The following is a 144,179-nucleotide window of genomic DNA, read 5'->3' as shown; positions in this document are numbered from 1 at the left end:
ACACACTAAACATACACACAATGGACACCTGCTGTGTTTTATTTCTACTGATGAAGTAATACAGTTCTGTGCTGCAAAAAGAAATTATTTTTTCAAGAAATATTTTTTGTAAAAAATAAAAATTGCCAGTGGAATAAGAGAAGACTTGTATTCAAGACAGTGTCTGAAAATGTGGCTTGCTACAGAATAAAAAATGGTGTGTGGAGGTGTTTATAAATGTAAATAATTAATTAAAAATTATTTATAAAGAAGTAAAATAATAAATTTGCTATCTCAATTTAAAATAGCGATACACAAATAAGATAAGATAAACCTGCAAAAATAATGCAAAAACCTGCAATTTTTTTTTTTTTTTTTTTTTTTTTTTCCAAAACACGTTGGCCACAATTATTGGCAATTTTTTATGAGTAAATTATATCTGAAGTATATTCCCATTCATTTTTACATTTTTTAGCATGCCAGAGTGACTAGGAACATGAAATTGTCCAGTCATGACTTCTTGTTCCACATGAGTATTATTAAATATGAGGAAACACAAAGGCCAAATCATCCATCACAAGGAGTAAAACCAAAGAATATGGTTCTGATGTGCAGCAAAAGATTGTTGAGCTTCACAAAACAAAGTTGCTGTAAGAAAATAGCTAAAGCATTGAAAATCACCATTTCCACCATCAGGGCAATTATTAAGAAGTTCCAATCAACTAAAGATGTTACAAATCTGCCTGGACATGTGTCTATATTGTCCTAATGCACGGTGAGGAGGAGAGTTTGAGTGGTAAAAGACTCTACAAGGATCACAGTTGGAGAATTGCAGAAATTAGTTGAGTCTTTGGGTCAGAAATCCTAAAAAAAAAAAAAAAAATCTAACAGCACCTACATATATCACCACAAGTTGTTTGAGAGTACTTATGGCACTTTTTCACTGCGTGGAACTACTCGGCACAGCACGGCACGCTTTACTTTCGGTTTGCTTTTCCACTGCAGTTTAGTACCGCTTCAAAGTGGGTGGGATTACAGATTGATCATTATAGTTTCGCCGCCTCTACTGCCGTGGATCTGCTCCTCGACTATCAATGAGTCTGCATCTCATCTACTGACCACGTTACAGCCATTTCTTTTTTCAAGTTGCGTGCGACAGTCATACAAAGCAAGTCATTTGTGAACAAATGATACTGCGATGGCTGTTGCTGACTATTTAAATCTAGCGGGTTTGGTGTCTCGTGTTTCAAATCCAATGACGCTGGTAGTGACGATTCTCTCTGACCAATCAGTGATCTGCAGTGTTTACACGTCACATTTAGTATCGGTACGGCATGCTTGGAACCTCAACTGAGGTGGTACTATTTAAGCGAGCCGTTCTGTACTGAGCCGCCCCATGCAGTGGAAAAGTGCCACAAAGTGAGCCGTACCGTACCATGCAGTGGAAAAGCAGAGGGTTTTAAGAAATATCCTTCTCGCTCATCCATAAACTATCTCCAGCATATGAAGTTGTCATATATGACTGGAACTTCAAATGAGACCAGCTTCTATGGTCGGATGAAACTAAAAAACAAAACAAAAAAAAAAACACCTTTTTTGGCAGCAAGCCCACCAGATGGGTTTGGTGCACACATGGATAAAAAGTACCCCATGCCCAGGGTTAAATATACTGCTGGATCTTTAATGTTGTGTGCCTATTTTTCTGCTGGATGTCCTGAACATCTTGTTCAGATACATGGCATCATGGATTCTATCAAATACCAACAGATAAAAAATCAAAATCTGAACACCTGTGCCTCTGCCTCTTATAATAGGCTGTGGTTGGATCATTCATCAAGACAACGTTCCAAAACAAACATCAAAATCAACACAAAAATGAGTCACTGAGCACAAAATGAAGCTTCTGCCATGGCCATCTCGGTCCCCTGATCTGATCCCTATAGAAAATGAGCGGGGTGAATTGAAGATGAGAAGCACCAACATGGAGCTGGGAAGCTGAAGGATCTGGTCTCTGATCTCTTGTCAGGTGTACTCCAAACTCATCAGGCATTATAGGTGAAGACTCAGAGCTGTTATCTTGGCAAAAGGAGGTTGCTGGTTAGTGCTTAATCAAGTTCTGTACACACACAGTTTAGTAAAATACAGGAGTGGAAACCACATTCTACAACCGAATTTACTCTCGAAAAAGTAGTGACAACCACATTTACAGAAATTCTACCCAGTGTGTACAGAACCGAACTGAACAACTAGTTGTTAATGATGTTTTTTAATGTGCATCAGAGACGTTTCTCTCTTCTGTATGTGCGGTGAAGAAATCACAGAGAAAGCAGCATGAACACAAGTGTTGCCAGATCTTTCTAGAAAAACAGTGAACAAGAACAAGCCCATGATAAACTGAAATAAATCCAAATGCTTTATTCTGAAAATAAGACCAAAATATTGTGACACGCATCTGCAATAAACTCGATCGCTGTATGGGCCGAGCTTAAACAACAGGCTCAAAAACTCTTAAAATAAGTGAATATTGGCAACATCACAGTGAGAACGCACTCTGTGATGCAGCCTTTACAAGCATAAACAAAACACGATGCCTCTATCCACTCTGAATTGGTTAAAATTGTGGAAAACAATGAATATTTTATCGTTGTAATCTTACTTTGGTTACAATAACGGACCCCAAACATGAGGTGGCAGAACGTTGCTATGGTTTCCAAGCTGCAAATCATCGGATTAGCAGTTTGGGGTGGGGCTACATGTGTATCCAACCAATAACAGACAGGGCTCAGGAAACTTGTTTGAAAAGATTCCTTAGTTTTACAATTCCATACAGTGCTGCTAATGTTGTAGAAATCACACACTTCACCTTTAGAGAAACCAGAGAACAATAACCCAATATTAACAGTTAGAAAATCAACTGGGAAGCTGCAATTTGATGCTAGGTGTAGGAAAAGATGAAAAAGTGAAAGTTGGAGAAGAAACCGAAGTGACAGTTAAGGAGGCTGAGATCGGGGAAGAGATAAAGGAAAATCAGGAATAAAAAGACAGACAGAGAAAGGGGTGAGATGCGAATGAAGGAGATTTCCTATTCCATCAGACAGATCATAGCTCATTCATTATTTTGTGGAAGCAATTACCACAGCCAACTGCTTTATCTGTAGCGCTCATTGTTTCCAGAGCTGTCTGAGCCCCCTCTCTCTCTTCCTCTCAGTAATGGTGGCTCCGCTCACTAAATAATGAATAGAACACACACACACACACACACACACACACTAGTGCAGTCTCTGGTTGTGTACAACGCGCCCCGTCTCACGATCCTGCTTTCACAAGGTCGAAAAACCATATTCCAGATGTACATTTGTGAAGTATTTGTGGTTGTCATTTCATGTTTTATTTGTATGGCTCTTACATTTAATAATCAACTTCTGTTGCACAGGCCCGCTGATAAGAGCAGCTTGTCATAAAAAAATATGCAATTACAATGCTGATACAGCTAAAGCAAAGGCACATTGCATTATTATAGGAACTTCAGAAGAGATTTCATCAACCAAACAAATAAATAATCACTGAAGCGAATCCACTTCTTGATGGCATTTATTTTTGTGTTGACCAGCACATAATTAATACAGTGACCAAAATAATATTCTAGATGACGACATCTATAAAACTGAAATGGCTTATCACTTTTGACATGAGAGGAGTCCAATCGAGCCGCATGTTCATCCGTCAAATCCACACGTAGATCTAAAACCTTTAGATGACTGACAGCTCATATCTCCATCTCATATCTAACACATGGTAGACATGCTTTTTTGCAGCGGATTTCTATGACGTGACAGACAACTAGTTGTCCAGTCCGGTTCCATTCACACAGCAAGGGTTTTCCAAGAATGTGGTTGTGCAAATTTACAGGTGTGAGTTCAATTACAGAATGCGGTTGTCACTCTCGTAAATAACTGAACTGTGTGTGAACGTAACCATATTAAGGACTCAAATACAGGACTGAAAACAGTATTCTGTTGCTGAGTGAACATTGCCTCTTTGTCCACCACAATGGCATTGACATATGATATGATATGATATATATATATATATATATATATATATATATATATAAAAAATATTCATATTTTATCTTATTCCAGCTTTATTTCAAATACCAAAAACAGTTTTTTATAGTTAGAGTTTTACAGTTTTAATGAACAATAACAACGCTGTGCAGCTGACTACTAGATATCCCACTTATAATAGTGTCTTTGTTTTATATATATATATATAATACCAGACTCAGAGACAGAATTATCGCTGAATAGTTGGTTGGAACAGGTGAGTAGCGGAACAGGGAACAAGTGAGGAAACACAGGTAAGACTAGGAGAACACTAGATAAATGCGAGGATATCTCAGGACTATAATGGGGAATCCACAGGAGACAACTTCAGGTAAGTAGAGCGGGTAAGTAAATCATGTAAGGAGTCGTTAATCCACATTGGAGACTAGACGATGAGTGAAGTGTGTGCTCTTATGCTGCGCTCCAGACAGGTTTTTGAGCCCGTAAGTTACGACTTCAAACCACGACTCACGACTTTGTAGAGTTCCAGGCAAAGTCACGCCAAACTGCCTGAGCGCAAGGAATTGTGGTAGCTAGATGTAAACAAAGCATGGCGGACCGTACAGGGCTTATGCTCATTTACAATCATTTCTATCGCCAAAGGTGCTTACTCCTTGCTTATTTGAGGGAAACGAAGGAGAAAAAACAGCGCATAAGGCAAGAGAAGCTGTTATACCTTTTATTTTATGTTATTTGTATATTTGGAAATGTATTTGGTATTAATTAGGGCCCGAGCACCGACGGTGTGAGGACCCTATTGTAATTGCTTGGCCAATTATTCTTCTCCGAAATGAATCACATTTTTGAGGGCCTAAAAGTGCTTTAAAAATCATGAAACTTTGCACATGCGTCAGAAGTGGTGAAAAATTATGTGTGATATGGGTTTCAGAATTAGGTGTGGCAAAATGGCTCGATAGCGCCACCTACAATATTTCAATTAAGCGCCATTCGCGCTACATTTCACGTACAGTTATGAAATTCGGTAGACAGATGTAACAGCCCAATCCCTACAAAAAGGCCCTGTGTGCAAAATCTGTAAACCCTACAGGAAGTGAGATATTTTGAATTTTCTCTGCAAAATTTTGGCAGTTTTTGATATTTCCACACGTTGTACTTTAACAAACTCCTCCTAGAGCTTTAATCAGATCAATGTCATATTAGGTCAGTCTAATCTAAAGGCCTTTGAGACGTTAAATTGCGAAGATCTTGACTCTTCGCTGAAGGGTGTGTCCGTGGCAGCCTGACAAATTTCGATGTTCGCCATGAAACACGAAGTTGTTCTAACATTCAGACAAACAACACAAAAGTAAAGTAATGTGTCTTTTTTATAAATATCTAAAACGTTATAAATGAGTCTATATTTAAAAAGAAATATTAATTTAAATGTATTTGTTATGTTAAAGAAATGAATTGTTGAAATTAATGAATCCAATACATTTGAACAGTCTCTGGTCCCCATCTACTAGTGTAATAATGTTATAGAAACAATCTTTATTTGAAGCGTAATGTTAGTTATAAAAAGTCATTTACTCATTTTGATCAAGGCTGCCGCAACAATATGCAGTGGTTATATCCGAACTATAAACTTTCATCCCAATACTTTCATTACTATTTGACTTTTACAACAGAAATAACAGAACTGTGAGGTTGAAAACACTGGGTTTGAAGCTGTTTTATCCTACTGCGCTCTCTGGATCAGAGGCAGCGTAAAAGTTTAAATATCCTGGTTTGATCATAATTTTAGGTTAGACAAAGTGGAATCACTTAGGTCAAGATCGCATATGAGTCTGAATTGTGATCACAATCTTGTAATGATTAATCGTGCATACATATGGGTCTATAGCCTATATTTTTGTATGTTATATTTGTACCAGACCTTAAAAGTAACCCGATGAACCTGATGATATGCGCAAGATGCACTAATCACTGTTTGGACATTTGGAAATATTTAATGGCACTCTCCTCTATAACAGTGAATATACAGTTACTTGACAGTTACAGGTCACTACATTGTCTGCATATGCATTAAATCCATACATTGCTCAAAAAAATTAAAGGAACACTTTGAAAACACATCAGATCTCAATAGGGAAAAATATCATGCTGAATATCTATACTAATATGGACTGGGTAATGTGTTAGGAATGAAAGGATGCCACATCGTTTGATGGAAATGAAAATTATCAACCTATAAAGGACTGAATTCAAAGATCCCGAAAATCAAAGTGAAAAAATGATGCAGCAGGCTAGTCCATTTTGCTGAAATTTCATTGCCGCAACTCAAAATGGTACTCAGTAGTTTGTATGGCCCCCACATGCTTCTATGCATGCCTGACAACCCTGGGGCATGCTCCTAATGAGAAGACGGATAGTGTCCGGGGGTATTTCCCTTCCATATCTGGACCAGGGCATCACTGAGCTCCTGGACAGTCTGAGGTGCAACCTAGCGGCGTCGGATGGACCAAAATATAATGTCCCAGAGGTGTTCTATTGGATTTAGGTCAGGCGAAGATGGGGGCCATTTAATGGTATCAATTCCTTGATCCTCCAAGAACTGCCTGCATACTCTTGCACATGAGGCCGGGCATTGTCGTGCACCAGGAGGAACCTAGGACCCTCTGCACCAGCGTAGGGTCTGACAATGGGTCCAAGGATTTCATCCCGATACCTAATGGCAGTCAGGGTACCATTGTCTAGCCTGTAGAGGTCTGTGCGTCCCTCCATGGATATGCCTCCCCAGACCATCACTGACCCACCACCAAACCGGTCATGCTAAACGATGTTAACATTATCCACGGCTTCTCCAGACCCTGTCACATCTGTCACATGTGCTCAGGGTAAACCTGCTCTCATCTGTGAAAAGCACAAGGCGTCAGTGGCAGAACTGCCAATTCTGGTGTTCAATGGCAAATGCCAATCGAGCTCCACGGTGCCAGGCAGTAATCACAGGGCCCACTAGAGGACATCGGGCCCTCAGGCCACCCTCATGAAGTCTGTTTCTGATTGTTTGGTCAGAGACATTCACACCAGTGGCCTGCTGGAGGTAATTTTGTAGGGCTCTGGCAGTGCTCATCCTGTTCCTCCTTGCACAAAGGAGCAGATACCGGTCCTGCTGATGGGTTAAGGACCTTCTACGGCCCTGTCCAGCTCTCCTAGAGTAACTGCCTGTCTCCTGGAATCTCCTCCATGCTCTTGAGACTGTGCTGGGAGACACAGCAAACCTTCTGGCAATGGCACGTATTGATGTGCCATCCTGGAGGAGTTGGACTGCCTGTGCAACCTCTGTAGGGTCCAGGTATCGCTTCATGCTACCAGTAGTGACACTGACCCTAGCCAAATGCAAAACTAGTGAAAAACAGTCAGAAAAGATGAGTAAGGAAAAAATGTCAGTGGCCTCCACCTGTAAAACCATTCCTGTTTTGGGGGTCATCTCATTTGTGCCCATCTAGTGCACTTGTTGTTAATTTCATTAACACCAAAGCAGCTGAAACTGATTAACAACCCCCTCTGCTACTCAACTGACCAGATCAATATCCCAGGAGTTTAACTGACTTGATGCTATTCTCTGGTCAAAAAGTGTTCCTTTTATTTTTGAGCAGTGTAGTTTTATGACATGACAAACATAAAAAAAATTTACTATGGTGGTATATTTAGTCTCAACATTTTAAGTATAGGTCTATTTAGGGAATGATGATCCGACCCTGATCCAAATAGTTCTCTCTTAAATCAGAATATATATTGCAAAATGAGTACTCAAATGTACGGACCACATGAACTTTAAGATATAAATACTTTGTTGAAAGAGCAAATAGGATACTGTGCAAATGTTAGCATGATGCACAGCACAGAAGTCTCTCCAGAGAACACATAGCCTATTTAGTGAGAGAACATAAAACATAACAGGATTTTTTGCGAGAGAGCACAAAAGTTTTGAGAGCGAATGCAAATATCTTTGTGAGAGAATGCAAATATCTTTGCGAGGGAATGTAAAGTTTTGCGAGAGAACGTAAAAGCTTTGAAAAATATTTTTGCCTTCCATCTCAATTTTTTTCCACCACCATGTCCCTTTAGGGGCTCTGTAGCAATCAGTTAAAACAGCAAAAATGTACTCTTCTCAACTATACATAACACAATAAGACCATCTGTTGAGTATGATACTTTTACAGATCGCATGTTCAAGTAAAATTGTAATTGTTTTTTTCTTTTCATACCATGAAAATAACAGCATTTCTTATACATAAGCAAATTTAAAAGCTGTTGTCATATTGTTGGTCATATTCCCTATATTCACTGTAAAGCTAAGATTCTAAGTCTTTAAATGACATTGCCTGTTCAAACAGGTGGTAATGATTCTTTTAGATATACAAAGATGGTGTGCACATATTACTTATGAATGGTATAAATTGCAAAAGGCATATGTTGGAATCAGATCCAATTGGTAAAGTCATTGTGTCACTGCCGCTGCCAAGCTCCGGTTGATATACAAAAAGACAGTGTTCTGAGACCCATGAACTGCATTTGCTCAATGGCTCATCCAGCCCAAAATATAAGCTTTTTAATGCTATTTGAGCATAAGAAACATTATTTTTGGGATAGTTCATGTCAGATTTGTTGCCAAATTGAATTGTGTTATTTAAATATGCTTAAAGTTTTTGCAATTTTAGGATAGATATGACTTTTTCTTAGATGCCTGAGATAGCTGCCCGGCAACGTTGCAAATATGGCTGCCAAATGTGAACAGAATTTCCTTGACTGAGTCTTCACTCCTACCCACTGCTGATTTACTTAGCCTCACCCAAACACACTCATCTCCGCTCCTCTCCATTTTCCTCTTGCCTTCTTCCCAGCCATCTCCGGATTGGCCCTGAGCGTGAGGCTGCCTCCGCAACAAGGAACTGCTCTGGCTCCTCCTTTGCCTCCCCTTTCTTCCTACAACTTTCCTTTCAGAAGCACTAAACCTAGCATGAGACTGCCTCCGCAAACAGTGCCTGCCTCTGCTCTACCCTTCACTAGCTTTCCACTACCTACATCAAGTAAAATGCCATCTTACACTCTCTTTACAGCTGCCCTAGTACCAACCCTGACCCACAACACTGCTATGGAACTTCTGCTTGTTCTCATTTTCAGGTGCATGGTTCGCTGGATTTTTGGCCCATATATTGAGCATTCCAAAGATCTGACCCTTCCACAAGAGAACCGATAGCATCTCTGCTGGTGGTCTGAGTACGGTTCGCTTTCAGCGACCGGTACATTTCCCTAAAATGTTCATGAACGCAAATCACTCTGGGCTCTCCTCACATTTTTCCATTTGCGAATTCCAACTGGTTCTGTCATCAGATGCTTCTGTACAAATCTTAATCGTCATGGCTGCCGCCACAAATTGTTTGTTTACGACATACATGTGCCAGCCACATCTAAATTGCAAGAGAAGAGCCTCTCGTGTTAATTTCGTGTTAAGTCCAAAAGACGATATTTATTGATGTTCTTAAACCACTGTGTGAATATTTCCATGCACCATTGCTTTGTGCAATAAATAAACATGATTCAAGGAAAACAATCCAAAATAAATGTGACTAATAATAATGATTTGTGATCTCCCCTTTTAGACTGTATACAAAAACAGCATGAGTAAATCAGTGCTATCGCATCGTTCTATTTCTAAAGACAGACTGCTCAGTTTGGGCTAAGTAAACCACATCTGCGCTACAAGCTGGCCGCGTGCTGCAATGCTACAAAATTTCGGCTCATGACTGGAATCTAAAAAAGCTATCTTCGTAATGCCATATCTACACTACCAGCGCTTTCATTTATAACAAACACGCTTGACAAGACAGACAGCAGCAGTACGACATCTAATGCTATGAGAGGATGAAGAAATATACTTAAAGCGGCCTGTATCATCATTATCTGATATCTCACCTGTTACATTACTGTTACATACGCAGCTTTTTGATTAAACCGTGTTACTTAACTGCTGCAGCAGAGATTTTATCCTCCGCTTATCACAGCCACTACCCTGTGGGGGAAACAATGGGCCTCCAAAGCATTCTCTTCTATTTGCAACAACTCAATGCAGTCTATTGCATCAACAGGTCAAGTTCCTCCATTCAATTTTCATTGTTAATTTACCCATACCCCTCCAACTTAACTAGTCCGTTTCCTTATTTTTAGCCCACAGAAGTTTCAAAAATTTAATTTCCTGCTGATCCCCTCTTCGTCAATGACAATAATGCTCCCAACTCTTTTGAAACAATGGTTCCAAAACACTTTCCAAACAGACTTCAGTTCAAACCTGTCACACATACTCAAGCTCATCAATTACCCAATCAACAATGTACTGCTGCGTACCTGTACCGCAAGAATCAGTAACTCCACCTGGTCTCCTCCTTTCCTCTGCAATTGCAGGATTTCCACCTCCACCCTAAAAGCTCCATCAGCATATCTCCATTCAAGTAGTGCGAGACCATCTAGCATGGGTTTCCCTTCAGGCTTCCAGTTAGACTTATTTCTCACTGCCTGCAGCAGTGATTTCCCACACTAAATATTTATAACTTCACTGTTGCAGCAAAGATTTCTCCCCTCGTTAAAAATAATCTTTTAGCATGGACCAATACTAAATTTTTCATATATTGTAAACATTTTTCACACCTTATAATAATTAATTTAATGAGCCCATTGTTTCTGGTGTAAATTAATACATTTTTAGATAACTGTCAGAGATCGGCCAGGCTCCATCACCACCCAATCACAGAGGTCACAATCACCAGAATACTAATCACCTGCACCTGAACGTCATCACCTCATCATCACAAGCAGTATATAAGCACACACTTCACCACAGCACTTTTTGTCTGGTCTCAATTTCGAGGACTCACTCACCTGATCCACTTACCTCTATGCTCCAGTGTTCCTACGTTTCTCCCGATCCTCTGTGTCTCCAGCGTCCTCCTGTGTGTCTGTGTCTCCAGCGTCCTCCTGTGTGTCTGTGTCTCCAGCGTCTTCTCATCCCGAATTAAATCCTTTAAGTCTTCTGTACTTATATTGCTGAACTACTCTTAGTTGACTGCCCAGCTTGCTGTCCTTGTAAATATCTTTTTGGGGGTTTAACTCTGAGCTCAAGCTGAGACTCGGGTTCGAGCCTCCTTCGAGGACAGAAAGCCAAGTTTGTTTTACCATTAAAGGAACACTCCACTTTTTTTGAAAATAGGCTCATTTTCCAATGAGCCTATTTTCAAAAAAACTTCTTGCTTTCCTGTATTCTGCTTCAGCTCTCTTTCCATTGATAAACTGTATGCATGTACAGTATGTGTGTGTGTCAGATTAGTCTGTGTTTAGTCTAATAAAATGTTTAGTCATATACTGGAGTCCCTAATCATGCAGATTTTAACGACATGCTCTGAGAAGTACTGTACAGTAAGAAAGTTCTTTCCCATACCCCAGAAATTAACATTTCTTAGAATTAATAAACAACACTGAACAAAAACAGATACTGTTAAATAAGGATGAAGAAGCCTGGAGGAGTCCTAGGGCAGACGGGCCAGGGTGAAGACGAGGGAATGCAGAGCTGGGGGTGGTGCCGATGGGCTGACAGGCCCAGATGGAGACATGGACCTGGAGGCCCGAGGTGCAGCCGGGGACTCAGCCTCAAGCCAAGCTGGTGGAGGTGAAGCGCGAGGTGGAGCTGAAGAGCCAAGGAGCTAGACAAGACCAGCGGAGCTGACAGATCCAGGACGGAAGTCAGGAGGACAAGGAAGTCAGGCCAGAACATTGGAGGGAACAGATTTACAGGACAGGACCGGCGAAGAAGGTGGAGATTTGAGGGTGGAGACTTGGGTGGGAACTGGATCCAGGGACCACAGATCTATCAGGCACAGGTCCACTCCTGGCTCAAAAGACTTCGGACTGCGGAGTGGCTACAGAAATTGAAATCTACAGGTAAGGCTAATGCACAGTAAATACACAGTACACACAATGCTGATGTTGTTAACATTAACAATTTGAAAAGTATGACAACAATAATAATTTGCACGGTTTGATGCGATATGAAGCAATTGTTAGATTTAAACACCATTGGCAGCGCGATTTATTGTAGACCAATGCTTTTAGTCTACAATAAATTGGTAGGTCAGAATAAAAGTGGCAGACATATTACTTACTTGTTCAAATAACATTTTCAGGTGAAAATTCCTACTTTGGTCATACTTCCAGAACTACAATCTGTGATTCCAAAGTACAGTATCCACACTGATGTGGTGACTGACAGCAAACATTAGATTCATCCGCGCTGACCAGCTGTGCCGATGCACAATGCACGTAAAGATAATAATTGCATATAACTGCAATTGCAGGTTTCAAACAGAGATGGCGTCTAAGAGGCAAATCTTACGGACAGCAGCTTTAAATTCAGGTTTCTTTTTTATTTAAAGAAATAAAATTTGTTACCTAACTAACTACTCTTTACTCCAGAATACGCGAGAGGGATGTTCTCACACCGACAGTAGTTCAAATTTCAGTATACAGTGGGCATCTATCTCAAGGCTTTAGTCAGAAAACACCCATGGCAACCAGTGTCCCAGAGTGTTGGCATGTAGCACCAGGTGTGAAAAGGGTGAACATCAGGGAAGTAGTAGTACAAGGAACATTATTTCTGCCTCCAGGTACACACTCACACATTAAATAACAGATTTCTAATCACTCACAACTATTTAAGTTAAATTTTGCATTGGTTCATATTCTCTGGTATCTCCGGGGATCAAAATCCATCAGATCTTTTGTCAAAGAAGTCATGAAAATTGCTTGTGTGTAAAAATGCTGTGTGTTTTTAGGCCCTGGGCCATACCCAGGAGTGCTGAACCTGTGGGGAGCAGGTGGTGGTTTGGTCGAGTACCGCTCTGCCCTGCTCGCATCTCATAGCTTTGCATCGATGGCACTTGATTACTTCAGTCCAAATGAGCTACGATTGCAACATGTTGATATTTCTTACTTTGGGGTAATTTAGAACTTTTCTTCAGCCCTACTGAAGAAAAAACAGCTAAAAACAGCCAGAGGGGTCAGGCTGGTCTTAGCTGGTCAGTTAAAACCAGCTGAACACCAGCTTGGCCAGGTGGGAGACCAGCTTGACTAGGCTGGGAAATCAGCTTGAAGAGCTTAGGATGATTTTTGCTGTTTTTCTTTTCTTTTTTAGCAGTGAGTTCTTGAATTATATATGTTGGAAGCAGGAAAAATGGGCAAGCGAGAAGAGCTGAGTGATTTTTACATAGGCCAAATAATGATGGCTAGATGATTGAGTAAGAACATCTCCAAAAGCGTCACGTTTTGTGGGGTGTTCCCAGTATGTTGTCAGGACTCGGGTTTGATTCTCCTTTCTGTTTTCTTCTTTTTCTGTTTGTTTTTATGTGTGGCTGTTTGTGTTTCCCAGTCAGTGTGTTCGCTTGTGTGTGCACAGCTGTTTGTGTTTTGCAGTCAGCACATTCGCTCGTTTGCACTCACCTGTCTCCCCTTATCGCTTGATTTCTCCGCTATATCTATCCTTCCTTTCCCTTTGTTTTTTGCCAGTGTGTTCAGTGCGGTTTGCTGTTCACTTTCCAGTTTTTTCTTGTTCAGTTATTATTTAATTTTGTTTGTTTCTTTTATCTTACTTATTTTTATCTTACTTTCACTTATTTTTATCTTTTCTTATTTTTATATTTGCCCAGCTTCTGTTCCTCTCCAGAAATTACTGGTCTCGGATATCACTCGTGCTGCTGAACTTTTGGACTGTTATTGGGACTGGAGTTTGGATTTTTCTGGATTACCGCTTGCCCCACTGGACTGCTTTCTGCTGTGAACACCTGCATGTTTCTGATCATGAGTTAGATGTCCCTGTCGGTTCTGTTTGCCCCTCGCCTGACTACCCTGCTTGTCTGACACAGATTCCCGTCTCATGTCTTGGATTTGTTTGCTCTGGACTCTGACCCCTGACTGCCTGACCATTCTCTTCTGTCCCAATCTGGACTGGAGCTTTATTGCTTGAACTCTCTTTAATTATTATTTCAATAAATCGAAATTCAGCATTCCGCTTTTGGGTCCTTCTTCCTCAGATCGTAACAGTATGCAGTATGCAGAAGTACCTATGAAAAGTTGTCAAGACTAGTTTGTATTCTGGCACTTTTGTTTTGAAAAGTTTTTGAAATTTTGCCCTATTTTGCCTATGTGTCTAATGCTTTGTTTGTTTTCCTGAATTTCTTAGTTGTTAATTGTTTTTTAGATTCTTTATGATGTCCTTATTTGTTTCCTTGGTTACCAATTTAGTTTCACCTGTGTCTTGTTTAGTTCTTGTTCATCCCTGTATATATATATATATACGTCTCTCTGTTCTCCTTTCATGGTCGGTCATTTCTTGGCTCATTTTTTTATGTCTCGTTGACTCGGATGTACGTCATTGCTTACGTTGCATGAGTGCCCACTACTGGCGGAACTCATGCAATCGGCTAAAGTGGAACATCCGCACTTCAAAATGGCGGCAGGGATTTCCCTGAGGGGAAGTGCTTAGGGAAGTTTGCGAGTGCGTGTCTAAAAGTGGAGTGGAACGCAGCCCTTGACTTATGTTGAGCTGTTGTTTGTCATTACCATGTGGATATTTCCTGTTTTGCCTTACCTTTGTGGATTTACCAGTTTCATCCTCACCTGTGTGGTTATTTACATTGTTCTACTCATTAAAGACTGTTGCTGTATCCACTTATATGCTTTCTTCACCCAGCCTTCTTCACCCAGATAGCCATGACAAAAAGGGTGCAAGGAAGGACAACCAGAGAATCAAATGAGATGGCAGCAAGATGCACTAGGAAAAGAAGGCAGCAGTGATATGCTCTGGGTAATATTCTGATGGCAGGGCTTGACATTAAGGACTGCCCGATGGCCCAAGGCCAGTGTGAACAACGCTCAGTTGACAGAACTGTCACTTGCCCAATCGAGCCAGTGTTGTAGTGGTGTGCATTATATATCGTCTATGATATCATAATTGTTGATTTAACAATCTGACATAATCGAGTAAGTCCCCCACCTCACAAAAAAACGAACAAAAACACACACATTGAGTGCATGCATACATTGTGACATAGTTTACTGCGTTAGACTAGTGCACGCGCATATTTAGAGTGCATGATTTCACTGCGCGATTTAGTCAATTAAAATGCATTTAGAATGCCCCCAGAATTCAAGATAAGTGGCAAAAATGCCCCTTGTGTGTCTTTTAGATTTATATAATTTAATATAGTTAACCAATATTACACAAAGAGCGCCATTTTTCTGCAAATATCAGCATGATTACAAATGTGATATGATTTTATACAACGTACAGTTTAATAAACAAGCAGTTTATATTAAGTGACTTACATTTTAGACACCAAATCGCTTGTATCGCTCTATTTCGGCAACGAAAATAGTTCCAAACAAAGTCTACAGCATAGTTTTGCGTCTCTGAGCAACACTTCCTGAATGAATCAGCTGTTTGAATGAATTGGTTGAATTTCAGGCCCCATTTACACTAGTGCGTTTTCGTTTTAAAACCTCGTCTTCACTGGCGTTTCAGAAATGATCTTCGTCTACACTACACGACCGAAAACGCATGTCACATGACCGTTCATGCACACTGGGCATATGCGTAGAAGTGTAAACAGTTGTCTCTTGTGCATGTAGGTAGCTGAAGTATTAAAAAATGCAGAGTTGAACTGCACAATGGCTGCTAAAAATGACAACAAAGCCAGCAAAGATTACAGTTCAATCTCTATTATATTGTTTACACGGTTGTCAAGGATACGCAGAGCGAAAGTTTTCAAAAGTCTCCGTATTGGTCCGTTTATACTGAAATGCAACCCCGGCGTTTTCAAACTAAAATGAGGTCTGCAGCGTCTTCTAAAGTCTCCAGTTTCAAGGTTCGAAAACACCAGCGTAGTGTAAGCGACAGGCATAACCGTAGCAAAACTTTTTAAAACAAAAACGCACTAGTGTAAAGAGGCCTCAATGACTCGCTCATTAACAAAAATTTTGGCAGGGCAAGTAAAAATTTGAACCACTGGTGCAACCGGGACAGCAGAAAAAATCCTTAGCTTTGAGCCCTGGATGGGAAAACATTTTTTGTGTCTTTCCCAAGTTTTTTTTTTTCTTGCCCTGCCCCGGTGAGCCTGCTATGCTGTTCAGCACATGGCTGCAGATCTTTAAAAATGACCTACAATTTATTGATGCTACAGAGGATGCCTGGCCGGACGAAAGACAGAGAGCTGTGCTGCTTCACTGTTGTTTCATGTGAGTTTGGTGCCAGTGCTTTAGAAATGATTCATGATCAGTTAGTAGAGCTGTTTTTATAGCAAGCCAGATTGAATCTGCTGCCAATCAGGCTAAATCCATTTTAAATTCAACCACCCCTGTACCACCCCTGTACAAAGAGTGCTGCACACAGTAAAACGCAGAACAAGCAGAAAACTGTGAAATGCATTTCTTATTTCTGCTCAGGTTGGGAAAGAAGAAGTCATGCTTTCGATGTGGATCGGAGGCACACTTAGGATACGTTAAGACAGTCAGTCCAAATCTGATTTTTGTGCATATCCGATTGAAATCTGATCAAATGAAATGTGATTTTTACAAATCTGTTTCAAGCTACATTCATATGTGGTTTCAAATCCTATTCAAATCACATTTCTGGAAATCCATTTCAGTCTGACCACTCTGTCGGATTTCCTGTGGTTTATGTGACTTTCTTTCACCATGTAAAGCGTAAACGTCAGACCTTGTTAAAAGAAACATGCTAAGAAACATGCTAAGTCGCCTCAGAAACAAGGTTGCCAGATTAGCAAAAAATGACAACGGAGACATGTTTTGAAACCCGCGGAAACAACAGGACAGAATAAAGCCACGCATACCAGCCTCCTATGTTTCTGCAGCTACCTCATAAGACGCAGTAGTCCAGAGCGGCAACTACACATTGTTATGTTATAAATAAGACAACATCTGTATTGCGAACCCCTCCATGTTGCAGTTGTTTTTGCCGTATGCCTAACAACGCAACATCATTGACATAGTAACCAATGTAGATATTCCGAAAAATGAAAGTGCAGCATGGACACACAAATCGGACCTTAGCAGCTGTGATACACAATGTGGACATTAATAATTTTAGGTAAGATTCCAATCGGATACACAAACAATTGAATTTGGACTGACAGTGTGAACCTAGCCTTAGCTAACACTGCAAACTGCCCAGCTGCAGCTGCAACTGCAACATGTAAGAAGTGTAAAACGATTGGACTTTACGCTAAACTGTGCCAATCATTGCAATCAAATACAGCAAGGTCAGTGAAACTGAATTACCATTAAGAAGTTACTGTACTGTACACTAAATATTCAGCTCATACTCCCAGCTAGGGCTGCACGATTAATCGTATTTTAATCGTGATAACGATATCTGCTTCTCTCGATTGATTACAAATAATCGTCACAATATTGGCCCACTCATTATTTATCCTGAAAACGTGTTTTTTCTTTGGGCTATGCTTGTGGTTGCCAGATGCAAAGAGCTTAAATCCTCCAAATAGAGCTTTTCCCTTAAAAAGATATACGGTCTTCCCGGTGTTTTACTTAAGCTGTGCAATCTAGCAACTCTGTGCACGCGCTCCCTCTAAATGCAGAAGAAGTGCTGATGATCTGAAAACAAACATGTGCGCTGGAGTTTAGCGATCTCCACAGCAAAATCCTGCTTCAATGAAAGTGTCATACAGCCAGTCTTTGTTTCTTCACAAGCCACTTGTACTATTTGTGTGACTAAATCTGCCATGATCAAACCTTCAGCGATGAATTTCAACAAATGCAACACGTATCTCCACCTTACTGTTTGCAGAATGCACTTTTGCAACCTATGTGACAATTCAATCGGGAAAATGAACATAGTTTGGAATTATTGGAAATAATGTTAGGAGTTTCGCTGTTTTATCTTTTGAAGTTCCAAAGGTTTTACCAGTTTTCATAATGTTAATAAGTTGAAAATGATATCGCCACTGAGACTTTTTTTTTTTTTAATCAAAGAGCATTGTTCTTTGCTTTACGAATTTGCAGGGCAATCTGAATCTGTGGTTTGTCTCATTTGCAAACTAATTGTGTTGCTTTAAAAATCTAATGTGAATACAGATTACAAAGCGTTCACCAAAACCATGTGTTTTGTATTGATTTACAATCTAACAAAGTTATCATAGTTGGTTAAATGAAACCACCTACAGGCTTTTTGGCCTCTATAGGTTGTAGGTTGGTAAAGAACGTGCAAAATGGCCATAACTACATTACCCTTTCTGATAGAATAATCGTGATTATAATTTTGAGCAAAATAATCGTGATTATCAGTTTAACCATTATCGTGCAGCCCTATTCCCAGCAATACAAGCTCAGTGACTATACTTCTGACTCTGACACTTGTGGCTCAGTGACTATACTTCTGACTCTGACACTTGTGTGGTGGATTTAGTGGTTGACACTGGGTGTTTCATATTTATCCTGCCCTACAGCACTTATGCATGCCATTTCAATAATGTTGTGCTGTGGCAACCCACAGCCAAGCTTGTGACGTATTTCAAAGGTCAAATTCTGGTGAGTGGGGACTTGTCAACAAATGTTTCTCTGCACTCAGTTTCTGCTACGTTCTTCATTGCGGACAAAAGGACACCACCAGGGCCTAAAACTAACTTTTTGCCACACCTGCCAATGGCTGGTGACTTAAGAAAATATACTGGCCAAAATTATTTTTTACCAGCCATGAAACAAAAACAGTCAGTGATGACACCAATATTTTGGATACTAGTGGAAATTCATAGTCCTCTAATCCAATTTCGATACCACGGCTAAAATTACTAGCTTAACTAATATCATTTTAATAGCCTACATTTTTAAAGACAAGTAAACAGTCAGTAATAAAATAAGAACAAATAATCAAATTACAAGCACAAATAAATATAATACAAAGATACAAATGAAATAAACTCCTTTTCCCCTTTATTACATAAGTAAGCTTTTCAAGGGACAAACTGGATATCAAGTTTTTCAGCCAAAGCCCAAGGGAAGGGCAGCCAACTTTCTTCCAACAAAGGGCAATTGAACACCTTGCCTATACTAAGCACAAGTCTTCCAGTTTTCTTTCTTTGGTGGGCAGAGAGCAACTGTCCACATACATACCCAATACACATATTATAGGGCTTAAAGGAATAGGAGAGGAAGTAAATTGAGATACATACTGAGTCACCTTATTCCAAAACATTTGCATCTCCTCACATTCCCACACACAATGAAAAATGTACCCTGGAACTTATTACACTTAAAACATAAGTCAGGAATACTAGGGTTAAATTTATTTAGTCTCACAGGAGTGATATAGGTTCTTATTATCCAATTATATTGTACGAGTCTCAATCGAGTGTTTATAGTTTGGGTTTGCGCTTTCAAACATATTGTGCCCCACTCATCCTATGAAATGTCTTTATTTAAATCTTGCATCCATGTTTGTCTTTTATTTTCAGAACTTTCTTTATTATTCTGTTCCAGTATATTGTATAACTGGGTAATTAGCCCTTTACTGAAACAGTCCTGTGTGGCAAAGGTTTCCGATGTGGATAATGAAGGGAGTTGTAAAGAATTTTTTAATTTCGAAAAAATAAAACTTCTAAGCTGCAAGTATTTAAAAAAATGTTTCCGGGGTATATCCATCAATCTAACAATACCCTTTTTTAACCATAATTTAAAACCCATATCATTTTTAGCTGGGCTGAAATATTCATTGCCCCAAATCAGAGAAAAACAAGACAACAATGGGGCCTCTCCGAGAAATGTATGAACTTTGTACCATATCATAATGGTATTTTTTCACAAATGGATTGTCTGTTTTTCTTTTTAGTTCCTTAAGGGGTGCTGAATATAAAAAGCTGTCAAGTGTCAAGCCTTTTGCGGCCATCTTTTCAACCTGCAACCAAGGTATATTTGTATCTTTTAAGAACCAGAACATTGCAGCCCTCATTTGAGCAGCCCAATAATACCATAATAAGTTTGGTAATTGTAACCCTCCCCTGTCATAAAGGCAGGTATAGAAGGGAAAGTCAAAGCCTAGGCTTCCTATTACTCCAGATAAAATTAGAAAGAAGCTTACTCACTTTTTGGAAAAAAGCGGGAGGAGGGGCAAGTGGTAACAACTGAAAGATATATAAAAATCTCGGTAATATGTTCATCTTAATCACATTTATTCTTCCCATTAAAGACAGGGGCAGCGTCATCCATCTAGTCATCTCCTCAGACACCTTCAACAGTAAAGGTTCATAGTTAGCTGAACTGAGGGAACTTATTTTGGGGGTTATTTTAATTTCTAAATCAAAACCATTAACAGCGTTAACAAATGGGTGTACTACCTTGTGATTTATTCTCTCTTGCTCATTTAGAAACTGTCACGGCCAGCTCGTTCTTGACCGCCACATAAAGAGGATCACACAAACAAATGAGTTCTTTAAATTGCCATGTTGTTTATTACAAAATAATCTGTTCCAAACAAAATAGCACAATGTCTAGGGAATTAAATAAACAAAAGAAAATAAGAATCCAATGGGTAAGAAAGGTTGGAAAGAACAAAATGAAAACAAGTTGGAGCAAATGACTTCTCTGGAGAAACACGTTCTACCAGAGGAAGTACGGTTGAGTAGATCAGCCAGATATTTATACTCTCCACCCATAAATTATCCAATTTGACATTTACGTTACATCCAAGCGCCACACTGCCACCACCAGGTGATGAAGAAAAAGACAGGGTCGTAACACCTCCCTCCTCAAAAAGATTCTACAAAGAATCAAAGAGAAAGAGAGGGAAAAACAAAAGCAAAATATGGAAAAATACAAAAATCAAAAATATGGTCCATCTATTCATAAAGCACCTCTCACTCCACCTCATCTTCCAGCACCTCTGGGCCCTAGAGATGCAAAAAGAAGAAAGACGAAAACATGCAGAGACATCATGATATTACGTTCTAGAAAGAGCGTCAGCGATTACGTTATCCTTCCCTCGTACATGCTGAATCTCCAGGTGGAAAGGCTGTAAAATTAGACTCCACCGCATAAGTCGTTGGTTTCGATTCCTCATGCGATTTTAAAAAAAACCAGAGGGTTATGATCTGTGTAAACCATAATTGGGGCAGCAATTGAACCCAAATATACTTCGAAATGTTGTATAGCCAACACAAGGGCAAGGGCTTCCTTTTCAATAGTTGAGTAGAGCTGTTGATGACGACTGAACTTCTTTGAAAAATAACTAACAGGATGTTCAACTCCATTTAAACCCTCCTGCAAGAGAACAGCGCCTGCACCGCAAGCGCTAGCATCAATTGCAAGCCGGAAAGACTTCTCGAAATTTGGAGCTTTCAAAATAGGGGCATTTGCCAATAGAGCCTTACCATTTTCAAAAGCTTGTTGGCATGTCTCAGACCACTGAAAAACAACTTTCGGACTCATCAGTCAAAGGAGAAACCACGCTGGCAAAATTCTGGCAAAAACTCTGATAATAACCTATCATTCCGAGAAATCTACGCAACTTGCGACGATTGGTAGGGGTAGGAAAACTACATATGGCTTCGACTTTTGCACTAATGGGAGTTACACAGCCATTTCCAACTATTTTACCCAAATAAGTAACAGTCGCTTTTCCAAACTCAGACTTAGTTAGGTTGATGGTCAAATTAGCCTCAGCTAGACGTAAAAATAAGTCTTTTATTTGGTTAAGATCCTCAGACCAGGAGGAACTATACAAGATGACATTGTCAAGATATGCCTCACTTCCAGACATTCCATACAGTATACGATTTACCAAACGTTGGAAAGTAGCAGGGGCGTTGCAGACCCCAAAAGGCATAACCGTATACTGTAGGAAAGCATCAGGGGTAACAAATGCAGATAACTCCTTCGCTCTGGCAGTTAAAGGCACCTGCCAATACCCCTTCAGAAGATCGAACTTACTTACGTATTGGGCAGAGCCAACATGATCGACACAGTCGTCAACACGAGGTAAAGGGAAACAGTCAGGTTTGGTTAGAGAATTAAGTTTCCGATAATCGGTGCAAAATCGATATGAGCCATCTGGTTTGTTCACTAAAACACAGGGAGAGCTCCACAAGCTAAAACTAGGTTCAGCTAATTTGTGAGTAAGTAAATAGTTCACTTCTTGCTGTAACAATTCTCGTTTTACTGGATTAACCCTATAAGCATTTTGCTTAACAGGAGAAGAAGTTCCTACATCAATGTCATGTTCAATGACAGAAGTACAACCAGGATCATCAAGGAAGAGTGAAGGAAAGGACATTACCAACTCAATGATGTCATTTCTCTCTTCTTCAGCCAAATAAGACAAATGACAGGGCAAATTAACAAGAATTTGAGAGTTGTTAAGTCGTCCGTCTACTTTTTCTTGAGAAAGAAGATTCCCATCCTCGTCAATATCCTTGGAAGACTCACCACTCATACTACAAGAGAGAGAAGGAACCACAAACTGATCTAGATTAGAAAGACCACATGATGTCACAATACCAACAGAAGCAGAACTTACCGGAGCAACGTAGGATTTTAACAAATTAATGTGACAGACCTGCACTTTTTTCCAACGGTCGGGAGTATTCAACAGATAATTATTATCTGAAAGACGCTTAGCTACACTGTAAGGTCCAGTAAACTTGGCTTGAAACGGATTAGTAGGAAGACATAAAAAAGCCAATACCTGATCACCTACCTGAAAACTCCTAAACTTAGCCTTCCTGACAAAAAGTCGTTGCATTCTTGTTTGAGACTTACCCAATTTCTTTTGAGCTATTGCCCGTGCCTCATAAAGTCTACAACGAAATCCACCAACATAGTCTGCAATACTTTCTGGAGGCTTAGTAGTACGCCATTCATCAGCTAAGACAGCAGTAGGTCCTCGTACTGAATGACCAAACACCAATTCATTTGGACTAAAACCCAGACTTTCTTGAATTACTTCACGTATAGCCAATAACATCCATGGCAGACCCTCTTCCCAGTCCGCATCGAGTTCCACACAATATGACCTTAAGAGAGACTTTATGGTTTGATGAAGCCTTTCAAGAATCCCCTGACTTTGTGGATGGTAGGCACTAGAAACATTGTGGGTAACTCGAAGTTGACATAAGGCTTTTGAAAACTGCTTCGACATAAAATTTAAACCCTGATCTGATTGGATAATCTTGGGAATACCAAAGGTAGACATGAAGTTAGTGAGGGCTTTCAAAATAGATTTAGTGGTGATAGATCTCAATGGGTAAGCTGCAGGATAACAGGTAGTCTGACACATAATGGTGAAAAGATAATGGTGACCAGCCCTAGACCTTGGCAGAGGACCAACACAGTCAATGACCAGATGTTCGAAAGGGTTGGAAACTACAGGAATAGGCTGTAGCGGAGCAGCTGGCACTTTCTGATTGGGCTTACCAGTAATTTGACACGTGTGACAAGATCGTATATATTTGGCCACATCTCGTTTTACTTTAGGCCAATAAAACTGTCGCATAATATGACTATACGTTTTCCGGACTCCAGTATGACCAGCGAGTCCTTCATGAGCCAATTTCAATACAGGATCTCTAAACGGCAGAGGAACTACAATCTGGATTTTAGGTTCCACCATATTCATATGCATGTTCCCCTTCCTACAAAGAAGGCCGTCTTCAAGGAAATACAACGAAGAAAAATCAGACTCCCCACTGGACCTTGCTGCAAAGAATAAAAACTTAAGTGTATCATCGGTCTGTTGTGCTCTAACTAGCTCCTCTCGAGAGATCTGTAAAAGAGAAGTCAAAAAACGATCATCAACATTGGAAAGATCAGGACCAATGTTTTTTAGAAGTGGATATAACCTCAGATGTATCAGATTCACTTTGCAGTTCTGTAGACTCTTCCTGATCAGAAGATGGCAAACAGCAGACCTTCAAGTCTTTCTGTTCAGAACATTTAGAGACATCAGATTCAGATTCACCTGCATTAACAGCAGAAAAGAAGGTGTCATTGAGTAGAACCTCGTCATCCTGGTTTTCAGATAGACATCTAGTCATTGATCGAGTGACTGCACAAGCTGGGAACAAATCAGAGAATTCTTTATGAATTTCAACATCAGTTTTTCTGGGTACAGATATTACTATGGGTGGAGCTGCCACATTACTCTCACCCCAAACATTCCCCCCAGCTAGATCATTTCCCAGAATAAATGTAATCCCAGGAACTGGAAGTGCAGAACGGACACCAACTACAACATCACCAGATACTATGGCAGAGGAAAGATGGATTCGATGCAGAGGCACTTCAACAAACCCCATCTCAAAACCCCATACCAATACATGAGTTCCAGTAGATGTTTCAGAAGTCAAAGGCAAAATTCCTTCCAGAAGAAATGACTGCGCAGCTCCTGTATCTCTGAGAATGCGCACTGACACGGTTTCCTTTAAACCAGATAAAGACACAGTACCTTCAGTGATGAAAGGTGTATAATCAACAGAACCAGTAACACTCTGCTCAGCAGGTTTACCACAATAATGAGACAAAGGGCTCTCTCTTTCCTCAAGAGTATCATTTATAAATGGTGATGTAGACCAAAGACATCTTCGTTCTAACACACACCTATGCGACAACACAAACAAATAGTTCATGCACGTGAGACGCTCGTGATTACTAAAACTACACCTCCCATAAGCCACTGCTTCATCTACGTCAGTCCGTTACATAATCTACTCATTCACAAAAACTTCAAAGACTTACCACAAGTCGAAAACACGTTGTAGGTTCGCGGGAAAGAAGAGAGCGCACTAAAACACAAACGCAATTATTCACAAATTTTGCTGAATAGGTTCACCTCCATGAACTGAGACACTCCAGCTCCAACCTGAAATAAATCACTAACTAATTCCTATCTAGTCTTCAAGGATGTACCGGGCTCGGGGCGGCATTAAACGCTAAACTCAGTGACGATCAGTCAAACTGAAAGTCCGAAAGCGTACCCCCAACAGAGATTTATATCTCCACCCAGAATAACCCTCAAAAATAAAAAAGGAAAAATAATAAACAAAACAACAACCAGTGTTCCGTTGGAAGGATTGTATACACAACCCAGCTGGATACACTCTTCCTAACCAGAGTTCTCATTCAAAAAGGTGACCATTCACAAAAATAGTTAAATACCCACCAACATTTCCTACTCCAAAGGATCCCGGACGAGCCCCCAATTTATGTCACGGCCAGCTCGTTCTTGACCGCCACATAAAGAGGATCACACAAACAAATGAGTTCTTTAAATTGCCATGTTTATTACAAAATAATCTGTTCCAAACAAAATTGCACAATGTCTAGGGAATTAAATAAACAAAAGAAAATAAGAATCCAATGGGTAAGAAAGGTTGGAAAGAACAAAATGAAAACAAGTTGGAGCAAATGACTTCTCTGGAGAAACACGTTCTACCAGAGGAAGTACCGTTGAGTAGATCAGCCAGATATTTATACTCTCCACCCATAAATTATCCAATTTGACATTTACGTCACATCCAGACGCCACACTGCCACCACCAGGTGACGAAGGAAAAGGGTCGTAACAAAACAAAACATAACTGATGTCTTATCCTTATTTACCTTAAAACCAGAAAAATCACCAAACAGGCCAATAAGCTTTAAAAGGGAAGGTATAGATTTTTCAAGCTCTGATAAAAATACAATGGTATCATCAGCATATAAGGCAATACGATGTTCTAAAACATCTGAATGAATACCACGAATTATAGGATGTGATCTAATTGCTATTGCTAGCGGTTCCATGGATAAAACAAAGTAGAGGTGAAAGTGGTGAGAATTGTCGGGATCCGCAAGTTAATTTAAATGGTTGCGAGACATGGTTGTTAGTGAGTACCTCTGCAGTAGAATCAACTAATAGAATTTCCATCCATCTACGGAAATTGTCACCCAAACCAAACTGCGCAAGCACCTCCATCAAATACAGCCATTCAAGTCTGTCGAATGCCTCTTCAGCATCGAGCGACAGGATGGCCGTATCAGGGGTGTTATCCCCGGCATGTACCAGATTGAGAACCCTCCTAACATTGTGGAACCCTTGACGGTTCTTAAAGCCATTCTGGTCTGAATGTACCAACAAAGGCAGGACCTTCTCAAGTCTCATTCCCAAAGCTTTAGCAATAATTTTTGCATCCGTATTTAAGTGATATTGGCCTATATGAGCCAGATTCTACCGATGACTTTCCTGGTTTCAAAATAAGAGTGATCAGAGCACTTTTCAGCGGAGGTAGACATCCCCGCTGAAAAGCTTCTACATACATATCTAGTAAGGGACCTATTTATCTTTAAATTCTTTATAAATATCAATTGGGAGCCCATCTAGACCCGCCGCTTTACGGCCCCTTATTTTAAGAATAGCATTAGAAATCTCTTCTAACTTCAACATCCTATCTAGCTCAAGCCTGGCCTCTACAGAAATAGAGGGAATATCCAACCCATCCAAAAATTCATTTTGAGTGGAGGTGCTTATAGGAAATTCAGTTTGATATAGAGATTTGTAAAATGATACAAATGTAGCATTAATCTCAGCTGGATCTGTTGTGATTTCTCCCCTCCCATTTCTAATTTCATTAATAGCTCTTTCTGAAAATAATTTCTTAAGTTGCCAGGCCAGTAATTTACTGGGTTTCTCACCCTGATCATAAAAGGTTTGTTTAAATCTTAATATACTACTTTTTTAGCTTTAGTGTGGAAAGTTCCTCGTATTCAGCTTTTAAAGCCAATAATTTTTGCTTACTTTGTACGGATTTATCTATGTTTATTATTTTCTCTAAATCTTTCAGTGTCTAATTCAAGCAACTTTTTTTTATCTTTATTAAATTTGGAACTAGTATAACTAATCATTTGGCCCCTAATAAATGCCTTAAAGGCTTCCCATCTAATGGCTGCTGAAGTTTGATCCGTATTTATTGTAAAATATAGGTCTATCTGCTCACCAACAAATTTGATGAATTCAGAGTTCTGCAGGCATCTAGGCTGTAAGCGCCATCTAGGGGGACTTTTATTTGTTTGAGATTCTATATAAAGTATTGAGACAGGAGAATGATCAGACAGAACCGCACTATCATATATACAACTTTCAATATTAGGCAGTAAGGAAACCGAAATTAAGAAATAATCTATACGAGAGGAGATTTTAGATAAAGAAGAGAAACATGAGTATTCCCTTTTTAAAGGATTTAATGTTCTCCAAGGGTCACACAGATTCAAATCTTTCATAGCTTGTCGGATTTTCTTTCTACCTTGAGAGTGAGAGCTATCTAATCCTGAAGAGCGGTCAAGCTCAGGGTCAAGCAAGCAATTAAAATCACCTGCTACTATAACTGTTCCAGGTAGTGAGCAAATCAATAAGAAAAAGATTTTCAAAAAATGCAGGATTATCCTCATTTGTGGCATAAATATTAACCAAATTAAAAATTTTAGTCATATAAGTTCCTTGTATTATCAGATATCTACCAGCCCTGTCCAGAATTTTCTTATTTACTTGAAAGGGTACGGACTTATGGATCAACACCATAACTCCCCTAGAATGAGAAGAAAAACAAGAAGCCAAGACCTGGCCTGGCCATCTTCTTTGTATCTTTAATCTAATTTGATAGAATCGTGCAATTTCTTAGCTGTTTTTGATAAATCCATAAGTCTAGAAATGAAAGAGCCACCTTGCGAAATGGTCCACATCGTGAATTTAAATGCCCTAACACAGAGAGTAGTATGGGGTTAGATTCCCGCCTAAAGTATTGCGGTCACGGATCAAAAAACAATAAGCATGAATCAAAAATTTAAAAACACATGTAAAAATATATTGCACAAACTGAAACAAATAATGCAAAATGATCAGAATGGCAAAGAACGTGGTCATGGATAAAAATATAATCTGAATAGAAAAATTAAAAGCGCATTTAAAAAAATAACAAGCATGAATCAAAACTTTAAACACATTAAAAATGTGTTTATTGATTTATACAACAGCTCAATAAACATTTGCAATCGCTCTAATATTGGGGAAAACGCTCTTGCTGGTGTGACAGGCTATTGCTTAACTTTATAATCTCGGTGCTAAAATGTGATAAAATTCATAAACCAACACCCTTGTCAATGACAATGATATATACAATGATATATCATTATACAATGTACAATATACAATGATCTAAACAATTGCGATGGCAAATATACAGTATAACAGTGTCCTGCCACAGAAAGTTTTTACCCCAGCTCGGAAATTGCCAGCTGTGACGGTTATCTTCCCCTGTATGAGTGTGAGCATCAGTAGCCATGAGTCGCATTGAAGTGATGTCATCTCCCTCTCTTCGATTGATTGGCTAGAGGAGGAGCTGTCAATCTAAAACTAGTGGACCAATGGTGATGCTTAAACCTGGCCTAATTTACATTAAAACTCGAACTGCAACATTTGGAAACGCAAGAGCGGAACATGGAAAGAAGAGCAAAGAGAAAAACAGCACAAGCATACAAGAGTAAAATATGAGCAGAAAATGTAAGAGAGCACAAAGTACAGAGTAATAAAAGCAAGGAAAACAACTTTTAAGAACACATAAACACAAGTTTAAGATTTGTGCAATATTATTTTTAATGTGTTTAAAGTTTTGATTCTTGCTTGTTATTTTTTTAAATGCGCTTTTAATTTTTCGATTCACGCTTCTTATATTTTGATTCATGACCACTTTCTTTGCCATTCTGATCATTTTGCATTATTTGTTCCAGTTTGTGCAATATATTTTTACATGCGTTTTTTAATTTTTGATTCATGCTTATTATTTTTTGATCCGTGACCGCAATACTTCAGGCGGGAATCTAACCCCACAGAGTAGTTCTTTCTTAGTGATGGAATCACGTTTTAAAACATTTTTTTATAGCCTCCCTGTTACGATCAAGTCTATTAAGAGGTAAGGAAGCTTGCATGAGATTGCTGTCTAGAGTAATGCTGAGAAATTTGATTGTATTTGATGGCACCACAGTTTTTCTTGTGAGAGAGGTATACCTAACTTATTAAAAGTTTCTTTCAGAATACATTGCTCGGGTTTAGAATTTGGATAGTCCACGACCAAAAAATCTTCTAACAAATGAAGCACAAAAGGCAGCTTACAGTTATTTAAAAGAATCCAACAGAGCGCTTCCGATAAAGTATCGAAAATACGAAGGCTGCTGCGGCAGCCAAACGTAAGTCTAACAGAGAAAAATATTTTTTTACACCATTGAACTCCGAAGAGGTACCACTGATGCGGGTGAAGCAGCATCATTTTAAAAGCATCGATGATGTCGGCTTTGCCCAGCCAAATGTGCCTTTACCAGCTGTTTTAATGAACTGAATGGTGTTATCTACTGAAGCATAAAACAAAGAAAAATTAGGGAAAGGAATCAAACTTTTAATGCTAGATACATGAACATTGTCATGAAGAGCTGACCGATCTATCATTAAACATTTTTTTCCGGAATATTTCCTAGTAGCTACACCTAAATGAATAATTTCTCTACCTCTTTTGCCAATAAACTATCAACTACTTCAGGCTCTTTAAGAGCTGACTGAAGATTATTGCAAATGAACGATGCGTTTGGGAGGAGTGTTAAACCAACCAAGAATCCTTGAATAAGACCAGTTATAAAATGCACAAATGCACAAAACAGCAATTTGCCAAGTTCAGGAACACTGACAGGTTTAGAAGGCTTTATTTTTTATTTTTTGATATGTGCATTCTCCGAGGACACACACACTTATGATGTCCATCTCCACAATAACTTTTCTGTAGCCTCATCTTTAGGTATGCGGCCTGCCTGGAGTATGTGCAAATGAACCACACAAGGAGCAAGACAAAGTGTGGTGACTGGTAAAATGTCTGCTTATTAAAGCCAAGTCTACCACGGACCAGTCCAGTCTTTGGTTGAACCATTGAATGTACATGCTTTAGCCGAGAAAGATTTATGGTTCTCGTAGAACAGAGTCCCACCGTAAGTCATGGTGAGGTCTGAGATAAATAGGTGTCTAATTCTGCTAAACAGGTGTCTAATTCTACAAAAGCAATGTTAAACTCGGGCATAGTTAAACAATTTGACAGCCGTTGGTCATTATTTTTCAACAGTACAGATATGTCTCCACAGTCAACTACGCATTTATCTTGGTCCTCTGAGCACAGCAGGATTTTAACCAGATTAACATCATTACCTGCGAGGATCTGGGCACGCAGCTGGGGAGAGATAGCAGCGGCTGGTGGAAAAAAGGGGGTTCTGGTGGTGGACTCTGGGAGAGCCGTGGCTAGAGACCTGCGCGGTAGAAGGTCAGCAGGTGCTTTCGTTTGGCAGTGGCCTTCCTGGAGCCGGATAGTGTTGGAGTCAATGGAGTCGTGGGCATTTCTGAGATGTTTTCCAGGAAGAATTGAAAGAGTTCTTCGTGATCGATTCCAAGAGGAGTCTGGATGTTATGGCTGTACAGCGTCATGAGAATTTTTTCAGCAGGCCAGTCCACTATAAGCGGAGGAGTTGTTTTATTGACCAGTCGCAAACTTCTGTCACATGTCTGTCTGTTTTGGACTCTGTTCTATTTGTCACATGTCTTCCTTTGTTTAGTTTTTCCAGCCATTATTTAGTTGTCATGTGCCACTCAAACCAGCAACAGATAAAGGAACAAACAATCATATAAATCAGACTGTACTTTGCCGTTTCATGATCATCCAACATCAAACAATGATTACAGTATCAAACTGTAGACTGTCAGGGGTGAATATACACAGGTTATAACACGTTTTAGGCTTCTCATCATGTAAGCATATGTTATCACTTTGAGAAAACCAATGAAAACCAGAGAAAGTGTATATACAAATGTGTGTGTGTGTGTGCGCGTGTAAACGTCCAGTTCTTCGATGTATGAACAGTGTCCGTAATCAACTGAAGTCAACAAGTCAATCAAACAGTCTATAGTCAAAGTCTTCAGTAAGTCATTTGAGAGCTCTCGTAAGTCAGTCAATCATAGAGCAGTTAAAGTCCTCCGTTTCAAGAAGGCAAATCTTAGTAATGGGTCTGGTCAAGCAGGTGGGTCTTGGTCTTGATTCTTACTTGATGTGTCAATCCCCTTTTATCCTTTATGATCTGAATCTTGCCCATAATCCATGAGCTCCTTGGGGCAGTATCATCCACTACAAGCACAATATCTCCCACTTGAAAATTGCATTTCTTTACCAGCCACTTCTGGCGTTCTTGTAGTTGAAGTAGGTACTCCCCGATCAATGTCTTCCAAAATAAATCCGCCATATATTGGACCTGATGCCATCTTCGTCATGAACACAGATCGTCCTTATTAAATAGTCCAGGTGGTAAAGATGGCTGTGTTTTCAGCAGAAGGAGATGGATAGGAGTAAGGGCTTCCAAATCATTAACATCCATAGATGCTCTGGATATAGGACGATTATTAAGGATGGATTCAACTTCACAAAGGAGTGTGTAGAGACCCTCCTCGTCCAAACTTTGTCCTCTAAGGATAGAATTTAGAATCTTCCTTACTGATCTTATAAGCCTTTCCCAAATTCCTCCAAAGTTCGAACCAGCCGCGGGATTAAAGTTCGTACCAAAGTTAGTACCATTGTCTGAACGGATCTCGACTAATTGTCCTCTACATGCAAAAAAAAAAAAAAAAAAAAAAAAAAAAAAAAAAATCGCCTTAATGCATGGATGAAAGAGTTCGTATCAATGAAGCTGCTATTTCAAGGTGAAATAGTCAAACATGTGAAGATTACTCCATAACGTTTTACAACGCTCCTTGCCCGTTTTACCAAAGCTGTCCACTCCAACATGCATGAATAGTGGTTTGTCAGGTGTGACTCTATCTTGTGGCACATCTGCCATGTGCTGATGACCCATGGTTCCATGAAGATGTCTGCAGACTACACACTTGGACAAAATTCTTCTTATAGCCGTGCTAGCACCAGGGATCCAATATCTCTATCGCAGATTAGCCAGCATATAATTCCATTCACAACGTCCAATGTCATGATGATTGCCGCAGAATCATGTCTGAAATATGTAGATCCTTGGCCAGTATTACCGGATGTTTAAGTTCTACCGGCATCATAGCCTTGTCCAGACGCCCACCAACTCTGATGATATCTGAGTAAAGCACAGGGTTAAGTCTATAGAGTTCCCCACTCCGTTTTACCAATCCATCTTTTGTTTGTAGCATCTTGGTACTTTTGTTATTTTTGTTTGTTTGTCCTGTTTTTAGTAACTTTTTTCCGATCAGCTTTACTAGGGACGAACTCCTAGATATCAGAAACAACACACCAAATAACTTTTTGCCGACTTTTGAACATTCAGACTTTTTACTGGACATTCTAGTTGGAGGAGCTGCGATCATATACAAGCGCTCCAAACAACGCAAACAAGGGAAGCGCGCCGGCGCACTCGTGAAATTCCGACAGTGCGGGTTTAGGACTCCGCTGCCGAGTATTCATCTGGCAAATCTCCACTCCCTAGCAAATAAAACAGATGAACTGCTTATCCTCACCCGCACGAACAAGGACTTTTCAAACTCTGCTGTACTTTGCTTCACGGAAACCTGGCTGAAAGGAGCCATCCCGAACAGCGCGCTTCATCTGCCGGGCTTCCAGCAGTTGGATGCGGATCGCGTCACCGAGTCGTCAGGGAAAACGAAAGGAGGTGGATTATGTTTTTATATCAACGAAGGCTGGTGTACAGACGTGACAGTGTTAAAGGAGATGTGCTGCCCTAATTTGGAGGCTCTCTTCATTAACTGTAAGCCTTTTTATTCACTGCGGGAGTTTTCTTTGTTTATTCTGGTGAGTGTTTACACTCATCCTGATGCGTGCGTGAGCACGGCGATAGAACAGCTGGCTGATCAGATCACACACACAGAGCAGTGTTACCCAAACACTTTCATTATCATTCTCGGTGATTTTAATAAAGCTAATCTCGCCCGTGAACTGCCTAAATACAGACAGCACATCACATGCCCCACCAGGGACAGTAACATACTGGACCATTGCTACACTGCTTTAAAGGATGCATACCACTCTGTCCCCGGAGCGGCTTTGGGACTCTCTGATCACTGTTTGGTTCATCTTCTACCAGCCTACAAGCAGAAACTGAAATCTGCTAGGCCTGTGGTAAGAACTGTAAAGAAATGGACCAGCGAAACAGAGCGGGCTCTACAAGCCTGTTTCGACTGCACTGATTGGAGTGTTTTTGAGGCTGCAGCCACTGATCTGGATGAGCTAACTGACACCGTGACATCCTACATAAGTTTCTGTGAGGACATGTGTGTTCCCACCAGGACTTATTTAACATATAACAACGACAAACCTTGGTTTACTGCAAAACTCGCCAGGCCAAAGAGGATGCCAACAGGAGCGGGGACAAAGTCTTGTACAAACAGGCCAAATACACACCGAGTAAGGAGATCAGTGTAGCAAAGAGAATTTATGCTAAGAAGCTAGAACACCAGCTTTCAACTACTGACCCAGCATCAGTGTGGAAGGGCCTGAAAACCATCACCAGCAACAAGACCCCATCCTCCAGCACTGTGGAGAACCAACATTTGGCCAACGAGCTGAATACAATTTACTGCAGGTTTAAAAAGCCTGGTCTCACACCCCACACCTGCTCTGACCAGCTCACCACACAGCCATTAACACCCTCCCCCCTCTCCCTCCCCCCTTCTGCTTCTCAACCTGCACTTCAGATCAGTGACAGGGATGTATGCAGAGTCTTCAGAAAACAGAAGATAAGGAAAGCCAAAGGCCCAGACAGTGTTTCACCAGCCTGTCTCAAAGCCTGTGCTGTCTAGCTGTCACCCATCTTCACACTGATCTTCAACAGATCACTGGAGCTGTGTGAAGTCCCCTCCTGCTTCAAATGCTCCACCATCATCCCTGTACCCAAGAAACCAAAAAAATCACAGGACTAAATGACTACAGACCTGTTGCTTTGACGTCTGTGGTCATGAAGTCATTTGAGAGACTGGTGCTGGCCTACCTGAAGGACATCACTGGACCACTGCTGGACCCCCTGCAGTTTGCTTATCGAGCAAACAGGTCTGTGGATGATGCAGTCAATATGGGACTGCATTATATCCTACAACATCTGGACAAACCAGGGACTTATGCAAGGATCCTGTTTGTGGACTTCAGTTCGGCTTTCAACACCATAATCCCGGATACCCTCCTGAATAAACTGACCCAGCTCTCTGTACCCACCTCCATCTGTCAGTGGATCACCACCTTCCTGACAGACAGGCAGCAGCTAGTGAGGATGGAAAAACTCACATCTAGGACCCTCACCATCAGCACTGGAGCTCCTCAGGGTTGTGTGCTCTCCCCACTGCTCTTCTCCCTCTACACAAATGACTGCACCTCTAAAGACCCTTCTGTCAAGCTCCTGAAGTTCGCAGACGACACCACAGTCATCGGCCTCATCCGGGACGGAGACGAGTCTGCTTACAGACTGGAGGTTGAACAGCTGGCTGTTTGGTGCAGTCACAATAACCTGGAGCTGAACACGCTCAAAACAGTGGAGATGATAGTGGACTTTAGGAGAAACCCACCTGCACTCCCCCCACTCAGCATCATGAACAGCACTGTGGAGGCAGTGGAGTCATTCAGGTTCCTGGGCACCATCATCTCTCAGGACCTGAAGTGGGACAATCACATTGACTCCACTGCGAAAAAGGCTCAGCAAAGACTGTACTTCCTTCGCCAGCTGAGGAAGTTCAACCTGCCACAGGTGCTGCTGACACAGTTTTACTCAGCTGTTATTGAGTCAGTTCTGTGCACTTCTATAACTGTTTGGTTTGGGTCAGCCAGCAAATCAGATATAAGAAGACTGCAACGGATTGTTAGGACAGCTGAAAGGATAATTGGTATGCACCTACCCAACCTTCAGGGCTTGTAAAACGCCAAAGTGAAGAAACGGGCAGGTAACATCACAGACCCCTCTCACCCTGGACACAACCTGTTTGCACTTCTGCCCTCAGGCAGACGTTACAGATCTCTGTGCACTAGATCATCGAGGCATAAGAACAGTTTTTTCCCCAACTATCTATTTCCCCGCTATCTCCAGCTTAAACAGCTAACATAGCAATTACCCCTGCTTTAGTATTCACTTTTTTACTTGAGAGTAAAAATTAGTTGTGTGTATATATATATATATATATATATATATATATATATATATATATATATATATATATATTCATTCTATTCATCCTGCTGTATGTACAATACAAATCTGTATGTCTTCTGTTCCAGATGTATACCACATTAGTATTATTATTTATTTTACTTATTATTATTTTCTTAGTTCACTTATTTAAATGTTCTTTCTGTTCTCATGTCATATGTATGTGTGTACCAAGAGCTCCTGTAGAAAACCACAACAAATTCCTTGTGTGTTTGTGCACACCTGGTGAATAAAGCTCATTCTGATTCTGATTTCCGTAGACTAGCCAGTTCCTCAGAAAATTTCTTCCTTTGGCAAAGATGGATAATCTCCAATTCAGCCCTTTCCAGCTCCTCTGAAGACAACAAATTTGAAGACACATTGGATCTGAATTCTTGCATCTCTTGGTTAAAAACAGTTTCTTGTTGCAACTTGTCCATGTCAGAGTAAGCAGTAATCAACCTTTTCCTTTCCTTGCTGAGATCAAATAGAATGTTCCTGAATCGATGGATCCAAGCTGCGCCTCTTTTCAATCGCATCCATAAAGAGTAGTAATTAAAGTATGGCATAAAATCATACTCTTGATGAACCTGTACCTATTCACCAGAACGCTCCCTTTCACTTCTGGGTCACAAGAAGACATCACACCTACATCAGTAGGATCCATGGGCCATAACTATTGCGGTTGAACAAGAAATGGAGGACCAGAAATCCATATCTGGATTTTCAAGAATGAATCCACCTTTAAACATCTGGATGCTAAGTCAGCTGGATTATTGGAAGAATTCACATACTGTACCTCCATTGTGTGACTAGAGAAACCTTTCGAATTTCAGCAACTCTGTTTGCAACAAAGCATTTGAATCCTGATGTCTCATTTCAAATGTACTTAAGCACAGAGGTGCTGTCTGTCCAAAAAACAGAATCCTGAAATTTCATGTTCAGCTCCTTCTTCCACAACGTGTCCATGCAACTAGTGATGGAGTATTTTATCCATCCTATAGAAAACAATTGTAGAATTAGTTTGCTTACTATAAAAGCTAGAAGTGTTTTGAGGCCTCTTGGCCTATGTAACTGTAAGGGTCAGACAAGTTTACTTGGCCACTGAGCATATTTTGTTGGTAATTTTCCACCAGACAACAGGTGGCTGTGAAATGAACAAGACCATTGTTAAATGCGTCATATGAAGGCTTCTTGCCTCTGGGGTGTATTGACTGGTTTGATACAATGTTTCATTTGGCCCATGGGAAAAGGGTTGACCATCAAATTGGCAGAAGGCCCATGAGAAATTAAGTCAAAAGATGTACAGTAGCTAGAAGTTGGTCACCCTTACTAAGAAAATTGTCTATTACATAAGAAACATCTGCAATCATATTAGTGAAATGACTATGGTAGAAAGGTCAGCGACTACATGGGAAAGATGTGTGGGGGGAGAGCACCTGTAAGTGAGAATATGGGAAAATGTAAGGATGGATATTAACATCCAATGATATTACTTTGGTGTGTTTTAAGAGATAAGAAAAATGTATAAAAACTGTGCCCCAGCTAAGAGAGATTCAGATGTGGAGCTGGCATCTCACTTTGTTGCTTGACAATAAAGTTAAATACTTCTGAGACCTGGAACTTCGACTCTGTGAGTTTTTCTTCGAGACCAGAACTGAAGGGACACAGAGACATCGAATTTGCCACGACACTAGCAAGCGTGGCAGCTGTGAGATCCAGACGAGGGATAGTAATAGATCTTAAAAGGCGTCACTTTTGCTTTTGTTAGGGTTGAGTTGTGTTGGTTTGGGTGTTTTGGTTTTTTCCTTTGTTGCAGGTCATGTGATTGGGGCGTGAATTGAGTACACCTGTTCCTCATCATGGGTCTTATTTAAACATGGTGCGGGAGTTCTAATGTTGTGTTATTTTGTGTTTTGTTTTACATCCATTCATTTGCACTGACAACATTTCATTTGATGCATCCATTCACGCGCTGTTCATACTGATTGATTATGTTATTTTGGTTAATAAATATTATGTGTGAAATTATTCTGCCATGTCGTCTTCCTTAATGTTGCATCTTTGAGCCAGGTGTAACATATGGGGGCTCGTCCAATTTAATTTTTGTTAATTTGTTTGATGTTGACCTTGGTTTGTATTTTTGGTCAGCTCTAGAAAAGGTAAGTTCTTAGGTTTTAAAACTGTATAATTTGTATACTCCCCAGTTAGGCTGTAACAACGCTTTGCGTTGTTTTTTTGTTTTAGTTTGTTATTTTTGTGTGTCTCCTGGGTCGAGTGCACTGCCGTGGTGGTAGTTCTGGACTATTTGTTCGGTTCCATGCCAGCGGTATTTAGGTGCTTCAAGGGCTTGATTCTTGGGAGCGCACGAAGACTAGGGAGTAGTTAGTTAGAGAGGTTTTTGGTTAGGATTAGGTGGGGAGGTGGAGAATGTGTGCACAGTTTTGACTGTTAGAATTACCTGAGCTGAACTGTAGTTAGTTAATATTGGGTAGGCCGAATTTGTTAAATTAATTTGTGTGATTTTTTTTTTATTTTTTTTATTTCGGATTGTTGCATTATGACATCAGTTGAGCAGTTTTGTAAGGTGCCTTCAGATGAGCTATTAAGAAACAGTGTTCTAAGAAACAATTATGGGAAATTGTAGATCGATATGAATTGAGTGGCAGTAGATCTATCGATTGCACGGATTGTTCGTTTGACATATTTCATCATTTGAAATTGTTGCCTGCGTTTAATGAGAGAGATCCTGATGTTTTTTTTCCTCATTATTTGAAAGTATAGCTGACGAACGGGGATGGCCTGAGTCTGACCGCACAGTTATGCTGGGAAAGGGAAAGCTCAGGAAGCGTATTCAGCTCTTTCAGTAGAGGAAAGAAAGAATTATGACAGTGTGAAATCTGCTGTGTTAAAAGCTTTTGAGCTGGTCCTAGAAGCTTATCGCCAACATTTTCATACTTGGAGAAAAGGTGAGAGACAAACACACGTGGAGGTTACAAGAGAGTTAAGTAACCACTTTGATCGCTGGTGTACAACATCTAACATACAGTCATTTGGTGAGTTGCACTAAATGATTACTGAACAGTTAAAAGAAACATTGTTCCCGATCAAACTGCAGTTTATATTAACGAAAATAAACCTTGCACTGCTATTGAAGCTGCATCGTTAGCAGATGATTTCGTTTTGACACAAGAACCGATTTGTTTATGGGAATCAGGGTAACGGAAATCTTAATCCCAAACAACTGCAACGAAGTGATCGAGGACCACCTTCTCAGAGGGTGATAACTGATTCTATGTGTTGTTATTGTCTGGACATTGGAAGAATGAATGTCCTGCACTTAAAAGCAAACAGGGAATCAAAATTCTGCACCTGTTCTTTTAACGAGTTGTTTGTCGCACGCGTCATCTACAGAAAATATGTCCATGCTAAAAAGGAACTGTTCTGAAATTGAACAGAAAGGGTATGTACCTTTTATTTCTGAAGGGTCTGTTTCTCTTTTGGGGGGGCAGGAAGGTGTACCTGTGAGAGTCCCGCGAGATACGGGATCATCAGAGTTCTTTATTTTGGATTCTGCACTTCCATTTTCATCCACTTTATGTGTTGGTAAGAATGTTTTAATCCAAGGAATTACACTCCAAACATTGTCTGTCCCTCTGCACAAGTTCATTTTGCAGTCCCAGTTAGTCAGTGGGGAAGTGACTATGGGAGTGCGCACTTCTTTGCTGGTGGAGGGAGTGGAGGTCATTTTGGGAAACAACTTGGCTGGTGAGAGTGTGTGGCCAGTACTGGCCCCATCACTCATTGTGACCCCGTCTTCCCTTCCCAATCAGGGGTGTGGTGAGTTGTCTGATGGTGCCTCTTGTGTTGTTATGCGGTCTAAGACCAAAAGGCTAAATGAGGGTGCTAATTTGTGTGATACCCGCACACCGGTTAAGTTTGTTGCTCCTGGATTGTCTCTCGTCTAATTTTTCTCGTGCAGAACTAGTGGTCACCCAGCGGGATGATCGTGGGTTGAAAACTTTGTTTGCTGCTGTTCTCCCACCAGAGGATGTGGAGAGTTCCGCAACTGGATACTTCATAGATGATGGAGTGCTGCTGCGTAAGTGGCTTGGCCAAAGAGAAGATTGTGGTGGTGAGTCAATTGTTCAAGTTGTTGTACCGGAGAAAATTAGAGATGCTGTACTCCGGTTGGCTCACGGCGATATAGCCGGTCACTTAGGTGTAAAAAAGACGTACGACAGAGTTTTGAAGCATTTTTGTTGGCCGCTGCTGAGAAAAGATATCTTGCGGTTTATTAAAACCTGTCATACGTGCCAAGTGACGGGGAAACCTAATCAGCCACTGAAACAGGCCCCATTGTGTCCAATACCCCCAGTGGGTCAACCGTTTGAGCACCTTTTAGTAGACTGTGCTGGTCCATTACCTCGCTCTAAGTCAGGAAGTATATTTCTCTTGACTGTAATGTGTCAAAGTACTCGTTACCCAGCAGCTTATGCGATGCGTAACGTCACTACTCGATCCGTAGTAAAGGCCCTGTCTCAATTTATCTTTGGTATCCTTAAGGTCATTCAGAGTGACCAGGGAACGAACTTCACGTCTCATATGTTCACGGAGATCTTAAAACAGTTGGGAGTTCAACATAACCAGTCCAGCGCATACCATCCTCAGAGTCAGGGTGCGCTGTAATGGTTTCATCAGACGCTTAAGTCTCTTTTGCGTGGAATTAAATCGAGACTGGGAGGAAGGACTTCCATGGCTTTTGTTAGCCGCAAGGGAGGTTACGCAGTCTAGTTTGGGTTTTAGTATCAAACAGATTATCAAACTGATGTTAAATCATCCACTGCGGTCAGTTCTGTGATTGATGGGCTGGGTCAGTCTTCGGTGGGAGAGACGGAGGGGATTAAAGTTTTAGATGACGCTGTAATGCAACCTCGTTTAAAAAATTCAGAGATTCTGAAAGATTTGGAGAGTTTGTTGACCCATTTATCTGCTTTACAACGAGCAGAGCTGTCACAATTTATAGGCGAGTTTCCGTCACTGTTTGGGGATGTCCCATCACAAACTCACTTAATAGAGCACAACGTAGATGTGGGTGATGCTCCACCTATACGCCAGCATTTTTATCATATTCCTGTTGAAAAATGTCTAAAATTGGAGTCAGAGATTCAGTATATGCTGAAAAATAACATTGCAAAACCGTCTTGCTGCACAGTTTATTTGGACGACGTTATAGTTTACAGAGATGATTGGGATCGGCATGTGACATGGGTACGAGATTTATTTCAGCGTCTAGCGGAGGCCAGTTTGACCGTGAATTTAGCTAAATGTGATTTTGCACGGGCAACGGTTTCTTATTTGGGAAGGGAGGTGGGCCAAGGAAAGGTGCGCCCTTTGCGCGCTAAAGTGAGTGCGGTACAGAATTTCCCTGCTCCTTGTTCTAAAAAGGAGCTGATGAGGTTTATAGGGATGGCTAATTACTATCGTAATTTTTGCCCTAATTTTTTTTTGGTTATTTGTCCATTGACTAACCTCTTAAAGAACTCCGCTAAGTTTGAATGGACTCCACATTGTCAAAAAGCTTTCGAAAATGTGAAGCTGTTGTTGTCGGCTGCCCCTGTGTTAGCAGCGCCCCAAAGTGGTCTTTTGTTTAAGATTCAGGTTGACGCAAGTCAAGTGGGAGCAGGAGCAGTTCTCCTCCAGACTCATTTTGATGGTATTGATCACCCAGTCAGTTATTTCTCACGCAAGTTTAATTCCTTTCAACTGAATTACTCTGTTATCGAGAAGGAAACGCTGGCACTGATTTGGGCTCTTCAACATTTTAATGTTTATCTGGGGGGAGACTCTCCAGTTGTTATCTATTCTGATCACAATCCCTTGACGTTCCTTCACTCATTACAGAGTCCGAGTCAATGCTTAATGCGATGGGTACTTTTCTTACAGCCTTATAACTTAGCGATTAAACACATTAAGGGAGTTGAGAATGTTTTAACGGACATCACGTGCCCCGTGATGGAGTGACATGATGGTGACGTCTGCAACTGATGTGAGTTGACTTTCTACATGTATGTTATGATTTATTCTTATTATAATTATTATTTTTAGTTGTTGTGGGGTATTTTTTTTTTTTTAAGGGGGGTGTGTTAGGGTTGAGTTGTGTTGGTTTGGGTTGGTTTTTTTCCTTTGTTACACCTGGTCCTCATTATGGGTTTTATTTAAACATGGTGCGGGATTTCATCGAGGCGGCTGCTCAGCTCTTGTTTGGGAGCAGTTTGCCAGGACCGTGCTCTAATGTTGCGTTATTTTGTTTTACATCCATTCATTTGCACTGACAACATTTCATTTGATGCATCCATTCACGCGCTGTTCATACTGATTGACTCTACTGATACAGATTTTTTTATTATGTTATTTTGGTTAATAAATATTATGTTTGAAGTTATTCTGCCATGTCGTCTCTCTTAATGTTGCATCTTTGAGCCAGGTGTAACACTTTACTCATTAGAAGAAAGGAATGCGCAAGCTGTTGACCATTATGAAGTAGTAAATACCATGCCATAACCCTTCTCACTGGCGTCCGAAAAGTGATGCAATTAGGCAGATGTAACTTCTCCAAAGTTTTCAGGCTTCAAACACCTGCGGACCTCGAATTTCTCCAATTCATATAGTTCCTCCATCCAACTTGTCCATCGCTAAATGTACACTGTTGAAATAATGCTGTCCCAACCAATTTTTTCTCAACACAGATCTTGAAGTATCATTTTGGCACGTAGAATCACAGGAGACAGAAAGCCAAGAGGGTCATAGATAGAACTAATGATAGAATCCTTCTTCTCGTAAGAGGTCTATCCTTGATGGTCACCTTGAACTTGAAGACATCAGACTCCACACACCACTGCACACCTAATGCTCTTTCCAAAGGTAGCATGTCATGTTCCAAATCAAAGTTCTTTAATTTCTTGTCTCTGTCTTCCTCAGGGATGGCATTTATCACAGTGCAGCTGTTACTTATCCATTTTGTTAAATGGAATCCACCTTTGGCACACGTTTCTTTGAGCTTCTGGTACAATAGTACAGCATCTGAATATGTAGGCACAGATACAAGACAGTCGTCTACTTAGAAAATATTAAAGACAATGTCTACAGTCTTGGCATCATACAGACCTTATGGTCCTCTGCACACTTTCTCAATGCATAGCTAGAGCAACTTGGAGAAGACGTCGCTCCAAACAAATGTACAACCATTCTGTACTCTTTCAAATTGCCATCAATGTTTCCTCCTGGCCACCAAAGAAACCTCAAGAGATCACAATCATCAGGATGCACCTTGACTTGATGAAACATCGATTCAATGAATCGCACAAGAACACTCACCAGTGAACTTGTTAAATCTGGACCTTGCAAAAGATGTTCATTCAATGATGCTCCTTGGTATGATGCTCTGCAATCAAACAACTCTGATCTTGTGTTTTTTAGGATGATACACACCATTGTGAGGTATGTACCATAAGCGTCCATCAAGTCTTTCTAGTTCATCTGTTTGAACCCTTTCAACATGGCCTTTAGCAATGACACTCTCCGTAAAGGTATATAATCAGCATGAAAAGAAGCATTTCTACTAAGCCTTTTTCGTTTTTAAGTGGAAGACCAATGTAATAATGCCCGTTGATCAGTCTTGCTGACCGTGAAACAAAATCCATGAATTGATGATCTTCCTTTGACAATCCTTGCTGTTCCTCTTGAACACATTCAGGAAGGTCAGCCCTGAACTGTTGCTCCCACAACCCATCCAGTTTCATAACTGTGATCCTATTAACAGTCATGTGAGGATGGTCCTCAACAGCATACTCTTCCTGTCACATAATTGGTCCATTAACTGCCCATCCAAACATGGTCTTAAAGGGAATCCCTGTATGGCTTAATATAACGTAAATTATGTCTCTTACTTAAATATGTAGTAGAAAACCCATGAAAGATTTACGCTATTTAAAAAATCCATGACATATTTGGACCGATTTGGACAATGGGTGGCGCCATGTTGTTTGCGTTCTATGTCGATGATGTCAAATGGTTGCACTCACTGAGCTACTGACACTGTCCTATTGCTATTTTTAATGCAACACAACTTGGAATATAATACACGATGCCACATTTATTATACTTAATGCCTTTTTTCTCTGATGAAAGAATATGAAGAAGGCTTGGGTGTTTGAGGTGGCATATCTTACATATGCTTCTCTCCTTACAATCATGGCTGATATGTCCTGTACATAAGCAACCAAAACAAATCCCCTTCTTCTTCATCTTTTCACCATAGAATTTTCCAGCAAGCCTTTTACAGGAGTCCAAAGCATGTTCTCCTTCACAGAAAAGACAGATATTGTTCACATTCTTCCCATTATACTCCTTTGCACCAGTTGCAGTGACTTTAGTGGCAAAACTGCTTCTGGGTTTTGAACGAGATGATTTGCTATTCAAGTACTATCTCCACTAGGCAGAACATCTTGAATGTTTCCAAATACTGGATCTGTGCTTAAGGATACTTCCTCCTTCCAAATCATCCTGTAAACTCGATCCATGTGCACCTTGCAGTCCAGGTCCATGTCCACCATCATGACTGATGCTGGGCAATGCAGAATGCGACGACCTTGTTTTAGATCTTACAATCGGTTGTTGTTGAGCTGGCTGAGTTGGAAAATGCCTTGAATAAGATACAGGCGGCATTGAATGTGAACTTGAAGGTAAAAATGATTCCACAGTAGGGTTAAGAGAACTGGTTCCAGTATATTTCATCCTTAAGGCACTGGTATCAGGAAGGATTGTAAACTCACTTGATTCTGATCTCGCGTCGCTATATACTTTCATCTCAGCCATTGATACAGCGATTTTAATATCAAGCTCCATTTGTTCTTTTTTCCTCCTCAGATCCTCCTCTTCTTTCTGTAATGCATGTTTGCGTTGTAACATTTTCTTATGTGCCAACAAAGCTGCCATTTTGGCCTCAACCTTAAGACGAGCAGGAATGATAGAAGATCGACTGGATCGAGACCCATGAGTTGTTGTTGTCCTTCTAGATGATGTTTTCCTGCTCACATTAGAAACACTGTTTGTTGGTTGTATTTGATTCTCCATAGTCCATATCACTGCTCTGAAATTCACTTGGAACATTCATATTATGAGATGAAGAAACTGGTTCAGCAGAAGATGGAATATTAGAATCACAACTCAGCTGAGGTTCAACAGGGTTATCCATTGCTCTTGTATCATGCACAACAGAGAGTGATGGGCAAAGATTTGCATAACTTTGAGTAGAATTTGATTCTGCTATTTGAGCATTTTGCCTCAGATTCTTAGCTTCATTCAACCATTGTTCAACATCTTCCATAAACCCATCATTGCGCTTAGAAACTGAACCAAACCACTCATTTTGTTTGTTTTGCTCATTAGGAGGAAGAAAAGGAAGTACCTCTTTGTGCAACACAGATGCATCATCTTTCAAACATTTCAATAATCACAACATTGAAACACTTGTAAAGCATTTTAATCACATTTCATGAGATCTTTCATTGATAAAATCAAGTTCTTAATTTGATTCACCTTAGCTTTGCTATCCTTTTGCAGTGCTCCAATTTTCAGTGCCAATGCCTTTGCCGTAAGCTTAGGCTCTTTTTTGCTGCTCTCAGTAGCGTGCTCAGACTCATTTGCATCCATTTCTCACACAAAGCGATCCCAGTACTCCAAACAGTGCCGTATTCAACGTGCATAAATCAAGCCAACAACTTCATGAATAGGCACAGCACCACAGCGTGATATCAAGTGCATAGCAAACTTGCACTTTATTCCACAACCGCAATCCTTCCAACTAAGCGACATACAAACACTGCATGGCTGGCGACAACAGCGTCTTCTCATTCAATAAACAGCAATGCTGCAGCCAAACATAGCAAAACCGCTCACATACCTTTTCTGCCATCAGGATACAGAAGCGCGTTGTTTCACTTCAGTGTGCGCATCAGCGTTTCACATGCGGTGTGCAAAGAAATCCTTTCCAATGATCCACGATGATCAAATCCAACAGTAGCCATTTTCTGTTGACTAACTGTAGCAGCAGCCAGTATCCGCTGAGAGGCTAAGAAGTGAGAATAAATCTATGAAGCATTTCGATGCAATTGTTTTTAATTACAATATTAAAATGATCAGCAACATGTTGAATGAAGACGGTAAGGTAGAAAATGGAAAATAAACAGAAATAAAATGAATGAAACAAAACAAAACGGTCAACAGAAAGGCTGAATCCCAAATGGCACCCTAAACACTTGCAGTCTTCTGCACTTCCTTCTGAAACCTAAAATGATGAATGGAACACCCTAAGGTCTCGCGGCAGATATTGTAAGTCCACAAGACCGATAGTGCATAGAAGTGTGTAATTTGGAATTCAGCCAAAGTGAGGGTCCCAGCTACTCACCCCCTTCTTCCATGATATTCACACGCAAACTAAGGCTGAATCCCAAATGGCACACTTCTATGCACTTTTGGTCTTGTGGACTAACAATGGCTGCTGCATGCGCGTGTCCATTAAAGGTCTGGGTATACTTCACTTTCCGCACCCAGACACATGTCCTGCTTGTGCAGGCGCTGTTGTACGCGCACCGTCCGCACAGTCTCGGAATTTGGGCTGCACGCGAACGGGGTATGCGGACGTCCGCGAGCCCTCCGGATGACGAAAATTACGTCATGTGGACGGTGCACGAACGTGGACAGCCGAAGTATACTTTGGGCTAAAGTCCACAAGACCGTAGGGTGTCCCATTCATCATTTTAGGTTTCAGAAGGGTGCTCACGAGCACCTCCTTTGCGGCCGCTATGTGCCCTCGATGCGCACTTCAGCTGAGCCTGCAAGTCTACAAGCTACGTAGAGGACTTTACCCAGCAGTCAAAGTGGCATTACGTCACGAAAGTGCAGACTCAGGCTGCGTTCCACTCCACTTTTAGACATGCACTCGCAAACTTTCCTATAAGCACTTCCCCTCGGGGGAATCCCTGCCGCCATTTTGAAATGCATTCCACTTTGTGAAGTGGATGAAGGAAATTTATATGGACAGACCCTCACTCCCTCGATTTGATTTTTTTTTCATATGTACACTTAAGGCAGTTCCATATACCACAATGTAACACAATTGTGAGCGTCACTGCATATCGTGTTTAATTTACCCCACCACAAACAACTCTATGATATTAATTTTTTTTTTTTTAAATATCTAAAGCAACACATACACACCTATATACATATAGAATGCTGCATTAAGAAGTTTCGTAAGGGAAAAAAATGTAATTAATAAATCAACTCCATAGCAGATTCCAAGTAATCAATGAAGTTAGCGAGGGAAGGGCATAAAAAAACGAACTGGAACGCAGCCCCAGAGGAAGACCGTGAGGGTTTAGGGTGCCATTTGGGACCGGGCCTAACAGGTAATATGCCAAGTGACATAACAAACTGGAAGTGACAATTTCAAAATAAAACACATCAAACCGTATCTAGCACCTACACATATTATAAAAGTATGTGAATATTCATCTGTTAAATTACTACTGTAACTTTACAATAGATAATGATGTCTTTTAGCATAGGCTACAGTATTTTGAGTGATGACAGTAATGGGGTGCTACTGCTAATAGTTGCTAGCAGTTTAATGCTTAACTATAATATAGCTGCAAGCAGCGATGACGGGCCAAAGCCCGGAGGCACCGCCACCCCGGTGGCTACAGGGCAACTGTGCACGGCGGGCAATGGGCATTTAAAACAGTTAAACATAAAAGGACTATGTCAAATTCAAACCACATTTACTGCAGCAGCTGATGCTCCTATGATCACAAACCACAACAGCCACATCCATGAGATCGTTATAATTGAGATGACTTTCATGTCATAGAATGTCATGTCAATTTAAAATGAGTGCAGAATATCATCCTAATCTGACATGTCTGTGTTTTTTCTCAGACAACCCCTATAAAAATTCTAGAGCAAATTACATACTGTTATTTGTGCAAACTCCACAGTGCTCTGAGAAATCTAATCCAGCCTTAATGCGAATATCTGTGATTGCTGATGTTGTATAATCCTAACACTTCTCTTCATGTGTTTTTTGACCTCCCTGAGCTGTTGTTTGTGCACCAATCTTATGCACCAAAAGCATGCTTTCATTTAATTTTAATATGTGTGGTATAAGAGGAAAATAAAATGAAAAATAAGGTAAGGTAATAGTAAGGTACATGTTTAGATTTTTCTGCTCACTTATGCAAGTTTATTTTAAACAGCCACTTTTATAATCATGTGAAATTTACTGAAACAGGGGTTTTTAAAAATTTAATTATATCAATAAATAATTTATTTAAAAATTCTAACTGTAATTGTAAAAAATAATAATTGTAACTCAAACAACATTTAGAAAACTAGTCCTGTCCGAATAGTGATATAGTGTTATGGTTCAGTTTCAAATGAGTGTGAAGTTCTCATTTGCAGTTCAAAATTTGTATAAGTTCATCAATAAATAAGTAACCAGTAAAAGGGTTAAAGACCACTAATCAAGATTGTAATACACACACAAACAGAGAGGGGAGAGAGAGAGATATATATACACACAGACAGTGACACAGACAGAGACCCACACACAGACACCCCCCACCCCCACAACACACACACACACACACACACGCACACACCCAAGTGAACCTGAGGTAGTATGGGGGAGGAGAGAGAGAGAGAGAGAGACAGAGACAGACTGAGAAGATCATTTTAAACCAAAAAAAAAAACATCTAAATTGTGACATAAAGTAGTCTTTGATAAATGTTTAAATATACCTGCACAAACAGTATGAAATAAAAACTAAATCATTCTTCTGTCTATATAAACTATTGATCTAGTGCTTGATTTATCCAACCCTGTTTAAAAATAGGTATATGCTGCCCTCTAGTTGTTACTCTATGTATGATATTTATCCATTTTTCAATCAAATATAATTAATCTATTTTTAACTTACACATGCTTTTTAAATTGAAAAAAAATAAATAAAATGTGTTTATTTCAAACATTTGTATTATTCTATATATAAATTAATTGTGTATAGTGTTTTTTTATAGAAAATATGAGTCATTCCGTTTTCCTTTTTTGACATTACTTTAATCTATCACCATGGCAACATCGTTCGAGATATCCATTATCCATTCTCAATTTAACATCTTCAATATCATAGCACCATAGTAAAAAATGTTTGGTCTGAATCGAATAAACCCCCTAGAAGTAGTAGTTTAAAATTCAGAGCCTGTTTATTCAAAAAATCCACATTCAAACCAAAATAGCTGACTTCCTGTTGGTCTGAGGTAATGACTGTAAATTTGTTGTCCGGCTTAATGAGAGCAACATGTGTGCCGAGTTTGGTGGCTGTAGGTTAAACTAACCCCCCCACTTTTGTCAAAAGGTGGCGCTATAAAGGCCCTGCTCCCCGCCCGTTTCTACGGTTTTGCCAATGTCTACTGTACGACACCGCTGGTGTGTGTGTCGATTTTCATGCAATTTGAAGCATGCTAAGAGTCTCAAAAGCCTCCAAAACGAATATTAAAATTTGATGCGTTGCCATGACAACAGTGTTTAAAATATCAAAAATCCTGTCACAGGTCTACATCTGCTGTGTATTGACATTACACTGATGAAGTTTGAAGCACATCAGGTAAAAATAACAGAGTGATCTCAAAGCATTTTGAAAGTGACACACTTCCTGCTGCCAGTTGGTGGCGCTATAACTTTGACTCACAATAGTCACATCCATGTGAAGCAGACTCCTACAACCAACACACTGGTTAAGTTTCATAAAAATCAATCAATGTATGCAGACGTTATAACACACTTCCTGCTTCCCTTTTCTCTGCAATTTTTCATCATCAATGTCTTGACTTCATGCTGACCAAGTTTGGTGGTGATCGGATTAATCACCTAGGAGGAGTATATCAAATTCCAGAGCATGCATTTTTCAAACAAACCATAATAGCTGACTTCCTGTTGAGCTGGCGTATAACTTAGAGCACGAAAGTTGTTAGGCCCGATGAGGTCTATATGTGTACCGAGTTTCATACTAATACGTGCAAGCGCGTTTGATATATGGACCAAGTTTTCGGACCCCGTTCAAGAGGGTGCTGTCGAGCCCCCCTGCCACGCCCGGGTACCAGCTTCTGCCCGGCCCTGATGGCCGCGTATTCCGATGTGTGTGCAAAGTTTCAAGAGTTTTCGAACATGTTAAGGGCCCCAAAAGTGCCAAAAACATAGATAATAATAATAATAATAATAATAATAATCCTAAATAAAACAATAGGGCCTTCAGCCTTTGGCTTTGGCCCTAATAATAAACGGAGGAAATCCAATAGGGTCCTCGCACTTTTGTGCTCGGGCCCTAAATAGCCTATTTACAGATGAAACTGACCTGCACTTGAAGTCCTGTGGCCTGTTGCATGAAGCTAGTTGAACAAACTCTGAGTTTAAGAGTAGGTTTGCAGTTGACAAATCTAGATAAATCCAACCTGGTTTAGATCAGGTTCACCTGTTGCACAACGCTCTGTATAAACTTTCTCTGTCAACTCAGGTTTAATCCAGAGTTTGCAAAGCGCGTGCACCTGAAAGTCTAACACGTGCGGCAAACAGCCAATCACACAGAACAAGGAGAACGTCAGTTTGGATTCACTTCTCGCGAGAGAGCCGCGCAATTCATGTCGCTTCCGAAAATTAAGAGATCGTTATGAAAAATATGAAATAAAACGCATTTACAAAGCAGGAATGAACACTGCTGTTGCAGTGAAAGTTTGAGAAGGCAGCTGAATTTAATATAAATATAATGAATAATTAACAGCAAATGTTGAGCAATTTTGTCTCTAAAATGTTTTCACTATAAACTGATTTAATTTGGAGCGGGAGATACAGGGGGAGTGGCTTTATTGCATCAGATACGTGTCACTTTACTCACAACTGATTGGTCGAGTTTGGGTTTGTGATCTCTAACCCAGAATAAAACCTTTTAAAAAAAAAAAAAAAAAAAAAAACGGTGAACGAAATTGCTGCTAATACAATGCTATATCAGATGTGTACAATAACAATTGTAGAAAAAAAATAACATTACGATGTCCCCCCCCCCCCCCAGCAGAGGAGTGCAAGAATTTCAAATATTGGGGTCCACCTTCATGAGCCCGAAAAAACAGAGTTTGCTCAAACTAATCTTGAACTTTGTACAACATGCCACAAATCGGCTGCCAGGCCACCGGGAATTCATTGATCTTGCTGCACTGACAGCTGCTGTGATTACAAAGGGAAAGCGTGGTGCTCCCTTTCTGTGTCATTCATTCATAAGAGACGTTGTTGTTTTTCTTAAGATTTTTTGAGTATTTCATACTTAACATTGACAAAATGTATTCTTAAACCTAGTTATTTTATAATGTTTAATATTTAGTCAAAAACGAAGTGAAAAACTATTAGAGGAAAAGGCTGATATATGCGTAAATAAATGCTACTTTGCCGCCACCTGCTGGTTAAAGTCTTTTTTATTTTTAAATAAGTGTTTTCTATGAAATGTTGAATTTCCTACATTTTTAAACATTCGGTTTCACAATGGGGACAATCTCAAAAGGATAAACAAGTAATGTTTGTAGTCATCACATTAAAACTAATATTTGAAGTGCTGGGGGAAAAAAATGCGTGTGCATGTCTAATTACAGACACTGCGTTTTTAAACGGTCCCAATAGCTTCGTCTTTATTGCAATCAATAAAACTGGTTTATTGGCAAATTAGGTAAATGTGCTAACTGCATTAAAATATGAATACAACATTAAAAAGTCAACCATTGATGGTTTTGTGTCGATGTACAGCGACTACAGAATGAACAGCTAACAGTTCACAGGAAATGCCCGAGCTGGCTTAACGACAACCAAAGTAACCGTGCATATAGCCTATTCTCCCGCCTCCCGGCTCTACGGATGGCCAATCCGCCCCTGGATACATAATTTATAATAAAGACTTTATTCCATAATAAAGACAAATTATCAAATTTGATTTCATGGTGACTTTAACAAGCATATATTCTTTACGTCTTGTGGAAAGTGATTTTTTTTTTTTTTTTTTTTTTTTTTTTTTTTTTACATTTGCAAATTTGCATAAATCACTTCCATTGTAATGAATTGCAGAGTAAATAAAGGGCTTAACTTGTATTAAACACGAAATGTCCCTTTAAGCAATTACATTTTACACTTTACATTCTTCGCAAAACAAAAATGTGTCCACCTGCACTGCACAAGTCAGCCCAGCACAATTCAAACAAAAAAACAGCGCAATTTGAGTAGGTATCCGCCCAATCTGGCATCCCTGTCTTTACGTGATGCTTTGCGTGACTTGCGTCAACAGTGGACGGAAACAGAGAAAAACTGGACTGGTCCTGGAATACACTTGGAGTGGAATGGCATTCTTGTGGTATGAAATTGTCATTTAATAATGTGTGCAGATTACTAGTATTCCAATGAAATAGACGCGTTTTCTTTATTGCCACAATGTGGCGGTGGAGAGCTTTTTTTTGCAGTTATGGGGACGTGTCTCTCTCATTCATCATGGTAAATTACGATTTTACAATTTATCTAAGTAAAAAGTAATTATATAGAAAATGTATGCCCCCTAAGAGAGTTATAAACGACCTTTGCTGGTGTAAGCACATAAACATCTGTGTCAAAGGTAACATTTCGTCATCAGCATTTAGCCCACGAGCAGCACTTAGCCAGGGATTTAGACGACAGATAATTTCTTATTATTAACACTAATTTCCTTGAGGTAATATTTAAATAATTTGGATTAAAACACTTTTCTTCTTTCCGGGTGGGTCTCACTAAACACCTCCGAGCACAACTTCAGCTGTCGCATGCCAAAATTGTGATGGTTTTCATTCAGTTTTCTATTGTGGTAACATGTTGTGAAGTTTTCGGAAAGTGAAGACCATAACTGCGATTTATCATATGTTGTTCTTTTTGTTGTTTCAGACATCATTTCTGACCTTACGCTGTTCGGATCAGTCTAATATATGAAACCCATCACAGAAGAAACGCCTGATCTAACCTTATCGGACTATATCATGTTGGCACCTGTTAGGTACGGACTTCTTTTCTTCTGGCAAAACCATAAACTAATGCAAAATCATAAACTAACATCCTTTTTGCCAATTATTTAAATTTTTTCAAGGACAGTTTTGGATAATAACAGGTAACATTAACCATGGTTTATGTACAGTCTATGGCATTGCTGTGGGAATACCACGGTGTGGTTGATTTCACAAGTGCTTATCGCACCACTGTCAGTCAGCTACCAAAATGCATCATTTACTTACTTTAACATTATTCCTCTTTTTTTTCTTCTTCTTCTTCATTTTTTTTCTTGGGTGTGTGTGTGTGTGTGTGTGTGGAATTACATGAAACATTTTATCTTTTCATTTCATGACAATTAATGGTGACTGGATATATTAAGCTTCAAAAGGATGGAAAAGCACCACAGAGCTATCATAACAGTGGTCCACATGACCCTTGCTTTATATTCCAAGTCTTCAGAAGCCATATTGTGTGAAGAACAATAGGAAATTGTTGAAACAAAGTTATTCACTAAAAATCTTATCATCCACAGAAGCTACATTATAAATCTGTTTATTTCAAATTGCAGTATAATATATAAATTGGCTACTGAATATGCAATATGTATCTCTCTCTTACTTATACGACCTCTGGATTGTGGGGGAAACCGGACCAACCGGAAACTGATGCCGAAACGGGGAGAACATGCAAACTCCACTTTATATATCAACCATTCAAAAACCCATGTCAACCACAAATTTAAACCAATATGTCAGTGGAAGTGTATACACTTACATACCTTGGCTACTCCATATTTGAATTACTGCCATCCAGAAAACGGTTCAGGACATTAAAATCGATAACAGAATGATAGACTTATATGCCAGAGCTGTAGCTTCCATTACACCTTTTTCACAGCAGTGAGAAGAAATTGTGAGCTCTCCTTTAAATATTCACAGACTTAGTAAAGATCTGTGACGCACACACAATGTACTAATGATTCATGACTAAACAACATTGGGCACTAAAGTCACTTTAAGGACATGCAACTGTTCAAATGTGCTGCTATGGTTTTTGTACTGCTTTTACTTATTTTATTGATATTTACTAAATGATTATGAGTATTGCTCTTATTTAGTTTTTTCTTATTTAATTACATCTAGAAGCCAAATAGAGTTTCACTATACCTGTGTATAATGACAATAACGGTTATTCTATTCTACACGACAATGCAGTTTAATAGAGAAAAATTACATTGTTCAGACACTTTTCGAACTCTCATTTAATTCTGTATAGGACTGTAAGCACTGAGAAAGGGACATGTCCTCTGCTGACTGTCCAGCCCACTCGAGCGCTGGTGGACGAGAAGTTTCAGATTATCATAATGAATTTACTGCCAAATCAAGAGGTGACACTACACTCTCTACATCAGTCAGAAGACAAGGACTTCTGGGAGGCGTTTGGACACTACATCAGTGATGAACACGGAATAGTGACAGGTGCGTAATGCAGTCTAATGCATGACCCTTACAAAAGTTACCACAGTAAACAGAGTCCTTACTAACATACACCACCATTCAAAAGTTTGGGGTGGGTGAGATATTATTTTATTTTATGTTTTTGAAAGATTCTTTTAAGGGTACTAAGGCTTCATTTATATGATCAAAAATACAGTAAAACAGTAATATTATGAAATATTATTACAATTTAAAATAACTGTTTTCTGTTTTAATCTATTTTAAAATGTAATTTTCTGTGATGGATAAAGCTGAATTTTCAGCAACCATTACTTGAGTATTCAGTGTCACATGATCCTTCAGAAATCATTCTAATATGCTCATTTGGTACTCAAGAAACATTTCTTATTATCAGTTGAATATGATTCTGCTGCTTAATATTTTTGTGGAACCCGCAATACATTTTTTTCCCAGGATTCTTTGATGAATAGAAAGTTCAAAAGAGCAGCTTTTACTTTGAATATAATTTTTTGTAACAATTTAAAAGTCTTTACTATCACTTTTGAGCAGTTCAATTCATCCTTGCTAAATAAAACTATTCAAGAGAACAATTATTAAATAGCAGGAGGTTGAGGTTGTGGAATCATATACGTATCTGGATGTGTGATTGATAAGTTGAATATTAATTTCAACATCTGTTCTGTCTATTTACATTTCCCTCTGTTAGTAGTAACAGGTATAAACATTTCTTTGTTCCCACTGCTATTTCTCTGTTAAATTTTGGCATGAGGGGAGTAAGGGGAAGTAGGTAGTTGTTTGGGCCTGTTACTGTCTTGTGTAGTTTTTTTAATGTTGTTTTTAATGTATTGTAAATTGTGTTTTTTGTGTGGTGGTTTTGCTGCAAAACCAATTGCACTTCAGGGACAAGAAAGAAAGAAAGAAACTATGTTTTCCATAGTGAATTGTTGTAAGGGAGGTAATGAATGGAAATCCCCAGCCTGGCCAGAAGGTAATCTAGCTGATCAACTACCTAATCTACCTTTAGCTGGATTTTCCAGCTGGGCACAAAAATATACTGTCACTGAATTCACAAGTTTATCATTTTGCAGAGTAAACAATGATCTAGACAATAATAACATAAAACATTGTTGCTGTATGCATGAATGACATGATGTGTATATATTCTGTTGAAATTGTAGTGGCAAAAGATGTAAGTTTGGGAGGCACCTATGAAGGCACAGAGCAGATGGGGTTGCTATGGAGCATGAGGCCCATACCAGGAAGTCGATCTGGACTCAGGTAACTTCGATTAGACTGTTCTCGCTGCAGCCAGTAGCGCAATGATGTACTGGATTAAATCCAATACCAATTCCAATACACTGATGTCAATCATTTGACATGCTGATTGCCTGCACAATGCTACAACAAATACTAACCCCTAATCCTACCCTACACCCTAACCATAACCTGGTTAGGGAGAAAAAAAACATGCATCCATTACGTATTGTATTTAGTCCAGTACGTTATCGCAATACAGGCTGCAGCGAGGACATATTTGACTTAGACTAGCAAAATCGCATGGTGTGTTTTTATTGCTGTTTCTCTCACAAATTTTAAATTCCCTTTTTCGCCAACTGAATCCAAATTATTAGATGTAAGTCTTATTAAAAGTCATCACTTTCTCATGTATTCTATTAATCTTTCCCTCCGGTCTCTTTCATTCAAGGTTGCGTAAGACAAATGTTCTTACACCGATGGTAATTCACATTTCAGTATACAGTGGGCATCTATCTCAAGGTTTCAGCGAGATAACACCCCTTGCAACTAGCGTCACAGAACGCTGGTACGTTGCACCAGGTGTGGAGAGGGTGAATGTCAGGGAGAAAGGAGTACGAGGAACTTTATTTCTTCCTCCAGGTATATACACAATGATGAAATGCTCATAATACATTAAAAATACATGCAGTGATTAAAATACACCTCTTATATGATACTAAGGTTTATTGATTCCTGAATTAACATTTATTTTGATAATTTTTTTTGCGGGGTACAAAATCACAAAAATGTTAGTGATGTAACTGCCTGATATTATTATGAAAAAAATCCTCATTAAAATAATAAAGTTCTTGAAAATGAAACAAAGTAGAAAAAAAGTATAACAAAACTGCTTCACTTAATTAGTATTTGAAAAAAGTTTTGTCTGCCAAATAAAAGTAATGTGGCACAGCCAACAAAATCATGTGGTAAAAAACAAGGCATCATTGTCAGGTTTATGCTCTGTTACATGAACTCTTATTTTTAAATTCTGTTCTGTTTCATTTAGTTCCTGTTTCCCTGCTCTGTTTAGTTTAGTTTACTTGGTTTCTTATGTTCACCTTAGTTTCTTTTTTTTGCCCTATGTATTTTTGTTACCCTATGTATTCCTGTTCATTCGTGGCACATTACAGTCATAGAGAGGACCCCTGCAGACCCTCATGACTGTGTGTCAAGGTCAATAATTTTACATTTTTATGACGAGGCAAGTATAGTTCAGGTTGTAAAATGTCATGTGAATTAATATATTGATATGAATGATATTTATAAATACTATTTTACCTTGAAAAAAAGTGTGTACACTCAAGGTGTTTTTTTGACCTCATAATTAGTTAAAATATTATGACTTAATATTCCAGTGAAATGGTGACGTATGCCACACTTGCCAAACTAATTTTTTAGTCCGCTTAAACCCAGCCCCTTTCTTACAATCGACTGCAGTCTCGCATTTAGATCTGCCTTCATCCAATTAACAATTGATGTATAGTCCCTGCTCTACATTTTTTTTTTTTTTTTTTTTTTCAGTAAGTCATTTCACTCAGGATGCACATCACAATATGGAAGAAAAGATTTCATTAAATCACAACTTTAAATTACATTGCTTGTAAATAACTTACTTTGTATTTTTTTTTTTTTTTTTTTTTTTTTTTTTAGGCCCAGGGCCATACCCAGGAGTGCTGGACCTATGGGGAGGAGGTGGCGGTTTGGTCGAGTATCGTTCCGCTCTGCTTGCATCTCATGGCTTTGCATCTATGGCACTTGAGTACCTCGCTCCAGAAGAGCTGAGAACAGCTGATGTTGATGTGTCGTACTTTGAGGTAATTCAGAACTTTTGACAGTCGCCTAATGTGGACCAAATTTAATATGACATCTTTGCTGATCTTCACCAAAGATGTCATCAACCTTTGTCATTTAATTTGTTACACATGCATTGCGTTTGTTTCCAGATGAACTCTATATCCCACTTACTTTGTATATACATTGTTCCTGTAGAAAGCATACCAGATTTTGCAAAATCATCCGAAGGTACAGAAGGATCGTATGGCAATGCTTGGGCTGTCTTTTGGAAGTGCCATCACACTCAGTATGGCAGTCTACTCCAAAGTCATCAAGGTTTGCTTGACCTGCTTACACACATATACAGTTATCTACATTTTAAATGCAGCTTTTTAGTATTTAATATCATTTTACTGTCTTGTAGCCCCAGTGCTGTGTGTGTATCAGCGGAAGTCATGTGGTTCCTATTGATAAATCTCTTTTTGAAGTCTTTGAGGAGATAAAAAAGTGAGTGGATGTTAAACATTAATTCACAACCTGACTGAGCCTCATTTAAAGCAATAGTAATATAGCAACAGTAGTAATATATTCTTTATTTCTCTCCATATTTATTTATATTGTGAATGAACAAAAATTCAGGAACTGGCAAGGCACTTCCTGACCAATAAAGTAGGGAGCTGATTGAAATACAAACACATTATAACTTAGTAAAATACAAAAAACTTTGAAATTTACTGAATGGTGATATTTGACCTTTTCTGCTCACTATTAATTTTGTCTTCTTATCAGGCTAATTTAACAAGTGCCTGAGGACCATAACAAGTCCACTCATATGACATCCTACAATTTTGGAAATGGAATGGGATGTTTCAATAAAAAATAATGTTTATTGCAGGCATATGGATAAGGTACGTTTCAATGAAGAGAGCCAGGTAATACAAAGAGACATCATCTTGCCGATTCCCTCAGACCCAGCTCTCAAGGTGGATGTGAGTATAACTTTGACATTGCTTTGTTTATACAGTATATATTGTAGTTTGTTTGCATTTAATAATAATAGTTGTTATTATTATTATTATTATTATTATTATTTGTAATGTCAGGTCTCGGTTTTTAAATGCACATAGGTTGGGAGAATAAAGTGTCCTCTTCTATTGCTGAATGGTGGTGATGATCAGAACTGGGCTTCTGTTGAATCTGCTGCAGATGTGAGTCATATATATTTCTTTTTGCCCAAACTGACTTACTAAAAATTTAAGATTTCAGCAGATACAGCAAAAGGACAACTAATGTAAGACACTATTAAAGGATTAGTTCACTTTAAAATGAAAATTACCTGAAGCATATTCAACTTAAGAACAAAAAAAAGTGTAAAACTCTAGCAGTTCAAAAAACTTACTCTATGTCCAACACCTTCCCTATTCAACTTACGGAAAAAGCTTAACTGACACAATGCCAGTAATGTTTTTTCTGTAATTAGAATACAGAAGGCAGTCTGGTGGAAGCTAGATATTTTACTTCATAACTTGTTAAATATGGATATTTTTTTACACAAACGCATCACTTCACTTCAGAAGGCCTTTATTAACCCCCCGGAGCCGTGTGGAGTATGTTTATGATGGATGGATGTGGATGGAGACACTTTCTTCAGCTCATACTCGTTGATCCCACTCACTGCCATTATAAAGCTTGAATGCGTCAGGATATTTATTAATATAACTCCGATTGTGTTCATCAGAAAGAAGAAAGTTATATACACCTAGAAAGGCTTGAGGGCGAGTAAAACTTGGGGTAATTTTCATTTGAAAGTGAACTTATCCTTTAACAATATACGATATTAAAGGAATAGCAACCCAAAAATGAGAATTCTTTTCATTGTTTTTTTTTTTTTTTTTTTTTTTTTTCCAGGATTTTTTCTTTTATAACAGTGTTGTTATTGATTATTAAAAACTATTACAAAATATTTAACTGTATTTACTAAATATTAAACTATATTAATAACTATATATTAAAATCATTAAAAAATATTTTTGTTAATTGAAATAAAGCTGAAATAACAAACAATGTAAAAATTAGATAAAAAAAAAATAATAATAACTTTAATACAAATTAGAAATGTTGCCTTGACTACTAACTGAAATAAAATAAGTTTAAGTTAAGGAACTAAATTATTAAAATAATAAAAAAAACTAATTAAAATGATAATTTGAAATATATAAAAACCAAACAGTTTTGGTTACCATTGAATTCCATTGAATGAACAAACATAAAAGGCTGAAACATTTCTGAAAATATCTCCTTTTGTGTTCTGCAGAAGAAAGTAAGTCATACATGGAAGGCTTTAAGGGTGAATATATGATGACAGAATTAAAAATTTTTGGTGAACTGTACCTTTAACATGTTGTCAAACTCAAACACCACTATCAGTATCTACATGAAATCTAATGCTAAATATGTTTTAGTTTATGTTAAGATTTATGGGTCTGTGAAGAAAAAAAAATAGAATTTGCATTTAATTTAGAGAACTATTTTGGGAGGAAATAGACTCAGGAAGCCACTAAGACACTTGCATTTTTTTCATCTTGTGGCTCAGGGCTTCCACGCTTTTCCATACATTTACAGTGAATGGGGGAGTTGAGTTTTCAAGCATTAAAAAGGACAAAAACAAGGCATAAAAGTAGTCCATATGACTTGTGCATTATAGTACCTTAGTGATTCAGGATAAGACAAAAACACGGTTTGGAAAATGGATTCATGATGTACTTGCTCACTATATAAATTTTGTAAATTTCAAACACAAAAAGTTGCTTTAAATTTGGCCTTTTTTAAAACCAGTTGGCAACATAATGACAGAATTTTCATTTTTGGGTGAACTGTCCCTTTAAATAAATGTGGTGTAATGTTCTTAACTATGATTCAAGTGGTCTGTTGTGAATTGGGTCTTTGATTTGGATCTTTTATACCCAGATGGAGATGATGATGGAGAAAGCTGGAAATCGGCACTTGTTGACAGTCCTAACGTATCCTGATGCTGGTCATCTGATTGAACCTCCGTACTCACCTCACTTCCGAGCAACTAACTTCATGCTGCAAAAAATGAGAGAGAAAAGTATGCAACCTCTTTGCATTTTTCATATAAATATAGCATATTTAGAACTTTTTAATTGTGTAATTTGTCATTTGTTTGAATATACATCTGAATGTAAGTTGTTATTGTTTCTGCAGTTGTCATGCTATGGGGTGGACAGACCAAACCGCACGCTTACGCACAAGAGGACGCATGGAATAAGATATTAGCATTTCTGCGGCAGCACCTCTGCTTGAGTTCAAACTTTACAGTAAAGGCCAAACTGTAGTTCTGTCATTTACAACACTGATATGAGTTCAGCTTTATTTCAGATGCTTCTAATTGCAATGGTAATGTTCATAATGATTGCCACCACTGTTACATTATCTGTATCGGTATCTGTAGTAAATAAAAGTGGACAATAAGTATTACTTTTTATGAAATACATTTAGTAGAAATTATACATAATGCATTATTGATGTTTGCAGTAGCAGTGTATATAAATATAGCATTATTACATGGTTTTGATAACACTTGATTAAAGGAATTACAAACAGTTTAGGTTTAGGCAAGATTTCTTCATTTTTTTCATTTTGTACCCTCTTTCTAAGCATGGCTTTAGTTGATTTCATTATCTAATTTTTTTTTTTTTTTTTTTTTTTTTTTAAAAGAATGATTTCTATTTTCTAAAGTGAATATCATAATTATTACATAATTATGATGGTCAGTATTTTAAACAAAAGAATTGATGCAAAAGCCTTAAGATTTTAAAATATTTGAGTGATTCTGTAATTGCTTGAAGTAAAAAGTTGTTTTTGCCATGTCCAATTTCATGTTTTTACATTTACAGATCAGTTGTGGATGAATAAATATGCTGTATTAAAATACTTTTCTTTTAAAAAGTGTGAAAGAATGTTAATTGTTTTTATTGTTTGTGTTTGAAGCAGAAAAAAAATGATATTTGTTGGTGTATTTGATTTTTGAAATTATTGTAAAAAGGTCCAAGTCATTTTTAATTTATGTTTTTAAAGATTTGTACTTGCTTTTTAAAGTAAAACATAAAAATAATGTTCTTTGCTAGTTTTAAATAACTAGTTTTACTAACATTACCTGTAGTGACGTCGCCAAGAGGTGATTGTGATGGTGATTTTTTTTTTTTTTTTTTTTTTTTTTAATTTATGATGTTTCACATTATTCATACGCCAAATTGGATCAGAAAGTGTGTGGAAAGCATAGCCTAAAAGTTTAAGTTTTAAAAACACGTGTTCTCTTTCATTACGCTGTTTTTTAAAAAACAAGAACGCGTCCTGTGTTGCTTGGAACCGCGCCAATGATACCCAAAAATGCTGTTCGCGCTCGCGCCTTAAGATTCACTTTTATTTAGACATACTGCCCCAAAATGCTATATTGGTAGGCAGCTCACACGGATTTGAGACACCGCCAGATTGGTTTGGCGTAATACAGGGTTTGTAGCAGCACTATACGCGTAAATCAGCGTTGTTTAATCTCATGGGCGGGAGCTTCGCTTCTCCCACGCTCCACACACAGTTATTCAGCTCTGGAAAACACTGCTAGAGAACAAGAGCAACGATGTGGACTTTCCAGACTACAGCCCTAACGATATGTAAGTTTTGCTTATCAGTATTCTTCTAAATAAATACAACTGCCATCGGTTTTCATTTGTTACAGCTTATGTTTGACTTGGAGTTTTATGATGTCCCAGATTTATTATTGTTTTTAACATTACCAGATGTTTTTGGGTTTGGGTTCTGTAAGGCACCAGTACATGGAGTAGCTACAAAGTTGTTTGTGGTGCATAAAATTCTTAACAGGATTCAAAACAAATTTTAGTTCTAACCTGAAAGTTTATTTTACTTATTATTTCTATTTTTTAAGAATAAAAGTTGGGAAAGAAAGGTCCAGTGTGCAGTATTTGTGAAATGTGGTCCAAAATCAGCATCCAGTATAAACTTATTTAGGTTTGGTGTTGCATAGTGTCAAGTTTGATGTCTTGAGTTCTTACAAGGATTTTTAGTTCTAATCTGACACTTTGTTCTTCTTCTTATTTCTACTTTTAAATATAAAAGTAGGGGAAGAGTGGTTCAGTATGCAGTATTTGTGAAATTCCATTTTGTCCATAATCAGCATCCATTATAAATGTCAGGTTTAGTGTCTAAAGGTTTGTGTGCATCCCATCCGATTTCCCGCATGCCACATTTAACGCTCCATCAGGTCAATAAGCGTTCCCATGTGATATTCATTTCAGTAATTAGGAACAGACTCTACTGTAACCAGAAGCCAAAATGATTAACCATGTGCATAGTTCACACAATGTTTCAGTGATGTAATAGTTTACAAATTAAAATGAAATAGAATGTATTAGTTACATAATTATCTTACTGTTGATCTTTATAGGGGAGCCCAGGGCTAGTTGTCACAAGGGTTGAATCACAGTGACATTTTGAATCAAAATCCAAATATGCAAATACTTATTTTCTCTAGCAGTGGATTTGTATGTTTTGCTATTGGGGCATGTTGTCACAGACCAATGCTTGTTCAATCAATCAATCAATCTATCTATCTATCTATGGCTAGACATTAATGTAAGTGATTATGCAAACTGAACAAAAAAACATACCCTCAGAAATATTCACTGAAGCAATATGTGTGACAACTGGCCTCAGTCTCCCCTATAAATGAACTTTCATTGTACTTTTATTAACTTCTCTGGTTAGCATTTAAGTTTAATCGCATTTGTAATGCCACTCAAAGTATTTTAGCACAATGTGATAAATAAAATCAATATGATTCCCCTAGCCATTGCTTTGCACACCCTGGCACAATTACCTGATCACAATGACAAGTGTGCAGAGGGGAGCTGTTACCCCTCTACAGGTGATTTGCTGATAGGGAGAGCACATCGGCTTACGGCCTCCTCCACCTGTGGACTGAATGGACCGGAGACATTCTGCATCGTGAGCCATTTGAAGGTAATGCAACAAACCTAAGTCATGTATTATCAAAGTCAAACATGCAAATATATCACATATCCCATGATATGTTAAATTGGTTTAAATACAAAATACTGATAAAAACAATATGTATGTGAGAAATAATATAGGATAATGAGAAAAGCACAAAATTAAAATGTCCAAACGCATTTCAGTGATGACAATTTTAGAGGGTAATTTATTAATTTTCATATAATTAATGTCACAATTCATCAATTATTAAAATAGGCTTATTTTTCTTTATGGACAATATAATTTAATGTGAAATCATGTGACGCTTAAAGTTTTTGTTAGTAAGTAAAACATCCAAACGCATTGCAATAACCAATTTGGGGTAAGGAAATCTGATTGTCATGAAATGAATCACAGTAAATCAGTTCTAAAAAATATGTTTATATATATATATATAAAAACATATTTTTTAGAACATATTTTTTGTATTTATATATATATATATATATATAAACATATACACACTCCATATAAAGATGGAGTGTGTAGCTTTTCATTTCTTAAACAATCATGTAGGAAGACACATCATGGCCATATTTCAGGATGACAATGTCAAGATTCACCAGAGTTAAAATTGTGAAAGAATGGTTCAGAGAGCATGAAGAATCATTTTCACACATGAATTGACACGTCTGAGTCCAGACCTTAACTTCATTGAAAGTCTTTGGGATGTACTGGAGAAGACTTTACAGAGTGCTCACCTCTTGCATTGTCAATACAAGATCTTGACCAAAAATTGATGCACCTCTTGATGGAAATAACTTCACAACATTTATTTCCATCAAGAGGTGCATCATTATTTGGTCAAGATCTTGTATTGACAATGCAAGAGGTGAGCACTCTGTAAAGTCTCCTTCAGCACATCCCAAAAACTTACATTGAGGTTAAGGTCAGTGCCAATTCATGTGTGAAAATGATTCCTCATGTTTCCTATTAAAATGACTTTTTTTTTTGGCCGAGCAGTGTATATATATTAGTTTCTCAGTTATTATCTCCATGTCTTGTACATGGCATATATATCCTAAAAACATCTGTGTGATTTGATCATAATCTTTCTATATGTTGTTGGGTGGGTAACACAGCATTCGTTTTTTCTTCCCACACTTATATTCACTGTCTGATAAACAATCGGATCTCTGTGTGAAGAGTATGTGGTGGGAGGATGAAGGACCCTGTCAGATGTTCCAGATCCCCTTAGGCCACTGTTTTGCCCTTTACACACTATCTGTGTGGCCTTCAGAATAAAAGTCTTACTGTAAATGCCAACAAGCGATATGCTTGCAATCTGAACTGTGCGTAGATTGGATCTGGAACGCAACAGCCCAACACATCTAGCACACGCAATTTTGTTTTTCAGGATTTGTAATTATGAGATACTATCAAACCTTAAAGGAATAGTTTACAGAAAAATGAAATTTCTACTCAACTTTATGATATTCCAAATCCTTTATGACTTTCTTTTTTCTGTGGAGCTGTTTTCCTTATAATGAAAATGATCCATTAAAGTATCATTAATTAGTTTATGGCTTCATGTGCTATATTTCTTTTGAAGTTATATGATATAGGTTTTTGTGAGGAAAAGACCAAAATTTAAGTCAAAATCTTGCCCTCTGCCATTGATTTCAAATATCATTTACACTTAAGCATATTCAAACTTGCAAGTGGACTTCAGAGAACCCATGGCATTTGTCATAATTGTGAATAATATTTCAGAGCTTCAATGGGAGGGGATATCATCAGTATCAATATTACAGCAAAATCCAGACACGGTTAAATTACTTAATAAGGCTATATAGAATATAGCAAATTATATAACAAATATAGTCATTTAGATGCCTTTTATAGTGTGTTTTGTCCATTTTGGAGCTCTGCAGCACCAGTGTCTATTCACTTTCATAGTATGAAAAGAAAACCACGAAAATAAATTCTGAAAGTTTTTATGTTGTTTTGCTTGACCAAGTTAGTTAGGTTTAGCTTGTATGAGTTTTGCTGTGTATATAAGAGTTTATGCTGGTGAGTCATGTGCATTAGAGGGTGATAATAACAGGTGCACATCCAGAACATCTGGATTCCTGCTGTCCGCATGAATGTGTTTTTCATTCCGCTAACCCCCAAAAGACTATATGTCTCACATGCTCCACTAACATCTGCATCTCGATCTCTGTCCATTTTCAGGAAAACAAGTGTTTTGAATGCGATTCCCGACGGATGTACAGTGAGTTCACTAACCCCAACAGCCACACCATTGAGAATGTGGTGACAACCTTCACTCCCAACCGCCTGAAAACCTGGTGGCAGTCTGAGAACGGTGAGTTCTAGGCTCAGACTTACGGAAATAGCTGTGTTCAAAAGTTAGATCTCATATGAACTTTGCTATTCATATTTGTATGGCTCTATATTCTGACTGTATGCCAGCAGTTGTCTCATTTGTGTGTATTTTTATCAGGAATTTTAAGAGGAAACGCCTGAGACAAAGTTGAAACTTCAAGGGATAGTTTACCCCAAAATTAAAAATCTATTCTATATCTACATATCTATTTTGAGAAATGTTTTTTGAACATAGTCAACAGTCACCAAAATTGTTTCCTTACCAACATTTTTCCAAAATTTTACCATAATGTTACCAAAATTTATTCTTTTGTGTTCCAAAGAAGAAAGAAATGCATAAGGATTTGGAATGACATGAGGGTGAGTAAATGATCATTCATTTTTGGGTGAACCAACCACCACGGAATGTAAATGAGACTTCCAAGTCTCCAGAGCTATCAAAGATCAATAACATTTTTCACATTTTTCAACAACTTTCACTCACATATTCTAAAGATTAATAATATACACATTTATATGTCACAATTCTCATATCATGAGTCCCGAAAGAACATACTGTGTCTCATGGCAGAAATTTGGATAGACAAATAGAGAAAGGGATGGAGAAAAAGGAAGCTCAGAAGAAGAGCTGACAGGAAGTAGTGGGAATGAGAAAGTGAGAGCTGGGCGTGGGAAACAGCTGGCCTGCTTTCTCCCTAGCGACTGGTTTCAACAACAGTCACGCTACCAGACTCAATCCACGGGTGTGGTACGGCATCACTAATTTATGGAATTTATGACTTTGGATGCTTTATTTGACACAGTGCTGCACTTTTGTTATGCCCTTTTTCCCTGTAAATGTAAAAAAGAAAATGTGAACATTATCTATAACGTTTCAAGCATGTTCATTGTGATTTTAAACAAAAAAGTACTTTGAATTCACATGAATGTTTTTTGGTCAACAGTGGCAATAGTTTACTTATGGACCACTTATAATGTTAGTGAAGTGTTCTTGCACTTGTAATTATTTAGTTTTTCATGACTGTTTTCCAATATCTGACTAATATAATTAAACTGACATTTTTGCTACTGTACCTTTAAGAATATAATATGTAGATTACCTCTTTGTATGGAGCTCTAAAGGGACATGTTAATGGAAAGAATTTTCATATCTTCCCAGCTTTTGCATTCTCTTTTGCGTTCCCCAGAGGCACTTTGTGTTCGTTCACAAAATGTTTGTGTTCGCTACCAAAATTCTTGCGGTCCCTGAGAAACTTTGCTTTCGCTTGCAAAACTGTTGTGATGGAAATTATATGTGATGGGAGGAAAAACTATATTGTTTTTTTGTGAATGAATGCCAAGTTTCTCAAGGGAACGCAGTACATTTTGCAAGAGAATTCAAAAGTTTTTAGAGCAAATGTAACAACATTGAATAAAGCAATAAGCCCCAAGAAGCCGTGGTTTACAGTCAGGGCCGTCCCAAGCATCCTTGGGATCCTTGGGCCCCCTCAGTCCGTTTGCGATCGTGTTTGTGGTCCATTCGCCGTGGTACAGTCGCACCGGTTGCACCACCCTAAGGACAGCCCTGTTTACAGTGAATTTAGAACAGTCTGTGTAGCTATTACATTGAATGAGAAATGAATGTTGTGTCTGTTAAAAGTTTACTTAATATATAGTACAGTATGAATGCAATTCGGATGTACTACATCTGCCATGTTGTCATTGTCATGTGACCTACAGCGTCATTTGGGTTGCCAGTGTCTAATGGATGCACACTTTAAAATCTCAGCAGAAGTAATAGGTCAAGAAGTAATAGGTCCAGTTAGATTTCGCCTGCTGTTTTATAAATACTACAAATTCTGACATACTACCAATTTCATGTAATGTTTTGCACCTACTATATACTAGGGAAACAAACCTATCCGGGTGCAGGAATGTTTTTTTGAACTCGAGAGGAAGTTTACATACATGACAGTGAACTCTTTTGTTTCAAAAGATCAAGGAGATTTCCTTTGTTCATGAAACAACCCACCGTCTTTGATATTTTGAGTTAGGAAACTATTCGTGCCAGATTCCTTGGAGTGAACAAATATTTAAAGGGTTAGTTCACCCAAAAATGAATTACATTAATTACTTACCCTCATGTCATTTCACACCCGTAAGACCTTTGTTCATCTTCGGAACACAAATTAAGATATTTTTGATGAAATCCGAGAGGTTTTTTATCTCTCATAGAAAGCAAGATAATCAAGGTCCAGAGGTACAACCTTAATGTTATGAAGCAATGATAATACTTTTTGTGCACAAAAACAAAACAAAAATAACGACTTTATTCAACAATATCTTCTCTCTTCTGTCTTACTGCTATGCTGTTTACATCCACCACTTCCAGGTTCTACGCCAGAACACCGACTCATTATTGGCCGGCTCCTGCATCAGCAGCACATGTATGCGTCGTGCTGCTCATGTTACAGCTTCGGCCAATACTGATTCGGCGTTCTGACGTAGAACCTGGAAGCGCTGGGCGTAAACAGCATAGAAGATATTGCTGAATAAAGTCGTTATTTTTGTTTTGTTTTTGCACACAACACGTATTATCGTCCCTTCATAACATTAACGTTGCACCACTGTAGTCACATGGACTATTTTAACAATGTTTTTACTACTTTTCTGGACCTTGAATGATGGTAATTACGTTGCTTTCTATGAGAGATAAAAAAAAAGTCTCAGATTTCATCAAAAATATCTTCATTTGTGTACCGAAGATAAACGAAGGTCTTACGGGTTTGGAACGACATGAGGGTGAGTAATTAATGACAGAATTTTAATTAACTTAACATATTACTATGCTTTTCTAAAACTGTATTAAAAATAAGTACTTATGTTGGACTCGATAGCCTCGTGGTCAGCGCTCCAGCATGTAGCGCGGTTGTACCTCATTCATTTCTTTCCTCACTCATTTATTCATTCCCCTCCATCAGGAGTTGAAAATGTGACTATTCAGCTGGATTTGGAGGCCGAATTCCACTTCACACACCTCATCATGACCTTTAAGGTGAGACACTCTCTCACACACATAAACACACAGAGCTAGAACACAGTCTTGTGGAATGTAGAACATATGTGTAGATATGTTTGAAGTTTCTTCAAGTCCAGAGCTGCATTTTTCAAAAAAGCATCATAAGCATATTGTAGAAACCTTTGGCAACAGTGGTGTCTATGATCTACGTTAGATATCTTCTTTTGGGAAAATTTTGCGTTTTTTTTTTGTTTTTACAGGATCCGAGCCTCAGTAAATTTAAACTTTTTGCTGTTTTCCGCAGACCTTTCGGCCTGCAGCCATGCTGATTGACCGTTCTGCAGATTTTGGGCGGAGCTGGCAGGTGTACCGTTACTACGCTTTCAACTGCACTGAATCCTTTCCGCACATCCCTCTCGGGCCAATCAAAAAAGTTGATGATGTCATTTGTGACAGCCGCTATTCTGGCATTGAGCCATCAAAAGGGGGCGAGGTGTGTGATATACATGCATATAGACAAATATATTGTACATAAAAGTGCTTATACATACTATTTAAACAGTATCTAGATACTTGTAAATAAATTAATAAGTCACTGTTCTTGTGTACTTGTGAACAGGTCATTTTTAGGGTACTTGATCCTGCATTTAAGATTCCTGACCCTTACAACCCACATACTCAGAGTAAGTAATAGCACATCACCACAGCAACTCTCTTGACCAAAAGAAAGCTTTGTGGTGCTATTTGTGCCTGACAGTTTCACTGAAATTTATTTTTTAAATGATCATTTTATTTGAACCTTTCACACAATTATTTTTTTCCTCACCTCAATCCCAAAAAATGCCACTGAATATGGGCTCAACCCCCCAAGACAGCAACATAGTCTGGCCCAGATCCGGCCCACATCTGGTACATGTGGATTATACGCGGACCAGATGTAGACCGGATCTGTGCCAACACTATGTTGCTGTCAGGGCCCATAGACTTTTGGGGCCACTGTGGGTCCCCTCCCCAATATTCTTATTAGTGGTCTACAAAAAAGGCGTTTTCGTTAGCCAAATTTATGAACTATTACCTATAGACTTAAAAAATGTCCAACAGTTATTTATCAGTACTAACCCTAAGCTTAACTCCACAGTGCTACAAACTGTCTGAGTATGTTCTACATTTGAATTTGAATTTACTTTGCGACTGTTAAAAAAGTATGTTTTATATGGTATGAATGTGTGTAGTATGAATGAAATTCTGATGTACTGCATCCGCCATGTTGTTACTGTCATGTGACCTACCAGCGTCAGTTGCATCGCTTCACTGCCATTCATAAATCCCCTTCTGTGGCCTCATGGGATAGTAAAGTGTCAATCGAATGCGCACTTCAGAATTGCGGCGGAAGTAATAGGTCATCCGGGTACTGTTTTTCGAATACTGTGTATTCGGACATACTAATCTTTTGGCGTACTGTTTTTCTCATACTTCATAGTAGGGAAGTATTCGATTTCGGACGCAGCATTGGAGTCTGTACTAATGAGCTGATGAGTTGAATCAGGTGTGTTTCTTTAGGGAAACATCTAAAATGTGCAGTGCAGTACTCCAGACTTGGGAACCACTGACCCAAGGGGACATAGTGATGGAAAAATACGAGATTGGAGAAAAAACTATATTTAAATAGTTTTGTGCTTACTTGCAAAACTTTTGCGTTCACCCAAAAAACGCTGTGTTTGTTCGCAAAAGTCTTTTCCTCCCACCTTATTTTTCCATCACCAGTTTAGCAAAAAAGTTTCTCGAGGGAAGGCAAAAGCATTAAAATATTAAATACATTTTCCTCCCATCTTATCACAGAACGTTTTTTTTCCATTCCAATGCACTACTTTTCCATTGTTTTTCTATGTAAACACACACTAGACGGACGTTTATGACCGTTCTAAAAATGCGGCGCTCAAGTTCTGTGTGAACAAGCCCTAAATTTGCTCCGTTTTTCAATTTGATTCCATTTTTCTGGAAATAAGCAGTACACTATGAATTTTGCTGTAACAGAGTTAAACTACTGAGCTTGTAAAGGCTATATTAAGTGTAAACGTAATGAAATACTGGGAACATTTTAGGTTCCTTGCTCAAGGGCACCTCAATCATTTCCTGCCAGTACTGAGAATTGAACCCACACCTTCAGGTTACCAGTCTGACTCTCTAACCATTAGGCAACTAATGCCCCAACTATTAAACCTACAACTAAACCTACAATAACCACTTGTGTAAAAAAAGTTGTGAAGTGAATTAGAAAAAAAAGTATGTGTACATTGTCTGACTACTGATATTTCTTTGCGTGTCTGTTTGTGCATACAGACCTACTGAAGATCACAAATCTGCGTGTACGTATGGAAAAGTTGCACACTCTAGGTGATAATCTGTCTGATGACCGAGAAGAGGTGAAAAAAAATTACTATTATGCTCTCTATGACATGGTCGTCCGTGGCAACTGTTTCTGCTATGGCCACGCCTCCATGTGTGCACCAGTCGGCACTGAGGCAGGGGTTGAGGGCATGGTAAGTAAACGCAACAACAACAATCATAAACCAATCACTCGTGCTGCTCACCTGTGTGTATGTGCGCAGGTTCACGGTCATTGCGTGTGTAATCACCACACTACTGGACTCAACTGTGAGGAGTGTGAGGACTTTTACCAAGATCTGCCCTGGAGACCAGCAGTGGGCCGAGAGACAAACGCATGCAAGAGTACGACAAACAGCCCGAAGTTAATCACAAAAAATAAATTAGATCTATTATATTATATTATAGTCAGATGCCATATTGAATATTATTCACTAATCTGGTGTTTTTTCTTTTTCTGTCATTCTCTCAGGATGTGAGTGTAATCATCACTCAAGTTCCTGTCACTTTGACATGGCAGTGTATCTGTCATCGGGAAACAGGAGTGGAGGAGTATGTGATGACTGTCAGCACAACACAGAGGGCCAATGGTGTGAGAGCTGCAAACCCTTCTACTACAAGCACTCTCACAGAGACATCAGAGACCCCAGGATCTGCGAGCGTAAGTGTGTTTAAAGGGTTAAAAAAATTAATTACTCACCCTCATGTCGTTCCAAACCCGTAAGACTTTCGTACATCTTTGGAACACAGATGATAAATATTTATATTTTTAATGAAATCTGAACGATGTCTGTCCCTCCATAGACAGCTACACAACTACCACTTTGACGATTCAATAAGTTCATAAAGAAATCGTAAAACTAAACCATATGAATTGAGCGGTTTAGTCCAAATTTTCTGAAGAGATTCGATTGCTTTATATGATGAACAGATTGAATTTACCCTTTTTCACATATAAATATTCATCAACTCACACATCAGTTGCTTGACCTGCGAGAACCAGTGAGGTTCATTCTTGTGTTATGCAGCATGTTTGTTCTCGCGTGTCAAGTAGGTTCAGTCCAGCTTCTGTTTATATTCGCTGATCAATGTTTATATATTTATAAAAGCCTAAATTCAATGTTTATCATATAAAGTGATAGTGTCTCTTCATAAAATTTGGACTAAACCGCTCAATTCATATGGATTAGTTTTACCCTCTCTTTATATACTTTTTGAAGCGTGAAAGTGGTAGTCGCATTGCTGTCTATGGAGGGACAGAAAGCTCTCAGATTTCATTTAAAAATATCTTCATTTGTGTTCTGAAGATGAACAAAAAGTCTTATGGGTTTGGAATGACATGAAGGTGAGTAATTAATGACAGAATTTTCACTTTTGGGTGAACAAACCCTTTAATGCTCTCAAAATGGATACATTTTGTTCTTATGCAGAAAGGAAGCTGTAAAGTGTTATTATATGCATTACTTGAAGGGATGTTGTGATGAATGCAGTTTAATAACTTAATTCAATTAAAATTCAGTTAATTATTAATTAAATTGAATAGTGTATGTATTTCTGTTTAGCCTGTGACTGTGACCCACGTGGTTCTCTGAACGAAGGCTTGTGTGACAGCGCTACGGATGTTCTAAGAGATATGATTGCTGGCCAATGTCGCTGCAAAGCTAATGTGGAGGGACAACGATGTGACCACTGTAAAAAGGGACACTATGGCCTCAGCGACGACCCATTAGGCTGTCGTCGTGAGTAAATACACACACATATACGCAAACAAACAGCTTGTTTCATGTTCTTTCAAGCCTTTGACCTCTGAAAGACTTCCTGTTTTCTGTAGTCAGTGTGTATGATCATTTTTGTCTTTCTTTTGTGTGTGTTTGTGGTCCCAGCATGCAGCTGTAATCCTCTAGGCACACTCCAAACAGGAAGTCCTTGTGATATTCAGACAGGAAGCTGTTACTGCAAACGCCTTGTGACTGGACGAAATTGCGACCAGTGTGTGGTAAGAGAGCATTATGAGTATATTTGTTTTGGGTTTGTGTTTTTGTGCTTGTGCATAACACAGTTTTCCCTTTCAGCCTCAGCACTGGGGTCTCAGTAGTGATATGGACGGCTGTAGACCATGTGACTGTGACATCGGCGGGGCTTTGAATAATGAGTAAGTTACCCGTATCAGATTTGTTAAAAAAAAAATATATATATTATTATAAATGTATTTATTCAGGCCAACATAAATATTCTTCCATAAACTTTGTTTGCTCTGTAGTTGTTCTCAGGAGACAGGGCAGTGTGCTTGTAAGGAGCATATGTTTGGTAGGCGTTGTGACCAAGTGCATTCTGGGTACTACGTTGCAACACTGGATCACTACATTTATGAAGCTGAAGATGCTTCCTTTGGACTGGTAAGTGTCACCCAGGAACACTTGTCCTCATTCATGAAATACAAGCAGAATCCTTTAGATCCAGATCCATTAGTTAACATAAGTTAAAAGTGCAGTAAGAAATTTATGAGAAACGCTGTTGGTATTTGAAATCACCAAAACAAACATGCCCCTACCCCATCTTGATAGCTCCACCCACAAATTCACAAACACCCTATGTAACACAGGCACCTTACGTGGACACGCCCCTTACTGCTGATTGGCTACAATTGTGTTTTGGTGCTCAGCCCGATCCACTTTCAACAGCGTTTCTCAGAAATCGCTTACTGCACCTGCATTAACTAATATTAACAAATAATGAGGAATACATGTGTTATAGTATTTCTTAATCTTTGTTAATATTAGTTCATGAAAATACAACTGTTCATTGCTAGTTCATGTTAGCTCAGGTCCATTAAATAACAGTAATCAAAAAAGACAAACAAACGCACTCCGTCCGAGGTGCTGGTCAAAAAAAAAGTTTTTGCAAGTGAGTGTGCAGTCAAATCTCATGTATATTTACATTAAATAACATTAACAGATACAACTTTTGATTATAATAATGTGTTAGTAAATGCTGAAATTAGCATTAACTAAGATTAACACATGCTTTAGTATAATTAAGTATTTTTCAATACCTGCAGGAACTAATTTTTTTTTAATTGTTAGTACATGTTAACTAATGTAGTTAACTAATGTTAACAAATGAAACCTTATTGTAAAGTTTTACCAAAAAATCTTTTGTAAACATTTTAAAAATGTAACATTTAAAAATTGTGATAATTTACGTAATATTACGTAATAAAGTTTTACAAACATATTGAATTGAGAGTTTACATAGGAATGGTTTTACGAACTAACTGAATGCATTTTTACAAGAATAGTTTTTACAATTTTACAAGTCTTATAAAAAAATGGAATGCAAAAAATTACTTAGAATAGTTTTACAAACAAATTAAATGTGTAATTAAAAGTTTTTCATTTTACTAAATAATTGAAATAATTTACATAAATTAAAAAATTGAAAAATTGAATGAGAAAATTTATGTAAAAATAGTTTTATGAAAGATATACACTGAAATTTGTTTTGCTCATGCTGCTGTTCTGATACCCAATGAGTGTTCGATTTCTTCACGGTAACATGTAACAAATCCAAATTTACTGGTTTGCGTAAATGCGAGTCTTTATTGGTTGTATGCAGGCAGTAAAAGTGGTTCAAAGACCATTACCTCTGGATCATAAACCCACCTGGACAGGGTACAGGATTTGTCAACGTACCAGAGGGTGAAACGCTGAGATTCAACATTTACAATCTCCCACGATCTATGGAATACAACTTAATGATCCGCTATGAACCACTGGTAATAAACACGATTGCAATATTTAATTTATAACTTACATACATGTTCACAAACAAGCATGTGTTTGATGCATTTATTGTAGTTGCCAGATGAATGGGAGCAGGTTGTAGTAAAGATAGAGCGCCCCAGAGCCAATTACACAACAGCACACTGCACTTCTACATACAATGATGAACAGTTCATCTCATTTCACCCTGGATCCAGGTAAGGCTGCATTAGCGTGTGTGCAGTGTTTAGTTTGGCTTATTGCGTATTTGAATCCTGATCATGTCTTTGTGTGTTTCAGATATGTAGTTCTGCCTAGTCCAGTGTGTTTGGAGAAGGGTCAGAACTACACAGTGAAAATTAGCTTCCCACAGTACTCATCATACAGCTATCACTCTTCTCCTCACACACTTGTTGATTCAGTAAGGTTATTTAATTTTCACTTGGAAATTGCTGTTATATTTCAGAAATAATTACTTATTATACACATGAGTATTGAAACAAACCACTGTTTGTTGCAATAATCATGGCTAATGACTTGAACCTTTACTTCTGACTTCTGTAGATAGTGCTTCTGCCAGATGTGCGAGACCTGGAGCTATTTTCTGAGGGACCCCAGCAGCAAGAGGACTGGGAGATGTTCAAGAAATACAGATGTATGGAACGGAGCCAGAGTATTATCAAAATCCCCTTGACAGATATTTGCAGAGACTACATTTTCAGTGTGTCAGCACTACTGCACAATGGAGCTCTGGGTGAGACCATGAGAAGAATAACAAATGTAGCAAAAATTATTAAAACTAAGCAAGAAATAGTCTAAATAGCTTGAGAAGTCATTGCCTGATAAGGCAATGATTCTTTCGGACGCAGCCATTATATTGCTATTTAGTTTGGTGATGCTAGTGGTGCAGAAATTACACAGTGTAACTTTAAAAGTACATACTTTATCATCAAAAGCAAATACATACTTTTTGTCCTTAGCACAAGGTTGCCAATCAAGCATATTTTTGCTGCCTGTCTAAAAAAAAAAACCAAATGTCTTTCAATTATTTATCACTGGCAGAATGTAGGTGTGACCCACGTGGTTCTCTGAGCACAGTATGTGACGCTATCGGTGGGCAGTGTCAGTGTCGACCCAATGTTTCGGGCAAGAACTGCGACACCTGTGCCCCAGCCACATACCAGTTTGGACCCTCGGGATGTAGACGTATGTGAACATTACACACATGCACATGTACACAAGTCAACAACACAACACCAACATATCCATTAGCATAGAATAACATTAACGCTGTATCTTTCCGATCACTTTCTCATCAGCGTGTGACTGTAACCCGCTGGGCTCTCAGAACCTTTTCTGCCACCCCACCACGGGCCAGTGTTTATGTGTGCAAGGGGCATATGGACGCCAGTGTGGCAACTGTAAGCCCAACCATTGGGGCTTCCCTCAATGCAACCCCTGCTCCTGTAACGGGAACAGCGAACAGTGCCATCCGCTTACGGGCGAGTGTCTGAACTGCAGGGGTCACACCACAGGCCGAAACTGTGAGAGGTAGGAGAGGATAACATATTGTTTAACAGGTCTGGTATATTTTATTTTACAGCATAATGCCATTTTGATGGCATAGGATTTTTTATACTACACTTAACCATGTCTTATTAAAGCCAGAATAAAGACCCGTTTTAGCCCTTGTTTATGAAAACTTGACCAGAGCAGAGTTAGCACCGCTTTTGTGGCTTTAACCCCGAGTTGCGGTGCCAAAGATACAGTATACAGTGTTAAAATATTATAGAGTGCAACAGTTGGGTTCTGGAAAGTAAAAACTCCATTCATTTTCTCTATAGGGAAATTAATTTTGAACGATAAGTTGTACACCTTTAAAGCCAGACCTACAATAAAGTTATGAGGTTGTTAATTCATGGTATTTCAACTTATTTTTAAAATTATTGGAATTCCTGATAAAAACTACATTACCCATGATGCTGTACAAAAATTACACCAATCAGAGAGTCGAAAAAGCAACACGTGCCAAAATAGCTCCTAAACTCCACCCTCTCCCATGAAACACTGTGAATTATGTAAATGAGTCGATCTATCTTCGCTCTCAAATACTTAAATGTTTGTATATACGCATATTTTGCTATAAACTTTTGGCCCAAACCCAGAGTACTCCCCCCATCCTTGACTGGGATAGGAACTAGCCGAGAGTGAGGTGTTGGGGTGGTGGAGGGTTGCTGCAAAACTGTCACGGGACAGAGGTGAGGGCTGGCTATATATACAGGTATCGTCTTGCACTGAGTGGTTGGGTTACCTGAACATTCTCCTCCCGAACTTTGTAAATAAACTTCATTAAGCACAGAGTCTTCTTGTACCTTTGTCTTTTTGTCTGATTTTCAAAAACTTTTTCGCTTCAAATCAAAGTTTGTAGTGTTGTGATCAACCTCATAGCTGATTGGTTTGGTTCATGCATGGCTTATAACTCTGTAACGAAGACATTTTCTATTCCAGAACCGCTGAAAAAGAGGGTGGGCACATATGCACTCTATAGTGGGTTGTTTTACAAGAGACAATCAATCATAAACTACCTCCGTGCTTAAACCATTAAATATTCACACACTTTGTGCAAAAACTTTTACGTTTAGTCTCCTTGTCGGAAGAAAATGGTGACAAAAAGTCAAACAGTGGTGGAATGATAAAGAGATACTATTTGTTGTTGTTGTTTCAAAAGAGATGTGACAACATTTTCAAGACTGACAAGCAGTTATTAAAACAATTTGGATGTTCATTGTGTGCTGTTTATTTCAATCGCTGTAGAATTAACCAGAAGGCCATGTAATGCAGCCCGGCCTCTGGGCTCAGTGGGCCCCTTGGTGCTGCTCTGCCTCCGGGCTCAGTGGGCCCCATGGTGCAGCTCTGCCTTTGGGCTCAATGGGCTCCATCGCGCAGCTGCGGTTCTGGGGTTCAGTGAGCTTTCTGAGAAGTCAGTTATTTAAAATGTATTCTGGTGGTGCATTTACAGTGCTATGAAATATTTACAAATGCTGTTGTACTTGATTTAATCTTATAGGTAGACATAATTGTTTATATTGAAAGTTTATTGCAATGAAAAAATATTTCCATCATTAAATGTACACAAATCACTCTAAAATGTGGAAATATCCCTCTGGAAAACATTCCAGCACTGACTTGATGTTTAGTGTTTTGTGTGTGTGTGTGCGTTTATATCAGGATGAATAATTTTTTGAATAATTAATTAAGTAATCCTTGTGTTCATTTTATTAATTTTAAGTTTAATAATTCATTTATTAATTATAATTGTTTTTGAAACTTTTAATTAAGTGGCTTTAGCCAGAAACACATCATATTAAGTAACATTTGGTAGTGATTGTTGACTTTAATTACATTTATGCATTTGGCTGATATTTTATCCAAAATTACATTGCATTTTTTTAGTTTATGCATTCCTTGGGAATTTAATCTATGACACTGGGGTTGCTCTACTTTTTTTTAACGAAACACTAAACACTTAAAAAAAAAAAACACTTGTGTTTCCTGCAACCCTCTGTTCCAGGTGTGAAAGTGGTTATCACCGTAACAGACTGCTGGGATTCAGAGAGCCGTGTCTCCCTTGTATGTGCCCTAACGGACCTGGAAGCGGAATGCAGTTTGCTGAGAGCTGTTACCAAAACCCCCCCTCTCTTCAAATGGTCTGTGTCTGCAACTCAGGCTACAAAGGTAAATGCATCAGTTGGAGAAATGAACAAAAAAAAATTTCTTACATTTCTCACATAAAGCACTTCTCACTCCTACTCCACCTTCTAGGACCTAAGTGTGAGGAATGTGCCTCTGGTTATTATGGTAACCCTCAGGTACCAGGGGGGCGGTGCCAACCATGTCAGTGTAACGGAAATATTAACATGCAGGACCCTGAATCATGTGACGCCCGCACCGGTGCCTGTCTCAATTGCCTGTTTCACACTGATGGCAATGCGTGCCAGTACTGTAGACGTGGTTATTATGGAGATGCCCGTACACAGAACTGCAGGAGTGAGTATGCAGTGTAAACAAGCGCATTACTGTGCTGCATTCTTCCATTCTCTTTTTAGTATGTGGTATACGCTTGTTGTCCTTTCCTTCATGATGCCCTTTCTTCTGCAAAACACAAACGCAGATATTTTTGAAGAATGTTTTTTTCCAAGAACTGTTTTTGTCCATAAAATGAAAGTCAATGGGGTCCAAAATTGGACCCATCTGACTTGAGATATTTTTCAAAATATTTTTGTTTGTGTTCCACTGAAGAAACATAGTGTTACACTTCACGTATGCATTGTATTTATTTATTTTATTTTTTTAAATAACCATTTTTTTGTATCATTTTGTCTTTAGGTTGTATGTGCCATCTTGTTGGAAGTTCCAGGCACAGCTGTGTTGATGGCCTGTGTGAGTGTGACAGGGATAGCGGGCAGTGCCCATGTCTGCCTGGTGTGGAGGGTCAAAACTGTGACCGCTGTGCCCCCAACACATGGAACATCAACAGTGGCAAAGGATGTCAACCTTGCCAGTGCCACCCAGAACACTCGTACAGTTCCTCCTGCGACCTGGTATATACACAAACACCTACATTTATGTATCACAGGTTGACAGAATCAATCATAAGTCAACTGAATCACAAGTTGAATTATCCACTTGTCTCAGCTGTCAGGTCAGTGTTCCTGTAAGCCTGGTTTTGGAGGCAGGACATGTGAGGAGTGCAGAGAACTGTTCTGGGGCAATCCTGAGGTCCAATGCCATGGTAAGTCTGCATTGCATCATAGAAATCGGCCTGCGCCGTGGGTCATGTGAGTGGAGTCGATTACTGCTGCACTAATATTTGTGCACACTGTGCAGTTCAGTTGAGTAGCACAATTTCACCCTCAATTTCGTAGCACACATGTACTTCCTCAATAGCAGACTTTTTTACAACAAATTTTGTGCATAAAAAATAGTGGATAGAAACACCAAGATGAAATAAATATTCCAAAATACAGACAAATAAAATCCCCAAAAGCTACAACTTTCCTTTTCATTTCTATTTTGATTCTGTTTTTTTAGGAAATGTTTTCTTGAACACATTGAATGGAAACACTGCTTTATTCGCAAATAGTTTTTGTGACATTGCGATGAATTAAATTTGCAAATTAAAATTCTCATGCGTTTGTTAACATGACCTGAATTCCAGGTGAAGATTTCAGATCAGACTTAACCAATTTGTCATGTAACAATGATGAAAAATTGTGCATTAAGATTTTATGCTTTGTGATATTATATTGCAGTTTGTGGAGCCCCAGACATGACATGCAGGAGAAAAAAATAGTAGGCTAAATTGTGCTTATGGTTTACTTATTCGTTCCCTCAATTTACTAAATCATGCGCACGTTTTAGTAAATCGAGGGAACAAAATAGTAAATCGTGTGCACGTTTTAGTAAATCGAGAGAATGAAATAGTAATCGTGTGCACGTTTTAAAAAATCGAGGGAACGGAATAGTAAATCGTGCACACGTTTTAGTAAATCGAGGGAACAAAATAGTAAATCGTGCACGCGTTTAGTAAATCGAGGGAACAAAATAGTAAATCATGAGCACGTTTTAATAAATCGAGGGAACGAAATAGTAATCGTGCGCACGTTTTAATAAATCGAGGGAATGAAATAGTAAATCGTGCGCATGTTTTAGTAAATCAAGGGAACGAAATAGTAATCATGTGCACATTTTAGTAAATCGAGGGAACAAAATAGTAATCGTGCACACGTTTTAATAAATCGAGGGAATGGAATAGTAATCGTGCATATGTTTTAGTAAATCGAGGGAACGAAATAGTAATCGTGTGCACATTTTAAAAAATCGAGGGAACGGAATAGTAAATCGTGCACACGTTTTAGTAAATCAAGGGAACGAAATAGTAATCATGTGCACATTTTAGTAAATCGAGGGAACAAAATAGTAATCGTGCACACGTTTTATTAAATCGAGGGAATGGAATAGTAATCGTGCACATGTTTTAGTAAATCAAGGGAACGAAATAGTAATCGTGTGCATTGTTTAGTAAATCGAGGGAACGAAATAGTAAATTGTGTGCATGTTTTAGTAGGGAACGAAATAGTAATCGTGTGCACGGTTTAGTAAATCGAGGGAATTAAATAGTAATCGTGTGCACATTTTAGTAAATTAAGGGAACGAAATAGTAATCGTGCACGTTTTAGTAAATCGAGGGAACGAACAGTAAATCGTGCACACGATTAAATTTTTTTCTTGCATGTCATGTGTGGGGCTCTGTAGCGGTTATTTCTGTGTTTGAATGTTTTACTTTTAAGGTTTTGTTGTTATCCTCAGTGACAACTCTTTAAATGATTCTAATTTCAAAAGAAAATTAAAAATGTAAAAAATATATATTTAATATATAATTTGTTTTCAGTATAACTATTATTTTAGTTTCTTTGAAAATGACAGTTTTGGTCTCTGGAACAAATTGAATGGAAACACGGATTTATTCTCAAATTGTTTTTGCTATAATGTGATAAGCCTGAAAAAACAGCTATTGTTTCAGAAAATCCTCATGCATTTGTTAAAATGAAGATGTCAGACCAGGTTTAACCAATTAATACATTTAAAAAAAAAGTGGTGAATGAAGAGTAGAAATAAGATCCAATCTATGCCTAATATCTGTGAATAAAAATTAAACAGCTGACAGTGTGTATGCGGCCTATAGAGTAACCACACACAAATACAAACTAACACAATCTCACAGGCAAATATCACTCTACCAATGTTGATTTGCACTTTCACTCAACTAACATTTTTACCTTATTTTGGAGAATTCCAGAAAGTCTTTATGGTCTGATCTTTTTTCAGAGAAATCTCTGATATCTTTGCCAGCAGTTGATTTTCTGTGAGAAATGCTCAGTATTTATTATTCTTCCATCTACTTTTCTCAAAGACATGTTAGCATCCAAAGACTTGGATGGAATCATTCGATACAAGGTTCAAATTTTACCAGACAATGTTTCTGTGGTACGCTGACTAAGTTTTTCCGTATGAGACTGGGCTGCTACAAACAAGATATGCACACAGCGTAAATAAACTCCCAGAATGTTTGGAAACTGGTTGGAAAGTATATGCATAAGTGTTTATTTGTGTCAGTGTGATTCATTCAATTGTCTCTGATATTATACAGTTTATTTGAATAAGGGTCTGCTGTTACTTTAAGTATGAGTGTGTGTGTGATTGTTCTTGTTGAACTACAACCAAACAAACACTATCTCTCTTTATATCTTTCCCTGCTTTTTATCTTTCTGGTGCGCTAAAGTAAGCACTTATGTGAAACATCATGCGCTTCAAGTGAATTTAAATGGTTTGGGAATAACTGTATTTACATGCACAATCTTCGAATCGGCCAAATAAATACCTTTGTTCTTTTGGCAGAGAAAGTTCCTAAACAGTTTAGATAAAATCTGAAATGTAGGTCACATTTCATCCCAATAACAAGCAGAAAGAAAATATTAAATTATGTTTGAATGAAGGTAATTTAGGACCATTAAGATTGTATTGTGACATTATTTTGGTTATTAGTTTATCCTCTAAGACAAACTAAATTAAAAAATATTTTCCAATATAATTATTAAAATATATATTTCTTAAAATGTAAAAAATAGCATGTATTTTTCATCATTAAAGTCAGCTGTTTTCCCTGTTTTTCCACCTAGTATATCATGCGTGGTAATAAACAGATGTTTTCTCACACATTCCAGCACACACATGCATACGAGAATTTACTGTTCCTTCCAGCGCTTGCATCCAAGATTTTAAATCATATGAAGAATTTTGGCATCATTTCATTTTTTAAATCATTTGTGCATATTTGTGTTCCAGCATGTGACTGTGACCCACGAGGCATTGCCACTCAACAGTGTAATAAGCTGTCTGGCGAGTGTGTCTGCGTAGAGGGCGTGGCCGGGAGAAGGTGTGACTCGTGTGGGCGTGGCTATGTGGGGACCTTTCCTGACTGTGAGGCGTGTCATCAGTGTTTCCGCGAATGGGATGTTAATGTGGGAGAGCTGACCAATTACACGCAGAGGCTGGTGAATACAGTAGAGGAAATGGTAGAGACGGGCGTGGCTTCACCCTATAAAGACATCGTATCGAGTGTGGAGGATGAAACCAGACAGCTCAGAGAGATACTGGAAGATGACAAGGTTCAACAAACTCTCTTACACACACAGAGGATGCTGCAGAAAGCCAAGTATGTATAACACATCCACACACATATCGCTCCATTGTTTTCCTTTTCATATACTCTCTTCTATCTTTTAAAGTGAATTTATTCACCCTGAAGTCATTACAAACACATATTGTCTTTCTTCATATTGTGCAACAGTCTGGTTTAAGAAGTAAAAATCCCATTCATTTTCTCCACAGGGGAATTGATTTTTAACAATAACTTGTACAATGTTAAAAATCTTTACACTGTAAAACCCGATAAGTTACGGTAACTCAAACCATTTGAGGAAACCGATTGCCTTAAACCATTGAAGTTTTAAAACAAATAAGTATGAGTACTGTAAACTCATATACATTAAGTTAAAGTCACTTGTATCTTAATGTTGGTTTTGTCAATCATTAGAGTAACTTAAAGATTTTTAAGTTTATTCCACTCATTCAGTTTGAATTCAAGTAACAAATCTAACTAAGTCTTAACAACTATATAGCTGCTTAAACCATTTAAGGCAATCGGTTTCCTCAAACCATTCAACTCAAACTCAAAGTAATAAAGTTACATAAGAATAAGCAAAAACTAACATTGGTACAAAGCAATGATGACAAAATAGGAGAATCGTGTATTATTGTTTATGTATTTATTTCATTGGCTTTTAGTTAATTGGTTATAAAACTAAAAGCATAACCTACGCTATATGAACGTAATTTCTCTGAAAACATTATTTAAAAGAAATTAGAGACCATGGAATAAGTTCAGATTTCTTTTAAGTATGTTGTGGCGCGTAAACTACGATATTAAATGAATTTCTGTTCCTTAAATCATTAGTTTAAAATAGTATATTATTTATAATAACTTATTCAGATTGAGGTCTGCTTAAAGTGCCCCTATTATGCCTTTTTTAAGGTTCCTAATATTGTTTTGAGAGTCTCCTACAACAGGTTTAAATGCATGCAAGGTCAAAAAACACTTTCGTTTTCTCATAATATACATTTAATTTCATCTGAGTTTTCAATCTTTTGTAAACGACTCATTTGAAGCAGTTCAGAGAATCAGTCTCTCTAAACCCCTCCTTTCGGTGAGCTCACACTGCTCTGATTGGTCAGATGGCCCAATCCTTTGTGATTGGTCTACTGCGTGCACCGCTCGCTTATTGCTATAACTGAATGACAGCTATATCAATTCGCAAGACATTTTGTATACAATGTATGGACAGAAAAGATAGCATCGATTTTACCGTATCAATTCGAACCCGAGTCCAACGATGAAACGTCTAAAGTAGTCGATCAACCAGAAACTGATTCGCAATCACGACTGGAGTATGACGTTTCTATATGGTAAGTGTCACCTTAGTTATTCATAAGACGTGATAGCAGCATCACTGTTATACTTTAGGTGCACCTGTAGGAACTGTATCAGAATGCCAAGCGAAGCTGGAAACCTCTAACTTTAGATAAACATTTAGGCCAGATGTGTACACAGACTTTTTCTTCATAACTATTAACAAAGAAAAATGGCTATATCATTGTTTGACATTACAAGGGGTGTTTACTGTTTACAGAGAGAATACTTCAACTAGTTAGCGCGGACTAGCATCTTAACATCCTATTACAATACAGATAGAGCTCCACTCTACTGTAATAATAAAAAGCAGAGGAAAAAAAAACAGTTTGTTTTGTATGTTGTAAACTCCCACGTTAGCCGAGCACAAACGTGAATAGCTGATAATGCATTACACTTTGTAAAACAAAGTCGTACTCCATCCTTGATCATAACTCCAAGTAATAAGACAGACAAGCTGCATTAATCAACACAATATTGGACCCACATCGACTCTTACTTTTGAGAGACAATAACTTTATATACGGTGCACTTTGCAGGATGTTTTTGTTCACTTAGAGCTATGTTACATACTACATGAAAGGTAATTTTCAAAAATCCATAATAGGGGCCCTTTAATATAATTCGTTTTTGAGTTCACATAACATATATTTGTTAAGTTGGATTAACTTTTTAAAAAATTTAAGTAAAATTAACTTATTTCATTTAGTGATTTTCACTGTTAGGTTTTACATGGGAAAAAAGCTTCTGGATCCAACTTCACTGAGAAAGTGGACCACTGTTGTACTTTATATACTCTGTTAAAGATGTTTTGTAGAATGTTCACACTGCTCTTTTCCATATAGTGTATGGAATTTATGGTGACAGCATCATAAAAGCCATCGTTGTAGGTCATACGACATGACATTATTAAAAAAATATTGTCAAATACAAATATTTTTAACCAAAAATGAAGGCTTGAGTGTTTAACCTGGATCACTTTAGTGCTATGACAGTGTTAAAAAATCAAAAATTAAAAACAAAAAAGATTATTAAAGAATATTATTCTAATATTATTTTTATCATTAGTAACAGTAATCACTAAATATATTTTATCAATATGTTGATATTAATTTATATTTTTAATTCATTATTTATTGGTATTTTAATTATTTAATCAATACTTTATAATTAGCCTGCATGTCTGACATTTAAAAATAGATCTTGAAATCCATTTCTTTTCTAGCTATTTTTCAATGCAAGAATGTATCTTATGTAAACACACCCCAAGATTCGGGTCAGGTGAACCCAAATCCATTCAGGCAACCCACCAACTAGTCAATTTTAAAATATATATAGTTTTGCACATACTTAAAACTAACACACCATTAATGTTCAATTGATTTGCTTTCCAAAAAAAAAAAAAAAAAAAAACAAGTCCCTGTCCCTGTCACATCTAAAATGGACCAAAATGAGAGTCTGCTGTCAAGACCAGTATCAGTGTGAATGTTAACACTGTTTACTGACACACTTTTGATTTCTATCTCCTGATCTTAGTGAGACAGCATCAGTTCTGCAAAAGTCTCTGGACCGATCTGAAACCGATCTAGGGAAGGTTTCTGCTGACAATCAACAGGCCGTGGAGAACCTGGAAAGTCTGAACAAGGAGGCCCAAATCCTACAAGAGATCTCCTCTGACAAACAGCAGCAGATTCTGAACATTAAACATTCAGACCCCAGAGGTGAGATGAGCACACAAACATACTGGTTTAAATTCAACACACATATGGTGTGTCTGAAGTGTTTGGTGATCATTTCCTGTAGGTGCGGGGGACGGCATCAGAGAGTATTACAGGGAATCTGGCGTGGCAGAGTTTCGTGTCAATCAAGCTGTCTCTGAACCAGGAAGTGCGGTCAAAGAGTCTGCCTGGCTGCGGAAAGCGGCAGAAGCCAAACTGGATTCCACAGAGAAAGAATTTAACCTGAAACATCAGCTGCATATACAGAGGCTGGAAAAAATTGGATCTGAACTGGACTCCACAGACCTTTCACGACTAAGCCGTCAGGTAACTAAAACTACATTTAAAAAAAAATCAAGTAGTCAGTGGGTTATTAGAATGGCTAATCAGTTAGTTAAGCTAGTGGTTTTCAAAGTGTGGTGCTGGTTGGCTCTGCCTTTTATGAAGCGGCACTGAATGGCAGTTAGTTTTAATTAACAACACTAATCTAATTAGTTAGCATTTAGGAGCTTATGTTAGCGTGTTAGTGGCATGCTAATAAGTTCTCAGAAACACAGCCTGAGAACTTTCGAGAAATATTAGTCAAAATACAACAATGTACTCATTGTTTTAATGTATGAAAGCTATATTGTCATGGGTTATAATGTCAGATGTGTAAATGTGTGTAGGTGTGCGGAGGGGTGTCAGGTCTTGATGGTTGCGGTGACTGTGGTGGTTTAGGCTGTGTGAGCAAGGATGGTGTGTCCCAGTGTGGTGGAGAAGGCTGTGAGACTATTGTGACCCAATCTCAAGAGGCCTTGAACAAAGCCAAAAACTTAGACCAAGAGGTCCTGCACACTTTAAAAGAAGTGGACAAGCTAAACAAGATGGTATGTATTCACAACAATAGTAATGACCATAACTTATTAATTTATTTAAATTCATGTATATATACATATTACCATTCAAAAGTTTTGGGTCAGTAAGATTTTTGTTGTTTGTTTGTTTGTTTTTATTAGTACTTTTATTTAGCAAGGACACATTAAATTGATCAAAAGTGACAGTAAAGACTTTTACATTGTTACAAAAAATAAGTTTATGCTGTTCTTTTGAACTTTGTATTCATTAAAAAATCCTGAAATAAATGCATCACAGTTTTCACAAAAATATTAAACAGCACAACTGTTTTCAACATTGATAATAACAAGAAATGTTTCTTGAGAATCAAATCAACATATTTGATTTCAGAAGGATTATATGACACTGAATACTAGAGTAATGATGCTGAAAATTCATTTTTTTACTACGATAAGTGTGTTTATTGTGTGTTTGTTGTCTGGTAGGTGTCAGATGCTCGAGGACGTGCGGATGAGGCTAAGCTCAGTGCTCAGGGAGTGTTACTGAGAGCCAATCAGAGCAAAGCACGAGTGGAACAGACCAATGAGGAGCTCAGAGACCTCATTCAGCAAATACGAGACTTCCTCACAAGTATGAAATGTTACATATAGTAAACACTCACACATTAGTTGTGTTCAGAATACTAACAATCTTTTCTTCAAAACACATGTATATATAGATCTGCATGAAATGTCCTACACAGTATGTCTTTTTGTTACAAATAGACCGCATGATACAGTATGCTTATGGGCTATAAGAAAATGGTATATCATATATAAATTGATTATAATGTGATCTCGCAAATAAAGAATGGAAATCTAAATATTGATGTTAAAAACGTGAATCTGATTGTCTGTGTAGACGAAACAGATCCAAAGCGTATAGAGGAAGTAGCTGATGAGGTGATGAAATTGAGTTTGCCAGTGTCATCTGGAGCGCTAAAGAACATGACCTCAGAGATCCGAGAACATGTGGCCAGACTGACCAGCGTGGATGATATTCTGACCCAGACGGCAGACAAGGCCCGCACTGCAGAGAGACTCCTGCAACAAGCACAGGCTGCCAAGTGAGTAAACACACACACACACCTGTGAACTTTTGACATTTCAAAATACACTTTCAAAACTCACTAGTTTATTTATGCCCACTAACAATGTCCAACATTGGACATAAAGCAGGTTCTCAACGTTTTTGACTTAATTTTTTGAGAAATGAACCTGAAATGTACATCTGGTACTTCTGCAATAAAAATCATAATAATAAATATAAAATTTAATAAAATAAAAACAAAATATGACGTCTACGGAGCCCCACACATGACATTTGCGGGAAAAAATATGTATATCGTGGTCACAAATTAACAAAAACAAGAGAACAAATTCTTTTTGTGTGTATATACATACATACAGTGTGTGTATATATATATATATATATATATATATATATACAGTAGTCAACATTTGAAGTGGATCAAAAATTTCCATCAAGGTTGTCCTAAAACCTTGTTCTTAAGACAACTTAGTTCTTAGGACAACTTTGGTGAACTTTTTTGATCAAATTTTTTTGATTTTTGATTTTTGATTCAAATGTTGACTACTATATATATATATATATATATATAAAATTTATAACAAACATAAAACAGATTAAAGTCTCACAAAATGTATACAAAAAATACTATACATTAAAAAAAAAAAAAAGGAAAAATACAAAAGAGAAGATAACTCATCCTTAATTCATGGCCAAGAGACATATATTTTTGTTCGCATGTCATGTGTGAGGCTCCATAGATGTCAGTTTAATGTTGTACATCTTTATTTTTATCTTAACTTTTTTAGCATTTTAATTAAAATTGTTAATATAACTAAATGTAAATAATTCTAAGACTTACTGGAGCCCCCTATAAGTTTGCAGAGGCTCGCTAGTGCCCCGGGTTGAGAACCACTAATATAAATGCATCACTGGAGAATTCTTTTCTTTTTTGATTTTCTTTGTTTTCTCACAGCATATGTCTCATTTTTCATGTCAAGCTTGTGCTTCATTGGCACTGTTGTCTAGTTGGTAACCAAGTACTCTAATTTAGCAACTTTTTTGTGACAAAATTGTTGGTTGTTGCGTCCCACAACTAAGGAACAGTCATAATTTGTGTAAAAATTATATAAATGATTTTCACACAGTGAATATTAAAATAATGCACAACATTTATAATACATTATTTGTTTAGATTATCATAGTTTAGACCCATAGTGGAAGAAATAAACATAAAACCTCTTACTTTATTACATCACCATGTGTGTTTTGTGTGTGTATCACAGTGAGAGAGGTACAGCACTGAAACAGACCACTGATGAGGTGAAGGAAACTCTAGAGGATATTGAGCGCGCTCAGACTGCTGCCAGCGAAAAACTGGAAGAGGTCAAGAGTGACATGAACCAAACAAAAGAACAAATCACTGCTGTGAGTATATGTATCTTTAAAAATCTTTATGTGCCCTTTAAACATTATCAGTTTTTTCTAATTTTATTGATTCTTTTTAATGAAATCTTTCTGTGTCTACAGGTACAATCAAAAACTGAAGTAACAGAGTTCAAACTGAGTAGCAGCACAGGAAGATTTTTGGATCTTGAGAGAGAGGTTGACGAACTCCAACAGAAAACTCAAGAAACGTCCAGAAGTGCAGATCAAACTCAGAAACAAACTGACAACATCACAGAGGAAATTGAGCACACCGCACAAGTAACTAACTGCCTTTTAACTGTTTATTTATTCAAAAATACATTCAAAGGAAATTTACACATATGATGACTTGAATACTGTACTACTTTTGGGATTTTGATATTGTTTTGGGGGGCATAAATTTAAATATATATATATATATATATATAACTTTAAAAAAAAGATTAAGATGTATATGCTGTAAGGAAAATGTATTACTTTTTATTTGATGGTAGCACCACATTCATTAACCACAGGCATTAAACTGTTACTTTTCTTGAATATAGCATAGGCCTATGATTATAGCTATATAAATATAGAGAATATAGCAGGTTTGGTTACTTCTTTTTCATATATTTATTTTTTTATCTGGGACACTCTTATACATCATTGACTCTTAGACACTTTGAAATATGTTTATGTGTACATTTGTGTATTTTAGGATATTGACTCGATTGTGCGACCTAAGTACCAACTGGCCAGCGGTCTGATAGATCAAAATGCAGCAGGTGTGATTGATGCACGTCAGAAGGCCGAGCTACTACGGCAGGAAGCAAAAGATATATTAGTAGATGCCACCAACAAACTACAGAGACTAAGAGGTAACCATGCTCACAGACTCAAATATTAGATTGTATATTTAACTATGATTCCTGACTTTTCTTTTTCTTTATCTCTTCCAGAGCTGGAGAGATCATTTGTGATAAATCAGCACACTCTGGTGGAGAAAGCTCAGGAGCTGGAAGGGCTGGAGAATGAGGCCAGAGATATATTGCAAGAACTCAGTCAGAAAATCACCATCTACAGCACCTGCGCTTAACTATCAAGAACTAATAAATAAAAAGCTCAGACTATAATCAGTCGTCAACTATGTAAATGCAATTTTGTATTGTCAAATATAAGTTACTAACTGCACGAATGCAATCCATTTAAGACATTTCATTGAAAAACAATATAAGATACTAATTTACTAAGACCATTCAATATATTTTTGCTTTTTCTGAACTATGAAAAAAATCTCCCAGTTTATTGTGTCCTATATATTATATTAGAAATCCTACAGTCAGTTTAGGTGGATAGCCAGGTATGTTTCAGTTTATTTTGCACCAACCCTGGGTTTTAACCATCATGAAAATGGCTTGGGGTTTAGCGGTTCCACGGCTAACCTGCTCTGGGGCAGGTTATGTTCCTGGTAAGAGATCTCAAACCAAAATTGGATCAGTCATCTGAACAAAGTGACATGTCTGACGCAATAAAGTCACTCCCCCAGTTTCTACTGCAAATTGAAGGTCACCACATGGCAAATGATTTTTAAAGACAAAATCGTCTGGCTTTTAACAATGCTTATTTATAATAATTACATAATATCTAAATAATACAAAACTATTATTATACCTTTAATCCATAACACAAGTACAATTTTAGTTTATCAATTATTATTAAGCACTGAAATGAAGTTAATATAAATATATAAAGGTAATATAAATAAACTTTAGAATCAATAGATAAAGCTATAAAAATGACTACATGTGAGCTTAAAGGGTTAGTTCACCCAAAAATGAAAATAATGTCATTAATTACTCACCCTCATGTCGTTCCACACCCGTAAGGCCTTCATTCATCTTCGGAACACAAATTAAGATATTTTTGATTAAATCCGATGGCTCAGTGAGACCTACATCTCTCAAGATCCATAAAGGTACTAAAAACATATTTAAAACAGTTCATGCGAGTTCAGTAGTTCTACCTTAATATTATAAAGCGACGAGAATACTTTTTGTGCACCAAAAAAATAAAACAACGACTTTTCAACAATATAGTGATGGGCCGATTTCAAAACACTGCATCGGAGCTTTGCGAATCGAATCAGTGACTCGGAGCGCCAAAGTCACGTGGTTTCAGCAGTTTAGCCGTTTGATAGGAGATCCGAGTCACTGATTCGATTCGCAAAGCTCCGAAGCAGTGTTTTGAAATCAGGCCTCACTGAGCCATCGGATTTAATCAAAAATATCTTAATTTGTGTTCCGAAGATGAATGAAGGCCTTACGGGTGTGGAACGACATGAGGGTGAGTAATTAATGACATTATTTTCATTTTTGGGTGAACTAACCCTTTAAATGTTCAATTCTCTCTATCAACTATATAAACTAACTTCGCAACTTTTATTTGCACCAATATAGCAAGATTTTTTTTAGTTGTACTCTTTCAGACAGCTCTTTTCTTCTTGCTGTTTAAATTCTTAATATTTTTTAATCTTGTAATATTCTGCAGAAGAGAGAAGTGAATTGCGTTGCTTCTCTCAAGAGAAGTGAATCGCAGTTTCACTGTTCCACAGCATGTTTATAATGCTACTGATGTCACACCTAAACAGGATCAAAGCCTGAGTTGACAGAGAAAGTTGCTGATCTGCTCGTGGTACCAGCAAAGCCTGATTGGATTGGTTTGGTTTTGTCAATGCAAAACTAATCCTGTAACCTTGAGTTTGTTCAACTACCATCACGGTACAGGCCCCTGGTCTGCAACAATCTTTAGGTAGGTATAGCACGTGTCAAATTTACGTCCACATGAATGGCCGGACCCAGGGTTTCCCAGCAGAACATTGCCCAGAGCATCACACTCCCTACACCCTAGACTTATCGTCGTCCCACAGTGCATCCTGGTGCCATCAATTCCACAGGTAAACAGCACACATGAACACGGCCGTCCATGTGATGTAAAAGAAAATTGGACTCATCGGATCAGCCAACCTTCTTCCATTGCTCCAAGGTCCAGTTTTCACACTCATGTGCCGGTCACCGTGATTTTGCCAAGTAAGACATGTTCCTGGATCAACATATTTTGTTGATCCTGGAACAACATTCCAGTCTGAAAATTTAGTCTTAACACTATTCCTACCCCTAAACCTAATCCTACCCATAACTTATTCTTAAAGTCAGAGGGGAAAGATAGGTGAATAACATTGAGAAGCACCTAACCCTGGTTGCAAGACCTGATTGTTTGCTTACCATTTAATCTACCAAGACCTTAATATGTGGCCTTGTTAGGAAATTATCTACAATAACAAAGATGTTGATCCAGGAACATATCTTACTTGGCAAAATCACGGTGACCCTCATGTGCCTATTGTAGGCTCTTCTGATGGTGGACAGGGGTCATCACAGGCACTCTGAATGGTCTGTGGCTATGTAGCCCCATACATAGCAGAGTGTAATGCACTGTGTTGACACATTCCTCCCATAATGATCATTAAAATTTAGTGTGACTTGTGCCACAGTAAACCTTCTGTTGGCTTGAACCAGACCCTTTGTTGCCCTTGAGCATTGATGAGCCTTGGGCGCCCAACATCCTGTCGCCAGTTTGTGGTGTAAATTCTCAACACTGCTGACCGGGACCAACCCACAAGCCTTGCCGTTTATAGGCCCACTCTGACCCAGAAGCCTTGCCAACAAATTGCCTCTTTGTCAAATTGGCTCAGATCTTTATTCCTGCTAATTTCTTCTGCATCCAGGAGATTATGTTTATTAGGAGAACTGATTGTTTGCTTACCATTTAATCTACTAAGACCTTAATATGTGGCCTTGTTAGGAAATGATCAATGAAATCTGCTTCACCTGACTGGTCAATGTTTTGGCTCATCAGATATACATTAGGTCTTTTATATATAATACAATAACAATGTAACATTAATTATATTAGAAAAATAAGATGGAGTCAACTGCATAAATTACGTCGTGCCCCCTTTGGTCGTGAAGCAACTGGTTTTATCGATGGAGATGATGTCGACAGTCGTTGAAAGTTTATGTTACGGATGTTACATTGGACACGACAACCAAACCTTATAGGCTAAGTCAAGAAAACGTCGCTTAGAAATGGTGGTTCAATCTGAGAGTCGGTTCTTTTCAATGAATGCGTCACACAGTAAACCAAAAAAAAAAAAAAAAAGGGCTACATCGGATACTCATCACTTTACTCAAGTATTGTTTGTGTGTAAAGTTGAGGTCTGACAGTCTTGTCTCGGTCTGTATTCTGATGGAGAGGATTGTCATGCCTCCACGTTTATTATTTTACTTATATATGGAGTCTGAAGTGATGACATGTTAATTGAAGCTTTTTTTCTTATAGTTTCATACCGGAGTTCATCATGCTCCGTTTCCTGTATCAACCACAAGAGGGCGACAACCATCTGAAAGTCGCTAAAGCACAAGCGTCATCAGTGACCTTTGAAAATAATGAAAGACATTCAAGCCTTGAAGTCTTGCAAAGGATCATCTTTCAGGTAAATAATGTCAAACAGCACAGGTAGGGATGTACAAAAAAGAAAAAGAAAAGAATGGAACAGCTATATTTTCACAAGAAATAGTTTCTTAGTTCACAATAAATGGTTCCACCCAATGAGAGATACATCAGGTGGTTGAATAAAGAAAGAATCATAAAATAAGAGAAAATGAGGCCATTTATTTTCGGTTTTGACAAAACCAGACCAGTTTCCTACCAGATGGACACTGAAGCATGTATAAAACAAATAAAATCACTATCCCCATGCTTAAAGATAAAAGGCCTCTAAAACTAATTTTACACCACATCTTAGTTCATGTTCATGGGTAAATTCAGATTTTGTGACTTATACAATCTTCAGTCAAAACCACCACAGGCAGGCACACATACACACATACACTCAAAAGGAACAGTGGTAGTAATGTTTAAATCAGTTTGCATTGTGGATCATTAAAGCAAACATTAAACAAAGCTAATTAAAAATATATATAAAAAAAAAAAAAAAAAAAAAAAAAAGTAATTCTAATTTCCACAAAGAACAGTTCAGAATGTTACATAAACATGACAGAGACTTTTGTTTCCTTCTCTTGTACTAGTTTCTATAACCCCTAAGGCATTTCTATTAGCAAACAAAAAGAAAGTGTTTGTTTCTATAGTTTGTGGTCAGTACAGAGCACCGCTGCTCAGACTAAAGATTAATAATAAAAAAAAATAATGATTAAAAAAAAAACCCACACAGAATCTCAAACTTGGGCGCCGTGTTTAAAGTGCCGGTGAAAAGAACTTCAGGTCATTTAAATAGTACAAATAATGCTAGAAAATGTAGTCTTAGTAAACGAATGAAACTTACAAAGCATGTCAAAAACATGTCTGGCTTGTATTTCACCCTAAATTCGAAAAGTAAACATACATTTTTTGCATAAAGAAAATCAAGCCCTTAAAGACATTGACATGTTCTGCATTCTAACATTATTTAGAATTAATCACATTTCCCCAAATATCTCATTACTGCAATAAAAATGATAAAAAAAAAAAAAAAAAAAAAAAAATCATGTCATATATTAAAATTACTGTAAATTATTGTTTCCAGAAACCCATTCATCACAGACAGTAATAAGAACCTAATGAGAATCAAGAATGAGAATTACTCAAAAGTAAAACACCCATAAAAACGTATCATCATGACAATGTCACAGTACAAAAAAGGAAAATAATGTTCCCTAGTCTTCATTTTCTTTATGCTATGTGTGTGTGTATTATATATATATATATATATATATATATATATTACACATTCTTTTTCTTCTTATGATTGATTGTGGAATGAAATATGACCCAGATTTGTTTTTGTGAGAACAAACATGCCATTGTCACCTAAGAAAGCACATTAAATTTGTAAAAAGGTGAACCCTTACTTTTAAGACACAGCTGACAAATGGAAACATGTTATTCGAAATAACACAATGAAGTCACAGAGATGGACCCGTTTCTGCTACAGTACATCATGAATACTATCTTGCTCACATAAACACAAACACAAAACAGACAAAAAGTGTATGTTAAAGCCATTGTCTTAGAACAGTCACATTGTGAAGGGAAGATCCCTGGAGGAGCACTTGATCTGACGAGAATGTTGTTGAACATGCATACAAACGCATGTTTCACGTCCCTCATCTAGGCAGTAGCATTCGTTCTATTGCGCATTGCAAATGCTCCCAGTTGCTCCAGCCATAAACCAGTAGACAAACGCATACGAAAGTCCCGAACACATGTAGACGACTTCGCATTAGCGGAGCGGAAAACTTAGCAGCGGTGGAGACGCACACCAAGATCACAGTGACGATGGCCAGCATGATGTTAATGCATTTTCCAAGCAGCACTTTGGCGTCGGCACCTTCCACCTGCAAGACCTGCTGCTGCTGTTGCTGTAACTCCAACTTACTCACTCGCGTCTGACAAACTTCTAAAGCATCCTGCAAAGAGGGAAAGACAGAGATACTGCATTTCCAGTTCTCAAATCTGATTGGCCAAGCAGCATTGACTTTTTTGCTGCAAAATCGTGTGCTTTTTTTTTTTTTTTTTCCCCACAAAAACCTCTAAGTCCACCTCTTTGGACAACAAGACATAGTAAAACGCCCATTTCTGTCAGTTTTACAGCAGCAAAAGGAACACTGTTGTGTTTACTTGCTACTCACGAAATCCTGCCATTGTAACGATGGACAAAATATGATAAAAACTTGCAGCTTGGCAATTGAAAGCCGACTCATGCGCGCACCATCATTCATCTTGAAATCGTATGATTCAATTTGCATCTTCTGATTGGTTCTTCTGTGGACTTAGAGGCTTTTGCTGACAAAGGGAAGTGGCATTTAGTGGTTTCTGCCAACGAACCGGTATTTCTGGTATTATACCGGTATTACCCACAACTCCAAAAAAAAACAAAAAAAAACAAACAAGTACAAAGACATCTTTATCTGTCATAACTTTTGGAGAGAAATAGCAGACACTGGACCAAGATGAAACTTTCTAGGGCTCATGCGTCAGCTGCTTGTGTTTGCGCACGCTATCAAATGAAGTTTACTTTCAAAGGCTATGCGTTCAGCTGCTTGCAAACAATGAGCATTCGCATCAAAACTTAAGTATTTGGGGTTAACGTTTGAACTGTAGTGTTCTTCAGATTACCAGTCAGACATTGTTCTGATTTTGACTCGCACAAAGAGTCAGGCTTTTTTTGTTGTCTACAATACATGTGGAGTAAGATTTTAAGATAACCTAATTTCTTTATCAAGTTGTGGCTGGTTTGGACATGGAATAACACTAGGCTGACATTCCTTTTGAGTGCTGTTCATAAGTTTAGGATGATAAGTCCTCATGTCAATAGTGTTTCTGAGTGTTGTTGCATGTGTGTGTCTGTATATACCTGTATATCTCGGGCTCGCTCATAAGCCTGATAGGCCATTTTTTCCTCAATGCTTGCTAGTTCCTGTTTGAGGTTTGCGGTCTCGTTCTGATGAAGCTCAGTGAGGTCATTCAGTTGGTCTTCCAACCGCTCGCACCTAATATACAAGAACAACATGAATATTAATTTTGATATTTGTTAAATATTACATTTAAAAACACTTTCCTGGCTTAGGCTAAGCCCTGTCTGTGAAACCGGGCCGTAGTGTTTTTAAAGGATTAGTTCACTTTGAAATGAAAATTAACCCAAGCTTTACTCACCCTCAAGCCATCCTAGGTGTATACGACTTTCTTCTTTCTGATAAACATAATCGCAGAAATATTAATAAATATCCTGACGCATCCGAGCTTTATAATGGCAGTGAGCGGGGACCAACGAGCATGAAGCTGAAGAAAGTGTCTCCATCCACATCCATCCATCATAAATATGTGCTCCACACGGCTCCGGGGGGTTAATAAAGGCCTTCTGAAGCGAAGCGATGCGTTTGTGTAAAAAAATATCCATATTTAAACAAGTTATGAAGTAAAATATGTAGCTTCCACCAGACCGCCTTCCGTATTGAAGTTACGAAGAAAGTGTAACTCAGTTACACTTTTTCCCTTAAGTTGAATAGGGAAGGCGTAGGATGTAGCGTAAGCTTGTGAACTGCAAGAGTTTTACACTTTCTGCGTACTTTGAATACGGAAGGTGGCTTGTGCGGAAGCTACATATTTTACTTCAATATCCTTATTTAAACAAGTTATAAAGTAAAATATGTAGCTTCCGCATGAGCCACCTTCCCTATTCAACATACGCAGAAAGTGTAAAACTCTTATTTTATTTTATCATACTTTCTTCAGCTCATACTCGTTGATCCCACTCACTGCCATTATAAAGCTCGGATGCGTCAGGATATTTATTAATATTTCTGCGATTATGTTCATCAGAAAGAATAATAATAAGTTTTATTTATATAGCGCCTTTCCAGGGCTCAAGGACACTTTATAATGTACAATTATCAAGGAAGAGATAATACGAGTAGACAATGATGAAAAACAATAATGGACAGGGAAGAATACAGAAGAATAGAGTCAAGCACAATAAAATACAAAATAGGACTTAAGAGACATAAGATAACATTCAGAGAACTATTAGTTAATTAAGCAGAGCAATCAATCCATGAAATCAGAGGTATAACATTCAGAAAACAAATGAGTTTTGAGTAATGATTTAAATTCAGAGATATTATTAACACAACAGAGTGAGTGGGGGAGAGAATTCCAGAGTTTGGGTGCGAAAGTACTGAATGATCTGCCCCTCATTGAAGAGAGGCGATGCCGAGGGACAACGAGAAGGCCAGAGTCAGAGGAACATAGTGAGAAGAAAGTCATATACACCTTGGATGGCTTGAGGGTGAGTAAAGCTTGAGCTAATTTTCATTTCAAAGTAAACTAATCCTTTAAAGAATAACTTTAAGTGAGATATGAGAGAAAAGGTCATCTAAAAATGTAAAAATGATAAATGAGCGTACACAACTAAATGTCAAATGTCAACCATTACCGATAAATTAAACTAGTATTAATTTTAATAATATTGCTAATATTTGCCAATAACCGTTATGGTACAGATATATTGTGTATCCCTATAAATACTATATTCTGTAAAACCATTTATTAACACATCACAGTTGTGTTGCACACTAACATATTTGTATTAAAAAATATGATTATAAAAGATTATTAACCTGAACCGCTCCTCTTGTAGTGTTTGTGTAATATTCTCAAATTCACATTTAAACTGGGACTTCAGAGTCTCGATGTCTTCTGCCAGTAGATTCTGAGCATCCCTCAACTCCCTGATCTCCTCCCAGGCTTCCACCAACCGGCTGCTGCTTTCCCCGTGGCCTCCTTCTCTCCCCGACCCGCTGTGCTGTCCAGTCGCACCTGATCCAGCCACATGACCGTTACTCTCAACCGATACCGATGTCCCTGTGGAGCACTCGTCATCGCTCGGGTATTTGGGTTTAGGGGTTAGTGTGGCGCTGCCGCTCAGAGCTCGGGCTCCCCCTTCCGCCTGCAGCCCGCTTCCCGTCTCCATGGAGCTCTTCAGCTGTGCAATGTTGTCCGCGCTACCAAACTTGTTGCGAATGAGGTTTGCTATCTCTCGAGGCTTGCTGAAGAAGAAAGGCGGAGACAGCGAAACTCCTGGACCAACAGTTCTGACTTTGTCCAAATGTACGTGGCGCCCACTTCCTGTGACAACGCTTTCCTTGAGGTTGTCTCTGGGCATCTCGTTTTCTTTGGAGTGTGTGGGTGTGTGTTTGGTCCCATTCGAGATGTCACACTCCTTCATCTTGCGTTGATACTGTTCTAGCTTCTTCTGCAGCTGAACAATATTGTGTGCTGTTTTCTGGTTCTTTTTCTCAAACACATGTTTGATGCGGCTGCTTTGCTGCTTGTCAGCGTTGTTAATGAGTTTGAGATACTCTGCCACGTTTTCATCCTGTAAATTCTGCTCAATTCGCAGCTGTTCTTTCACTTTTAGAACTTTCTGCTGCAGGGTGTCCAGACCAGAGCGTGATCGTGGGGTGTCCCGTACCACCAGATCAGAATCCAGGTCTAAACAAGTCTCAGAACCACCTCTGCGCATGACCAGTGGCACGCTAAGGGTGTTCACGTCACCGCCTCTCTCCGCCTGAAAGAAAACAGAGAATAAAATGAATAAACTTTTAAAAAGGATACAATAAAATTGTGCTTATAAAAAGTTCTTGTATTCAGTACTGGCCAAAAATATTTACAATATATTTGATATTACACTGTTGATTGTATAAAAGTGTTTTAGTATTTTTATATACTATTAAGTATTTATTAATATTTTGAATTAGCTTTTGTTTTTATGTTTTCAGTTTATTTGAGGTTTTTTTTGTGTGTAATTTTCAGTAAATTTCCAGTCTTATTATCTTATTTTATTTCAGTTTGTTGCCAAGGCAGCATTTATAAGTTTTTCGTCTAATATTTATATTTTATTTCAGCTTTATTTCAATTAACGAAAACAGTTTAAAAGTTTTAGTTATCTTTTTTATTAGCACCATTAAGTTTTAAAGTGCCTAGACCTTGTGTTTTAACTCATATGAATGTTAAAAGTGCAAATAAAAAAGCCAAATATCTGCACATTTCAATTAATTAAAAGGGATAACATCACTGACTATCTATTGGAGATGCCATATGTATGAAGGTAGTCAATTAGAAGGAAAGGTTTTTAATAAATATTGTAGCTAGCCAATAGATAACAGGCACAAATTTGGAGAAAATCCAGGAAAGTCATGAAACTGCCTCAGCAACCATAGAACAAAAGGATACATAGTTTATAAGAACAGGAACTAAGCCAAGAAGTCAATGTTTTTCAGTCACATCACTGCCCAGAACTGAAAAAGGACTTCATAAGCAACGTAACGATTCAGGATTTCTCAAATGTAACAACCATGGTTCCTCTTTTTCTTTTTTTTCCATAGTAATAAAGATTTAGGTCAACATTTTTTGGCCTGAAATAAAATGTGGACCCAATGAAGTGTAAATAATCAGATTAAGCCAGAAAATAAAACTCCTGAAATGAGGAAATGAAGGAAGCTCTTCATAAGGTCACTTTATGAACCTGTGCAATAGGCTGAGAATAATAAGCCATCCCTAGAGTCCTAAAGGACATACAATGCATTCAGGCAAACTAAAGGGGTAGCTCATCCAAAAATGGACTCAAATTCACTCATAATTTACAGGTCAATCCATCTCAAGTGGTCCAGTGGAACTGAATTTCTTCATGCACACAGTTCTTCGAGTTCGTACACAAAAAAAAATAAAATAAAAAAAATAAAGCGTTGACCAACAGAAAGATGCTTGGTTTAAATGTGACCTCTGTGTGAGCTGTGCTTCATGTCACTACGTTGTTGACACTATGGACATGTTCGCAAAATTTTGCTAAAATTTTGCTAATATAACCATACCTTAACATGGAAATTTAATCAATTTTGATTACTACATTAGGCCTTCAGTGAAAATCAGCTTTTGTTCCAAGGAGTTAGGACCATCCTGAGCTCAGATACTGGAGGTTCCCATAAATATCTAGCAATATTTGTTGTGCACCATGACACAAAAATAGTTGCCGTAGTTAAACCAAATAAAATCAAAAACTGGTGGTTTTTCAATGCCAATACACAGAGATTAATCATTTGGGGAAAACAGAAAAATTAAAAAATGAATTCACGTCAGACTCATATGATTCTTTTTCATCCTTGCAACTCAAAAGGAGATTTTACTGTAGCAGAATGTCTTGGGTGGCAAAATTGATGCCAAATTAAACTGTCAAGTTCCAAAAAGACTAAAAAGGCATCATAAAAGTAGTCCATACCACTCATGTCTTTTAAAGCTATTTGATCCCTTTAGAATTTAAATGGTTATTCATTCTTTTTAATTCTGAAAAAAAAAAATGTTCCTTTTTTCATCCTTGCAACTCAAAAGGAGATTTTACTGTAGCACAATGTCTTAGGTGCCAAAATTGATGCCAATTTAAACTGTCAGATTCCAAAAAGACTAAAAAGGCACCATAAAAGTAGTCCATTCCACTCGTATCTTTTAAAGCTATTTGATCGCTTTAGAATTTAAAAGGTTATTCGTTCTTTTCAATTCTGAAAATCCTCCCTTTTGCAGTAGGTCTAAAAATCTCCCTTGCAATTCTAATCAGTTCAAAAATGGTACCTTCAATTACCTAAAATTAGATTTTTAAGCTAAGGTGGAGATGACTATTTTTAGCTAATAAGAAAAATAATAAATGATAACAGTAGGTTCATTTTTGGGTGAATTATTCTGAATCAAATTTCTCTTCAAGGCTGTGAAGATTACGTCAGGCCACTCTCCAGCCTTACTAAGAGCTACATTCAGCATCTCAACACATACAAACACGCTAACAAGAGACAGATGGAGGCTGCAATTTCCTAAGTTATGAGCCATCAGTATGGCTTTAGAAAAGCTCTTTTCAGAGCAGAATACTTATTATTATCAGTTCTTAGGGGTGAATTATCTGTCTATGCTTATATAAAACTTTATTCAGATATTTACATTGAAATCAAATTTGTCGGTTACCATGGCAGCTAGCCATCAAGTGGTAACAGGCCGACAGAGATCAAGGACATGGGCTTTTATGACTCGACTGCAGTGAAAGAGAGGGAAGATAAGACAAGCAAATGCAGACCACAGGGAGCAAATACACCATCAACTCAAGCATTACTGGCACAGTTAATGAATCTGAATAGAATGTTCTTCCATATAATACATCCAATGAATCATAAATTGGTTTCAAGCATATGACAACGCTTAATGCTTTTATTTTAACACACATTTTCACACTCAAACTCATTTTGGCTAAAAGCTCTGTGGTTTAATCTGTGGTGATGACAACGACAAAAATAATTTTGCAAACTCATCAAATGTCAGACATCAGTTTACTTAGTTTCATTTCTCTATTTCTTAACCATAAAGAGAGTACAGAGTTTCGGGACAGTTGAATGAAGTGTAACTTGACCAATCGGGCCAATATTACAATCTTACAAAATCTTAGGTTCATTGATCATTTTTTTGTGCTGCCTGTAATTTTTTTGACTGCACTAAAGCATAAAAATACCATAATATATTTGTATCTGAAAAAAAATGCTATGTCCATTCTGTGTCTGAATGTCTGTTTTTGTTTTGGTCTGTGTGATTCTGCCCACTGCCAATTTACCCAATAGTATTTTGACACACCGGGTTGCCAGTTGGCAAAGAAAAAAAAAAAAAAAAAAAAAAAGCAGCATATTGCAGCCATGGAAGCCAGCAAATAAACTGGGTTAGAGATCGCAGATTCTACTCGACCTTAAAAGCCTTGACATCCATTTAAAAAGCTCTATAACCAGAGGCATATTAAAACATCAATAAATCAACTCATCAATTTACAGTGTAAGGCTCATTGCCTTTCATTGTCAATTACACTCGTTCCTGTTACATGTCCTCAATCTGGCAACCTGTGTAAGCATCGAGTCTGAAAAGGAGGTGGTGGGGGAACAACTCTCTATTTTTAATTTGGACTGCAGTACCTATTTCAACCACTAGTTGTCAATATTACATACTGCACCTTTAAAGGTATAGTTCACCCAAAAATGAAAATTATCCCATGATTTTCTCACCCTCAAGCCATCCTAGGTGTATATCTTCTTTCAGATGAACACAATCAGAGATATATTTAAAAATATCCTTAGTCCTCCAAGGTTTATAATGGTTGTGAATGGGGGGCTGCGTTTTAAAGTCAAAAATAATGCATCCATCCATAAAAAAAGAAAAAAAGAAAAAAAAGAAAAAAGTAATCCATACGACTTCAGTGGGTTAATAAAGGCCTTCTGAAGCAAAGCGATGCATTTTTGTAAGAAAAATATCCATATTTAAAACTTTATAAATTCAAATAACTAGCTTCCGGTGGACGACCGTACGCAGAATGCGCAAATGAGTAATCCTCTGACACGATGTATGACACAGGATGTAGGAGTAGCGTAAGCTTAGACTCCTCTCGCGGTTCAAACAAATAGGGCTGTGCAACAAATTTAAGCTCCTCTTTTATCGAAATCCTCCGAAATTTCACTTTAAAAATGATCGTTTTAGACTTGTAATCCATGGCCAGTGATTTGTTTTGCTTTATCCTCTGCACCTCCGTGTTCGTCGTTACGTTGTGTGTCAGGTCAAAGGATACTCTTCAACCGCAAATCGACTTGCGCATTCTGTGTACGGTCATCCACTGGAAGCTAATTATTAGAATGTTTTTAAATATAAAGTTTCAAATATGGATATTTTTCTTACAAAAACGCATCTCTTCACTTCAGAAGGCCTTTATTAACCCACTGGAATCGTATGGATTACTTTTTTTAATGGATGGATGCATTATTTTTTACTTCAAAACGCAGTCCCCCATTCACAACCATTATAAACCTTGAAGGACTAAGGATATTTTTAAATATATCTCTGTGTTCGTCTGAAAGAAGATAGTCATATACACCTAGGATGGCTTGAGGGTGAGTAAATCATGGGATAATTTTATTTTGGATGAACTATCCCTTTAATGCCTCAAACATTTTTGTAATGTGTTGAAAATGGTTCTCAAATTCTCTGAATTTATTTCACCTAGGTAACTACAACTTGGAAATGCAAGTTAGACTGGGTTGAAAGTGGAAAAAATGAGTAATGTTTTCCAGAAAGGGGGTTTATATGTAGTTATAGCGGTCATGAAGTTAGCTTGTTAAGAAAACCTAAAATATAAATACTCAATACTTTAACTCCAAAGCTAACACGATTATGAATCTGTTAATAGCAAAACGCTAATAGTTGAAAATTGCCCAATTAATTGGCCTGTCTAACATATTCCTTTATAAATGAACATGGCTTTTCTTGTTGAATAGCGTTTAATGATTAATGCTTGTAAAAGAGCTCCATCATGTTTGCGTATGTGTCATTGATGCACCTCTGAACCTCTTCTGACTTTGACCAGACTGTATCAGTGTCTTCAGGGCAGAAACAGTCCTCTGGAGAACTAGGTCAGTCAGATCAAACGTGTAACAGGCTGTCTGCTCATATAACCTTCCTTACTTTCTCCTTCCTGTGACACACACACACCTGGCGTCTGACTTGCATGATCAGTGATCTCTGCATTTATTTATTTATTTTTAAATAATGATTTAATAATAAAAAGAATAATATAAAAAGTATTATATAAAATTATACTGATTTATTATAATTCAAATATTACATATTACTGAGTAGAATTATAATTAAATGATACAGTGATAAAGTCAAACGATGCTTGATATTTATAACAGAACCTGTTAGTTTACAATTTAAAAAGTACATCATGTTTTCTCTGTACAGCTAAAGCTTGACTGAGGTTTACACCGCAACAAATTGAACAAAGAATGTGTGTACTCACTGAGATTGTATAATCCAACCCTGGATTATAACTCGATCGAGAGAGAGAGAGAGAGAGAGAGAGAGAGAGAGAGAGAGAGAGAGAGAGAGAGAGAGAGAGAGAGAGAGAGAGAGAGAGAGAGAGAGAGAGAGAGAGAGAGAGAGAGAGAGAGAGAGAGAGAGAGAGAGAGAGAGAGAGAGAGAGAGAGATCGAGAGAGAGAGGTTAAGATAAAAAGATTAGTTAGCATGTGGCTCTTGGAAGTGACCTCACAGTGGCCTATCATGTGAAGAGCTCTCAGCCTTCAAATAGAGAACAATTCTGTACACAGAAGACTGTGTGTGTGTGTGTGTGTGTGTGTGTGTGTGTGTGTGTGTGTGTGTGTGTGTGTGTGTGTGTGTGTGTGTGTGTGTGTGTGTGTGTGTGAGAGAGAGAGAGAGAGAGAGAGAGAGAGAGAGAGAGAGAGAGAGAGAGAGAGAGAGAGACGCTTGTTCACGTGCTTTATATAATGCTGAGGTCTACAGAAAGAATACTGTTGAAATGAAACCATCTACATGAAATTGAAATCAAAACTTCTAATGGAACTTTCTGTATGTCACACACACTCAAACAAGCGACCATGAAAAGCACAATTTATCATTTGCATTCAACTGAGAAGTGTTTGATTGCCAAATGAAGAGAATGAGGAAATGAAAGAAGACAGTAAAAAAAAAAAAAAAAAAAAAAAAAAAAAAAAAAAAAAAAAAGACTAAAAATAACAAAATGCTGAGATGCCAGTCTCTGACAGACACAATGCTTAAACTACATCCCAATGCAGCTGGATAGACACTTTACGTATTACACACACAGCACAAACAGAGAAGAGTAGATCTAAGATCAGTTTTCCACCCTCATAGGAGAGCCAGTGTTTTCTAAACTCAAATCTAATCTGAAATCAAACGATCAAAAGGCTTAGGGCTCTGTCGTAATGAAACAGGTTTTTCGATGGGCAATCCCCTAAGATAAATGATAAGACTAGTTTAACTGCCCACACAGGCTGTGTGACTAGTATGCATACTTTAAAGGATTTTCTACAGCCTGTTTTTTTTTCCAGATGAACTGATTGAATGTAGGCTTTTATTTACATATAATCATTCATCAACTGACACATTAGTTGTGGTAAACAGGAGCTCAAGCATGTTTGCTTGACATGTGTAAGAACCAATGAGGTTCATTCTCATGTGTTACACAGCACATTTGAGCTTCCGCAAGAACCAATGAGATTGGTTCTCACTCGTCAAGCAGGTTCGGTTGAATTTCTGTTTATGTTCGCTTGTCAATGTTTAAGTGTGAATAAAAGCCAAAATTAAATATGTTCATCATATAAAGCGTTCGAGTCTCTTCAGAAAATTTGGATTAAACCACTCAATTCATATGGATTAATTTTACGATCTCTTTATGAACTTTTTGAAGCGTCAAAGTGGTAGTTGCGTAGCTGTCTATGGAGGGACAGAAAGCTCTTAATAACATGATCACTTAGGGTGGGCAACATGACCAAAATCTTATAGGCCAAGAAAACTACAGCAAAACATTAATTAAGAACTTTTTAAATTTATAGGCAAGTATATAAGTAATCATATAATACAACAAAGATACAGATGTTTTGAATAGCTTTATGCCATTGTTTGAAGCTGAAAACACTCTTCCTGAAAAACTTTTATTGCTTTTCTACATAGTGTTAAGCCTCAAATGTCAAATATTAGGGCTGTGACGATAACCGCATTACCGCATCACCACGGTAATGAGATGCCTACCGCGGTGTTGAGGTAATCACCGTCATCACCGCACTTTTTTTTGTATTTTATTTATTTATGTATTTATTTTTGCTGGTGAAAGTTACAGGAGTGCATATGGTGTGTGATATGAACTATAAACACAATCACTGTTTATCATGATTCACTGTCTTCTGTCCTATACGTTCAAGTGCTTCTGGAGAAATAAACAGCTTTGCGCGAGGAGGGACAGTCCAAAAATATGGGGGATTTATTTTGTGCGTGTTTCTGATTATTATTAATTAACTGCTAGGTTCCAGGACTTGTGATTTCTACAGATAATGTTTAACTAAAATATATTGTTAGACCAACAATATCTTATCAATTAATTGTGACATTCACACCCGACGTTCTTGGTTTTCTTCCTATTTATAAAATCCAGGCAATTGGTTGATAAAACATTAATTAAAATTAAGATACAATTTATACTAAACAAAATTCACTTTAAAGAAAGGCTTACTACAAAACAAAACTTAATGAAGTGGTCAAAATCATGTCTGACCCACTGCATGTCTCCCTGACATATTGCGCATCTTATTAGCCTATCTTAGTCATGCTGTTCACTTTTCATAATCAACATAAATGAAATTTAAAAACTAATATTAGGCTATAGTCTAATATTTAAACAAATATGAAACTACATAGGCTACGTTTTCTTTGACCGTCTGGCCGACGAACTCGCCGGCGCGTTCTGATGGATTTTAACTCATGACAGCCGAAACAACTTAAAAAAGGCCTACTCCGTCATTTTAGACATCATTACAAACTACAAATTGTCTACTTTTATTTGTGTACACTCACAATAAAAACAAAACCTTCTGCTTTTGTAAAATAATTAAAAAAACAAAACAAAAAAAACAAACAAAAACAAAACAAAAGCGCTTTCACCTGTCTCTGAATCTTTCTGAAACATCTAACAAATGAACAAACTCAGCGAATAATTATCACACAAACATGAAACATACGTCTAAAGAAAGCTTGAAATGTTCTCCTGAATTGTAATCTGTATGAAACTAAAGAGATGCAAAATTTCTCCTGACTCATGTTGCGAATGTTAATGCTGCGAGGGTGTTTCTAATATAACGGCTGAGAGAGTGACGGCAAATTTGGCATATTTCTCTCTTTTGAACAATGTAAGCAATCTGTATGGAAAGTCGTAGAAATGACATAACAATAAAACAAGACTATTCATTCTGTGGAATATTTTTAATCGTTTCCTCAAAGTACTATCGCATAGCGTAATTTGCGGATGGGACGTGTCCCCACGGTGTTAACCGCCAAATCACGCAATTCGTTGCTTCATCACCGCGGTAAGAAAAAAAAACCATACCATCACAGCCCTATCAAATATACATTGGTTTGGTTTATTCTTTAAATAATAAAAAAAAAAAAAAAGTAAAAAATATGCATGTCATGTTATTATAAGATTATACCAAATCTAAAATTAAAACAATTGAAAAGAAACCCAAAAACATTAAGATAACCTAGAAAAAAAAAAAAAAAAAAAAAAACACATCTTAAGAGTACCTCAGGGATAACGTGTTTTTGTAGGCAAAACCCGAAAGCAAGTTAGCATTTTAGGACTTCCGGTTCCATCGCCCCCAAAATCAATGGGTTTTTTGAATGGGTTTTTGCTAAATCGAAATAAGGTCTGTGGTTAACAAAGCCTCTAAATATTTTCGCGTTTTGATCTATGACATAAAACACACCAGTTATAACCCGCTTGTGATTTTTTTAAACCTTTATTGTGTCTTAAAAACGGCAGGTTGCTAACAAATTGCTAAAAGGGACTACTTCCTTTGGCGGGGACTTAATCATCATGACAAACAGGACATTTGGACAGCATTTCTCATGAAAAAGTGGATAAGTATTCATACACAGCGCAGATCATAATCAGCGAGCAACTTGTTTTCTAAATAAAGTTTGAGGAAGCTTGGTGGTGGTGACGTTGATCCGCAACCATGGTGTGCTGTAGTCCGTTTATAGCCTAGGCCCATTTAGGCTTCAAAATGTATAAATGTTGTGTTAACTTGTAAAGATTATCTTGATAGACAAAACATGCAAGTGTCATAACCCTTTGTTAAACACAGAGCTTATTTTTTGCAATTTTCCAAAAGTCTATGGGAAAAATGCGGTGGCTTTCGATCGAGGGAACCCGTGCGCCGCTAACTTCCGGGTTGGCCTACAAAAACACGTCATCCCTGAGGTACTCTATGTAACACACAGAGTAATGTAAGTGGACTTTTATTTATTTATTTATTTATTTATTACGCCTTTGAACTATTACATAATTGTGGCATCCGTAATTGTAATCACATAATTGTGGCATCCGTAATTGTAATCACATAATTGTGGCATCCGTAATTGTAATCACAATTACAAATTCGATTAATTGTACAGCCCTATTGTGACAGTTAAAAAAAGTAGAGATGCACCGATTGCAATTTTCTTGGCCAATTCCGATTTCTGATTTTTTTGTTAGCGTGATCTGCCGATACCGATTTTTGCCGATTCCAATTTTCTTTCTAAGAACTATAATACAAAATTTTACTTTTCTTCAATGCAGTTTTATTTTCATTAAAAAAAAAAAAAAAAAGTCAGTAATAAAATAAGAACAAATAAAAAAAATTGCAAACAACAGCACAAATAAATGCAACAGAATAGAGAGCTATGAAACTAAGTTTTTCAGGTTAAGAGTAGGTTTTTATTCAGGTAAGAAATGCTACAGAAATTAAAGTAATCAAAATGTAAAATAACACATCCAAGTTATAAAACGTATTCAGTCAAGAGCAGAAGGTGATTTTCTTTGTCTTTTGTTCTTTAAATAACATGACAGACAGCAGCAGGAATATTGGACTGCTGTCCCTTTAAGAGTTTATGAACGCACAACATGCGTTCTCTTTCTCAACTATAACGATCCAAAACTGACTGTGTTTATCTGAATAATCGCCAAGATGGGCATTCTGACATAATTTTGTATGTATTTGACCGTTTAAGCGCAGTAAGCCCTTATTTTGGTACTTGTGACTCTGTTTGACTTCTGTCTCTGTTTGAGACTGAGCGTGGCTTGTTCGCTCCACTTGGTGCACGTGCTTTTTTTTTTTTGGTGTGATCGCGAAACCTGCGGAAATGACTAAAATTGTGCGCAATACAAGCGCTATTTAACCGGAGCGAATGAGACGAGTGAGGAGGCGCCCGCGCTGGTGTGTGTCACTTCACCGGCGGAGAGAAGAGAGCGAACGCGCAGTTGACGTTATTGCCTGTGCCACTGGTAACAAAAATTATCGGCTCGGAATCGGTAAAAAGTGAGACTGATCGGCCGATCACCGATCCGGGCCGATCATGAGGCAAATCGTCCGATTCCGATCCCTGGCCGATCGATCGGTGCATCTCTTAATAATAATAATAAAAAAAAAGTATGATCTGCATGGTATGAATGTGTTTATTATGAACGTAACGGACATACTACATTCCTCAGTTTGTCACTGTCATGTGACCCAACAGCGCAAGTTGTGCCGCTTCACTGCCATTTACAAATCCTCTCACATGGTCTTATGGGATAGTAAAGTGTCTATTGAATGTGCATTCAGTATCTTGCTGGAAGTTAGTAGTAGGTCATCCAGTTTCATTAATTAATACTGTGAATTTGGAAATACTACTCTTTTGATGTACTGTTTTTTTGCCTACTATACAGGGAAGTAGGCATAATACAGATGTTTCATTTTGCGTCCAGTTAGCAAAGATAACAACAGAAAGACATGTTGTATATTTATTTTCATATGCCATTATTATTATTATTTTGCATCCTCCAATTTTGGTTGCACTTTTACACAAATGCAATATGACATAACATACGTAGGGAAAAGGGATTGTATTCATAGTAGCTAGGCGCAAAGTCCATAACATAATTCCCACAAACAAAAATCCTAAAAGAGATGTATTCACTCGTTCTCTTTCTTCTTTTCCAAATCCCCTGAGTAGAAGATTGATTCTCTCTTTAACTTCATTGGGAATGAGGCACACACCAGGCGACTGACGAGAGAGAGCTGTGCAGCTGTGTTAGCGTGTGTGTGTTGGCTAAGCTCTAATCCAGTCAAAAGAGCCCTGCTTTAGAGGTAATGTGATAAAACCAACAGCAAACCACACACACAAACAGCCCAAATCCTTTTTCCAAGCAAAGTGCACCAAGCAAAAACCTGGTTTTATATCTGCTTGTATTAAGTACTAGGAAAGTGTGAAATTCAAAAAGTGCCCAGTTGAAACGTCTGTCCATGTGGCCAACTGCATTTCTTGGTTTCTTGGCTTTGTTCTCAAACTCTGGAATGTGCCACAAGAAACAGTTATGCTGTAATGAGGAAGTTGCAAAAAAACAAAGCTTTCTAGAAGTTCACTCTAGGGTAACAGGAAGAAACATTACTAACGGAATACATGCCACAGTTACATTAAAATCGGTCATTTTCAACTAGTCTGAAGTCTGAACGAGTCTAAACATCAGTCACTAGTCTTTAAATCATTACTGAAACTTACAGTCAGAGAGGTCATATGCCTATTTTGGCTACATTTTGGTTCCTTAGTGCCCCAAGCAAGATAAGACATAACCAAAGTTATATATATTAAAAAAAAAATTTAATCTCAACCTACCAGTTTTTTTTTTTTTTTTTCCTCAGCTTTTTTCAAAGTAAAAGACTTCATTCAGTGATCATCATGAATTTTTAATTGTACACAAAACAGCTGCGTTAACTTTTTGCCTCACACCCATTAGTGTGCAAAAAATATATTGGAAGCAAAACTGAAAAGCTTCTTGGCTTAAAAAAAAAAAAAAAAAAAAAAAAAGATTTGTGCCCCCTCAGTGTAAATGTCTTTTATATCAAAACATCAAAAAAACTGATTTTATAAATAAATAAAAAAATTAAACCCTTTAAAACACCACTGACTAGATGTACCAGTTCTTGCAATCTTACATTTATAGAAATTTGAAGTATATTTAATAAAAATCGAGTAATGAGGAACTTACACTATATCAAAAAAGAAATATCAAACAGTATGACTCCCACCCACATGCAGTGCTGTAAACCATCACACTGGTTAATGAGGTCAGCTCATCTCATATCAAAAATATAAAGATCAGACACGGAAACCCCACAAGGTTTCTTCAAACTATGCTCATAAACATGCTCATATAAATGAAAGGATTATTTTAGCTGCCTTTGACTGTACAATTACGGTCTCTGTAAATACCAAAAACTAAGCTTTCTGTGACAAGAAATAACTGTGCCTTAAATATGTTTAATCACAAACACATCACGAGCCATCCATTATCACACTGTTGTTACTTCTAACACACATATCTGCACAAAGTCACACATAAATACTCGGGTGTGTCCAGCATGCAGGTCCTGCAGAAACTTGCACTGTCTGCTTGTCATGTGACTAAGTACACAGAAATTCAAGGGCCAGGGGGCAAAAACATGTAGACTGACTTCCACTACCTTAAAATGTGCCCACTCATAAAGGGAAACTCTTCATACATGCACAGTTACAAAACTACAATAAATTAAGTTCCGATCATAGGTTCAGGAGGAGCCTAATCATCAGTCATGCCAATCGTCATTTCGCCATCCCAGTGACAGTTCTTCTGGCATCACTCCACCTCCCCATCTCTTCCTCTATTCCATTCTTTCTGTTTCTGTGTAATACCGTTAGTGGGTTAGCTCAGAGCTCAAGCCAAGCCTTGGGATAGAGCCTCCTTCGAGGACGATATTTGAAAGAATGTCGGTAACCAAAAAGGTCTCGCCCTGCCATTGACTTCCATAGAATTTATTTTTCCTACTATGGTAGTAAATGGGGGGTGAGACCTGTTTGGTTATTGACATTCTAACAAATATATTCCTTTGTGTTCAGCAGAACAAAGAAATTCATACAGGTTTGGAACTACTTGAGGGTGAGTAAATGACAGAATTTTTATTTTTGGGTGAACTAACCCTTTAAGACTGGACAGGCAGATGAACTTGTGAAACCTAGCTATATGCTATAATTAAAATAAGTGATATCAAAATTAATGTTCTGGACTCAATACATCTGTTACTATAATTCTGGCTTCAGTTTGTAAAAACAACCATAAATTGTGTTTATAGTAATGCATTCACAAAGAAAGTCTATGAGGCAAGACATGCAAAAGGAAGAATGTCCATGATGAAGAAACTGTTTAAGTTCTTAGAATTGTATTCATGCTGGTTTTGTATGGCTTTGAAAAACTTATATAATCGCTTTCAAGAATTTAAAAAGATTTTAAAGTTTTTTTTTTCTTTTTTCTACCAATTTAATGAATTATTTCAATATATACAACCATTAAATTTTTTGGGGAGTCCCACCACATTCAAAACTTTGCTTCGTCATAAAAATATGAAATTAAATCAATGTAAATATTATTTCACTGGTGGTTACATCACATCCTTGTATGTATTGTGTCACAAGGCCACAAAGAGAGTTTAAAGGCTATATCGCACATACAATATTAGCAAGCACTTTAATAACACATCTACACTCAAATCAATTCACACAAGACATAAGGTGCGTCCCAATTCACTTACCTATGCACTATTTTATGACTTCTTTTTAGTATAAATAATGCAAGTAGTGTGTTCACACTAGGGATGTCAATTTACACAAATTCACATGATCAATTGTCGTTTAAATTAACAATCAATTAATTGATTAATATTAATACTGCAATATGCGTCTACTGCAGTGGCTTATAGTCAACAGCATGACAGGGTGTGCAAACGCCATGTTCCTCACCAAATGAATGAGAAGGGTTTTTAATCTAAATAAAGGGCTAGTAGGATTGTAAAATGAGTTGATGTGATTGATCATTTATTAAATTACTTATTTAATAATCAAATATAACGACTAATACGACGTGTCACCAACGCCACCTCAGATGCGTGCTTGTCAATGTTATTACAGAATGTCCTGTTGGATGCACTCTTCCTGGAACGACGCGCTTAAAACCCAATGAATTCACAACGATTTACTAAAATAGTGTTCTCATTAATGTTGTCATATGACAGTCCCAATCATAGTTATTATTAGTCGTGCATTGCTGTTTGAGCTGTGCGAGCCGCGCACTGAATGAACACCGGTGAACTGGAGCACTTTGCTAGCGTGTTATTTAACTCAAAGAAATGCATCCTATATGAGATTAATCAGATATATACAAAAAAAAAAAATTATAAATTATAAAACAGTTAGTTCCTGTCCTTAATTCTGATTGGTCAATAGCTGTATTTTGTTCACGATAAAGCACGGCTATGACCGCTTCACCCAACAGTTCTGTGTATCACTACATAACACCCTTAGCAACCACTCTTAGCAACGTAAACTGTATGTTCTCAATTGTTATTGTTCATTGAAGCATACTGTATTATGTAGAAGAATGTTGTGAGAAAAAGATCGAGTGAGCGAGTTTATTACCTGCATTCAGATGTAGCATTTTCCTTCAGGTCAGTCCTATGTTCAGAATAAAACATCCTGTCCTTTTAACATTTAATGGGTTTTCCCGTGACTGACAACGCTAGTCAAAGCATTTGTCAGTTGCGTCTTGTTCCGCTTTCAAAACAATTCAGTCTTTTCAATATAAAAGTCTTCGACACACGCATAAAGACAGTCTTTGTTGCCATCTAATGGTGTGAAAAGTAACTTCTGTTGCTGTTCACAGACAGGGACTATTTTTTCCGGCAGAAGGAAGGCTTTTAGAAAAAGTTTACTTAGAGGCTAGTGCTGTATCGTGAATAAGTCACGGCTGAAAGTAGAGTCTTCAGCCGTGACTTATTCACGATACAGCACAGCCTCTCGTACCTTATTGCTTACTTAAATCTGCACAAAATGACGTGAATGTCATGTTGTGGATGCGCTCTTCCTGGAGCAACGCGATGAAACATCTAAAGGGCAACTAAACCCAAATAATTTTACGTTTTATTACAATATTGTTCTCTTTATAATGTTATGCAATATGACAGTCCCAATCATAGTCATTATTAGTTTAAGCTGCATGCGCTTAAGATGATCACCGGCACGCTTTATTATAGTGTTAATTCTTAACCAAATGCATCCTATATGAGATAAATAAGATAGGCCTACACAAAATAAACACAATATTAAAACTTACATTTGCACAAAACAAAAGGCTGCGAATGCACACACAAACTAGTCATGATGAAGGTGTAACTCTAGCTGTAAAATGACATAGCAGCTTTAATTACATAGCAGAGGGGGAGGGGCTATCAGACTCTGATGATTAATGACCTTATAAAGTTCATACACTACACGGATGAGTACATGAGTATTAGTGCATGATGTATAATGCATCAGATATATTTTAGCGTACTGTTTTGCCCTGTATACTTCCATTGTAAGTGCATTACTAAAGCCCACTTTAGTTTATCTTTACAAACTCAGTGATGCATCAAAATTGCTTTCTGTGATAATCAACATCATCACAGACGCTGCATAAGACTTCAATTATATCAAACTCAGAACATTCCTTTAATTTGTTTTCCTCCAGTAAACACATTGGAAGTCTCTTCCAATACAGGGTATGATATAAAATACCAGACCCACCCTCATCCACAAATCACAAGTCTTCACAGAGAGCATTCTGGGGCACAGCCAGTTCCACAATCTTATTTGTGACACACACGCACACAATAGTACAGCAGTAAGTTATGGCCACACAGGACAAAATGTCACCACAGGGACACTAATAACTCTGAGTGAGACTCAGTGAGAGAGTGTGTTCAACACTGCAAGCATTTGACATGTGGACACCAACACTGATGTTTTTTGTGTGTGTGTGTGTGTGTGGGGGGGGGGGGGGGGTGGGTGGGGGGGGGGGGGGGGTGGAGGTTGAGGGGGGCAATCAGTCCAATACCCAGACATTGCATCAGTCCAACATCCAGACATGCTCCACATGCTGCAGAGTGGGGATTCTACAGGTTACCCTGGAAACAACAGAATACCCATGACTATCACAATGTCCTCAGAAGAACAACTGCATTCTCAAATGCTTTTGTGCGCTAAGTGGTTATATTTAGTGGACAAAATTGTCCCCAGAAGTTAGGTATGACAAAACCTCCCTTTGGCGATATCCTCATAGATAAAAACAATTTAAATATACAATTTCAAAATATATCGAATTAAATGTATATATTTAAGTAGAATAGCAGATAATGTACTGAATATGTTAGTTTGCTTATGTGCGCTTCAAACCACTTTAAGCTGTAGTTCCAACCACACATTTGTGATGCCGTTTGCGAATCTTTGTTAAAACAATGCTTTTGAATCAAATGTCTACTTGCCCTGCCAACATTTTCACTGGTCTAAACACCAAAAATTGAAATTTCTCATTTTAAAACGTCAAATTTGTACATTTATTATTTAATTAAAAAAAAAAATGGATTATTGTGTCACATTTCTTTCTAGTATCCTCACATATTGTGTAAATGTACGTATCTGGCAAGCAATGTGCAAGCAGATTTATAACACATACACTAATAAAACAATTTTCTTTTGGTGTAATTTTTGCCCCACACACTTCCATTGTAATGGACATTGAATAATAAATATAAATAATTTAAAAATATGACTTACTATTTTATTTCATTATTATATATTCTAATTTCTAAAACTTGACAAGCTCAATTCACAACCCAATGTCCAAAAAATAAAAAAATAAAATATATATATAAGTTGGCAAACAATGAAAATGCATGTAAAAGCAATATAAGTCTATAGTATGTCCCTATTTAGATAGATCAGTAAACATGTTTTTTTGTGTTTTGCTACTTTGGGATGCCTATTAAAAAGCACGAACATAATGTTTAGCCTCACTTGAGCATTACTGGTCATATGAACTCAATGTATGGTTCCATTTGATCTGTCATTTAATCAATACTGCATCGCTTCATCCAATGGGATGATCCATAAAGACAGCTTCACAAACGCAACATGTTTATGATACATCAAACCGTACACGTAAAACAATTCAATTACGAAAGGCTAATTGAATGTGTTTTACGTTTGTTCTCCATTAAAGCCAGGCTTAATAACGCACTGGCAAACACATTCAAAACAATCAATTAAGCCTATCAGCAACTCTTCCATGCACTAAATCGCACTTCTGCACTAACAGCATGTAAATGTTTCCTCCAAGAGCCTCATTTAAACATGTACTGTCGCAGTGCTGCTAATGTGCTCATTTTCTTCACTTAGAAGTACACAAACACTCTTGAGGGTTATCATGACAAACCAACATGTTCTTTTCTAAGCAGGGACTAGTCGCATTAAAAAAGAAACAAAAAACAATGTGGGCACAGCTTCAGTCTGGCAAGCACATTGTCTTAGTGCCAGGGGTCAGGGTGTCTACACACGCGCGCACGCACACGCTGGACACAGAAGCACTTGTTCTGCTTACAACAGCCCGACTCAAGACCCAAGCACATGCCCCAGCATGCCACCATCACCCCAGTTTTAAAACGCATGACAATGTGGTTTAGGCGTGTGTGCACGAGATACTTGGGATTTTGATTTCCATGAATTGAATGGTGAAGCATCGCCATTAACTCTTTCCATTATGAGGAAACACCAGTGTAACCGGTCTAACTGGGGTTAAGTATCACTATTATTTTATCAAATGACCTCTGAACACACTCTTTGGAGAAAGACACAGTTTGTGTACACTGTTACAATAGTAGTTTAGGTATTGCTTAAGTATTTTATTACTCAGCATTTTTTTTTGTTGTTGTTTATACCAGACTTAGTCACAAAAACGCTGTTGGATAAACTGAACGAATAAAATGACAGGATCCCAGCTGACCCTTTTAGGATTTTTTTTTATGAGGAATGCTTGCGCAATATGTCTAGATCATGCAAATAACTCAAATGTCTCAGACATGTACTGTTTAAAAGTTTGGGGTCAGTAAGATTTTAAGAAGTCTCTTGTGCTCACCAAGGCTGCATTTACTTATGAAAATACAGTAAAATATAATATATTGTTAAATATTATTACAATTTCTGTTTTAATATACTGTAAAATGTCATTTATTTATGTGAAGGCAAAGCTTTTCAGCATCCATTACTCCAGTCTTCTAATATACGGATTTGGTGTCTTATTAACAATGCCGAAAACAGTTGAGCTGCTTAATAATATATCTGCGATCACCGTGATATATTTTTTACAGGATTCTTTGATGAATAGAAAGTTAAAAAAACAGCATTTATCTAAAAGTAACACGTCAGCATGCTGTGAGATGTCAGTTCAAACGTAAATATTATCGTTTGTATCGCCCATGAAAATAAAACTTGAATTAAACCACTGTTTTGAAACTATTAAGTCTTAATGTTTTTGTACTAAACAGCAATGAAAGAATTTTCTGAGGTATATGTTGTTGCCATTGTAAAGGTTTAACAGAGACACTATATTGCTGTATAGGCTACACAGCATTAGCCTATGTAAGTTTGGCATTTTAGATGCAAGTATTAACAAAAGAACCTTACAACATTTAAACGTGGTTTTACTACAGTAACCTTGTTATAAAAACATGATACCAATACCATGGTAAAGAAAGATAGTAAAACCGCGCAGTACGTAAAGCAAAACCACCGTATTCAAAGCCATTGTTACAGCAAAACAATACTGCAGTGTTACTATAGTAAAACTATATGGATATTTCGGGTAAGCACGAGACTGATAAACAAGAAAAACAACATCTTAGAGCATGAACCATGAACAGCAGAACACATCATATCATATGATATTCACACATATGCACAGTCTGAGGGTTAGATAACATGCTGCATGGATGGATTAAAAAGACTCAAGCATAACTAACCATGTCGCAGTGTAAGAAAGAGTTCCTCTCGAGTTCAGGTAAAGTTCTCTCGGCGCTGGGCATAGTTCAGTCCACTTCGGTCCGGTCAAACTGGACTCTCATGTGGAATTACTGCGGTCTACTTTGCTACATTGTGTCACGGGGTGCGGGGCGCCGCCGCGCGCTCTCGGTCCTCTTTGTAATCTGCGCGACACACACATTCACTACTCAGTCACTCAACCCTGGTGCACATTTATCTGGAGAGAGAGAGAGAGAGAGAGAGAGAGAGAGAGCGAGGGGGGCGGACTCGAGTTCGCCATTGCGTCACAGCCTTTTAGGGGAGGTACTACAGGTGGTAAAATGTTTTTGTTTCCATTTACAAAAATATAAATACGTACTTTTAAAGTACACATAAAACTACACATTAACTACTTTTATGTACGCTCAAATTTTAGGCTTTGGTTTTGGGCAATGTTATTTTTAACTAACACTATCAAAGATCGTTGTTGAAATAAAGCTGAAATAAAATATAAATAGAAAAACTTAAACTTTAAGAAACTTAAACATAAACGAAAAATTTGCATTGGCAACTAACTGAAATAAATACATTTAAAGGGACAGTTCCCCAAAAATGAAAATTCTGTCATCATTTACTCCCCCTCAAGTTCCCCCCCAAACCTGTATAAATTTCTTTGTTCTGCTGAACACAAAGGAAGATATTTTGTTAGTAACCAAGCAGATCTCGCCCCACATTGACTACCATAGTATTTTTTTTCCCTACTATGGTAGTCAATGGGGGGTGAGATCTGCTTGGTTACAAACATTCTTCCAAATATCTTCCTTTGTGTACTGCAGAACAAAGAAATTTATACAGGTTTGGAACAACCAGAGGAAGAGTAAATGATGACAGAATTTTCATTTTTGGGTGACCTATCCCTTTAAGTATAGAAGTACAAAAACTAAAACTGAAATAAAAATAAATGAAAGCTAAATAGAAAAATAAAAACTAGCAAAATGACAAAAATTAACCTAAACTAAAATTAAAACTGAAAATATAAAAATAAAATTTGATTTCTAATAAATACTATAGTAGTGTATAAATATGCTAATGCTAAAATAACACTGGTTCCGTTTCAATGAAACATCAAATTAAAGTTTTAAAATGTAAATTTAAAAGCAATATTTTTTATTTAAAAAAACATATATTAAACATATATTCAGATATTACTGAAATTATCTATAAAACCTGTTTGATTAATAAACCACATTTATTTCCTCCTGTTGCATCTTATTAATTTATAAGAACACAAAATACAGATCTAAATAAAAAGTTCCAACAAATATAATATCCAGATTTTCATTTTGTCTACCCCAAACACAGACTATTCCCTCATGCACTAACAAGTACAAGCGTCTGAGAAAATTAAATATTAAAACAATATAAGTGCGATCATTACAAAATTACAGCATCTCTTACTCAAGTAATTATTTATCTGACCTGGACAGAAGCTGCAATTCACAACACGTCACCCGATAGTCTCGAACCATAAATAACCATCATATCTTACAGCATTAATGTTTCAGAGGAGAATCCTTTTCAAATGAGTGCTGAATTTTTAAACATCTACTGGTCTGAAAGAGTCACATCAAGCTCATTCAGGGTGTGTCAAGCTTTACAAACCACTGTCTATCTGTCTGGCTCTCAAACACACACACACACATACACACACACACACACACACAAAGAGAGAGAGTGTGTGTGTTGTCTATTAAGGTGAATGGTCAGTACCACAAGGTCAGAGCTATTGTTTATTGAATATGCCTGTGCCTTTTATCTGCCTACCTATTGTTTACTACATGGGTTAACAAACAAGGAGCTTTAAAATATCAGTTATGTACCTACATAATTTTAATATTTAATAGTAATAGTTACACTTGTTTTAGCAAACTGCACTAATTATGATGAAATAATAAACCTCAGCTACTCTACTGTATGAGACAGTCACTAAGTGAAAGGGTTTAATAATTTGTTTCCCAGGGGTACTGTTACATTTATTCCCCATCTGCCCTGCCGTGCTGCTAAATAATCACATTTTTAGCTGCACAAATCCCTATAAGCACAGAGGTCTGGTGGGTGAGGGTCACAGAGGGGTCAGCAGGGTCAGAAATAGTGTTGTTTGGGGGTGCTAGATCCAAAATTGTTTTTAGCATTGCTTTAGGGCATGAATAAAACAATACAAATGTTTGATCCATTATTTTTATTTATTTATTTGTTTATTTGTGTGTGTGTGTGTGTGTGTGTGTGTGTGTGTGTGTGTGTGTGTGTGAGTGTAATGGAAAACACTGGATGCTTGCATTATGTTTTGAAAAACGATGTAATAAACATCCAAGGGAGACCCATCTACTAACAAAACAACAGCATCATAATACAAAGAGAAAGACAATATTGTAGAGTTAAGCGTTTTTCTTCCCTACAGAAGTCTGTTAGGAAGAAACAGATCTGAAAGAACTGGAATTTATTAAGGGTTAATTCACCAAAAATGAAAATTCTGTCATTTATTACTCACCCTCGTGTTGTTCCACATCCATAAGACCTTCATTCATCCTTGGAACACAAATTAAAGGGTTAGTTCATCCAAAAATGAAAATTCTGTCATTCATTACTCACCCTCATGTAGTCCTACACCCGTAAGACCTTCGTTCATCTTCAGAACACAAATTAAGATATTTTTGATGAAATCCGATGGCTCAGTGAGGCCAGCAAGATAATTTACACTTTCAGATGCCCAGAAAGGTACTAAAAACATCTTTAAAACAGTTCATGTGACTACAGTGGTTCAACCTTAATATTATAAAGCAACGAGAATACTTTTTGTGCCCCAAAAAACAAAATAACTTTTCAACAATATCTAGTGATGGCCGATTTTAAAACACTGCTTCGAAGCTTTACGAATCTTTTGTTCCGAATCAGTGATTCGGATCGCATATCAAACTGCCAAAGTTACGTAAACTATTGAAATTTCGAAACACTTATGACGTAACGAAGCCTCATTTACTGAAATCACGTGACTTTGGCGCTCCGAACCACTGATTCGAAACAAAAGATTTGTAAAGCTTTGAAGCTTCATGAAGCAGTATTTTGAAATCGCCCATCACTAGATATTGTTGAATAAAGTCGTTATTTTTTTTTTTTTTTGGCGCACAAAAAGTATTCTCGTCGCTTCATAACATTAAGGTTAAACCACTATAGTCATATGAACTGTATTAAATATGTCTTTAGTAGCTTTCTGGGCATTGAAAGTGTTAATTATCTTGCTAGCAATGTAGGCCTCACTGAGCTATTGGATTTCATCAAAAATATCTTAATTTGTGTTCCGAAGATGAACAAAGGTCTTACGGGTGTGGAACGACATGAGGGTGAGTAATTAATGACAGAATTTTCATTTTTGGGTGAACTAACCCTTTAAGATCTTTTTGATGACGTCTGAGAGGTTTCCATCTCTCCATAGAGATCCAATGCAACTACCACTCCAAGGTCCAGAAAGGTAGGAAAAAGACATCATTAAAGTACTCCATGTGACTCCAGTGGCTAAAACTCAATTTTATGAAGCAACGTGAGTGCTTTGTTTGTGCAAAAAAAAGTTAGATTTGATTTAGATTGTTACAAACTGCCAAAATTCAAAATACAAAATGAGTTGCCATGGGAATATTCTGGATATTTGCATACGCTCTATATGACTGTCAGTTTATAGGTCAGGTTGACTACTGTCATGGCAAAAGCACACTACAAGTATATTACACTGAATAAGATATACAGTTTAAACATGTTAGTACATTTGCATTTTGTTTCCTGTCAGCTGTGCATAAGAATCAACAATCAGCCTTAAATAAATTCTTCGTTGATTTTGTGATCGCTGTCTAAGTAGATTTATGCTGCAATAAAATTCACATATTTTTGTTTGACACATATGCCACTGCAGATGCTGAATATGTGCAATGCCCATTTCATTTTTATTTTCTACAACAAATTTACAGCAAAAGACTTTCAGACTAAAAAATAGTTACCCACCATGCTGGACTATGACCAGCTCTAGGACATCTAATCTCTTGCAGTTTTCTAAACAAATGGAGAGCATAAAATATTCATCAGAAGAAGGGCCTACTTTATTTCAAGTGTGTGAAATAGCCCTGTTGATAACACCAGTTAAACACACACACACACACACACACACACACACACACACACATGGCTGGTACCTTTTCACTTGATGTCCTAACCCTAACTGAACAGACAATGTAATAGGATCTTCACACACGTGTACACAGACACACACATACACACAAAATAGTTTGAGACACACACACCTGCTTACTCTCCATGCACAAGCACCTAACACAATCATACCGGCACTTATCCTACTTGTAAGAGCTTGCACATAGTTCATACCAGAGCAAATTGTGTGTCTAGAGTTCCGCCTTCCTGTCTAAAATGACAGATTGTACGTATGTACAAACATGTAGACAGATTACATTAGCGTTTTAGACTTATTGAGAAGACAATTACCATGTGACGTCAATCCAGTGAGCCCCAACCACTGACCCTCAAAACACGTTGGTCAATGCGACAGCAATTAGTGAGTTTAGAAAGTTCAATGTCACAAAAACCATAAGCACATAAATGGACAATATTTCATCTGCAAAAACAGTTTTTAAAAAAAAAAAAACATTTCAGTTTGTCACACATAATGGGCAACCTGTGCCACTGTGTTGTTATTAGAACTCGATTTTTGTTGTTAGTATTAGCTTGTATTGCTAAAGATTTCTGTGGCTGTTAGATTGTTGATATGTGGTTCCTAAAGTGCTCTGAGTGGTTATTAGCATGTTGCTGTGTGGCTGCTAACATTTCCATTTACGCATTTAGCAGACACTTTTATTCAAAGCAACTGCTAAAGTGTTTTGAGAGGTTGTTAGCATGTTGCTGTGTGGCTGCTAGCATTTCCATTTATGCATTTAGCTGACACTTTTATTCAAAGCAACTGCTAAAGTGTTTTGAGTGGTTGTTAGCATGTTGTTAGCGTGTATGTTATTGTGGGTGCATCTCAATAAGATCCCCAGGTCGTGAATCAGTATATCGTGTACACAAAATGCCGCCTGGTTTTCACAGTGCATTGCGGGACTTTTTAGGGAGCAAACGTTTCAGTATATCAGAAGGATTTTGGGATTGAGGCAGCCCGACTACTGAAATAGGGAGCAGATTGAGGTGTTCTGAGTACTTGTTAGCTATGTAGTTGCTATAAGGTATTCTGAGTGGTTATTAGTGCATTCCTAAGCAGTTGCTGCTAGGGTGTTGGTTGGTTACTAGTGATTGCTTTACTAGCCTTCTTTCTTTTTTGTTTTTTTGCCAGGACATCACCATTGAATCATCTTTAAGATGTAACCATTTTTGTTTGTTCCAACACAAGATGCATATGAGAGTTCTGAGGCAGCTGCCTCTCATCCAACCTCTGCAAGAGCTGCATGCATTTTAATATCATGACCTAAATCACCCATACAGACAGATGGAAATGAATGTTTCAGTGACCTACAGACTGTATCTGCCAAACATAATTAAATGAATGAATCATCGCATTTGCCCTCCCATGAACTTACAACTGCTTCTGAGTTTGTGGATGTTTCTGAAATGCATTCAATTCACAACGCCTACAGCATCAATTTGAAATGGATGTAAAACTGTAAAACAGAACAATACTAAAAGAAAAGTTTGCATCAAAACATAAGTTTACAACAAAAATATATAGAAATACAGACACTATTGTTTCAATATAAAGCTTATATTATATACATATAATTGGGTCAACTACTGGAATTTATGTCCCACAGTGGCTCATTTGTATTACTACTTTCAGATTTCAACATTTTTTTAAGCTTAAAATTTCCAATTTTTTCACGTAGTTACACGTTACTACATATACGTACTATAGTAATAACAGTAAATTATGCATAATTATAAGTAACTAACCCTAAACCAAACCCTAACCATAACTCTATAGCAAGTACAAGTAGTTGATTATTATTACTCAGTACTTTAAGTAAGTAGAATGTAACTATGTCACCTTAAAATAAAGCATAACCCTTTTTTCAATGCCTTCACTTTTTTATTTTTTTATTTAACAAGTTATCGCTTCAGAAGGCCTTTATTAACCCTCAGAGCCGTGTGGAGTATGTTTATAATAGATGGATGCACTTTCTTGAGCTTCATACTCGTTGGTCCCACTCACTGCCATTATAAAGCTTAGATGCGCCAGGATATTTATTAATATAACTCCAATTGTGTTCATCAGAAAGAAGAAAGGATGGCTTAAGGGTGAGTAAAGCTTGGGGTAATTTTTATTTTAAAGTGAACTAATCCTTTAAGTATATCTTTAGTTGGACCTTGTGGATAACTAAAGTGCATTATGTACAAAATGAGTTGTTCCAATTTAGCAGACTTTAAGAATATTAATTTAGTATACCAAAAGTACAATGGCAGGATATTTATATCAAGTACATAAATATGTAAATGTATTTGTAGTTTTCATGGGTGGTTGCAGGCAAACAGACGAAGATGAAGAATAGATTTCCAACACAAAGTTTTAATAACAATTATCCAAATAACAGGTAAACAGGATGAGCAACACTACTTGTAAGAGTGATCAAACACTGAATGAAAGGAAAGTGCAACTTAAATAGGTACTCAAACAAGGTAATTAATGACACACAGCTGATACAAACAAACTCATAATGACAGAAGCTATGACACCCAAGGAGTGGTGAGAAAATGAACAAAGGGAGACAGAAACTAGTGAATGCAAACTAAGTCCATGATAACTAAACAAACTGAACATAACTGTGACAGTAGTATACTTAGCATGAAATAAATGTATTTTAAATACATTTTGTATATTTATTTTTCACTAGGGATGTTTTAATCATATATTGTATGTCTAAATCATATATTTTTGTGGCGTCATGTCCATCACAACCAACAATAAAATAAATATAATAAAATTACCCTGTGATACATTTATATTCACTATTGAAATTAAATAAATTAGTGAAAAGTGTGAAATGTGTTTCAAAGGAATTTAATTTCTGAAATTCTACAGGCCAAAAGTGTAGATGAAGGAAAACCCAGTTACTTTAACCATACCCCTAAAAGAAAACTTTTAGAACAGAAAATATTAGTCAGAATTAGGTAACTTCAGTTTTGTCCCCAACGTAGGATATATCTAAGTAGATCTTTTGTTTCTGTTACTAAATTACGTGTCCTCACCCACCCCGTCTCACACACACACACACACACACACACACACACACACAGATGTCAAAGTGTGACAATAGGTGTTGTAAAGGCCATGACTTCTATTTTTAACAATCAGTGGAAAACGTAATCCATGAGAAAGCCCACAGGCTGTTTCTATCCAGCTGAAAGCTTTTCTACTAAAAACGAGCCAAAACAGAGACTAACAGATTGATCTTAGATAGATTCGGTACTGATCACGCAGAAACCACATTCAGCATAATACATGAGGTTTTGTAACAAGATAAAATGGAAAAAGAGGGAGAGGTTCAGTTAAACTGTGGTTCTATCTATTTCCATGCCACGCTATGCAAATAGTCCAGAGTCAAGTAAGTGCTCCGCTTTCTTAAAGGGACAGCTCACCCAAAAAAAGTCTGTCATCATTTACTCACCCTCATTTCATTCGAAACATTTTCATTTCTGTATGTATATGCACAAATTAGATGTGAAACCTCAGGAGGGGAAGATTTTCAGTGAATAATGACATCAATACAATTCAGTGTACAGCTTTAGATGATTTAAAGGGTTAGTTCACCCAAAAATGAAAATTCTGTCATTAATTACTCACCCTCATGTCGTTCCACACACGTAAGACCTTCGTTAATCTTCGGAACACAAATTAAGATTTTTTTGATAAAATCCGATGGCTCAGTGAGGCCTCCATTGACAGCAAGTTAATTTAGACTTTCAAACGCCCAGAAAGGTACTAAAAACATGTTTAAAATAGTTCATGTGACTACAATGGTTCAACCTTAATGTTATGAAGCGACAAGTATACTTTTTGTGCACCAAAAAAACCCCAAAATAACGACTTTATTCAAACAATCTAGTGATGGACGATTACAAAACACTGCTTCATGAAGCTTCAAAGCTTTACGAATCTTTTGTTTCGAATCAGTGGTTTGGAGCGTGTATCAAACTGCCAAAGTCACGTGAACCACTGAAATTTCGAAACACTTACACTTACTGAAATCACATGACTTTGGCAGTTTGAGATCGTTTGATACATGCTCCGAACCACTGATTTGAAACAAAAGATTTGTAAAGCTTCGAAGCTTCATGAAGCAGTGTTTTGAAATCGCCCTTCACCAGATATTGTTAAATAAAGTCGTTATTTTGTTTTTTTTGGCGCACAAAAAGTATTCTCGTCGCTTTATAATATTAAGGTTGAACCACTGTAGTCACATGAACTGTTTTAAATATATCTTAAGTACCTTTCTGGGCATTTAAAAGTGTAAATTAACTTGCTGTCAATGCAGGCCTGACTGAGCCATCAGATTTTATCAAAAATATCTTAATTTGTGTTCTGAAGATGAGCAAAATGTCTTACGGGTGTGGAACGACATGAGGGTGAGTAATTAATGACAGAATTTTCATTTTTGGGTGAACTAACCCTTTAAAACTCAGTATGGGCTTTAAATTTATTTGACCTTTAAAATTAAAGTGAATGGGGACTTTGTCCAGCTCCCAAACAGCCAGAGTGAAATTAAATGGAAAAGGGTTGAGCTAGCTTGTTAGTTACTCATTACTCTTTTACCAGTCAAACCGCTCTCTTTTTCTCTCCCTCTATCTGTTTTCCTCTATTCAATCTTCCATTTTATTGTCCTTAGTGCATACGCTAGTGCACTGTTCATTAGTCTCTCTAACACTCCCACTTTGGACTTTTTTATCCTTTCCCTTGTTCTTGTCAGTGAATTAGTGCTGTGAACTGCAAAAAAAAAAAAAAAAAAAAAAAAGACAAAGAGATTGAGACCTGAGAGATAAAAGAAAGAAAAATGACCTTCGTCCTTTCAGTTCACTCAGCCCCCTGCAGGACATGACATCACTACTGTGTAGTTTTGATCATCTAAGGGTGAGATGAAAAGACCTGGTTTACGCACACACACAGGAATGCATCAGTTGGTCATCCTTTCATCTCAGCCAATAACTGGTATCTCTTTCATGACACACGCCAGAGTTGGGGTCTAAAGCTCATCCCTTATGATCAAGACGCAAAGGAACAGTTTTACTTTCCACCGAAAGCTTCCATCAAATCCTCCCTTATTTATTTATAAAGAATAGAGAGCTAAAACAAAAAAGAAAATCTCGTCATCATTTACTAACCTTCATGTTGTTCCAAACCTGTATGAATTTCCTTCCCACAGTTACCAAAGATATGAAAAATTATATTTCAGCCACAGAAACTTTGCATTTGCTCACAAAACTTGTGATAATATGAGGTGGGAGGAAAAAAACCCTCTTTTTTAGTGCTTTTGCGAGCGAAATTAAAGTTTCTTGAGAGAACATGAAAGTAATAATTTTTCCTTCCATCTCTTTTTTTTTTTTTCCATCACCATGTCCCTCTAGGAACTCTGTATATTCTTATTATTTGCATTCTGCTCTGTTTCACAGACAGTGCACAACATACAGTGGATATAAAAAGTCTATACACCCCTGTGAAAACAGCTTGGTTTTGTGATGTAAAAACTGAAACAAAGATAAATCATATCAGAACTTTTGCCCCTTTAATATAAAGCTACTGCATAAAACCTATGCAGTGCCACTGAAAAACAAATGACACATTTCAGAGAAAAAAAGATTTTACATAGCTGAGCCATATTGCTGTGATTTCAGCTTCCACGTTAACAGTGCTGCCTCTGATTGGTGGATCTATTTTCAGCATTATGTAGTGGGTAGTGTAATACTCACCTAACACTCAAAATAATTAATTGGTTTGAGTAGGACAAACTTAAATTAAACAAACTAGTTCTGTCAAATTAACTTTTATGAGTATTTAGCACTTTCTTTTTCTTTTGAGTTCACAGAACTGTTATATTTTAAGTAAACTAAACTGTTTCATTATTTTGAGTTTTATGAACTCATTTCTTTTCATTTAGACAAACTTAAGTTTAATTGAAACTGGGCTGGGATTTCTATTCCCCGGAATGCTTTGCCCATGGTACTCGAAAGGAAGAGTAAATGTTAAAATTAAGTGTTATATAATGTTTTTTGTGCAAGATTAATGTTAAGTAGGAGATTTAGTACTGATTAATGTTTTGTTATGCTAATTTAGAAGGGTTTCTGTTAATGTGGGTTTTGGAGACTTACCATTATGGTGACAAGTGGTGCATGCGGCTTGCTTTGAGAACAGGTATATTAAATGTTTATATTTCTGCACTCATTCAGCAAGTGCTTTGCCATGCTTTTGCTAACATGCTAGCAAATTAGCAAGTTAGCATTTTCTGAACTAGCTTGTTATATGTAGCTAAGTTTCCACTAATAAAAATGTTTATATTTGAGATTACATGATAATTTTAAGTTAAATGTATGAATTAGTTTACTAAAATATTTCAATTTAATAACAATTAAAATACATGAGTACAAAATAAAAATCTACCAGTTCTGCTTACTTAAACTTTGAATTTCATAACTTAAAAAATTTGATATAACCGATTGCCTCAATTTTTTGAGTTTTGCCAACTTATTCAGGTTTACAGTACTGTAGTACTGGGTATTAAACTTTTAACTTTTTAACTTAAACTTTTTTTTTTTTTTTAAATGAATGAATTTATGTCTTACACAGAAGAATTAACTAGAGCTCATGCCAGGATGTCTTGAAAGGTTTATTCGTTCTCTTTAAAAATCTTACTTTGTTAGTTCTGGAACCCTACTGTTGCACTCAATTGTCTTCAATATCAAGAGCACAGGAATAAAACTGAAGATCTGAAATGTCACGGAAACTTTTACTCAATATCTCTAATATACAATCATAAACATCACACACAGTCTCTAGAGGAGGTTTCACTGGAAGTCTTGCTGTCACATAATTAATGATTCATCTTCCTGACTATCATTCAGAAGTGAATTATTGATGAATATAGTCTGTGTGTGTGAAATGACCAAAGACTTGAGTCTAAATATAGCTCTTCTTTAATTGATGAAATTAACAGGTCAGTGGAATTGTGTTCAGATTTGCTGTGTTCCTTAAATATTGACAAACCAGTAGGAATTCTAACACTTCTTTAAGAATTTATAGAGTTTTTTTTTGTCATTTTAGAGACTCTAGACTCTTTAGTTCAGAAAAAGAAGAAGAAAAAAACACAACACAAAAGGAAGTTTCCACCTATGTTACCCAGAAGAATTCCCATAAAAATCACAGCATGAATCTGTCTCCTCCTTTCATCTACTGCTATTTCTGTGACATGCTGTCTTTTCTCAGTTTGTAAAAACAAGCAAAAATTGTGTTTATAGAAAATCACTTACAAAGGAAGACTATGGGGCAATGCATTCCAGAAAGTTTAAAAGCAGAAATGTAAAGCTTGTATTTTTGGTTAAGGAATTATATTAAATACATCCATACAAACGGTTTTGGAATGACCTGGAATGAGTAAGTGATGATACATTTCATTTTTGTGTGAACTTTAGCTTTAGCGCCATTTTCTAGTATGCTAATGTGTATTGTATGGTTAAAGGGATAGTTCACCTAAAAATGAATATTCTGTAATCATTTACTCACCCTCAATTTGTTCCAAACCTGTATGAATTTCTTTCTTCTGCTGAAGATATTTTAAAGAATGTCGGTAACAGTTGATGGGCACCATTGACTTCAAATAGTATTTTTTTTTTTTCATACTACAGAAGTCAATTGGGCCCATCAACTGTTTGGTTACCCATATTCTTTAAAATATCTTCTTTTGTGTTCAACAGAAGATAGAAATTCATACAGGTTTGGAACAACTTGAGGGTGAGTAAATGATGACAGAATTTTCATTTTTGGGTGAACTATCCCTTTAAGTTACTGTGTTTACTACCTTTACATGGTCTTGACGGAAGTTAAATGATTAAATAACTTTGCACAGGTAAGTTTAACAAGTAATTCTATCACACTATTTTTGTGTTACCATATACTATGTTTAAGTCTTGTGACTACTGACTCTACTTGCAAAACACTGTATTTTAATGTTTATCTCAAATACAAAATCTGGCCCCCAGATTTCCTTTTGAAGCACATTACTGAAAACACAATTTTAGATTATAAGATAAGGAAAGACTCAATTATTTTCTGTGACAGCACAGATACTGATGATAGAACATAACCCGAAACATTTATTTAGGTACATTATGTACATAGAGCATAAAACAATGTGCAATATAAACAGATCATAAACAAACTTGACACAGTGTTCCTTGCACTTCCTGTGACTGAGTGAGTCAATGCAGAAAACAACTGTATGAAGAACTGTGTACCATTTGCATCTAAAACCTTAAATCTAAAAAGTCTTTTTGTCACACATAGAACAATGATGATAACAGTGTAAAACTTGTCATAGTAATGAATTTGTACTATAAATAAAGTAACATTCCTCTGATATATCTTTCAAATGTGCTCAAAGATAGCTGAGTGTGTAGTGTCCATCAGTCCTCTTTCAACAGGGAGTGGCTGCTGGATTGGAAAAGCTATTTGTTTTGTACCTTTTCCTGTTGATAAAGCCTCAACCCCATCCTACATGCTTTGTCTTCCTCTCCTTATGCCCTCCACTGCAGAAAAAATAGAGATGTGCTGTTAACCACTATCTGGGCCAGCGATGAGTAGTTGCTATGAGTAGTTGCCAGGGTGTCTGTGTGTTCTGGGTAGATACCAGTGTCATACTGGGTTGGCATAACCATTGTCACTGGGTGGCATAACCATTGTCAGGGTTAATAAATGCGTTGTTGGGTTAATAAATGGTCACCTGGGTGTTCTGGGTGGTTTCTTGGTTTTACTATGCAGTTGTTCAGATATCATAAGTAGTAGCCAGGGTGTTGTTAGGGTGTTCTGAGTGGATGCCAGGGAATATATGGTTGCCTGTGTGTTCTGGATGGTTTCTAGGGTGTTATTTGAGGTTGCCAGGGTGTTGCTTGTTCTGAGAGTTTGCTGGGGTAATATATGGCCAAGTGTTCTGTGTTGTTTCCTGGTGAGTTGTCAGGGTTATACAGTTACCTGGATGTACCGGGTGGTTTCTGGGTTTTACGATTCAGATGTTAGAGTGTTAAGAGTTGTTTCCAGGGGTAGCTAGGGTGTTCTGTGTGGTTTATAGGACGTTACTATGCAGTTGTTCGAGTGTTATGAGTAGTTGCTAAGGTGTTGTTAGGGTGTTCTTGGTGGATGCCAGGGTAATATAAGGTTGCTCAAGTGCTTTGGGTAGTTTCTGTGGTATTACTGGTGGCTGTCAGGGTGTTCTGGGTGGTTTATAGGGTGTTACTGGAGGTTGCCAGGGTGTTGCTAGGGTGTTCTGGGTGGATGTCAGGGTAATATATGGTTATCTGAGTATTCTGGGTGGTTTGTAGGGTCTTACAGGTGGTTGGCACAGTGTTGCTAGGGTGTTCTGGGTGGTTGCCAGGATAATATACAGTTGCCCAAGTGTTCCTGGTCGTTTCTAGGGTGCTGCTATGGGTTGTCAGGGCTAGCTGAATGTTTTACGATGCAGTTGTTAGGGTGTTATTGGTGCCTGCCAATTTGTTGCTATGCAGTTGCTGGGGTGTTTCTAGGGTGTCCCACATGGTTGCTAAGGTAATAGTAACAGAAAAGTAATCTGAACACCTCAGCTCAACAAATCGCACAGTATAAACAATAGAAACACTTATGTGCATATGTAAAGCATGGCACATTGTAACTCAGAGACTTGGTGTTTATCTGAAATATAAATACACCCTGTATACACTACACTAACAGCTGCTTATTCATGGAGGTATGAAAATTTAAACCACTTGGCAGTGTGAAATGACACCATGCTAATGTGCATATCCATAATTCATTACCTCAATCCATTTTGCAGTGAACTTGTGTGTGTGTGAGAGAGAGAGAGAGAGAGAAAGAGAGAGAGAGAGAGAGGGAGAGAGAGAGCACTGGATAGCAAAACTACACACTGTAAAGTAGTTGTCTCTCTGTTTTTCACAGATGACTTACAAACAACTTTGACCTATTAGTGTGTTAATCATAAGATGCTGGTGTCATGCATACATTGATGTCTTCTGCTGACAGCACAATTTACTCTGTTTTTCTCTCTTGTGAACATTAGTGGTTCTTAACGATTCTAATAAATACTTTTGCATTTATCTGCACAGATGTATTAACACTGTGTGTGTGAAACTGAAACCACAAATTGTGGCTGGCAGAGTTTATATTGTCACATTACTCCTGTGAACTTGTTGCTGCGCTCCTTACAAAAAAAAGTGCTTTGCCGTTGTGATACCGATACCTCGATAGTATCAGATGATAATACGATGGTAATCCAGTATAAAGCAAGACACTCAATGATTAACATATTTATGTACCAATATATTTACACGATACTCCAAGGTACTTGAAACAATACAATTATATAAACACAGTACAAAAAATGTCATGGTACGGCCTATTGGTAGAGAAATGTAGGCTACACTTTCTGAGCAGGTTCTGTCCTTTCTTTGTTTTGTTTTGTTAATTTGGAGATATCATAATAATAAGTTGTCTGAAACAAAAACATTTAAATCAACTAATACAGGGAGAGAAAAAAAATCGGAGATTTTCTCTTACCCAGTGGAGGACCTATATTACTTAATAGGAAGCAGCTGTTATAGTCTGTCCACTGGTTTCAGTTTTCAACATGAACAATAAGATGGCCTATGCTTTGGTTTCAGTTGAACAGTCCGTCAAAAACTTCCCCGTTGAGCAAAATCCGAAAAACATGAAACCAGTGTCCTCTGCTGGTCAACGTCTGACTCACCTACCTGACCAAACTCACACCCTCGATTAGAAAATAATACGGCGATACTTTATCTTCTCGAATGGACTATATACATGTTCATTGTCTTACTCGAGTTCGGCTTCTGTAGGAATTAGATCCACCTGAAAGCTATCTCAAGACTGTTGGACGGGTGAGGAGTGTGCTCTGCTCATATATACACACATTCAGTTATGCATATCTGATACTACTCAATGACCTGAGAAATACAGCTACTTCAAAAAAAAAAAAAAAAAAAAAAAAAAGATCCCTCAACATTGAATCACGCAGGAAATACTGGGTATGACTACTCCTAGCTGTGGTTTACCAGTTTTAAATATTATTTTCTTGTGCATATTCCCAGTTTCAGTGGTCATGATTGTCAGTGCGAGTTATTTTAAATGTTGTGTTAGTAGTCTTTCATCAAATTATGTATATAAGATTACTATTCAAAAGTTTCGGGTCCTTTTTTTTGGTAAGGTTTTTTTCTGTTTGTTTCTTTAATACTTTTATTTAGCATTGACCCATTAATTTGATCAAAAGTGACAGTAATGACATTCATGTTACAAAAGACTTCTATTTCAAATAAATGTTTTCTATTTATCAGAAAATCACAAAATAATGTATCATGGATTTCACAAAAATATTAAGTAGCACAATCATTTTCAACATTAACAATAACAGGAAATACGCCTTGAGCACCGAATCATCATATTAAAACAGTAGCTCCTCACTGCAGAACACGAGATCCAGGGTCCAGATCCGGGTAGGTTTAGGGATCAGGGGTTGGAGACGGGTAGGTTTAAGGATATGTAAAGTGGGAGGAGTTTGATCTGGATCCAACCTTGCCCCATGGATCTCGTATTCTGCAGTGAGGGCCATCTCTATTAAAATAATTTCTCAAGGATCATGTGACACTGAAGACTAGAGTAATGACTGCTGAAAATTCATTTTCACGATCCAATCAATTCCCAAAAGTTTTATAAACATGATATCTGAAGTCACACAGAGACAAAAACATTTGTTTTAATTTATTTATGATTATAAAGCTACAATTTACAGAATGTTCCAAACAGCAGAACTGGTGAAAGGTGGTGAGGGAACACAGATAGGAAGAGAGGATTATTTCTCCCCGGCTTTTGGGGGGACCCACTCGTGGATCTTCTTGCGAGTGGTTGAATAGGGCACGTAGCAGTTTGATGTGCCACTGAGGTTTAACTGATGAACCTTGGCCAGAAACTTCTTGGGTTCTGGAGGGTGAGTGGTGGGAGGGTCATCCGTCATGCAGTGCAGCCAACGGTGCCTGAGAACAACATTTATATTCCCGTTAATTCCCATGGAAAGTTTCCAGCTTTGAAAATTGCCGGAATTTTGCAACCCTACTCTTAACACCACAACGCTTCTTAATTAATACATTTTTTCACAAGAATAATTGTTTAAGGCAAAAGTAGGTTCTTTAAAGTGCTCTATAAACCAATACTTACATAATCTTAAAGGTGGGGTAAGCCATTTTTCAAAATGCTGCTGGACATTGTTGATATTTGAAATCAACCCAAACAAACCCACCCCTCTCTTCATTGCTCCACCTCCAAAACTGACCCTCCAATCCTAACCACCCTGTTCTGAGTCGGTCTCGAAGCCCGGCCAATCCGCTGCTGGCAGGCGAGTGAACTAACAATGACGCTAAACACCGCATTCTCTAGCGGTCGTCAGTGTGCAGTGGTTTACCTGCACAACTCTCACTAGCTGGCCACTGTTACACACGCAATGCGAGAGTGGATGTCTGTTTATCACAGTTGACGCACAAAAAAAATAATGCTTCACGAAAAATAAAGCTCAGATGATGAATGAACAACAAGGAAGCACAAAAAATGAAAGTACAGTACACAAGAGTAAATACAAATAAGAGTTCATTGTTAGCCGCCAACAGCACAGCAGCTCCAGACAATCAAACCCAGTGTTACTCACGTGTGAAGCAGAATCAAAGCAGTCTCCGCGTCTGTTTTCAGGCCTTTCTGCTTAGCTCTCTCCAGAGCTGGAAAGCTTTTCTAATATTAACGCTGGTCCTAAAGTGCTTGCCCAGTCATAAACCTTTATTCCAGTGATATTCTTTTGAGCTTTTTTATATCGTCTCTTTCTGTTTTTCTTCAAATCTCCCTCATGCTCGTTGTCTCCTTGACCGTCATATGCTGATTGGTTACACGTTTGTCATTGGTGTCGGCCCGAATAACTTCCAAACAGTGTTTTTGAAAAATGACTTACCCCATCTTTAAGTGCAAAAACTGCATATTACAGGGCAAAAGGAAGAAACTAAAGGTGATGATAAACGGGGAAACTTTTTGAGCAATGTTGCTTGGGCACTTTCCCATTGAGAATGGAAAACAAATTTCTATCTGGATACTTTAGATTGAAATTTGTTGCCCATTCTTAATAGGAAAGTGCCCTAGCAACATCGCTCGGCAACATTTCTCAAAAAGTTGCCCTGTGGATCATCACCTTGAGCCCATTAAAAGTAACACCATGTCAAATACATCTGTATATATTACCATTCAGCAGGGACCATGCTGCCATCAACGTCCCACAAAGTCTTCTTGCCGTTCATCTCTGTGGTGTAAATCACCCAGCGGTGACGGCCTGGAAGTCACAAATTGAAAAATACATACTCAGAAGACATAAACACTGTGAATTTGTGTACAGACAGCTAAGTATGTAAATTCATACCAAAAAAGTATTTGTTGTCCTCATAGTATTTGTTGCCATATTTGTCAATACCCACCAAGGCTCCTGTCTTGATATCATTCACCCTGAGAAAGACATTTGTTTATTAAATCAATTATTAATATATTAAGCGTAGTTTATTATAATAATTGTAAGTGTATTATAATATATACATATTAAAGGTGCAATATGTAAGAATTTTGCAGTTAAAAAAAAAAAAAAAAACACTAGGCCAGTGTTATATATTTTGTTCACTTGAGTACTTAGAATATCCCAAATGTTTCCAACTATTTGTAAATCTTGAGAAAATTGCAATTTTAACCAAGGCTCCGGGATGTGTGAGGAGTCGCCTGTCAATTGCGTCATACCCGCGTTACCCTCGGTTTCCCGTTTTATTTTGTCATCAAGCTACGCCTTTGTTTTGAATAGGCCTCTAGCGACCTCTAGGGGACATAAAACGTTACATATTGCACCTTTAATAACAAATTCCCTGCAAAAAGTAGTATGGCAGCAGCAGCATACATTACACTACAGGTCCAACAAAAACGGTATAGTCTCGCCTCCTAAATATTAATACTAATAAATAAACGATACAAATAAAATTATGACATCATGTCCCCTCTTATTAGTTCTATTTTGTATGACGATCTTAACTTGTTTCTATCTACATGTTGACAAAGGTCTCCGTGTTTAAAGAACTGTTTCACTGTAAACTGATATGCCAAGTAAAACTATTACTCCGGTAAACAGACATTCAGTGGTTCGCAGTGATATGTGTGACTGTACAGTCACTATCAAAGAGGTCATTGCTTTAGATTCATTGTCTTACAGCTTTACACACTTCATTTCACACCCCTGTTTACCTCTAAAGCTACAAAACAATTAAATTTGAGTGATTCACCTGAATAGCTGCAGCAGGAAGCCTTTAACACCGCCATGACCGGTGAGTTGACCCACGGCCCGCCGCACTAAATTCGTGTACTCCGCCATAGCTGACGGACTCTAAACGCTGACGGACGGTCACGCAACTTTACAGTTCCCCCTGCACACGATCACGCAGTTTGGGTTCCGCCAACAATCTCTCAACTTTGGTTTGAACAGATAATGTTGTTGTCTCTGGGTGACGTGCACTTGAAAAAGAAAAAAAAGGCAGTTTATTAAGAAATATTCAAGGTGTTTCAATAATAGTAATAATACTAATATACATACATACGCGTGTGCACGCGCACACACACACACACACAGTATATATATATATATATATATATATATATATATATATATATATATATATATATATATATAATACAATTGAATTATCCAAAGCTTGATCGATAATGTTTCTGAAAGGTTTGGTTTACCCTTTAATAAAAATATGACAACACAAACATAAGGTACATTCACAAGATACTGCTTGGAATGAACCTGGAACAACTGAATGGATTCCAACACGTTTGACCAATACATTTCCATGACTTCCATTTCTTTACTAGATTTATTATTATTTTATACAGAGATTGCACTCACAGAGTATTATTTTGCCAAAGAAATATATTAGAGCATAAACAGAAAAACGTACATGCACTACAGAAATTCCCATGACTTTTCAGGGATGGAGAAAAGATGGAGTTTTCTGTGACCGTAAGAACCCTGTATATCACATCAAATGTGTTCATAAAAAAGGAAAAGACAAACAAATACCAAAATACCAACATTTTTCCCCTTGATTTGACATTTATTATTCCTATATACATGATTCATATACATACAGAGAAAGTCAGTGCTTGGGGGGGCGGGGTTCTCTTTGGAACAAGTTCTTAAGAACAGATTCCTTGCACTTCCTGTGTCTTTATAGACACTTGTCTAAACATAAGTACAGCAATACAATAAAAGCCCAAATTATCCAACTGCAGCAGTTCCAGTAATCCCCTTCATCCATACTACATAACCCATAGATACAATCACTGACCAAATGAAAAAGCAAAGTCATAACAAAATGATTTTCTCATTCAAAACTCATATGATTATATCATAAAGATGCTGTTTTGGCCCAAAGGGTCTGAGTTTACAAAGCCAATGACATTTTAAAGCTGATGGGTGTGGCTGTGGGCGAGGCTTCAGTCACTCAGAGTTGCTGATTGGCTGGCTGTTGTAGTCGGTAGACTCCATTTTGAGGATGTAGGGAATGATGCTGTCGATCTGGACGTTGCCGATGAGACCGGCGAAAAAGAGCTCTTCAGTTACCGCAGCACTCATGAGCCGCAGGGCAGGCAGACGAACTAACAGTTTTGAAAGGCTAATAGAAAAAGAGAATTTATATATTGTTTATAGTCACATCTAAGACATCTCAAAACTAAATGAAAAAAATATATATTATTAAATATTTCGGAATATTTAAAATTCAGAAGCTGCAAGAGTCACTCACCGATATGTGTCCTCTGGATACACTTTGCTCACATAGTCCTGCAGTTCCATGTAGGCTTTCTCCTGAAAGCGCTCAATCTGAAGGGTGCCGTCCACTCCGGAGTGATCTACGACAAACACACATACAGTCAACTTAATTCTTACCTTTTTCATTTCTCTGCATATTTTTTTTTAAAGATAAACTCCAGTTGTGCTCACCCGGGCTGAAGAGAACCACAGCTTTGAGGTAAGCATATTCATATGCATCAGGACTCATGCGACTCATACTGTTACAAAATTCCTGCATACGCCAGATATGCTCCATGACTTGCTTCACCCGCTCTGGGGACAGTTTGTCTGTTAAACACACATACACATCTCTCATTAGATGTCTGTGCCTCAGTGAATTAGCTCAAATTAGATTTCAAACTGGGGCCTAGGGATCCCGTGCAAAATTTGAGAAATGTATGTATGTAATGTAAGTATTTTTAAAGCTGTCAAAGTTACCCTGTGCTTAAAATACATAATTTGACCAAATTTAGGAATTTATAATATTCAAAAATAGTAGCATACCTTCATCCAGGCTGGTCTGTAAGTGGTTGATTATGGCCGTGAGGATCGTTTCTACATTCATAATGTGTGAACACTGAGCCAGACCTAAAGCAAACAACTCATTCCAGCAGGCCTTCATCAGCGTGATGCTGTTCTCTGAGCTAAATACCAAAAATACAGAGAATAAAATGAGGATAAAAGCCGCAAATAAAATCATTACACGGTACATTGTAATTTGAATTAGGTGTAGGAGAACAAATAAGGGTAAAAATGGCCTGTAATTCTGTTCCACTGCCTAGGGGGCAACATTTTTGGGCATCATATGATCGCTTCTCTGACATTAAGGCTGTATTAAAAGGTAGGTAACTTAATAATGCTGATTCCTAAGATAATTTTTACCCAATTCTAATGCAGCATTGCATATATGCCAGAATGCATTCGAGTGAGCTGTATAAAAAAAGGTGGTGGAGAATGTGGGAAGCGCTGATTATAAATATACTTATAATTCATTTAGTACTTAAAAATAAAACATATTTTAAAGTATTATATTTATTTTTTTAATTATTAAAAATATATCCCCCCCCCATTTAAACCTGTATTTAGTGCTATCCACCTGAAACCAGGTGTAAACTGGCAGTGTTTGGGGTAAAGGCAGGAACACACCAAGCTGACGCCGACAAACTAGTGGCGATGAAAGTAGACTGCAGGCTTGGCTCACGTCGGCGTTTGTGTCCAAAGTTGGCCTGACACACCAAACCAACGCTCGACAGCCGACGGCCAAGTAGCACGTCCATTCTGCGCCTGCATAAGATGAAATGCCTTTCCGAATCAGCAGGTGGCAGTAGCTAAACAGCCAATTAGAATGATCAGATGGCCCGACGCCGATTCAGCATGTCGAATCGGCCGAAAAAAAGCAGACGAGGACCAACTTCAGCCGACAGTGCAGAACACACTGAGAAAACTTAGTCGGCCGATGAACAAAAACTGCCCGATGGCCGACCGTCGGCTTGGTGTGTTCCTGCCTTAACACATTACAAGTAACTTGAGTTACGTAATCAGATTACTTTTTTCAAGTAACTAGTAAAGTAACACATTACTTTTAAATTTACAACAAAATATCCAAGTTAATTTTTCAAATAAGTAATGCAAGTTACTTTGTTTTCACATTTATTGACTGACAGCTCTCCTGTCCCCATGTTGAGAGAAATCGTAAGTGCAGAGGTGTTGTGCGCACTGTATAAACATAATGGTTATTGTAGACTTAAATGTGAGCATTTACTCATCTCACTTGCACAAAAACAGTCAGTATTCCTCAAAATGAATTAAAAAAACTGAATATTGCACAAACCTGCAATAATTAAATTACACAAATATGTGTCAAAAATGTCTTTGCTGCTGACCTTCGATGATCCAATCCAACCATACTAATAAGCAAAAATGACTTTGAATAAACATCACATTTGTGATCAGCCTGAAGCTTATTCAGTTCTCTTTTGGTGTGAAACGGCCTTTACATTTGCCAAAAATAGAACTTTTTTGTTGTTATTAAAAAACAAACAAGCCCAGCCCAGGTGAGAAAAAGTAATGCATTACTGTAATGCATAACTTTTTAAAAGAAAAACTTTCCCCAACACTGTAAACTGGGATATTAATACACTCACCCAAGGGCCTGGAAGGCTGGAATAGAGCGTGCCCAGTGCATAGAGAGGAAAAGCAGACGGGAAGCTGATTCACAGATGTAATTCAGATTCAGGAAGTCTGGCATGGGCAGCGGCATCATCAGCTACACACAATATTTAATACACACTGTTATTCAACCATCATTTTTAGTGCTATAACTGCAGTGTATGTCAATCAACAGTGACCCCTGACCTTAAAGGGCACGTGCATATCTGAGAGCAGTGGTCCTTCCAGTTCCAGTAGGGCAGTGGACTGTTCATCAACCCTGACAGCCACCATCCCTTCTGCCACCTCTTCCCCACAACTATCCTCAGGCTGAAGCACCTTTGTGAGTGTGTCAAAGGCCCTGGACACAAACAAACACAAATGTGTAAGCACAGCCATGTACCGCACATCTTCCAGGCTTGATATCAGAACTACACGAGTTGCTTTCCGCACCGTGTGACGTCATTCGACTCATCTCTCTGCATGTCTGTCATAATGCTGTCATCGTTACTCGCGGTCTCTATCCCCGATAGGTCAGTGCTGCTGTCCATCATCTCACGACTTTTGTTGAGGTGACCGAGAGACGTGACCACGTTAGCCAGGGTACCCAGATCTCCCTGACTGGAATCATTCTAAAGTGAACATTTGAAAACTTGAATATACATATTAACATATGAATGTCATACAGTGAATCTCATGAAAATATGCTCAGGTTAGATTTCCAGGGCATCTGCAGGGTTTTTAAGATCAAATTTAAGCCTTTTTTTAAAACCTGCACTAATAAAATTAATGCTGTATGACCTGGGAAGGGCAATGTATATGGTAACACGTAAAATGTTAATTAAATTGTAAAATGACTGTAAAAACCACCATTTAAAGTGCTGAAATACAGGCTTTGACGAGAACAAAAAGTTTTATAAATTGAATTATAAATCGTATTTTTATAAATCGTATACACATATATTTTAATAATTTTTTGCAATGGTGTAATAAAACAGCACAGGCTGAATGAAAATACTAATTAATTCTTTGACAGTAGGTGGCGTTTAGGGAACAGCAGAAATATAGCAGTTACCCTGGTAAGCAGCTGCGCTTTTGTAGAACTGCGAATCTGCAGGTGATAAACACCAAAAGGTAAACTATAGCAATTCCTGTTTTTCCTTTCCTCTTGAAATGATAATTAAGACTTCTCTTATACAATTTAAAAGATTTAAGACTTTTTTTGGCCTTAAATTTGATCAAACTGAATTTAAGATTTAAGACTTTAAGGACCTGCAGGGACTCTGTTTTCAACCCAAAATCTGTTATTTTTAAAATTAGTAAAAATTATTTTATTAAAAAATCTTCACAAATTTTTATGTTGTAAGAAAAGAACACTACAATGCTGTAAAACTACTTGTAAATATAAATAATATATAGTATATAGTTAAATAATATATATTACTAATGAGAACTGTGGGAAAATATATGTTTAATTTTCATGAAAATAATGCCACAGTGCAAAAAAACAAAAACAAAAAAAACCTGGCAGTCCTAAAATAGGCTTCATTTTCTTTATGCAAATTTTATTTTGATTTTGTGGTGAAACATGTCGAAGCATGTTCTTGACAGGGAGATTTACCTAGTAGTCTTTTTTTAATTACAGGGACCAGGAAAATAGATTTACAAATAGATTACAGCTGAGTTTCTAAAGGAATCAAAGGGTTAGTTCACCCAAAAATGAAACTCAAACCCGTAAGACTTTCATTCATCTTCAGAACACAAATGAAGATATTTTTAATGAAATCTGAGAGATTTCTGTCCCTCCATTGACAGTCTACGCAACTACCACTTTGATGCTTCAAAAAGTTCATAAAGAGATCGTAAAATTAGTCCAAATTTTCTGAAGAGACTCGATCGCTTTATATATTGAACAGATTGAATTTAGGCTTTTATTCACGTATAAACATTGATCAGCGAACATAAACAGAAGATCGATCGTACATGCTTTGAAGCTCGAGACCAAACCTCTTGCGGAAGCTCAAATGTGCTGTGTAACACAACAAGCACGCTTAAGCTTCCTATTACCAGATCAGATGTGTGAGTTGATGAACATTTATGTAAATAAAAGTCTAAATTCAATCTGTTCATCATTAAAAGGATCTTGTCTTCAGAAAATTTGGACTAAACCGCTCAATTCATATGGATTAGTTTTACAATCTCTTTATGAACTATTCAAAGTGGTAGCTGCGTAGCTGTCAATGGAAGGACAGAATCTCTCACATTTCATTAAAAATATCTTTATTTGTGTTTCCAAAATGAACAAAAAGATGGGTTTGGAACGGCCTGAGGGTGAGTAATTGATGACAGAATTTTTGGGTGAACTAACCCTTTAATAATAATATATATAATTTTTACTAATAATTATTATAATTATATAAAATACAATATTCTAATAATATTAATAATATATTTATTTTTAATAATAAGAATTACTACCAAAAAAAAAAAAAACATTTTACCTGATCTGGTGAAGAAGGAATTAAAATGGTGTTGTCAAGTTTGGAAAGTGATTGCTGTATGTTCAAGAGCATGTTGGAGTCCAGTAAACTGGTTGACCTGTGATCACACAGAGTGAGAGCTAGAAACGAAAAAAATAAAAATAAAAAATTCTTTTTGACTGACAAAAACACATTCACATCCGTACCTGGTGGTCTCTTTTTCGTTAACAAACGTTGGCATGGCGGCGAGAGGGCTGCAGAGGTTTTTGCGGATGTAGATCTTTTCGATGGAGGGCGCACAGTTTGCTGGCTTCTCTCTCGACACTTCCACCGGTTTCCTCTCACACTGAACAGCTGTTGGCAGAATTTCAGCAGGTGAAAATCATAAGTCTTATCACAAAAGTAACAGCACACCCCTGCATCAGTCATGTCCAGAATGACAAATGGTGCAGGTACGTGTTATATATCTGATCTGGACTCACAGTCTTGTTTCATGCCGAGGGCCATGCAGCGCTGCAGTCTGCAGTACTGACACCGGTTCCGATGGTGTTTATTGATGATACATTCTCCAGACCCGCGGCACGTGTACACCAGATTCTTCCTGATGCTGCGCTTGAAGAAACCCTTACAGCCCTCACAGCTCACTGCTCCATAATGACGACCTAAACACACACACAATGACCAACAGGACAAATGCAACTATTTACAAGTGTCTCTCTCCAGCCAGTTTGAGGTCTACACAAGTGTGTGTGTGTGTGTGTCATGTACCTGAGGCCTTATCTCCACAAACTACACAATACTCCACTGGAGGCTTCATAGCACCCTGTTCTGAGCCCTCCGTCACAAACTGAAAAACAAAACACTCTAGCCTATAAATATGAATATTAACATTGTGTAAATTACAAAAGGAAATACCATATAC

The 144,179-nt window shown here is 37.6% G+C and overlaps 5 protein-coding genes across 11 annotated transcripts in view; 2 read left to right on the top strand and 3 right to left on the bottom strand.

The window, feature by feature from the left end:
• The first annotated feature begins 51,717 nt into the window (after positions 1-51,717).
• Positions 51,718-61,028, top strand: LOC127510952 (peroxisomal succinyl-coenzyme A thioesterase-like). Of its 6 annotated transcripts, none has more exons than XM_051891134.1 (12): positions 51,718-51,874; positions 52,432-52,540; positions 53,809-54,011; positions 55,169-55,268; positions 55,696-55,886; positions 56,937-57,100; positions 57,276-57,395; positions 57,484-57,566; positions 57,955-58,048; positions 58,187-58,267; positions 60,027-60,168; positions 60,285-61,028. In XM_051891134.1, the coding sequence occupies exons 2-12, from the start codon at positions 52,473-52,475 to the stop codon at positions 60,413-60,415; spliced, it is 1,377 nt and encodes a 458-aa protein (XP_051747094.1). In that variant the 5' UTR covers positions 51,718-51,874; positions 52,432-52,472; the 3' UTR covers positions 60,416-61,028. The 6 variants fall into 6 exon arrangements, with proteins under 6 accessions (XP_051747094.1, XP_051747095.1, XP_051747097.1 ...); XM_051891135.1 differs by having other exon boundaries at positions 51,862-52,011; XM_051891137.1 differs by lacking the exon at positions 51,718-51,874 and adding an exon at positions 52,015-52,129.
• Positions 61,029-61,354: 326 nt separating this feature from the next.
• Positions 61,355-90,495, top strand: lamb1b (laminin, beta 1b). Its single transcript, XM_051891133.1, is given in 34 exon segments — positions 61,355-61,750; positions 62,944-63,116; positions 65,325-65,457; positions 68,438-68,511; positions 68,780-68,968; positions 69,095-69,158; positions 70,816-71,015; positions 71,085-71,205; positions 71,333-71,521; positions 72,423-72,599; positions 72,744-72,856; positions 72,933-73,012; positions 73,121-73,256; positions 74,476-74,529; positions 74,531-74,635; positions 74,718-74,839; positions 74,922-75,042; positions 75,186-75,375; positions 75,684-75,827; positions 75,941-76,172; positions 78,193-78,356; positions 78,444-78,668; positions 79,008-79,222; positions 79,317-79,413; positions 82,527-82,896; positions 85,747-85,931; positions 86,014-86,255; positions 86,597-86,797; positions 87,251-87,395; positions 87,666-87,870; positions 89,120-89,261; positions 89,364-89,540; positions 89,962-90,121; positions 90,203-90,495. Coding segments are annotated over 34 exon segments (5,316 nt in total). The 5' UTR covers positions 61,355-61,716; the 3' UTR covers positions 90,340-90,495.
• A 3,459-nt stretch (positions 90,496-93,954) lies between these two features.
• Positions 93,955-118,629, bottom strand: tmcc3 (transmembrane and coiled-coil domain family 3). The gene is made up of 4 exons (XM_051891265.1): positions 118,401-118,629; positions 98,477-99,426; positions 96,715-96,850; positions 93,955-95,767 (listed from the first exon to the last, which is right to left on the bottom strand). Exons 1-4 carry the CDS (start codon positions 118,461-118,463, stop codon positions 95,465-95,467), a joined length of 1,452 nt encoding a protein of 483 aa, XP_051747225.1. The 5' UTR covers positions 118,464-118,629; the 3' UTR covers positions 93,955-95,464.
• A 15,827-nt stretch (positions 118,630-134,456) lies between these two features.
• On the bottom strand, positions 134,457-137,232 carry ndufa12 (NADH:ubiquinone oxidoreductase subunit A12). The gene is made up of 4 exons (XM_051890045.1): positions 137,059-137,232; positions 136,161-136,243; positions 135,986-136,073; positions 134,457-134,742 (listed from the first exon to the last, which is right to left on the bottom strand). The coding sequence occupies exons 1-4, from the start codon at positions 137,145-137,147 to the stop codon at positions 134,562-134,564; spliced, it is 441 nt and encodes a 146-aa protein (XP_051746005.1). The 5' UTR covers positions 137,148-137,232; the 3' UTR covers positions 134,457-134,561.
• Positions 137,233-137,633: 401 nt separating this feature from the next.
• nr2c1 (nuclear receptor subfamily 2, group C, member 1) overlaps positions 137,634-144,179 on the bottom strand; it is an 11,523-nt gene continuing 4,977 nt past the window's right edge. For both annotated transcript variants that reach the window (XM_051890044.1, XM_051890043.1), the window contains 11 exons: positions 144,026-144,104; positions 143,740-143,919; positions 143,464-143,611; positions 143,279-143,375; positions 141,231-141,409; positions 140,985-141,138; positions 140,774-140,895; positions 139,134-139,273; positions 138,780-138,917; positions 138,583-138,688; positions 137,634-138,453 (listed from right to left, as the gene is read on the bottom strand). In XM_051890044.1, the coding sequence (XP_051746004.1) occupies positions 138,279-138,453; positions 138,583-138,688; positions 138,780-138,917; positions 139,134-139,273; positions 140,774-140,895; positions 140,985-141,138; positions 141,231-141,409; positions 143,279-143,375; positions 143,464-143,611; positions 143,740-143,919; positions 144,026-144,104 (1,518 nt within the window). In that variant the 3' untranslated portion in view covers positions 137,634-138,278. The remainder of the gene's footprint in view (positions 138,454-138,582; positions 138,689-138,779; positions 138,918-139,133; positions 139,274-140,773; positions 140,896-140,984; positions 141,139-141,230; positions 141,410-143,278; positions 143,376-143,463; positions 143,612-143,739; positions 143,920-144,025; positions 144,105-144,179) is intronic.

Source organism: Ctenopharyngodon idella, chromosome 4 (genome assembly GCF_019924925.1).
Source record: "Ctenopharyngodon idella isolate HZGC_01 chromosome 4, HZGC01, whole genome shotgun sequence".
NCBI classification, from domain to species: Eukaryota; Metazoa; Chordata; class Actinopteri; order Cypriniformes; family Xenocyprididae; genus Ctenopharyngodon; species Ctenopharyngodon idella.
The sequence above is the reverse complement of the archived record's forward strand: the minus strand, read 5'-3'. Positions and strand labels throughout refer to the sequence as shown.

What these genes read in the sequence shown, in the direction of transcription:
- LOC127510952 (XM_051891134.1), top strand. Translation starts at nt 52,473, where the DNA reads ATGAAACCCATCACAGAAGAAACGCCTGATCTAACCTTATCGGACTAT. An exon ending in GGAAGTCGATCTGGACTCAG is followed by an intron (nt 55,269 to 55,695) that starts GTAACTTCGATT and finishes CTTTCATTCAAG; the next exon opens with GTTGCGTAAGACAAATGTTC. An exon ending in TTGATGTGTCGTACTTTGAG is followed by an intron (nt 57,101 to 57,275) that starts GTAATTCAGAAC and finishes TTGTTCCTGTAG; the next exon opens with AAAGCATACCAGATTTTGCA.
- tmcc3 (XM_051891265.1), bottom strand. Translation starts at nt 118,463, where the DNA reads ATGCCCAGCGCCGAGAGAACTTTACCTGAACTCGAGAGGAACTCTTTC. An exon ending in CTACAAGAGGAGCGGTTCAG is followed by an intron (nt 96,851 to 98,476) that starts GTTAATAATCTT and finishes CTTGTATATTAG; the next exon opens with GTGCGAGCGGTTGGAAGACC. An exon ending in AGCGAGCCCGAGATATACAG is followed by an intron (nt 95,768 to 96,714) that starts GTATATACAGAC and finishes CCCTCTTTGCAG; the next exon opens with GATGCTTTAGAAGTTTGTCA.
- ndufa12 (XM_051890045.1), bottom strand. Translation starts at nt 137,147, where the DNA reads ATGGCGGAGTACACGAATTTAGTGCGGCGGGCCGTGGGTCAACTCACC. An exon ending in GGACAACAAATACTTTTTTG is followed by an intron (nt 136,074 to 136,160) that starts GTATGAATTTAC and finishes TGTGACTTCCAG; the next exon opens with GCCGTCACCGCTGGGTGATT. An exon ending in AGCATGGTCCCTGCTGAATG is followed by an intron (nt 134,743 to 135,985) that starts GTAATATATACA and finishes TGTTGTTCTCAG; the next exon opens with GCACCGTTGGCTGCACTGCA.